This window comes from Cydia amplana, chromosome 15 (genome assembly GCF_948474715.1).
Source record: "Cydia amplana chromosome 15, ilCydAmpl1.1, whole genome shotgun sequence".
Classification (NCBI taxonomy): Eukaryota; Metazoa; Arthropoda; class Insecta; order Lepidoptera; family Tortricidae; genus Cydia; species Cydia amplana.
In genome coordinates, this window is record NC_086083.1 from 9,110,037 (window position 1) to 9,254,215 (window position 144,179).

General features: G+C 38.0%; 1 protein-coding gene and 2 non-coding genes across 5 annotated transcripts; all 3 read left to right on the forward strand.

Annotated features, from left to right (window-relative positions):
- Positions 1–3,480: 3,480 nt before the first annotated feature.
- Positions 3,481–105,172, forward strand: LOC134654566 (synaptotagmin-10-like). Of its 3 annotated transcripts, XM_063510032.1 has the most exons (10): positions 3,481–3,979; positions 52,406–52,559; positions 54,220–54,364; positions 71,704–71,847; positions 86,831–86,953; positions 92,490–92,644; positions 96,401–96,569; positions 99,899–100,019; positions 104,188–104,359; positions 104,961–105,172. In XM_063510032.1, exons 1-10 carry the CDS (start codon positions 3,865–3,867, stop codon positions 105,160–105,162), a joined length of 1,500 nt encoding a protein of 499 aa, XP_063366102.1. In that variant the 5' UTR covers positions 3,481–3,864; the 3' UTR covers positions 105,163–105,172. The 3 variants fall into 3 exon arrangements, with proteins under 3 accessions (XP_063366102.1, XP_063366101.1, XP_063366100.1); XM_063510031.1 differs by lacking the exons at positions 3,481–3,979; positions 52,406–52,559 and adding an exon at positions 52,981–53,085; XM_063510030.1 differs by lacking the exons at positions 3,481–3,979; positions 52,406–52,559 and adding an exon at positions 52,987–53,094.
- Positions 54,064–54,135, forward strand: Trnat-cgu (transfer RNA threonine (anticodon CGU)). The gene has a single exon. It is a non-coding gene; the product is annotated as a tRNA-Thr (tRNA).
- Positions 105,173–135,358: 30,186 nt separating the features above from the next.
- Trnal-aag (transfer RNA leucine (anticodon AAG)) lies at positions 135,359–135,440 on the forward strand. Its single transcript has one exon. It is a non-coding gene; the product is annotated as a tRNA-Leu (tRNA).
- Positions 135,441–144,179: the final 8,739 nt, after the last annotated feature.

Below are 144,179 nucleotides of genomic sequence, written 5' to 3' on the forward strand. Positions count from 1 at the left end.
GACGGACAGCGAAGTCTTAGTAATAGGGTCCCGTTTTTTACCCTTTGGGTACGGAACTCTAATAAAGTACCACATTGTGAACGTGGGACACTAGACAAAGTTGCAGGCTGTTACTCAATTTAGCCTTAACGACTTGATGGATTTAGGAAATATGTATCAGCATGTTATGCTTTGGCCTAGTTCGCTAACTATTGCACGATAACGGTAATCGACGCATACAACGCGTATGTATATGTTATGTACATTATTGTACATACCCAAAGTCATATAAGAGGTCCGCGTAGTTTTAAATTAAGATTTACACCCATTCATTCTTGCCTTTCGCTATTATGTGAATCATGTATATTCTTTATGGTAAGTAGGTAGGTACCTATATTAAATTCGTTTCAGTTTGCCTCTCTGATCTTCCAACCGAGATTTTTAAGGTCTAGTTTCCCGACCTTAATTGGAATTAGTCCGGTTTTCTCAAGATATTTTCCTTCGCCGTAAAGCGACTGGTAAATAATACATGATATTTCGTACATACGTTCCAAAAAAAAACATTGATACTTAATAAGCCAGGGTTAGAACCCGTGACAGCCGCGACCGCCGCGCCGCACTGAAACTTGGACAGGCTTGGCCCACTCCGCGATTTCGTCGCTTTGCTACAGGTAGCGAAAAGTACACCCGTTCCACACCAATTTTGGGGAAAGCCATAAGCCGCGCCTGGCGCTGTCGCCACCTAGCGGCCATATCTGTGCTGATCGTAACAGATGCGTTTTGTTAGAGAGTGAGTCTTCTGTACCTAGTATTATTTATTCTGTGACTTGGACACCGTTACCGCCATTATCGTACAAAAGCGTTACAAACTTTTTTAGCATGAGTTAAAAAGATTATGCGACTTTCCTGTGAATATCATATAATAAACGGACTTTTAATGCCTAATTTCCGTACTCCTTATCGGCATGTTAAATTTGTATGACGAAAAATGTATCCAAATACTCCAAATCCTTAACATTTGTGACGTGCACAGTCCACCCAAAAATGACGAGGTTGTGACCGCAATATCAGCGAGTTTGAGCTTACTTTAAATGCCCTTCATTTTAATGGTATATCATTTAGTTAAATAGGTTAGCGTAAAATACTTTAATCACCGCCTGCCTCCCGGCCGCAGTATCGAGTTTCGGCGGTCCCGGGGCAAACGGCCGAACCCGATACGAGCAGACGACTTTTTAACAAGGGCACGCTGTTTAGTCTGTCATTACTTTAAGATTAATTAATATATTACGGGAAAAACCACAGAACATTATTAAAGAGGTTAGAATGGCTATCGCGCGCAGTTAGTATAGGAACCGGTGTCGCCGCTCGTTCCTCTCCACATTTACTAACACTCGCGCAACGGTAGTAAAAACTTGTGTGCCTGGTGAATGGATACGCCTCCTATAGACAGATTTGATGTCTGGCTTCTTAATCAGGTTATTGTGGCGCAAAAAGGCATGTTTACTTCGTTTTCGGTCAGCGCGGGCGAGTAGCATGCGAGCGTTTGCTCAAAACCGTCGGCGACACGTACCCTGGTCGCATCGCCATTCTAGTGGGAAAAACTATAATTATAATAATAAATAAATAAGAGGGTGGTTGGCGGCAACATGCAGTGCGTGACCCATGTGGCTTATGATCGCACAGTATGGAGACGGAGCACACACGGTCGTGATTCTCAGCAATGAGGGACCGAGGAAGAAGAAGAAGACACGCCACAAACGGAAACGGAAAATGGTCCGGACATTTGGGAAGCGTGCGTGGAGCCGAAGCCAACACGTAGATGCTTTTGTGACACTAATGAGATGTACATAAGGGGCACATTTAACCTTGAGAACGAACACGAAACGGCCAGCTAAGGCAAGCCAGAGGCAGAGGAACCTAGTATTAGGTATACATATAGTAAAAATTGATCTTGAAATCCCCATGAACTATGTCCTATATATGTCGGAGATAACACATAAATATAACCCGAGACTTATCTATATACTTCTAAGTCTAGTACGGACACAGAATAAATAATAGTACTAAGTACAGAAGACTCACTCTCTAACAAAACGCGTCTGTTACGATCAGCACAGATATGGCCGCTAGGTGGCGACAGCGCCACGCGCGGCTTATGGCTTTCCCCAAAATTGGGGCCGAACGGATGTACTTTTAGCTACCTGTAGCAAAGCGACGAAATCGGGGAGTGAGACACGCCTGGTACGGAGTAGTCTAAAGTATCACACCCGATAAGCGAAACGAATAGCCTCTCTGAGCACTTAGGGCATAGATTGATCGTAAGTTTGTCTCAAATTTTTTGTGAATTTTCGTGTGTTAGATTACTAGGTACAATATGACCCAAATTCATAAACACACAAAACTGTCCTGGATCTTAACAAGTTATTAAGAAGTATCCGACTTTTTTGTTTTGCGAGCTATTTTTGGTGGCGTTTCAATGAAATGGAAACCATGTTTGAAGCAAAATAGCCTAGGTACATTAAAACTAATCAGTAAGACAACTCTTTCAAAGTATGACGAATACCTACATATAAAAATCTAGATATTTTGACGTGATAACGTCTTATAAATCGATGAACACCGGTAGCATGCACGAAAAAGTGTCACGTTGTGGACAGATGTCCATGGTAACGTTGTGGACAGATCTCCATGGTAACGTTACGGCCACGTCGATAGTAATTCAATTCAATTCATAAATAAAAGTATGCAATTTTTCATCAATGTTTTCCTATGACTTTACCACGCAAAATTATCGTCCGTAAACCTACTTTACAGACAACCATATTTTTTTATACAGTCGTTATGGTATTCCCCAAATGTAGAAGCGTGGTTCATGTAGGTTGATGTTGACAATGAAAATGTTGTGTGTAGAAATGTAGATGATATAAAAGGGCAATGAACTTGATTTATCTAAGCAAATCCCATACGATTTGTTGAGTTAGATGAAGGGCGGATTCTTTTAGTTCTTAGTGAGATTAAATTAAAGTGAAATTCCTTTAGAGTTTCTCTTCTAAGACTAAGCTTTTAATATTAAACACAAAATAAACCACTCTATGACGTTCCATCCTTTAAAAAGTTCGCTGATCTAAATATCATCAAGTTTTCATATTTTTAGTTTCGTTTCACCCAGCAACCATAATTTTTGAATAAAATGCTTGTGTTTTAATTATACTTGTGCTTGTGTTATGTACTTGTACTACCATATTTTTTAAAGTTCAAAGACAAATAAATTAGTTAACGAAAATAATAATAGTTTTTTTTTCTGTAAAAATAAATTGAAAATAATGAATTAGAGGTCTAGGTCACGACGATAACGTACTTCAGATATAAGTATATTTATTCAAACGATTTTGTTTTAAACAATATTCGTAAGTAAATGTTTCTTCTTGCATGAAAACATTACTACATCTCAGCAGCTAATAAATATTTCAGGCGAAAACATTTTCTTGACTGTGTAAAAACTTCAGCGACCCGAAAAGTTCGCTCAAATAAGCATTTAAAATGCACAATTCCATTTCACGTTCGTTATCGGTCGATACAAACAGTAATGTCAATGCCAAAGCGTGTCCAGCGATATCATCTGACGTACTATGTCAGCCAGTTTACGAAGGAACACGATATTCAAGGATATACACGTATAAATATATTTCACTTGTTTCTGTATTCGATACCGATGAAACACTGTTGTAGAAAACTTTCCAGCTCTTTTACGTTTAATATAATCAGTGAAGGATGGACGATTCGAGATGTAGTAGTGATGTCGAGAGCGAATTCGAATAGGGGTTGTCAGCAGTGTAGTAAGGGTGCGTTGGGAAAGCTTCACTCGCGCCCAGACCGCCGGCCGATATGGGCGTTTCGAGACACGGGAGCACCGCGGTCCCGGCCGAGCACGAGCTCGCGCGAGCGCGTCGACCCCACCTGTTGATCGTCGACGACTCGAGGGAGACGCGTGCTAACGAAGGTTAGTGCGTTCTTTTTTCGAACTTTACGTGGTTTGTGCTAACGAAGGTTAGTGCGTTCTTTTTTCGAACTATACGTGGTTTTCTTTCTGGGAAAATTATACTGTATTTTTATTTAAGAAGGATTTTTATAATAAAATTATTGAAGAATTTTAAATTTTTTGCGTTAAAAATAGAGTGATGTTTAAGTTCGTTGTGAGGTAAAATCGCATAGATCTATGTAGATGACTTTGATTTATCAAAACTACGTAATTGTTCTACGGTTTTGATAGAAAAAATGCTCAAACAAATAGAAAAAAAATCGAATTATTCTGAAAGTTATGTTTTCCGCGGTGACTTCGAAAATCTATAAGAAGCAATATTTTTAACACAATGAAAACTAATATCAACAAAGTTTGCATATCTGCGTTGCTTAAAATATTACAAAAGCCCAAAATAAATAGGTAACAAAGTCCTTTTGGCAACCGTTTTATTTCAAGGTCGTGCAAAATTAAAATACTTTGTTTTACATAGTAATTTTGTTGCAAAAGAACTATTAATCGTGTAACGTTGAGCTAACAACATTTTCTCTCTTTGTAAGTTAATGCTTGAAGGCATGTTTAAGCATTTATAAATTGGTTGTCTGTTACACAAGGGATGTTAAATTAACCCAGACCTTCGCTGGAATCGTTCCTTTTTTAATAGTACCTAATATTTTTACAGGACGTAAGAGATAACGGTTGGCGTTTGTTATTTATATGGTTTCCGCCAGTTTCAGATTGTTCTCAGTTTATTCTACGTGTTTTGTTACGATTACACGTTTTGTTTTTAAATATTCGTGCAGTGTTGGGTGATTCAATTTAATTTAATTCTTTATTTTCATTAGACGATACAGAATTGTGTTTGGACGAGTTAAATTTGTTGTTTCATAGGTGAGTGACGCTTTTGTTAAAAAATATAAACAAGTAATAACTGATATGTTTAGTGTTTAAATACGTATTACCACCGTATTAGGTGTTGTCTACCGTAGTTTAAATTAAGTGCTAATTTGTATGTCATGTTCTCTTTCATATTGGTTAGCAATAAATAATATTTGTATTGTATTGTAGGCATATTTATTCCACTATACTATATATAGCATCGAAACGACTATGTCGAAGGTGGTATACTTTTTATATTTATACATTGGCCGAAAATAACTTCATTTTTACTGACTCCGAGGTTCTAAATGATAATAAAAGCTGGGTTTCAGTTAATATACTTTTCTGATAATAAAAGTGATTACATATTAAGCTTTTATATGCGGACTACTCTTATAAAAAAAAAGCCGAACAGTGCCCTAGTAAATAACCGGCCTTAATCCGGAACACAACAGTTAAACAACAACAACACAACAACATTAATTAATAAATATCTGGGAGACCGAGCTTTGCTCGGAAAACATATTAAAACTCGAAAATGCGCGTTTTCCCAGAGATAAGACCTAGCTAGATCAATTTTTCGCCCCCGGAAATCCCCATATAGCAAATTTCATCGAAATCGTTAGAGCCGTTTCCGAGATCCTAAAAATATATATACCTATCTACATTGGTGTAAATAAATATACAAGAATTGCTCGTTTAAAGGTGTATGATTAAAAAGTAATTCTCAAGTCAAACAAGTTAACTTTCCTTGTACAAGGTGGAATGTAATGAAATCGATTGTTTTAATAAAATTATTAATCCCTCGGGCACGAATTAAGAGCCAACAGGAGTGGTCATTTCTCCATACAAACGTACTCGACTGTTTCCTCCGTGGGTTTTGAAGCTAGAGCAATGATTTTTTTAACACAGATTAATATTGTCAATATCTGTGTCGGACCGTTTTGCTTTTTTTGATATTTTTGTTTTTTAAGGCGCTAGAGCCCTTCAAAAATGGCCTAATTGACTAGGCCACAATGAGAGGCGTGGTATTCAAAACTGATATCAATTAGCCAAAAAAGCAAAACGGTCCGACACAGATAATTTCATAATCATTTAGATTTCCAAATTTGGTTACGATTGGTTAAGTTTTGGAGGAGGCAACAGTCGAGTACGAAACCTCGATATTTGAGATTTTTACGCAGGATTTTTCGCCTTGTCCTTATCGCACTAGTTTTAGGAGCCGCTTCCGTTAGCGAGACGGGTATATTTACCTAAAATATTTAAATCTCAGCTCCTGTTGGCTCTTAATTTCGCTTCAACTTCTTCTTCAACAGGCTTCTGTTTAATATCTCCTTGCTCATTTTCAAAAGAACATATGTTCTGTAAAAACCATAGTAACTTATGTCTTTTAAGGATTTTAGGTTAAATTTAAATGGCATATGCTGGCTGAAAAATGATGGCATAGCCTATATGACCTTACTAAATTGAGTTGCTGTTTTATAAAACTATGTCCTATTGCTTTTAATACCGTAATGACGAATCAGTATTAAAGTGATATATACCTACAATAAAGTACTGTATTTAGGACGCGTATTTTTTTTTTTGGATTTTTGGTTCGAGTATATACTAGTGTGTGGAAAAATAAGAAACAATGTAAAAATTAAACCTAGAAATGCTTTCTAATTAAAGGTTAACAATAGATAGTAAATTATAAAGGGAGATATTATTATTCATTGTCGGTTGATATAACTATCCTTGTCAGTAGGATCTTTCAATGAATTATACCAGCTTGTATTTAGATAGGTATCTTTTGAGCGATATAATAAACATGACCCGGAACTGCATTGTTTGTACAGTCGTGATCAGATATATTTACACACTTGTATTTAATTTAGCTTCACTGCGTAGTGCTTAAAATATTTATTTATTTGTTTGATTGCTTCAAATCTTGTAATTTAAAAATAAACCACTTCCTGATGAATACCAAAATTTGAACCATGCATATAAATACAACATAATCGTCTGCCAATTCCATGATTTATTTAGCAATTAATTTGAACTCTATTTCTATTTTCATTCGGTTTGATTTCGTGCCGTACCTATCATATCCGTAGTGATACAGTCATGTTTCATATCCCGAGGAATGGAATGATAGCATGCCGGCACGTGTTTCCACGGTTGCTGGTATTTAATACGAACACGAATCATTTTCATTTGGAGAGGACTAAGCTGGTTGAAACTCTATTTGCGTCGTTCGAGCGCTATATAGGTACAGTCAGCAGGCGGGTACAGTAAGCATCAGAAATGCCATTTCACGTGATGTTGAATAAAAAAATTCTATGTCTATGTCTATGTCTACATGGTAAAGGAGAGGCGTAAATATAATTTAAGCGGATGAAAATGTAATAAAAACTATGCAATAAACAAATTTATGTGGTTGAATAACTTAATTAATTTAAATATTTATTTATAGGTACTAATTCTGTAATAATTAAGTAGATAATAATTAATAAGTACCTATGTTACTACCTAACTCTATCATTTTGATTTGGCGTACGGTGTAGGTACTTATCAGTAATTTTAAATATTATTGTTTAGAAAATAATAATTGTAAAATAATAAATTAGGTATGATTGTTTAGAAAATAATGATAATTTAATTTGTTCAAGTATTTGCAAGTAACCTACAGTAAAGCGGAATTCATAATTAGAATTAAGCTGGCTATAGCTTTTAAAATCGCACATACTCGTAATAATTCACGGAAGACCGAAGCACGTGTAGCATACCTTATTAATTTAATTAAGGGGTGCCAGTCCAATAATGACAACGGTAAAAATTGTTTGTATTCGTTTATTTACTTCAATCTTCACAATATATATGATACCGTAAGATTGTGAACCCGTTAGTTTATAATCTAACGTAGGTTAGGTTAGGTTAGATTATACCGTCAGTTTATAATGTAACTAGCGAGATTATAATATGACGAGTGTTTATAATTTTACGGTGGCATATACAAAAGGTGGATTTAATGTGTAAAAGAATTCAGATTTAATGATCACATTACCGAACTATACATTAATAAACTGACAAAATAAATCCACTTAGCTATTGTCTTATTCATTTATTTATATATTTAAATAACTTAACTGCAAAAATACAGTTTAAAATTCGCATAGGCAGTATTTGTCCGGAGCACTGGCACACATTGTATAGACGTATTAGTTCGCAATTTGCAATGCGACTGCAGAAATTCAACTTAAGTCCGTGTTGTAGTTCAGTTACTGGTCGTTTATCCCTTTATAGGGCAAGGGTTTTTGTATTTTTTTCTTGTAAATTTTTTTTTGTGCTATAGATTGGCGATGAGGCTTGAATTGAGGATTTTTTTGAGCTTTGCCCGCTAAAGGGTTATAGTCCAGCCTTGCTTTAAGACGAAACAGGAGCTGAGATTTAAATATTTTAGGTAAATATACCCGTCTCGCTAACGGAAGCGGCTCCTAAAACTAGTGCGATAAGGACAAGGTGAAAAATCCTGCGTAAAAATCTCAAAAATCGAGGTTTCGTACTCGACTGTTTCATCCTCCAAAACTTAACCAATCGTAACCAATATTGGAAATCTAAATGATTATGAAATTATCTGTGTCGGACCGTTTTGCTTTTTTGGCTAATTGATATCAGTTTTGAATACCACGCCTCTCATTGCGGCATAGTCAATTAGGCCATTTTGGGCATTTTTTGAGGGGCTCTAGCGCCTTAAAAAACATAAAATATAAAAAAAAGCAAAACGGTCCGACACAGATATTGACAATATTAATCTGTGTTGAAAAAATCATTGCTCTAGCTTCAAAACCCACGGAGGAAACAGTCGAGTACGTTTGTATGGAGAAATGACCACTCCTGTTGGCTTTTAACTAGCGGTGTATCAGTTCACTGTAACACCGGTTTCAAGTTTGTACTAGTTGAAAGTATGTTGGGATTTTTGAACAATAATACGATTGTTTGTCACGTGAGCATTTGCTGTTAGGTTAGGTTAGGTTTAGGTATATTCGTTCTAAGTATTCGTATGTAAAAAAAAGCGGCCAAGTGCGAGTCGGACTCGCCCATGAAGGGTTCCGTATTTAGGCGATTTATGACGTATTAAAAAAAAACTACTTGCTAGATCTCGTTCAAACCAACTTTCGGTGGAAGTTTACATGATCATATATTTTTTTTAGTTTTATCATTCTCTTATTTTAGAAGTTAGGGGGGGGGGGGGACACATTTTACCACTTTGGAAGTGTCTCTCGCGCAAACTATTCAGTTTAGAAAAAAATGATATTAGAAACCTCAATATCATTTTTGAAGACCTATCCATAGATACCCCACACGTATGGGTTTGATGAAAAAAAAAATTTTGAGTTTCAGTTCGAAGTATGGGGAACCCCAAAAATTTATTGTTTTTTTTCTATTTTTGTGTGAAAATCTTAATGCGGTTCACAGAATACATCTACTTACCAAGTTTCAACAGTATAGTTCTTATAGTTTCGGAGAAAAGTGGCTGTGACATACGGACGGACAGACAGACGGACAGACAGACAGACATGACGAATCTATAAGGGTTCCGTTTTTTGCCATTTGGCTACGGAACCCTAACAAGCATCGCAGTAGGTACGCATGAATAGCCAGAATAACTAAGTTTAAATCGCTTTACTACGGCGTCGGACTTACTTTTTAATAAAACACATTGTACAAGGCTGGCCGATAAATACGTTGAAAAAGACTTTTTAGGAATATTTTTCTTACTAACACGTCTTTTACAAAATGTCGTTAAAAATTCAAACTACAATCATTAAACTAAAACATAACGTTATCTTCAAAATATTCTTCTTTGACTTTATTACTCAAACGCAAACGTTTTTTTTTATAATTATCATAATATTATCATAATCATTAACAATGCCGCATATCAAATATACATAAATAATTTTGGGTCAACCCAACCTGTATACCTCATACCTATTGGCAGTTCGCACTGCGACCATATAAATCCCATTTAAGTTGGTATTGTAGTTGAGTTACGGTCCGTTCGCGGCCCGGGCTCACGCTAATTAGCGTCCGTGAGTCCCTAGAGCGCAGACAACGGGTACCCGTTGTACGAGAACCTATATCTATAGTTTGGCATACAAATTTTCGTATCGTCATAAGTATCTAGATCTAATATTTCACGTACATATCTTAGAGTTCGAATCAGGCCGTAATCTATTCGGTTTCGACTTTTTTCCAACGTGGTTCCCATTTTTAAGGATTCAAGCACGTTTGATATGCATGGACACGTACAAAAATGCGAAGCACACACCTACATATTGGTTACACATATCGTATAAGGAGTTATACCGGCATGTATTTTTTATAATATTCAATTCAAGAACCTGTTGTTTTGCAGCTAAATAAATCCGATATTTGTTGAATATTTTCAAATCTTTCCATACCGGATAAATGTATAATTAATCAATCAATCATATAGTTATCCGGTAATATCTATCGAGTTATTATAATACCTACAATATTGATGATTGCGAACCCCAATGTATGCATGCGATCTGTCAATTAAGCCATTTAGGCCAAATTAGTAGGCTCTTGATTAGAAAATTGAAATTAGTAGACGTGATTCCCGGAATACTGATAAGTCATCATTATCAATACGTCATGATATTACCGGTCCTATTATCATCATTAGACGAAACTATTCGCTATGTGCACGACTGGTGCTGCCCTCATTTTGTCGGACTTTCTACGTTAATTCTTATGGAGTAAAATTAGTTCAAGCGGCTGCCGCTAGTACTAATGTCGGACATTACATAAGATTACCTGTGTTTGTGACGATCAGCGCCACTTCCCCCTCCACCGACTTTGCACCTTACCAATAACAAGATTTTATTTTGTATGAAAAACACGAAATCTAAAGGATTCGTAATTTTTAAAAGTTGTTAATCAAAAATTTTACGTACCGTTTGAGGAGTACAATGTTTAAATTATTTGCTTGTGTGATGTGATGTGATGTGGCAAAACTTCTTTAATACTATAAGCAATATGTTTAACTGTTTGTCACCAGATTTCCAGAAGGGTCTCAAGCTTAGCACAACCGGAGCAAAACAGATCGATATAATGCTACTTTACGGAACATAAATATTAAGAAAACGTTACTCGGTTTTCTTCCTTAATCCGATATAAAGGACGAATCTTTAGAATCTTTAGTAATGTTTGTCATTGACCCAGTAACATTTGTAGGCAGATTTTTATTTTATAGTCGATGTTATTTATCGTCGGATTTTGATAATACATATTTGGGTAATAGATAGAGTTCCCTGCTCTGTACATAATAAGCGCAATTTTAGCGTATGTCCTAAAAAATCTTATCAAAAACGTATGATATGATCGGAACTCAACGTAAAAAATTACATACATTTTTTTGACCCAAATTGGGAACCAGCCTTTCTTTATTTATTTTAAACTTTATTGCACATGCAAAGATTACAACAGGCGGACTTAATGCCACTGACATGTTCTACCTATCAATCATAGACCATGGGACAAAACAGAAAGGCGTCAAGGTGGGTGCAGTGAGAAATAAACCAAAAAACAAGTAAAATTTCTACGTAAATATAATATATTTAGTTACACAAACGGGTCTACCGCGATATACCCGACCCGTAGACCCATTTGTGTAACTAGATATGTGTACAAAATGCGATAGTTTAACGTGTTATACTATAATATGTTTAATTAATAATTATATTAGCTTAGGACTGTTATTTTATCCACATCTAAAAAAACCGGCCAAGTGCGAGTCAGACTCGCGCACGGAGGGTTCCGCATCATAAACAAAAAATAGAGCAAAAGAAGCAAAAAAAAACAAGCAAAAAAACGGTCACCCATCCAAGTACTGACCCCGCCCGACGTTGCTTAACTTCGGTCAAAAATCACGTTTGTTGTATGGGAGCCCCACTTAAATCTTTATTTTATTCTGTTTTTAGTATTTGTTGTTATAGCGGCAACAGAAATACATCATCTGTGAAAATTTCAACTGTCTAGCTATCACGGTTCGTGAGATACAGCCTGGTGACAGACGGACGGACGGACAGCGGAGTCTTAGTAATAGGGTCCCGTTTTTACCCTTTGGGTACGGAACCCTAAAAAAATCAACAATACAACAATCAGCCCTTGTATTTGAAACGTGGCCATCATTTTATCCGGGAAGCTCGATGTCAACAGCATTAATCTCGAAGAAGCAAGGCCCGTCATTCTCTTTTCATTAGCGAGGAGAGCTTTAACAAAAAGCTTTCCACATAATGAGATACGTCCGCTTTGAGTATTGTAACGTCTTGCACATTTGATAAGACATTCCTGTAGCTAATTTTTAAATTAAAAAAGAGTCTTATTTTTGCCTTTCCTTGAGTCGTCCAAGTGCTCTGGGGACTGGTTAGATCATTTTCCCAAAATCATAATTTACCTGTAGCATAATTTATATTAAAATTTTTACCTATTCTTAATTTACACCAGATTCCTAACATGATTTTTCCATTCGCATTTTTTCCTATTCCTAATTTACACCAGACGCATTAATTCCTAGGTTAAGTTTTTCTCATAATTAATACTTTCCAAGTCGTTTTATTCGCATTCTTTTTATTTCTTAGGCGATAATATTACCATGGTCCCACCGCACTGTTTCTTTAAAAAAAAAACATTTATTTTACGACTTAGCTAGACGGAGCCCCGCTTCGCGGGGCTCCTATTTCTGGGCAGTTTGCCCTTCGGGCATCTGAAGCTACCTAACGAACCTAACCTACCTACACTTTTTTCCCCAAAGTGTAATGTTTTCATGGACGTCACACTAAATTAATAGGTTAGGTAGCTTCAGATGCCCGAAGGGCAAACCGCCCAGAAATATTTGTTAGTGGCTAAATTGTCTAATGGGAAAATATGCGAATGGAAAAATCATGTTAGGAATTAATGCGTCTGATGTAAATTAAGAATAGGAAAAAATGCGAATAGAAATTATGCTACAGGTAAATTATGATTTTGGGAAAATGATCTAACCAGTCGCTCTGGGCTCAGTGGAAACTGTATTTAAATTTATAACGTATTTTTGTTTTAACTACATGGTGCTCATAAGTAAAGATGACTAAAGTAATAGACAGAAGAATTAACTGAAAATAATACTCAACAAATAAGTTAGAACATCACACTAAAACGGATTAAGAAAGGGCCTATTTTAATTTAGTTTTGTATTTATATTTAATTATTTAAATAAATGGTTTTTCCCTTTCCACAAAAAATAATAAAATATCTTAACTCGACTTAAGTGTAAGAAAGCGTCGCAATTAATAATTAAGAAGACAGTGGAAAGAACACTTAAGTACATTCATTTTAATTTGCAGATTTTATTTGCCCTCGTATTTGCTATAATTATGTGATAGATAAACCGAGAAAAATATCTACGGCAATTGAATAATTTTACGGCTTAGACTCACTTGTTTTACCTAAGTAGACTGGGCTTTCCGAAACATGGCGCGCGAGTGACTTAAAACAAGTGTGTCTAAACCGTAAAATTATTCAATGTTAGTATGTCTCACAACAGTTTAAATTCGATTATCTACGGCAATATTAACTCACATTACACAATAAAACAGTAATCAAAGACGTAACGTAGCAATACCCGGGTGGCCTTGATGCAAGTGGGCCAAGTTTAGAACCGGGCCGGGCCAGGATAACCGGGGCGCGCCCAAGGCCAAGTTCGCCTTCGACCGTGTTCGGGAAGGTGCTTACTGAGGTATCTAATAATACCTTTAAACGAGCAATCCTTGTATATTTATTTATATACGGCTCTAACGATTTCGATGAAATTTGCGATATGGTGGTTTTCGGGGGCAAAAAATCGATCTAGCTAGGTCCTATCTCTGGGAAAACGCGCATTTTTGAGTTTTTATATGTTTTCCGAGCAAAGCTCAGTCGCCCATCTGGGCAATATTTATTGATGTTAATGTTAGAGGTTACAATGGAATTAGAAGAGGCCGTGAAACTTCGTCGGTAAAGTTGAAGCCATGAGATCCAGACCTTTGTGAGAATTGTAACAGAATAGAAGACCTAGTCCATATAGGTACGTATGTACCTATAGAATGCACTAGAGACCAAAGTGAGCGGAATGTTATTTTAGGAAATATTTCTGTGGCCCTAGTGAAAAAGGGTGAGTCTTGCGCAGCTAGACTAAGGGCTCATTTAGACGGGGCGAGTACTCGCATGCGAGTTTAATCACATTGCGTTATTTGATCGGTCGGCTGAATTGTTGTAACCTCACTGGTCCGCAATGTAACTAAAATCGCACGCGAGTTCGCGCACCGTCTAAATGACCCCTAATAGTTGTAGAAGGGCATAAGGTATTACGTGGAACTTACACCCTTTTACACCTGCGCTGCGCGAGACTTGTACCCTTATTCACTATTGCTACAGATTTAGGATATTGTTTTATCCATAAATATCTTGCTTTCTCAACTGCTATCAGAGAAAGCTAAGAAATTGTATACTTATGAAAAAAAGATACCTTGCTGGCATCGTCTCCACGAGTGTCCAGAAGCCGTTTGTAAAACTAAGAATAAAAAAAAAGTTGAAGCCACAGACTAAAGAAGATTACAAAGATGCGAGATCACCGGACATAGGTGGAATTTCACGTGTGTAGTCAGTACTATTATTTATTCTGTGGTTTAGTGCTACTCTGCAACTAACACTACTGAGTTGCATCCTACACTAGTTTACACTGCATTAGCCCATGTTCATCCCTATCCCTACAACAAAGTGTTTGTAAATATTTTTAATTTACATGAGCATAGGAAGTATATTCTGGATTGTAATAACAGGTTATGAATTTGATCGATTTGTTATGGATATGATCTGAGGGCCTACCGCGAACCACGTGTTGCCTCCCTGTCACACTTACGTACGAAATTACAAGTGCGACAGAGATGCAACACGTCGTACCTGGTTCGCGGTAGCCCCTCTGTTAGTGTCAAAAGCGACGTTTCTGGTTGAAGAAATAACTTTAGTAGGTATAGGAACACCTAAGATGTGTATTGAACTGTCAACCGCGAGTTGTAATATATGAAGGGTACACGGAAAAAACATGTCTAAGTAGTCAATTAAAAAAAAAGAGATTTAATCTCACAATCTAGAGTGTTTAATGAACTATTTGTTGCAGCTTCTGTTACCTCTGTAATTATAAATATGACTCCTTTTTTTCTCACTTTAAAACACTTAGGGCCCGATTCTGATTTTGAAATAGATAATTTAAGATATCTTTTAGACACCACCAAGATACGATAACGATATTATTGAGATATAACCTGTCAAATTTGTCATTTCCGCGATTCTGGAGATACTCTTGAACGATTTCCACAAGATATGACTTGGAGATCCAATTCACATCTAGTAGATATCTAACTCTATCTAACGTAAAAGTGACTTTGGTTGCCCGAATTGAGCTGCAATAGAGTTGAAATCTAAACTATAACGTATCTAGAATGGATCTAGTACGTGTCGCCTCTTGTGCATATCTTGAAGTTCGAATACGGCAGTTACACACGAAAATTATACGGTTAATTATGTACATCGTTCCTTACAAACCACGATAACTAAAAATGTTGTCAGAGTGACTAGATGTTATTTCTGTGTACCCTTCACATGCTCCATCTTGTAATCAATGTGATGGTTGCAGCGTATTATAAAGATTGGCTATATTCGACATCCCTCAAACTGCTGGAAGCAAGCCTCATCTATTATTCAAGAAACTTAAGCCGTAGTTCCCTTGCAGCTAAATACGGGTTAGGGACTACACGGGCATCTATAAATTTATATGCAAACGTATTATGCAGGGATTACTCACGTTTCTCTTAACCGTACATAACTCGTAAATATCATTTTTTCGTGCGTGTTTTCCTTTTTCCGAGGAATTCTTTGATACGCGCCGGGGCTTAAATACACAACCTCCGTTTGAAAACAGCGTCCTACCAGTCCTACCGCTTAATTTGTGTACAATTCATGTGGAATATCATTATATCAGTCACTCCAGCCACAATAATTTAATCCATGGCCGGTGTGGATGTGAATTACTCATACTAATTTATATTGGTAATAGTAATAGGTATCTACATGTCAACATACATAACTATAACAAATGACATTAAACATTTAATATAAGTACATAATACAAAATACGTTACAACTTGCGTAGGTTTATATTTTGATTAATATTTCATAGTCAGAAATTCTTCGATATTAGCGAGCATTTCTACCGATGTTTGCAACATGGTCCAACTCTTCGCTCTCCATACATACATACATACATATACATACATAATACAGTATCTCTGCTGTAGGTACGAGTAAGAGGAGCGTAATAGTAAACTCGCTTTGTAACACCAGTTGTGAACCGCATTGCTAATTACAAGGTCAAAGTTTGTGGAGTGGTTGGTCTATAACTACTGTTACCAAAACGTCATATGTAGAAGTAGCTTTATGCAATGTATAGGTACATACCACTATGCTAATAGGATGCAAGGCATTTATAATGTGCTTTTAATTTAATATGCGTCGTTGAAATGGCTGATTAAAGTGATTTGCATTCTAAATAATTATATTAAATTTTGATATACAGGGTGCTTCCTGTAACAGGAGCAATAAATTAAACTGTAGGCTGTACTCCTCAAACTGACCAACATTTGTTCAGCAACTTTTGAAAATAAGTCATGTTTTGATTTTTATTACACTTTTAAGTTTATTCTAAGACGCAATCTATTGCAGATTTTGTTATGTTTAAAGCGTGACAAGTAACGTCAAACACAGTGATGTCAGCGTACATTGAAGGCAATATTTATTTTGTATGAAAAAGAGGAAGTCTAAAGGATTCATAATTTTTCAAAGTTGCTGAACAAATGTTGGTCAGTTTGAGGAGAACAGCCTTTAGTTTAATTTATTGCTCCTGTTACAGGAAGCACCCCGTATAGCAATTGTAAACGCATTTGACGACGTCAAATCTGCGTTTGGGCTGACCCCTTCTTTTGATTTTACTACTTTATATAACAAAGTAAGCTTAACAATCGTGTTAACAATTATATGGTCCTTGACTTAACAAAGACCGTGCCCGTACAGAAGTGGGTAACAATTGTTACCGGACACAAATATCGGTTTCGATGAATTACTACGAGATTATAAAACTAAAATTGAAATTAAAACTTACACCAGTCTCGTCTTATTAGTCGTACACAAACAAGAATGTTTTCTTCGAAAACATAATAATCCGAGCTCACCTTGTCTTAACTTTAGCCAACTTAATATCTTTCGTTCGATCACTAATCTTCCAGCAGACGCCGAATTGAACTTTGAAGATTCTTGTTTTTTTTTTAAGCTCAGAGACTTGGAGATGTCTTTTGAATAATAAATACAGAATATAAATACCAAGTACGACGACAAGGGCTTTCCCGGCTACGCCAGCCACGCCCACGCAATGTAAGGCCTCGTCATCCTGGCAGCGATACTCGATAATTAGTTTCTATACTTACCAACAAGAGCCAGCTTATTAGGAAAATGAGGACTACTTTTGTATGGAGAAGCGGTTGTCCTCTTTCCTCTTAATGTATATGACAGTATTTAATAAAGTTATAATCATAAAGGTGACGTTCGGAGCTGCATTACAGTTGCGACGTTACTGCGCACTGCAGTTAATGCGGGCGCTGTATCTGTCAATTTGCTTGATAATTAAAATCAGTACGTTCACCGCCGCACAACTATCGCGATTATGACGGTCAATCCGTCACACATTTTGTAAAGGAAATTGACAGGCAGCTACAGTAGCTATCCGAATGTCAACGTAAAGTCGGCGCAATCTCACAAGATAATTATCACATATTTGACAATCATGTTTTGCTTCTAAAACTATGTCGTTAAGGCTATCAGTTAAACGGTCACTTGGCTTCATTTACAAGTAGTTATATAGGCCTAATAGGGGTAATTTTATAACTGTCAAATATGTGATCTTAGAAAATTTCTACTATAAAAGTGTGTACAATCGATCGCATGATTATTTAGATGACTCAGTGAAAGTAGTATTTCTATGCCTGAGTAATTTACTTAAAAATGCTGTGTATGCTGACTTATTAATTCACTTCTCAATCGCTATGAGCTTAAGTTAATGCCGCAGCCTTATACAAATATACATATTTACTCACACAAATGAGCGTAAAATGTTGTTATATCAGCTAAAATACACTTCAAATTATGATTTCTTCGAAATGAAGTTGCTTCAGAATTTTTACATTTTAATAATTTAACATTCGTAAAATCCAACGATGAAATATTCTTTGTGAGAGCTCAATAATATTAATCTAATGATAGACGGTAGAAAGAAAACATTGAAAACAATTAGGTATATACTTACTGATAAGATTAGACTGTCAGCCTGAGTAAACCGGGGTGACTTTGAAATGCAGGGGCGGCATCGAAATTTCAGTTTTTCAGCCGTAACATATTTTTATTCGGAATTTTTAGTAGTAGGTAAACAAGAATGTATAAAAATCTAACTTGTTACATGAACAGCTCGTGAAAATCATGAATATAATGCTAATTTAGTGGCCGTTTTAAAACTATCAAAGTATAAGTTCAAGGCTTTTAATTATTTTAGTAACACGTTCTACATTTTTTCTTAGAGTTGTAAAATTATAAGAAAGTATGTTGTAAGTTGATATTTGCACGTTTGTCTAGAAGCTAGTATACCTACTTAATAAATGACTATAGTTATTTGTTTTACAAGGGGGCAAAGTTGTTGTTTAACAGCTCGTGCTAATATTGATACCCGAGCAAACGAAATATTTCAAAATAAAAAAAGGAATCTATAGCGTTGCGAGGGTTTCAAGGCACGAGGGTTTAACAAAATTAGCGGGATTAATTAGAGTGAAACACGAAATTATTACCACACCAACGCAAAGGAAAATAGTAACTGTAAAATATCAAACAAAATAAGACCAAATCAATTCAAAATTAATATTATTAGGTAAATATTTATCATTCAAAATCATCATTTAAAAGTCAATTCTACCAGCCAACATAAGGAAACTCAAAATTTACATTTCATTACTTTGCTACGCATGTGGATAAAATGCAACTTTGTCTTCAGTTTTTGAACATTGAGGAGAGCCTTTATCAGCTGGTAAGATGAAAAAGCTATTTGTTTGCCTAATGAAGGAGATCAAAACATCTGTTACCTTTACGTTGTAATTCTGACAAATGGTGGTTATAAATTCGTCCCCGCTCGACGTTTGCGGGCAAATATCGGACCGGATCTGACATTTTATTAGCCAATTTAAAGTTGGCCCTGAAGCAGGTCGCCGAAACGTAAATTAAGGGCTCATTTAGACGGTGCGATAACTTGCATGCGAGTTTCATTACATTGCGTCATTTGATCGGTCGGCTGAATTGATGTAACGTCAATGGTCCACAATGTAACTAAAATCGTATACGAGTTCGCGCGTCGTCTAAATGAGCCCTAAGACTTGATTCCGTACAACTTAGTGCTTGGTTTTATACAGGCTGGACCAAAAATAAGTTGATAAGTTGATAATTTTAAAAACGTTTGCGTTTTTATATCAAAGATAAAGGATATAATTAATACATAATATTATGAAGATAATACGTTTTCTTTTAGTTAAATGATTGTAGTTTTAATTTTTAACGACATTTTGTAAAACACGTGGTAAGTACTTAAATATGAAAAATATTGCTTAAAATTCGTTGTCTTCATATTTGGCCTGAGCAATATGTATGAGTGGAACTCAAACTCCGTATCGCATAAATGCTGTAACATATTAAAATTTGATACCTATTGTAAAAAGTAAGCTTAAAAAATCTTGTGTTGCTCATTTGCCTCCTATATCATAAAAAAACTTTATTGTTTTCGTTTATATAAACATTTTTTATTTGACTTGTACAAATACAAACCCACATAAATTAGTTTACTTCAACTTTATATAGTTCAGGTATGTTGTTACTTATTCTAGATTATAATGTATTTCTTGAATCAATGTTTCTGTTTAGTTTTTAAATTATATCTACTAGCTCTATATCGGTTATGAATACAGAATAGAACGCAAAAAAGTCGGAGATTTGAAATTTAATTTGTGAGAAAAACATATTCGTATCTCATGCTCCTAATTTTGTGTTTGTAATATAATATTTGCGCTTTGGCATCCTTCTTTAACGCATGACTAGAATGCGTCTTAACATAGATAAGATTTCTAGAATATTCTTAATGTCGTGACATTTTAATTCACGAATTTTGATAATACAGTGGAACCTCGATAACTCGAACCTAGATAAGGGGACATTCTCGTTGCCACCAATAAAATGCTATGGATAACCATGGTAACTCCAGGTTTAACCGGGTAACCCCAGGTTAATGTAATGGTGCAAGTACCACTAAGTCGATACCGTCTATAAAACGAAAACTTCTTAACAGGAACTCTTTGGCGTTTCCCTTGAGTTTCATGTTATCGTGGTTTCACTGTATAATGTTATTTTGCTTGGGTATAATATTCGTAAATTTCGGTGAGCGATGACGCCTCAGTGTCGCATAATAGGTTTAGAGGACAATCCATCACCGTGTTACACGCTTACACGGTTATGCGAAACATATATGTAGCTACGTAAGCAATATTTATGTAGCTACGTAAAGTGAGTTAAAGTCTAAATCTAATATATTAAGGTAAACGTATTAGTGCTCGACATGCTAAATACCAAATAGATGACACCCTGCTGTCACCTCTATTGACAAAGACTTAAGTTTCAAGATGACATGTACTGGTACCGCGTCGAGCACCAGGGGCCCGTTTCTCAAAAGCTTGTAACTTGTAATACAAGCGGATGTCACTTTTTGACAGCTTTTGTTAGAAAGGAACTTCCACTTGTATTACAAGTTACAAGCTTTTGAGAAACGAGCCCCAGTACGTTTACCTTATGTTTTATAATAATAGTTTTTGTGACTGCTACTTGTAGCAGCATTAAAATACGAGTGTGGGTTTGTAAAACGAGCTGAAAGCACGTTCATAAAGACGCCAGACAAGTGTTTTGCCTAATTGACCTAATTGTGTACAGTTACATACACTGCTTGATCTACAAACATATTTTTCTCAAAAATGGACGGCAAAGTTGACGTTGCCGGTTAAAAAATAGGTCGCGAAGTGCGTAGTTTATGGTCATTCAAAAAATTAAAAAGTTAAAAACATTGCAGTCTCGATTTCGGGACTGCAATGTTGCATACAAATTCCATTATTTAACGAGTTCCAAACGTTTTAAAACATTAAATGGCCATATGCCAAATGAAGGCTGCATAGGTCCATTAAACAGCCAAACAGATGATCAGCACTTATTATTATAATGTTGGTACCGCGACTATTTAGGTGTCTCAAATACGTTGGCGTATTTTCAGCAGAAAAAAACACTTTTTTTTTTAAAGGCGGCAAGCAAATCTTTTTAATGGTTTTACTTTTTTCTGTGAAAGTTGGAATGTTGCTTCTGTAAAATATTTCTATTTCTTGCACCATTTTTGAGAAAAGCACTATATATGCCTCGGCTGGAAGGCTACTTGCTGGCTTCGGTTTCAATTAAACGGACTCCCAAGGTCGTCCGTTTAAAACGAATTCTCAGCCTGCAAGTAGCTACTTTCGAACCTCGACAATAATGTACTAATAAACTCGCTATTTGGTTACGGATTTCAATACAACTAATATGACCATAACAAAGCGGACAAAAAAAATTTTTGGGGACACATTTTCTCGTATTAGGATCGAAAGAGCTCGCGATTCTGACTTCTGAGTGGAAATAATATAAAAACGGCAAAATCTAAAGTTAGACTTTAAAAATAGAAATGTCCAATCCGAAAGTACCTAACCATAAAACCTAGAAAGAGCTTTCGTCCCCGCTTGTTTATAAATATCGTCGCAGTAGTCTAGATCTAGAACATTCCAGGGCCCCTATTCGACATGTACAACTGTCAGATTTCACGTCCACTTTAATTCAACAGTTGAATGAATCTCATGTTCATCAAGTGCGGATAATATCATTTGGTACAACCAATAATTCAACAAAAATCAACTTTGTTTTATTACTACTTTAAGGTTCATAATGGTTTGGTTTGGTTGTCACCTAACTGTGGATTGCTTATCATGTCAAATTCTGACACAGGATTGTTCAGATTCAACGGGAGTTCAACACGATACGTCAAACGTCGCTTGTCAAATAGGGCCCCAGGAGTAGGTAATCCTCTCCACTAGAGGTCACACTACTCGTACTTCAGTCTCTACTTACGATGTTTTTTTGGATTTCTGTTCTAGGAAAGTCTGGATTAACGAAGTCTAGTCTTATGTTATTAAATTCATACCCTTAGCGTGTATATTTGATACGGCCACATATTCTAAGGGAATTAATTAATAAATTATTTAACTTTAATGTTTCATAAAAACATTACGACTTGTACCTACTTTGATATATGCTGGCAATACATTAACTATCCCTTCTATTATTCTTCTATTTGAGACCAAGTTAAAACAATTAAAATATATAAACAAAATACGTACATGTTTTGTTAATATTTCTCGCGTAAACGCATAAAACTTTACGCTCCAACACTCTTAACGACCAACATTTTCAGTTGCCTGTTTCACTAAATATTTTGTTTTAACTTTTCGTCACTAGTATTATTTGACCTGGAGGTTTGGAACAGTTAAGCTTAATTGGAAAGTAATTTTTATACTGGTCACCCGAGACAATCGGCGAAGTATGCGTTAAGAATATTACAGCGTTTATCTACTGAAATGGAAAATATTTAATTGTGCCCGATGAACCGACACTTATTTACTGAAATAAATTATTGATACGCTTCAGTGCTTATTTTGAAACGAAATTGTAATATAGAAAGGAATAAACAAATTGTTTGCTCAAACTATTAAACAACAATGGTTTCCTAAGCAATGTTTCGGGTCCTAAGTGGGTTTCGAGGTCACTGTGGGATGGGTTGCATTTGTCTAGATTAAAACGTAACAAATTGAACGCAAACTAGTTGCTGGTTGTAACACGCGTATTTTATATTGGGAAAGAAGTTCACATGACTATATGGCGTGTCAGGTCACATAATAAATAGATTTAATTGTCAGTTAGGTTCCTTCTTAAAATGTTTCAAATACTATCCAATAGGAAACCAACATAGTTCAATCCGCTGAATTCCGCTGAAATTACGCCTCCGTTATGGCAATACCAATAAACTTTTTAATGACACCCCACAGATTTTAACTAAAAGGAAATTGTAATCAAAACCACAAAAGAAAATGAACAAATATACAGGGTGTTTCCTGTAACAGGAGCAATAAATTAAACTGTAGGCTGTACTCCTCAAACTGACCAACATTTGTTCAGCAACATTTGAAAATAACTCATGTTTTGATTTTTATTACACTTTAAAGTTTATTCTAAGACGTATTGCAAATTTTGTTATGTTTAAAGCATGACAAGCAACGTCAAACACACTGATGTCAGCGTACATTGAAGGCAATATTTATTTTGTATGAAAAAGAGGAAGTCTAAAGGATTCATAATTTTTAAAAGTTGCTGAACAAATGTTGGTCAGTTTGAGGAGTACAGCCTACAGTTTAATTCATTGCTCCTGTTACAGGAAGCACTATCCTTCTTTCATGTTTCAAATGATCATCCATAAAACAAGTTGCCAACAACAATGATGTAATAAATAAACGCTCGGCGCAAAAAGAAACCTCCAATCAAAGACAGAAAAATAAATTGTTTCCTCGTAACACGATCAATTTCAATCACGCACCAAATGACCGTCCGTACACCTGCAATAAGAGGCACACTGCCGTATTCGAACTTCAAGATATTCACAAGAGACGACACGTACTAGATCCATTCTAGATTCACGTTATGGTTTAGATTTCAACTAGTTCTCTTTTGCAGCGCAATTCGGGCAACCAATGTCACTTTTACGATAGATCGTGTTAGATATCTATTAGATGTGAATTAGATCTCTAAGTAATATCTTGTGGAAATCGTTCAAAAGTATCTCCAGAATCGCGGAAATGTCAAATTTGACAGGTTAGATCTTAAACATATCGTTATCGTATCTTGGCGATGTCTAATAGATATCTATTACAAAATCCGAATCGGGCCCACATTCTCCCAAACCTTCGGGTCCCTGAGAGTCACGGAAGCGGGCACAAGGTCGCCGGCGCGGGACCTCACCTAAGGGTCAAGATCAACTGGGAGAGCGCATGCGCGGGGCACATTCATATCGACTCTCAATGGGCAGCATTACACAACTGGTTATTTATACATTTAGAAATCAAAATAGGACTGGGATAGAAGTCCTTGCAAGCCTAAAATTAGATTTATAATTTAGTAGTACGAGTATGTGCGGAAAGAGAATAGTCGTGGAATGTATTTGGCCCCATACATTCCACGACTCTCCTCTTTCCGCACAGACTCTGACTTACAAATATTCTAAGTTAGTTAGTGCTTCTGGGCATTTTCCGCAAATCGACAACCATTGTGCCTATTTTGCGTGAAACGAGGTAGCGCTACTCTAACCACCCCAGCTAATCCATGAAGCCTAGCAAAGTTTTCAGATTGCTGACTGCTTCTTTTAGCTTTGCTACCGTATACTGGAGTTTGAACTCTTTTTATATACAGTTGTTACATAGGGTTAGTTTTTATAAATCTCATAAGTGATGCTGACTGAAGGCCATTCGTTCTGTTCGTTTCATTATTGAGTTTGATGAATTCTAAATCAAAAGATTACCCTTCGGAACTAAGAGCGGCCTTGACAGGATCAAAGACGTTGAGGGGAACAGGAAAACGAGATGAAACGGTTTCATGGTCGTATCCAGATTCATAATTAATTTGTACTGGAGACGGATACTTTAATGTATCCAATTATTGCTGAATCATGTCGATAATATATTTGAGAAACACATACTGCCGTATTCGAACTTCAAGATATGCACAAGAGACAGCAAGTACTAGATCCATTCTAGATACGTTATAGTTTAGATTTCAACTAGTTCTTTTTTGCAGCGCAATTCGGGCAACCAATGTCACTTTTACGATAGATCGTGTTAGATATCTATTAGATGTGAATTAGATTTCGAAGTAATATCTTGTGTAAATCGTTCAAGAGTATCTCCAGAATCGCGGAAATGTCAAATTTGGCAGGCAAGATCTTAAACATATCGTTATCGTATCTTGGCGATGTCTGAAAGATATCTAATAGATGTCTATTACAAAATCCGAATCGGGCCCCGAGACTCGAACATTAGACATGCATGAAACAGGATAGCTATTTAAATTGTTTTTCTTATTAACTAATATAGTATTAACCAAAAACGTCCTAAAACGATACTACGATGCTTTGAAATAAACTCTAATATCTTTATTTACAAGAAAAATAGTTACGTTTAACAGTACCAAGAATGTTAAGAATAAGAATAAGAATAAATGCACCTATTTATAATAACTATTAAGAATAGAGTAGCATGCACAAAAGGTGTCCGATAACAATAAAGCCCCATTTAGAAGGCTCAATAACTTACATGCGATTTTAGTTACATTGCGGTACCTATTTGGTCGGTCGACTGAATTCATTGTACTCTGTAGTTAGCAATGTTGTTATCGAATATTACATTTCCTAACTGAAGAAAATACATAAAACCGAACCCTTGGCTTGTTCAGTATAATATTGGAAGTCATTAACTTCACAATAGGGATTACGTAGTAAAATTACGGAAGTTAACAGTCCTAGTGTAAAATTCAACAGTCACATCAATTGTTAACAATAAAGGTTTGTGCCGTGTACCAGTTTTAATTACAGGTCCCTATTAAGCTGAAATCGATATTTAAATTCCCAATTGAGGTTTAATGGGATCGGTGTAAGCCTGTTTCGGGGTAATTATATTGGACATTTGAAGGTTGAAACTAGAGATGCCACGAATATTCGGCAACTATTCGGTATTCGGCCTATTCGGCCACTTTGCCGAATATTCGGTATTCGGCCGAATGTTGCCTACTATTCGGCCGAATACCGAATATCTGTTGCACCTACTAAAAAGGAAAAATTGCAGAATAAAAATAACCAAAAACTATGTACTTAGGTATATTTAGAATGTGTTCTTGGAAAGTTGTTAAATACGACTTAAAGCTCTTTTTTGAGCATTTTTTGACTAAAAAACAATTTATTTTTATCATGAGTCTGTTTTGTCATTATGCTGTTCAGCAAAAATATATCTTAGATAACGTCATCGACTCATCGAACGTTGAGCTTTGTTAGCGATATTCGGTATTCGGCCGAGAGAGGGGCCGAATATTCGGTATTCGGTATTCGGCCAAAACCACTATTCGGGGCATCTCTAGTTGAAACCAATCATCTCTGTAATTCGATGCTTCATTTGTGCTCTGACACACAACTGACACAACAGCTGTAACAGCCAGTGGAAAACACATTTATTTGATACCGCATTTCCAAAACCTATAATTAGGTTATTAGCCTTAACGAAATAATCCCCTAGGTAGGTACCTTTACCTATATATAGTAGAGAGTGGGTAGGTATATATAGCTGTACATAATAACAATAAAAAACCGGCCAAGTGCGAGTCGGACTCGCGTTCCAAGGGTTCCATACATTAAGTCCGACTCACGCTTGAATGCACATTTCTAATAGATTTTCCTGTCATCTATAAGTATATTGTGTATTATTTTCAAAATTTTAGACCCAGTAGTTTCGGAGATAAAGGGGGGGGGGTCATCTTTTGGCTATTATCTTAATTATAACTTCTCTAACCTATATATTTTAAAATGATAAAAAAGGTTATTTGATTTGGATCACTATTTTACATATGTGTACCAAATTTCAACTTAATTGGTCCAGTAGTTTCCGAGAAAATACGACGCACGAGTGGTCCTATAAGGGTTCCGTTTTATCTTTTTGAGGCACGGAACCCTAAAAATGTCGGTAAAGCCAAAAAAATCCGCTGACATTTTTGTGAATTTAATAAAAATCTTTCCACGTCTCATTCCTCGCGTTGACAAAGGGAAAATATGTAAAAAGCGGCCTTGCTAAGTCAACTTTTTTCAATGCAGATAATATTTAATGGAACACAATTTCCTTATTTTAACAAACACGTTTACCCGTTACAAAATTATTCACTGTTCCCTGTTCCATACGCGTTTGTTAAGCCTTTAATGTGAGTATTTTTTACCACACCCGCTCGGAAAGGCACTCATTATTCTTTGAAATCAGTAGGCAAAGCTGCATTTTTATCTTCTACAGGGTGATTCATAAGACGTGAGCAGGACTAAGCCTACACAATCAGTAAATTTAAAAGAATCGTTCACCACAAAATGTAGGTAAAACAATCACGCTTTTTTTACCGAAACGCAATGTAGACGACCGAAGTGAAAGGTTTGGAACGATTATCGTTCACAGAGGCATATCAGGCTTAATAATCCTTAGAATTCAAAGTACTCCATTGTGTCCATGCTAAGCTGAGTTAAAAAGGAAGATTACAAGGTATTTTGTTGCAGTATAAGAGTCGGGCCTTTGTAAGATTTTGCGTAAAGTTGTTTATTGTATACAGATTCAATGGGCGTGTTGTGTATTATATTTCTAACCTTTTGAACGCCACGCCTCTCGTGTGCGGCGCGTCATCGTGATCGTGAACCTGTCGGAATGCACGAAGGTTGATATTACGCTGTAGCCACGCGCGTCAGTTGACGTGTTTGGCGGTCAAAAGGTTAAAAAACGGCACATTTTTCTTTGAGTAGTCCCATATCGTATAAAGCAGGGATTCCCAAACTTTTTTTAGGCACGCCCCCCTGCCTTAAATGAAGTTCCCACGCCCCCCTTTTCGCTTCGATGCAAGGAAACGGAGAACTATTCGGTAATCGTGTTCAAATTTCCCGAGGCCCCGCGCCCCCCTTAAAATGTCGTTGTAATGGCGCCCCCCACTTTGGGAACCCCTGGTATAAAGTAAAGGTTACCCCCTTATTTCACCCATTCGGCGATGATTTTTAGGGTAATTAGAGCTGGTGTTGCTTATTTCGACGAAGTTAAGGTTTTCTGTGTCTAAACTGCTTAATGTAGTCACTGCCATTAAAAATCCAATAGGTATCTAATTTTTAGGATTTTTAAAATCCAATTCATGCACGCTAATAAAGTGGATGAAATTTCATTTCTGTAGAAAGATGTAAAATTTAAAATCTTTTTTCATATCATAAAATAACGCGGTTGCGACTTTTATAAATTGATCACGTAGGAATATTTATTTTGCTACGTCACTACCATCAACGCTCCATTAACTTTCACAATGTATAAGATTTATTTTTGGACAAAATTGATTTTTTTTTTGAAGATGGTACATAAAATGAAAATTTTAAATAAATGGCTACGCGCGTTTTGTTTTGAGATTACTCAGCATAGGCTTAAATATTTGATGACATACCTCACTGCTGTGACAGTTACAAAATGATTTATTTTCTCAAATGCGTAGGTTTAGAGGTTCGTCGACTCAGACTTACGAAAGTGGTTGACATAATATTTATGAACTCACATTTATATACGGGTCTATCGCGTATTTATTTTATTAAGTACCTGACGTTTCGACACAGGTTTCACTTTCATGTCCCAGAAAAATGACAAAAGTGAGATTTGTGCAACTACCCGACGAAAAGTGTATGAAAAAGTTTGGGGTAGACATCATATTTTCACACCACCCACTACACATAACACCAAAGTTTTAAATATTATATTACATAATTATATTGTCAGTGAAATGTACCTTGAGGAGTACTTTGAGGACGAAAGCTCAGCCTGCTATTAAAGATATGAAAAAAAAAACTAAGATAGATTATAGGTAATGCAGCCGGCCTAGCCAAGCTGACAATCGCTATCGCTTCGACAATGAAACGCTTTGTGTCTCTCTATCACTCTTCCATATTAGTGCGACAGTGACAATTGCGTTTCGATCGCTACGGAGCGTAAGCGATGGCACGTTGGCTACGCGGCCTGGTGGGTCAATAAACTTTCTTTGTGCACCTGGGTTATCGCGATAACAGATATATCATATCATAAAAATCTTTTATCTTTATCTTATCTTTATCTTTATCATATATTGGCCAAATAGAGGTAGCAGCTGTTACAGCAGTTAGTAATGAAATGGAAACCTCTTTACGGTAGGTAGCTTTTTGGTTAAGTACTTACGTAAGTATACTCATAATAGATTTTAGCTCTGATTGTAATGTAATATCTATCTAAATTCCCTACCCTATCATCATCCCTTAAAGTTAGAAACTTTAGAAAACTTTACAGCGTAATTTGTTTTGTTTTATCGAATTCAGATGTAAACCTTCTAACAAATGGTTTGGTATTTCACTAATTACTTATTCTTGCAAACTTCAGCAATAAAGAGAATTCCTAAAGGTGACAGTCCATTTTCAACCGCAGCTGCACTACTGTTCATTTTACTATGGAAATTGACAGTAACAGCGACGTGTTCAGTACCAGTAGTGCAGCTGCGGTCAGAAATGGAATGTTACCCTAACAGTGATAGGCATTTGCTTGTAACAGTCCTTTCTCTAAAATATAGTATCGTCTTACTTAATAACTGTGGTTGTGTTGTAACACTTTAAACTCTCGCGTTTTGGACACATATTTAATTACACAAACGGGTCTACCGCGATATAATTTAATTGTTTTTACTTTTAATTCCGACGTTTTAGCTGAGTTGCACCAGCTGTGGTCACGGAAAGACTGACGTCCCAACAAATGTCAACGGAGATATTAATAAAACACCACTAAACTACCCGAAATTAGTTAATAAAAATGTTCGGGGTAGACAAAGAAATTGCAGCTACCCGTCAAAGTTTAATGTTTATTGTCCACGGCACGACATTCACAGTATCCGCACACTGGTCCGAAGATATATCCGCTGGGTTCAACATTTGAATCACTGGTCCCCAAGTAGACGATAATTTGTACCCGTCCTCTCGATTGAAATTTTTAGGGTGTAGGGTAGGGTGTTGTTTTAATATCTCCGTTGACATTTGTTGGGACGTCAGTCTTTCCGTGACCACAGCTGGTGCAACTCAGCTGAAACGTCGGAATTAAAGGTAAAAATAATTAAATTATATATCGCGGTAGACCCGTTTGTGTAATTAAATATGTGCTTGTGTTACTCAATATGGTATTATAGTTACTTGTAATACGAGTAAACATTTTTAGGGCTCCGTTCCTTAAAAGGAAAAAGCGGAACCCTTATAGGATCACTCGTGCGTCTGTCTGTCTGTCCGTCTGTCACAGCCTATTTTCTCTGAAACTACTGGACCAATTAAGTTGAAATTTGGTACACATGATACACAGTTGCCTTAGCAACTCACAAGTAAAACGAATCCCAGTACATTGACATAGTTTGTTCTGTGTAAAGGATGCGGGATTACTTTCTAATCAAGTCGTTTTGCTATTAGCTACTACCATGATTTTTTAAACATTAGAATGGAGTTTTGGTGCGTTTGGTAAAATAACATGCTTATTAAAGTATATTAAAATATGTATCTGCGGTCTTAATTATTTGCTTTTAAGCTGAGTCCAGGGTTAAATTCTTTTAAATTATAGCAGGAAAATCATATTAACACTTTTTTTCATATATTTTAAGAAAAATTTGCTGTTCATTCTATGGATCTGGATGAATGTATATTATATACATTAATCTATGTGCATCATATTTCATAACCCTATTTAATAACTTACGACAAATAATTTGGAAATACAAAGCTGCCTAAAGGTAGACGTAATTTCAGGTAACAAATCGAAATTATGTTTAGGTATCATTGGATAATATTAATGAATGAATTCCTCGTACAGATCGAACAACCATTCTTACAACGACTTTGATGGATGATGACCTGCCATGCATTTGGCCATGTTATTTATGTCTAGCGACTCAATGAGCACTGATATCAGGCGAATTAGTAGGTACAGTCACTATCAGATATATCGGAGCGGCTGAGGTCTTAACAAAAATCTGAACACGCCTTTAATGTACCTAACAATGTATCATTGTAACCGCAGACCTATTAAATAAAATAAAAAATGTCAAGACGCTAGAGTGCTTGTTCAGATATTATTGAGTACCTTGGCCGCTCCGATATACATTTCTGATGGCGACTGTACTGCGATTAATGTTATCATGGATTTTACGAGTAATGCCAAACTCTTTCAAAGGTTCTGCCCCTGCTACCCATAAAAAGTAATAAGAGCCATTGAAAAACTTTGAGCGTCAAATTACAACTTTTCAGATTTAGGTTTTTCAAGGGAGTTCGTATTAGTGATGGGTAGGACATCAATTTAAAATGAGTTTGTATGAGTACCTCATTTTCTAAAATGAGGTGTTACAATGTCTTACTTCAAATGAGGTGAGGTACTAGCATATTTTCAGCGTAGCGTAGCTCCCGCACACCGAAAGAGAAAGAGACGACCTTATGTTTAACAACGAGTGTGACAAAGATGGATGGAATGAGAAAATTAATCAAAAATAACAGATTTCTTCGTAGGCACAGAAATAAATATGGAAGTATTTTTTGTGCTCTTCAAGTATGAGTATAACCTATCTATGGTTATATAATATCATTGCATTTGACAACAAAAATTACCACATAATGTACGGAACCGTACAACGACAATTCGATATCTGCCTTAATTCACAGCACGATTATCTTAGACTTTACACATTTAAGTAATGTAATCAAAACTGGTACAGTCTGTGAGAACGCATCCATAGTGAATGCAACTTAATATGCGGTCTCTTTCGCACGGCGTTCTCTCGCTCTTCATTCGTGAATTCATAGAAATTAATGGCCTAAATGGCCGACTGAATGTAATAACTAAATTAACAATAAAGTACTTTGTTAATAAATCGAAGTATCTTTTCTCAAATATCACAATTGGCGACGAGGATGGGATCCGAACATTCCGAACCCACGCGTGCATAGCATCGGAACGCCCAAGGGTCTCACAAATATCTGATCACGCCTCTATTGTCAAGGCGTTAGAGTGCTTGTTCAGATATTGTGAATACCTTGGCCGCTCTGATATATCTGTTGGCGACTGTACAAACATATAATTATAGAAATATTAAACGTAGCTGACTAAGTTGTTTATACCCATTTTCAGGGGAATAAGCCGCCTCACGTTTTAATCTCACATTAGCGAAGGGGGAAGGCGGTACACAACTGTTGCTCGTTCTTAAAATCTTAGGCCCAAGAGGGAACGGATTAACCTTTTTGTATTACCACACTTAACCTCTTTTTACATACATACATATAATCACGCCTATTTCCCGGAGGGGTAGGCAGAGATCACGGATTTCCACTTGCTACGATCCTTTTACGTCTTAACGCTGCTCAAATAATGATCGTATTTATTTTAATTATCCAAGATTGCCATTAATAGCCCCCTACAGCTAGGTTTAAAGGTAATTTAATTCTTAATTAGTGTCCTTGATAGATAAATATATTTAATGTTAACGCCCTGGATCCCTATTTGGCAAATAAATATGTTTGTTGCTTGTATATGGGAAAGGCGAGTTGGTCAAAGGACGAGTAGCTAATAAATCTTATAAGAGATTATAAGAGATTATTTAAATTCAGTGAGTTGGTCGTAAATGTTATTTTATTCCATGTGCGGTTTATTAGTAAAATATTATTAAAACATTAGCAAATTGTTTGTCTTTAATTAAAACGTTTTCATTAGTAAGTTGATGGTACTGTAACTGAGTATTAGAATTAATTACGCCTCTGAGAAAACGCATTTTACTAATTTGCAAGACCGATGTGATCCCATAAGTGTTCCGTGAACAAAGTTTTGTGCGGAACACTAAAAAAAACCTCTTATTAGTATTCTTTGCCAAGGGTATCTACTGCCCTCGGCCTATCTTTAAGCTTTTATAAGGCAAAGGGAATATATTTCCCACCTGATTTTGAACTTTATTTCAAAGTGATAGGGCTCAATTCTGCACAATTTCTGAATCCCTTATGCCTTATAAAGGGTCAAACTGAAGTGAAGTACGTCTTGACATTCAAGCGCAAAATGCAATCTGTAAAGTAGTTCCTCTTTTCTTCGCCGCCGCCCATTAGGCATTGTGACTCAAGAAACATTTTTAATAAAATCATCCTTGACACATAAACTTGAAATGTCTAAAACGGCCTTCGACACGGTCGTAAAGCATGGAATGGCAATGGAAAAAAAAAATAAAGATTCTATTAAAGACAGCTGGTTTTGTGGTTAGGAAAAAAATATTTTTTTATTGGTGAGCCGTTTTCATGAGCGCTGTGATAAGTAAGAGAAGTTTTTAATTCACATAAGAGTTGCTTCTGATAACACAGTGTGCCTCCCCACTTTCTGAAGAAGGTGACGAAAGTGTATATGTAACTACTTTTAAGTTATTTCGCTTTTACTGAACTGTGACGCGGTGGGCCAAGTTTTATACTTCGGTTCATCGTACCTTCCTCGTGTTGTCATACTCTCCTTTTTCTAGAGAAGAAAAGTGGTTAAGTGGAATAATTCTCCAAGAGCACTAAGGTACGTCTTTAGAAAATTCGAAAGTCCCTTTCCTCAAAACACCACACAATGTCAGTGTTTTAGTAACCACTTGTGGCGAGCCGATAATGTAGGTAGGTAAACGTTTCGTTTTATGACCGCGTAAAACGCGCCCGCCGCGAAATGGCGGCCGGGTATTACCAATTTACGGGTCACTTATTGTAATACTGTTATAATATTATACACGTGTAATACGGTATCCATATTTATAAATGGCATGGTACGTAGTAGGTTAAAACAACCTATGTTTAAAACATTATTCAGAATAGGTAGTGATATAAATTAAGTATGGAAAGATTACGAAATAGTGAGATGTGGCCAAATGTCGTAGCCGTCGTAAGTCGTAACCACATGGGTTTCCTGATATGTAGTGAAAATGATAGTGTCGTGATTAGTGTTGAATATGTGTCAATACCGCTAATACTACTCCTTTTGTTTTTACTGTATGTTATTAATTGCGTATCTTCCGTCTGAAAATTTAACTGGAACTGGATGAAAGAATTGGCATGCTACCTAAATTCTTGTTGACATAAATACCCAATGATGTTTGATATTATAACCTTATACAGTACCTTTCATGATTACAAGCGTTGGTGGCCTAGCGGTAAGAGCGTGCGACTTTCAATCCGGAGGTCGCGGGTTCAAACCCCGGCTCGTGCCAATGAGTTTTTCGGAACTTATGTACGAAATATTTGATATTTACCAGTTGCTTTTCGGTGAAGGAAAACATCGTGAGGAAACCGGACTAATCCCAATAAGGCCTAGTATCCCCTCTGGGTTGGAAGGTCAGATGGCAGTCCCTTTCGTAAAAACTAGTGCCTACGTCAAATCATGGGATTAGTTGTCAAGCGGACCCCAGGCTCCCATGAGCCGTGGCAAATATGCCGGGATAACGCGAGGAAGAAGGCAGTACCTTTCATGATTATTTCTTAGCCAAAAAGTTACTCGATAAATTAAACTTTCAAATAATGCGTCTGCGCGCTCGTGGGCTGCAACTTTTCTCCTCAACTTTCATCCCTTAATTCATATTTAGGACACGTTTTAAACGAAATTTATTTGACTTTGTAATTTAAAAGTGAACATCCTGCGACATTACTTGTTGAAGGCAAATAACCGCTATAATTTTTTTTGCGTGATAGATGCTATTTCTTCACACAAATGTCTCAAAGTCAAAGTGTTTATATGTATTTATTTGTATGTTTATTCTCCTTCTTGAACCTCATGTCTTTGACAGGGTGGTCACGGACGTCACATTGGGAGCTTTAAGTGTAAGGCCTGAGTGGACGCTCGAGTTGGGTGTGCAGCGGGGCGGGGCGTGCGGCGTGCATGTTAAGAGCCAACAGGAGCTAAGATTTAAATATTTTAGGTAAATATACCCGTCTCGCTAACGGAAGCGGCTCCTAAAACTAGTGCGATAAGGACAAGACGAAAAATCCTGCGTAAAAATCTCAAAAATCGAGGTTTCGTACTCGACTGTTTCCTCCTCCAAAACTTAACCAATCGTAACCAAATTTGGAAATCTAAATGATTATGACATTATCTGTGTCGGACCGTTTTGCTTTTTTGACTAATTGATATCAGTTTTGAATAGCACGCCTCTCATTGCGGCATAGTCAATTAGGTCATTTTGGCCATTTTTGAAGGGCTCTAGCGCCTTAAAAAACAAAAATATCAAAAAAATCAAAACGGTCCGACACAGATATTGACAATATTAATCTGTGTTGAAAAAATCATTGCTCTAACTTCAAAACCCACGGAGGAGACAGTCGAGTACGTTTGTATGGAGAAATGACCACTCCTGTTGGCTCTTAAACAATTGCACACGTATATTAGCGGCCTTAGTGCACGCTGCTCAAATCACTTGTAAGCCCGACGCCACGCTGCACGCCCCGCCGAATGCTCCGCTTCGAGCGTCCACTCAGGCCTTACACTAAGGATAACTCACGCTAGACTGGGTCGGGCTCGTGCCCAGGCGTCCGACATGTTATTTTCTATGACGGTTGATCGGTGGCTGGCTTTCCATAGAAAACGAAGCGTCGGAAGCTGTCCGGCCCCTGCCCGGTCTAGCGTGAGTCATCCTTTATCACTCGTTTTTTTTTCTTATATTTTCTCGCCTTCAGAATTCATTTAGACGGCGCGCGAACTCGTATGCGATTTTAGTTACATTGCGGAGGATTGAGGTAACAACAATTCAGCCGACCGATCAAATACCGCAATGTAATGAAACTCGCATGCGAGTTCACGCACCGTCTAAATGAGACCTTAAGTAGAACATAAAAAAAAGTAAATAATCGTTTGAACACCTTTAGTCGCGAAAATCGAAAAGTAGGTTAGCTGAAAAGTAATCAATAGTTGAGGTATGTTAATTACCTAAAATACTTTTCTTTTAGCAAATATCTTTTTTTTTCAGTCCCTTTTGTTCAGTTTGAAAAGTCGTCTGATAGAAACCATTTTCCCTGTTCCGATGGAGCCGGAAGACACCTCTGTCCACGATGCCGTTTGAATTTCCTTTGACAGCCGTTGTTTCGGTGCAGTCAGCTGCGAAAACAACTGATAGTGTTCACTCTTTACTAGCTTCCATTTTCGGAAAATTCATTCGTAAACTCACTGAGAGATCGTAAAAGTCGTATCAAAACCATCACAATATACAGTAATATACAGTATTTTTCATACACTTTTCGTCGGGTAGTTCTCAAATCTCTGTTTTGATATTTTGCTGGGACATCAGTTAGCGCGCGCGAAACCTGTGTCGAAATTTCGGTAAATGAAGGTACCGTAAAACGGGGTGAGTAGGTTTCGCGGGGAAAGGTGGGTTATGAATGGGGAGAGAAGGTTTGAGTGGGGGGTGAGAAGTAATTTTAAGGCTACTGCTACAAAAATAATGTATTCCAATTTAAAATGGAGCTATAGTAATACGCATAATAATAAAAAATCGATCCAACAATCTTCCAAAATCACCTTTGTATGAAAACCCCTCTCACCCCAAATACGAGGCACTACGGTGTGAGGTGGGTTTTCCACTTTATCGTCAAAGTTATGAAATGGAACTACCCAAAATAAAATAAAAACTAAAATACAAACGTCCGGAACACTTATTATATACACCATTCAGTTTTCATATGTAAAAATAAAATGTTATCGAGGTTTGAATTTCAGTTTTGACCCTACTCACCCCATTTTACGGTAATAAAATAAATTTCGCGATAGACCCGTCTATAAATGTGAGTTAATTCCTAAACCATAACAGATTGTTAAATCTGAATCGGGCTCATTATAAGTAATAATTTACCTTGCCTGCCCTTCACACTTGCCGTGAAGATGCAATATCTAACCCATATTAGAGAATATCGGCACTACTTTGAAAAAATCTCGTATCACACACTGCTACTTAAAGTTGAAAGGCTGTATGAATCCCATACATAGATACCACATTTTTCTTTTGATTGACGGAACAAGATACGAATTTTTTTTCAAAGTAGTACATATGTTAAATGATGGAATTAAGCATTGCATTTCTTTGTATTTAGTTCTGATACTTACTAGGTTGCTCTCATATTAAATATTTTTAACATGTTTTTTTAAAGAAACAAATATGATAACTTTGATAACTAATACTACATAGAATGTTCTTACGAAGCAGTTCCTTAAATTTCACTAAAGGCAATGTGACATGACATCGTGAGTTATTACTGTCTCTATAACTGTAATAAATTATCTCGCCGTCTCATATTTTACAAAGACACGATTTCTACGAATCGAGATAAAGTAAAGTTGAGAAAAGCAACATTACCTCATCGTCCTTATATAATGATATAACCTTTACTCTTTGTCCTGAAAACTTGCAGTATATTTAATATTTAACAGAGTATCTTAACCAACTATCCAGCATCAAAATTCTACTAAGTAAATTGCTGCGTGTGGATTTTGATTTTGATTAGGATATAAATAATACAGAGATATGCCCTATTCAAAAAAAATGGGACACTATAGGTGAATGACCCAAGAGTCATTGCGAAAATGTACAATTTGTCTAACTACCTACCTATGTATGATATAACTTACACAAGTACACATAATCGAATATGTATTATTACTGTACTTACATATACAAAAAGTAAGTAATTTGATATAAGCTTAACATGATTAAGTTTCTTTTTTGCGTATTTCCTTTGGCCGCTTTCACATCATCAGCATGTAGCATGTCGCCGTATGTCTGACGTGTTTGTACTGAAATTTCAGAAATCTCTGCTCAAGCAGATACCGGTGTACGTGAATTTAATGTAGCTAACAATATTTGTATCAACCAACAAATGGGTATCCAACACGAACAAATATACGAAGCGAAGGTAGAAGCGTATCAAAAATGTGGGTTCGTGTCAATGCTCCGAGATACGTTTGAATAAATATTGTACTAATAAATTGTCACAAAAATATAATCTGTTTATACACGGCAACGTTCTCTGAAAAATTCCAACGCGCATTACTTACTCCCTAACATCATCCCTCCGCAAACTTAACCAATAGTATTCTTAGTTTTTACTCGGCGAGTCGAACGTTAAGAAACCAGTACGGCTACCATCAGTTTGGCACTGACATAAACGGCATCGAGAACGTAATTTACTTTCTATACCTACATCTCGCTCGTACTCGCATATATTAGTGCGAACGAGATGTAGGTATAGAATGTAAATTACGTTCTTGATGGTGTTTATGTCAGTTTCGACACTGTCAGTGAGTCATGGTACGGGCTCAGGCGGCGAGAAACCAGGAGCACGATTCAGATTAAAATATGTATTTGTTATGGTTTTGATCTTATACTGATACTACCTTGAAGATAGCTCACGCTGATTGGTGCATGCGAAATGAAATTAAATTCGTGCGAGAATGTGTCAGTAACGAAAGATTGGTTAATTAAGAGTATTCACTCCGTTGAAGCCTATGTTGCGGTTTTAACTACTTTTAAAAACAAATAGTCAAAAAATACTCCGAACAAATCGTCCAAAAATTATAACAAAAAAAACTATTAATCTGCTTTTAAGTTTGTGATTTCAACTTTTTTCAAGTGTGCAAAAGAGAAAGGTCACATTAGTAAATATAGGGCATTATCTATGAAAAGGGACCTTGTTGTCGATGGCGCTTACGCCGCTCAGCGTCGCGCGGCATTGTATTTATATCGGAGCATCGTTAATAATGGCGTAAGCGCCATCGACAATAAGGTCCCTTTTCATAGATAACGTCACATTATTATGATGGTAAAAGAATCCAAATTGAATTGACGTGTAAAATTTGTACAATTTTATCAATAAATGTATCTTATCTTATCTAATACGGACAAGCGTGGCTGCTGGGATTAAGTGTGGCTGAGTTCACATTTGGGCCTGTTTACTCATTAATTAGATGAGTTACAGTCGTACATTTGCTACTTGCTACTTGCGTTTAGTGGCAATTGTATGATCTCTCAATACACCCATCAATCAATGTGTAAACACTAAACAGGCCCCAATGTGAAAGTCAGCCATACTTATCCCGCAGCCACACATGCAACTATACTCTATTGTAAAGAGTATTGTACACTTAAATCTTTAAGTGTTCGACTCGTCTAAGTGGGGTTAGCGACACGCATAAACCACCCCCAACACATTAGCGCTCTCAACTCACACCCAAATCTCTCCACTTAGTCAACTTCCGCCACTTCGGGTTCAGTGTCCTAGCCTCATCTGAATAGATCTAACACCACTTACGAGGCCGCGTTAGAAGCAAATATTTTATGTCTCGACTAAGTTTGGTCGTTTAGAAAGATCCTTTAGCAAATTCAGTCTGCGTAAATAAATTACATCGAATATTTGCAGCTCTAATGACAAAGACAAAGGTTCTAGTAATATGATGGGTCTTAATACGTTTTGCTTCCGTTGAAGCTCAGATCGCACTCTGTGGATGGAGCCTGTGTGGTCACAGAATCAACAAAGATGTGAGTGTTTTACAACTATTCTGATCCTATTGGTGTCTGTTTAGTTTAGTTCAGCCCTTTAGTACAGTCGCCACCATCAGATATATCGGAGCGGCCAAGGTGTTCACAATATCTGAACACGCGCTCTAACGCCTTGACAATACAGGCGTGTTCAGATATTTGCAAGCGCCTTGGGCGCTCCGATATATCTGATGGCGACTGTACATGATACAATATCTGTTGAGTGTGGTTATGTTGATTTTAGAAAATGAAAATGTGGGGTAATTGACCCGATGATTGCCCTTTTAAAGTAAACTCAGCTACGGTTAAAAGGTCGGTCATAGGTCTTCAGTCTTTGTGCATTTGGTATCAGCTAATTATAATAATTAATAATATTATTTTAACGTAGTCGCCTGAAAAGCTGGCCTTTATATGATATGTACATTTTATATGTCTTTAATTTGATGTATTAGGTACATAACGTATATACGAGGGGTGTTCAAAATATTCTCGGTATGAGAATGAAAACAAACAAGTACGAAAAGTTTGATATTTTTATTTTTCAATATACTCCCCCCCTATGTTCATACACTTAAAAGATCGATCAATTATTTTTTTTAATCCCTCGTAAAAATATTTTTTATCTTTCGTGTAAAAATGCTCCTCCACTGCCGCCTTCAATGCTTCATCGTCAGAAAATTTATTTCCACGCAGATCCTTTTTAAGATTGGGGAGCAAAAAGAAGTCGCTGAGGGCTAAGTCCGGACTATACGGTGGGTGAGTAACAGTTTTAAACCCACATTCAACAATAGCTGCCTTGGCAATATGAGCAGTATGGACGGGGGCGTTGTCATGCAGAAGCAGAATACCTTTGGTTAACTTTCCTCGCCTTTTTTCTTTAATTACATCCTTTAATTGACGTAGAATGTTAGCGTAGTACTGTCCTGTGATATTTACACCTTTTTCTTTATAATCGATTAGTAATACTCCTTCACAATCCCAAAATATCGTGGCCATGACCTTGCCAGCTGAAGGGATGACCTTGAACTTCTTGGGATGAGCTGAACCCTTAATGTGCCACTGCATGGACTCTTGTTTACTCTCTGGGTCATAATGATGAACCCAGGTTTCATCTCCAGTAACTATTCTTTGCAGCACCTCATCAGGATTTTCACCGCACAGGTCAATAAAATCGGAACAACAAGCTACACGCATGTCTTTTTGAAGCCGAGTCAGCATTCGCGGAACCCATCTTGCACTTACTTTTGACATATTAAGATGGTCATGTATAATATCATGTACGGTACCAATAGAGAGATTGGTTACTTGTGCTATAGATTTTACCTTCACTCGACCATCTTCCAATATAGGTTTTTCCACTTTATCAATATTTTCTTGTGAAGTAGCTACTACAGGCCGGCCAGGTCTAGGGTCATCTTCAATACTCTCCCTTCCGCGTTTAAACTCGCTTGACCACTTTTGAATGGTAGATAAAGAAGGAGCAGACTCACGGTAAACACAATCCATTTCCACATATTTGACATATTAAGATGGTCATGTATAATATCATGTACGGTACCAATAGAGATATTGGTTACTTGTGCTATAGATTTTACCTTCACTCGACCATCTTCCAATATAAGTTTTTCCACTTTATCAATATTTTCTTGTGAAGTAGCTACCACAGGCCGGCCAGGTCTAGGGTCATCTTCAATACTCTCCCTTCCGCGTTTAAACTCGCTTGACCACTTTTGAATGGTAGATAAAGAAGGAGCAGACAGACAGAAGGAGGAGACAGACAGACACGGTAAACACAATCCATTTCCTCTTTTATGGTTTTTTGATTTTTACCCTGTTTTGTCAAGAATTTTATCACGCATCGATGTTCTAATTTAGTTAACATTGTCAATTCGCACATGATGTTCATGTTTGTTCAGCAATTGCAGAAAAACAAAAGACCATCTCGGTTCGAATTATACTTTTTTTTAATGTCAATGAATAAACCTTAGCGGCCAGTAACGAAATAAATTTTAGAAGAGGTCGTAAGATATCAATACCGAGAATATTTTGAACGCCCCTCGTACTTAATAAACCTACCTATAAGTACTATGCTATAGCTGGTCAAGCAGATCTTGTCAGTAGAAAAAGGCGGCAAATTTGAAAAATGTGGGCGTGAAGGGATATCGTCCCATAGAAAATTTAAATTTCGCGCCTTTTTTTACTGACAAGATTTGCTTGACCAGCTATATTTGTACTTATAAGTTAATATAATTAAAATCTATGTGATGTTTCCTCTTTTTTAAACTTTTTCGGAGAACCTTTAGGTATCAATCACATTTTAAAGTTCATAATCAAATAATTATTAATTCCTTTATTTCGTTTGGGTCTTAGGTTAGGGTTTTACAATGTGAGTATAAAAGTAGGTACAATACCAAAACGCTTACAAAACATTACAAAAATATATAAAACCTTATAAACCTTTAATTATTACAGAAAAGCGAAATTCCAACCTGAAAGTTAAGCAAGAATTATATGTAATTGGTTAACAGGTTAATGAATCAAATCTTGTAATCCATTTGTATTTTGTAATGCATTTATAAAACATTTCTGGCTATGAATAATGAACATGACTTATAAGTTTCGTAGGTACGTGTTCGAGTTACATAAATTTGGATCATATTCACAACGTGAGAAAGTCGCATTTCCAAGATTTAAGCATATTTGGAAGATATGCTTTATACAAGTTGATGACGTACGCCGTTTAAAAGTCTAGACGCAAGCCTGACTGTGTTGACAGGTTTATGTAAACAATTTCCTTTTGCTAACAGGATTATTATAAAGCCGTTAGAAAACGCTTTAGGGGTGTAAAATATTCTTTCCTAGGAAATTTAGACTTAGTAAATTTTGTCAAATTACTGTTTATTAGAAACCTAAACATTGTAATAAGGATAACTGTCTCTTAGATAGCAGATAAATCGGTTTAATTTTGTACTATACTGTACCCGCCTGTATTTTGTTATTCAGCCTATGTATGTACGACCTAATAAAGTACGATACCTGCCATATCCAACTAGACAACGCCTGGATTACGTACTGGAGATAAAATGACAAAAAATAAGCGTAACATTAACTCAGCCTATTAACCCAGATTGTCTTAGCATGTCTAGTCAGTGGAACATCTGTTCTGTATGAGTGAGTTAACCTGTCTGCCGTTAATCCATTTTGTGGTAAGCCTGGTTTAGTCGCCTAAGCACACCGTCACGGCGAAGTATTTTTTATCGGTGGAAAAATCCCGCTGTGTATAAACGTGCAGGTTCATCGTTTATTCAGGGAGCGATAACGTTACTCTTGTTTTCGTAATATAATGTATGTATGGTATATTTTTAGTGTAGAATATCACATGTTCTGTTTTTGTTTGTTATATGAAACATACTACACGTGATTTGACGTTAGAATATTTTTACCTATATACGAATAGATATGACTTACTCCATGTTTCTGTTTTAAATGATGAAATATAAATAGGTTATTGGGTTATAAATTGGGCACTAACTACTAACCTAATTGCAAAGATACGAACTAAGTAATATTTGTTGTAATTTAAACCTACCTAATAGGTAAACAATATGGGACAATCTTATACAATTCGACCTAGACCATAGTCAGCTCAATAAGACTTGTGTTGTACACTAGACGACGATATAATTATATAATAAACAAATAGGTATCAGATAAATACTCAAATAGAGTTTAGTATTCGTCGATTTGTTGTAATTGGGATGGCAAAAGCTAAAAATTCAAGAAACTTTAAAAAGGAGGAGGACTTTTTGTAGTATCTGTTTTAAATAAAAGGTGAAAAATAGTGAGAATGTGATCAATAAATGTGCTAAGCAATCAATTATATTTCCGTTATTTTCGAACAGCTATCAGTCCATTTACTAAAGAATGACATCTTCGTAATGACATTGGAAGATTAATGACAATAATATATGCTGTTTACATTACGTGCCTTATCATAACTAGGGTGTGACCAGTCTACGTTTAAGGGACCGAACTAATGATAGTCCTTTGAACAAAGTCAGCGTCCGGTGAATTAATAAATCAAAGCGGCCATCTTAGGTCGTTGTCGCTCTATCCGTTTTCAGCTTAAGTTATTTTACGACATCCTTTTTCTTTTTAATACTATGTTACCGCTGACCATAGCTCATGCCCGCTTCTTAGATACATCGCACACCAAGAATAAACGGGCATCTGAGCATCTTCCAAGAACGAGCAGAATGTGGAATAAGTTACCACCCCCTTGCGCTACAATATGGGGTTCTTCAAGAAGCGGGTATTCAGGGTTATCAAGAGTCGGCAACGGATAAGTGGCTCCTCCGATGTTGCTTATACCCATTGGGTGACTGTATGACCGCTTCCCGTAAGACGCTCGTCTGCTCGTTTGATGACCATCACAAAAAAAAACAATGACAATATTTTCTGATGGAAAGTGACGGCAGCAAAAGTAACTCATAAGTCCAGTAACAATGAACAATATATTCACCATTGCTTTAAACTCCATTAAGTACATGCGGGTACTACAACAGAGCCACCAAATTCAATTTAGCGATTACCTCATGTCAATAGCATCTACATATTCATCAATAAGTGTCAAGCCAGGCCTTCGGCGCAGCTTACCGACGCGATGTCTGGTGGCGACAAGTACAATCTATCGTCCGACCCCCAACGTTGATTTGATTAAGGCCTGAGGCATATTCGATAGTAACAATATTCTCGATAAGATAATTTCACATCGTTCTATTATTGAAAATCTAGATTTGTCAGAAGTGACATTAAGGTGACAGTCCATTTTCAGCGATAGCTGCACTACTGTTCATTTTAGTATCGAAATTGACAGTAACAGCGACGCGTTCAGTACCAGTAGTGCAGCTGCGGTCAGAAATGGAATGTAACCCATAGGCTCCATATCGTATACCTTTAAACGAGCAACTCTTGTATATATATTTCGGGGAATATCGGAAACGGCTCTAACGATTTCGATGATATTTGCTAAATAAGGTTTTCGGGGGCGAAAAATCGATCTAGCTAGGCCTTATCTCTGGGAAAACGCGCATTTTTGAGTTTTTATATGTTTTCCGAGTAAGGCTCGGTCTCCCAGATATTAAAATTATAATAAAGAACTATCTTGTGCTCGCCACTTCGTCTAAGCGGAATGATGATTTTTGAGACCAAAATTATATATAATCTTTCCCCGGGACTTAAACAATTTCCTTATCAAACTTCATAAAAACGGTTTAGCGTATTTAAGTGTGAAGAGGTAATAGACAGACAGAGAAACAGATGGGGCGGAAATGAGTCTGTTATAAAAATCTTCTATCTTCTCTATAGGTAACCAATTTAAAACACGAGGGATAGGTTTTCAATTCGGCGGAACCTTTGTTTGTTCATGGTTGTGATGTGATCTCATTCAAGGCAGTGTAGTAAAGTTGAAAACTTTGGTAGATTGTAAATATATTATTTTTCAATATATTTCTAATTTAGTAAAATAATGAAATATATTGACTTTCGTTTTACCAAATCACGCCAAAGTCATGAATAAGTCTTTGAAATAGATACCGATCTTGAAGTGAAGCCAGACAACAATATGTAATAATAAAAAGGTACTTAAATATTTCTCATCAATTATAAAAGAAGACAACTTATGTTGAAAGAGATATCTTTAATTAAGAGTCAAAATCATTATTTTATATCTACTTAGAAAAGTAACTTTTTATGCAAATATTTATAAGTCTAGTTTTATTTTCAATTATTAGTTTACGTTTCGAAATTTTCCTTTGTTTGTATTTCGCAATTTTGAAAACTTTCACATCAGTAATGTCGAGCGTAGACTGTAGCTTTTTTCTTTATATTTGTTCTCCGAAGTGAAGAAACGCAAGTCAGGAACGCGCCGGCCGCTATGTTGCCCAGAAGTCCGCTTTACCTCCAATTTACCACCAATTACCGGGATGTGTTTATGTGGAATAAAAACACATATTTAACTTAATAATACTGGAGAGTGTTCAAGCAAAGTGCTTGGGTGGGTGAGTAAAACTCTCTGAATAAGCAACCAAGATCGGGGTTTATATAGGCAGAATATCCCGTCGTAGGTACTTTTCCAGCAACTAGGGAGTGTTACATGGAGAGTCAGTTTTATTTATTTCGACCAATCACCTTAATCTAATACATTTTATTAAATACAGTGATACAAGACTTAAAACTAGGCACATAACATTCCACACAATACATTAACATGATATAAACGGTAAAAAACACATAAAAGTAAAATTACACGAAATTACACGTAAAATCAAGATTAAACTAAAACATGCATGATTAAGAGCTATTCACGACAGTCTCCCCCACGTGTGCCAACACCGTCTTCATGTGAGGAGTGGATGGGTATAAGCCGGGAAACTGGGCGGCGGACGTCACCTGCGCGGGTGCGAACAATGGCCACTCTTACATGGCCATCCGGGCCGGAAAAGAGCTGGACGATTACGCCTCTGGGCCACGTTCCTCGTGGCATGGAGCAGTCGCTTATCATGACGCTGTCGCCTACGTGCAATCTCTGTATGTTGTGATGAGCGTCGGGTATATTCGTAGCTGCAGCGGTAGATGATAGTGGATTCGTTCGAGGCCTTTTTAATGGTAAGTCGCCCACGGGAACCTTGAGGTTGGCCCCGCGACAGGTTCGACACCATTGGCGCTTACCTGATCGATAACGAATACTACCGCGCAGTCCGACTATGTGATATTTTTGTTTTAACTCGCTTATCACTGTCGAGTGGTTGCCGTTGTACAGAGCGTGAAAATGATGAATTAGCAGCTTGGCGAAGTCTTCTTTAGCGCGTAGGACGGGTACTTGCTTACTTCCACCGTCTGTCACGATGACTCCGTATTCGTCAAGTTTTACTGCTATTCTGCGTAGCGGAGATTTTTTCGGTAGCGCACGCCCAGCTTCCAGGGACTTTACTTCCTCTGAATAGGCTTCATATTGGCTCCGTTTGATTAGCGATATCTCAGCTAAAATCAAATTCCCCTTGATCATTTCTGTGTCTGTATTCTTATATGGCAACTTGGCGTTATTTACCTCGGTGGCAACCAGAACTCTAGCCGTGGCCCTAACTAAATGCGTATATTCGGAAAAACTGTTTACCTTAGGTAGGTACTCGAATTTACTTTTAGTTTTCTTATTTGAGCGCACGGATTTTGACGCGCGTCGTCGTGTTTGACACGTCGCGGCGTTGTCGGCGACGGGCGCGAGCGTTTCAATTATTGACGATCGCGGCTTATGGTCGCTTTTAGGTTCGGGTTCTACAGCCCACCGGGAGGTTGCTCCTACTTGAGCAGGTTTGCCTCGGTCAAACGTCGACGCGGGCCGCGTTGTGGCCAATATCTGCGCGGTGGGCACGTCTTTGGGCGGGCTTAGAGAGCTTTCGCTCCCCCCGACGAAAGACGTGTTACCTTTTCTACCTACGCTAGATTTTATCGCGGACGTGTTTGACGTGAAGCTAACTGTGTTTACGGCTCGTGCCCAGCTAACCTTAGTTGCAGACGAGGCCGTGTGTAATCCGTGCAGCAGTCTATGATGACTTGCTTCGCATTCGCCTACGCCGCACGCTACGTATTTGCATGTATTCGGCTGATGAGGCGCGGATTTTAAACACTTAAAACACAGCCGCGCACCCTTCGCTAGTTCCCATCTATCAGAAATCGTTGCCGCAGTAAACTGTGCGCACGTGCTAACGAAGTGATGCTCATTACAAATGGGGCACGTATTGCGCGGCGGGACAGAGATGGACGATTCCTGATCGAATCTAGCTCCGGTTGGTGCGGGTTTTTTTCTACTATTACTATCGCGGTGCTTTACCTGTGCGATAGTAGACTTACTGCGCGAACTACTTTTCGAATAGCGTGAGTAAGTTTCGTGGGAATCCGTGCTAGAGTCGCGGGAGGACGCGGGGGCGCGGGACCTAGTGAGAGCTTTGCTCGATCGTCTGGGTTCGCGCTCAGAAGAAACCGTGTTCCCTACATTTCGCGATCTATTTCCCGTATCACGTGTGTATGTTTCGTGGGAATCTGACTCCGAATCCGAACTATATTCACGGTAGAACGCGGGGGCACGAGACCCAGAGAGAGCTTGGCTCGATCGTCTCGGTTCGTGCACAGAGGAAACCGCATTCACTGCATTCCGTGACCTCGAATCCGACCTATCGTCACGGTAGAACGCGGGGGCACGAGACCCAGAGAGAGCACGGCTCGATCGTCTCGGTTCGCGCACAGAGGAAACCGCATTCACTGCATTCCGTGATTTCGAATCCGACCTATAGTCACGGTAGAACGCGGGGGCACGAGACCCAGAGAGAGCACGGCTCGATCGTCTCGGTTCGCGCACAGAGGATACTGCATTCACTGCATTCCGTGATTTCGAATCCGACCTATAGTCACGGTAGAACGCGGGGGCACGAGACCCAGAGAGAGCACGGCTCGATCGTCTCGGTTCGCGCACAGAGGATACCGCATTCACTGCATTCCGTGATCTATTGGACGGCTTATGTAGGTTTACGCGCTTGGCCGCAGTGCTAATTTCGTTAAGAAACTCGGATATCGCAACTAACCCGGGTGATTCTATGTTAGACTGCCTGTATTTGGCCCATTCATAGCGCACTATCAGATTCAACTTATCCACGATTTTATTCACAAGCTCAGGCGCGTGTAAATAGTTTTCTTGACGCAACGATCGAATGGTGGCGACGGCGTTCGCGATATGCGCGGCAAATGAGGCGATATTCGCATTGTCTTCGGACAAACGCGGCATGCGTTTGATGTTATGTATTTCCGTAAGAACAATTTCCTCAGGGTCGCCGAACTGCCGTTCTAGCGCTTCCATTATTTCGTACGGATCCTGAACCGTGTACATGATTGATTTTACGGCGGTCCGAGCTTCGCCCTTAAGTGCGCGCCTAATCCGACTCACGTTATTGACGGGACTAAACATGGGCGACGTATCCTCGAACTCTGCCCTAAATGATATCCACTCGGTGATATCTCCGCCGAATGCGGGTAATTCTGGCGGTTTATGGTACATTGGCGCGTAGGTACCGTGCGGTACCTCTAAAAAGCGCGGTTGCGGTCTGCTAGCCCGATCGGCGGCTACACGCGGCGCGGTCTCTTTCGGCGGCGGGATTTTAACGTTTTCACTCGCGATCTCGCGCTGTAACCTAGCTTGTCGTTCTACCCAACTTCTAGTCCGTTCTTCGACGGTCGCGCCACTGCTGCCGACAGACTGCGCCTTCAATTGCACAACCTGCAGCCTTAACTTTGCAGTGTCGGACTCTGCCTTAGCAACGGTTAGAGCGGCTTTATGAACCTCGAGCTCGGCCATTAGCACGGCTAATTTATTATCGCGTTCCCTATTTACCGATTCGCGATTTCTCTTTGACGATTTGCGATCAGACGGCGCCCGCGGCGGCGGCGCGACATCGGTGTCTTTATGCACTAGCGTATTTGACCTACTGCGAACTACTACCGTATTGTCGAACGCTTCCGAGTGTACCGACTCGTTCTCACCGGTAGTGTTCCGGTTGCCACTGGTGCCCTTGCTCCACGTATTGGTCTCGCCGGACGTAGTCTTTCCGGACGAGGGGGTAGGGGTGTCCATGTTCGGTGCGGGGGCAGGCTGGCCCCTGGTGCGCGAGCGAAGGCTTCGTGCTCCCTTTTCGGACATCTTCTTCTTGGAACCACTTCACTTTACACTTTACACACGCGGGGGGTCCCTAACTATATACCTGCCTACGCCTATGATCTGACGTTACAGAGCGCAACGTCGATGCCCTAAGCGTGGATCCCTCGTGGCACTGAGTCTCCCGCAATGGCAAAGTGCAATGCCTAGAGCGTTTGAAAGCAGTGTGTTGGTATCAACCATGTGACACATGCAACGAAAGTTGCCAGGACGCGTGAGTGGAGGAAAACCTACAACACTGCACGGTCCGTCCGGCAAGCCGGTAATTGGGGTATGGAAAGGTTATTGGGGTAGGGTCTGAACCGAAGCGAACTTCTAGGCTCAGCGCGTACTTTATTCTTTCTTGCCGTCTGAGTTAAGCAATAGTTCGCTTGAAACTCAGCGCGTACTTTATTCTTTCTTGCCGTCTGAGTTAAGCAATAGTTCGCTTGAAACTCAGCGCGTACTTTATTCTTTCTTGCTGTCTGAGTTAAGCAATAGTTCGCTTGAAACTCAGCGCGTACGTGTTTCTTTCTTCATTCGGCAGCGAAGGACCAAACTGTCGAGCGTAGACTGTAGCTTTTTTCTTTATATTTGTTCTCCGAAGTGAAGAAACGCAAGTCAGGAACGCGCCGGCCGCTATGTTGCCCAGAAGTCCGCTTTACCTCCAATTTACCACCAATTACCGGGATGTGTTTATGTGGAATAAAAACACATATTTAACTTAATAATACTGGAGAGTGTTCAAGCAAAGTGCTTGGGTGGGTGAGTAAAACTCTCTGAATAAGCAACCAAGATCGGGGTTTATATAGGCAGAATATCCCGTCGTAGGTACTTTTCCAGCAACTAGGGAGTGTTACATGGAGAGTCAGTTTTATTTATTTCGACCAATCACCTTAATCTAATACATTTTATTAAATACAGTGATACAAGACTTAAAACTAGGCACATAACATTCCACACAATACATTAACATGATATAAACGGTAAAAAACACATAAAAGTAAAATTACACGAAATTACACGTAAAATCAAGATTAAACTAAAACATGCATGATTAAGAGCTATTCACGACAAGTAACTCTCTCACACTTTACCAGTTATTACACACCTACTTTATAGAAAATACCTAAGATAATTGTAATGACGTCACCTAAAAAAACATCAAGCTTTTCTCGTCTTGGCCATTAGTGGCTCAAGACTTACTAAAGATGTGTTTTCTACATTTGTCGACGTTTTCCCCTAATTCGTACTAAGTGTCCTTTATTTTGTTTTATTAGGGTTTTTATTTGAGCTACCTATGCTTTCTATGAGGAAACTTTCAAGTCCTTGTCGTTGTTGTACAGTCAGCAGCAGAAGTTGCTAAGCGGGCCAGGTGTTCAAAATGATCTTGACGCGACTTTATTGTTAAGAAGAGCGTGTCGAGGTAATTTTGAACACCTCGCCCGCTTAGAAATATTTGCTGATTTTGATATACATCGCATATATAATACGTACAACACCCACAAATAAATTTACGAAAATTTCTGAGACTTAAATGACAAACTAACGATACGAGTAGGTATGTACCGTTTGTGCGTCTACGCACATATTGTGCCACTTCGGGCGTCTTAAGCGTCCATAATGTGGTAAGGCGGTGTCCGGTTAACAATACGTTGTGCAGTCGACGTCAAATATATGTTTACATTTTTCTTCTTATTACAAAGGAGTAAGGTGCAAAGGGGTAAACATATCTTTGACGTATACTGTACGCTTGGATTTCCACCGTCCTGGTATAAATGATTCCGTGAAGTCACACGAGTATCCAATACACGTGTTCCGTTTGAATACATTAATGATACTGATATTTTGAGGCCGTATTTATAGGAAAGGGGTCGCAAATTATTACGTTTCACTTTCTTTCCTTCGGTTTCAACGATCAGGAGGTTTATTTTGCACGAGTTTCCATGAAATGAACAACATAATATAGATTTAAAAAAGGAACATGAAAATAAAAATATTGTAATACGAAATACTTCTTCATAAAAAATGGGTAAGAGCGCATACACGGCTATCGACTTAAGTCTTCGTAGAACTCTTTGACAATCTATACAATTTGTATTGATTTTAAATACAATCTAAAAAACATTTCAAAAAATATCGTTCAAATCTAATCTCGTTTCAACAAATATTTATGCGCCAATTTTCCCTCTGACATTCTGGTGGATTCAAATGAATTACAATCGAATTATTTATTTGAAATCGAATTTGATTGAAATTTGTACCTTAATGCATTTAGCAGGCCAATTAAATAACAAAGCTGTATTTACATTGAAATTAATATTGAAGGAAAATAATTTGTTTCGAAAGAAAGGCTCAATAGCTTAATAGAGGATTAAAGCAATCGGGTCTGTATCAAGATTACAAATTTGAAACCATTTGTAAATTTTTCCTTTAATTTATTAATTATTTGGATTAAGCTACTGATTTTTTTGTATAGGAGCTTCTTCCTTGTCTCTTCGCACAAATACGTCACTTTCTTCAAACAAACGTTTCTTCCTACCTACGTTTCTTCAAACAAATGCGTCACTTTTGACACTTGTCTGACACTGACGTATCCGATCCATATCGTTGCAATATGTTATATTTGACGTAGGTATCTTAAAGTTCGAATATGGCTGCTATAGTTCGGTTTTTTTAGCATAAGAAAGAACTTGAAAGAAGGTAAGCGATTTTGACATGTCTTTTAATTGAAAAACACTTTTTTAAAATCAATAACTGTTACTTATGAAAGCAGAAGACTATAAAAAATCGTATTAGATTCATAATTGTTACATATTTACCGTATCTTATTTTTAAAATGTATATTTCAATTAAAAGTCACATCTAGATTGTTTACCTTATTTTTAATGCTAAAAAAACGAAGTATAGCCAGTTACCAATGTAGGTAGGTTTTTAATGCCGCATAAGGGTAACATTCCATTTCTGACCGCAGCTGCACTACTGGTACTGAACGCGTCGGTGTTACTGCCAATTTCCATAGTAAAATGAACAGTAGTGCAGTTGTCGTTGGAAATGGACTGTCACCTTAAGAAACGTGTGTTACCATTATCTCATAATCTATTTTCCTTCGCCCACAGTTGCGTGGCAACCCGAGAGTCTCGAGGACCTGTCAGGGCTCCGCAGCAGCTCGGTGGACTACGCCGCCGCGCTCCTCCTGGCTGTCATGGCGGCCGTGTTGCTGGCCGCCGTCGGTTATCATTGCGCCGCCACGTGGCGATGGATCGTGGGGAGGTGTGTACGGTAATAGCCCCTTCCCTTTCTTGCTGTCCTTGTGAAGCTTCCGTTTCTTTCTGTTGCTTGGCTCGGTGGACTACGCTGTCGCGCTACTCCTGGCTGTCATGGCGGCCGTGTTGCTGGCCGCCGTCGGCTACCACTGCGCCGCCACGCGGCGATGGATCGTGGGGAGGTGTGTACGGTAATAGCCCCTTCCCTTTCTTGCTGTCCTTGTGAAGCTTCCGTTTCTTTCTGTTGCTTGGCTCGGTGGACTACGCTGTCGCGCTACTTCTGGCTGTCATGGCGGCCGTGTTGCTGGCCACCATCGGCTACCACTGCGCCGCCACGCGGCGATGGATCGTGGGGAGGTGTGTACGGTAATAGCCCCTTCCCTTTCTTGCTGTCCTTGTGAAGCTTCCGTTTCTTTCTGTGGCTTGGCTCGGTGGACTACGCCGCCGCGCTAACTCCTGGCTGTCATGGCGGCCGTATTGATCGCCGCCGTCGGCTACCACTGCGCCGCCACGTGGCGATGGATCGTGGGGAGGTGTGTACGGTAATAGCCCCTTCCTTTTCTTGCTGTCCTTGTGTGGCTTTCGTTTCTTTCTGTTGCTTGCTGCAATGATTTGTCTTTGACCGCGGGTAGGGTTTGCAATCCGGATCCGGAATGTTTGAAATTATCTGGATCCGGATCCGCGGACCTTCCCATACATTTCGGATCGGTCGTGCAAACCCTAACCGAGGGTATTGGATTTTCCCTTCCTTATTTTTTGCTGTCCATGTAAAGCTTGCGCTTCTCGCTTTATAATGACCTCGGAGCGAATTCCCTTGACTCTGACTTTAGCGGGCGCAGCATGGTTCCATTTTTATCGCCTGTCACTATGCCCGTCACTTTCGCACTTACATACTTATTAGAACGTGACAGGCATGGTGACAAGCGATAAAAATGCGACCGTGCTACCACGGCAGAATCGTCATCATAATGTATGGCAGTGAATTAATTCGGAGTTTGAGGATACAGTTACATTAATCTGGCTGCATCTGGATACATTATCTGGCTTCATGGCGAAATAGGTACTATCTGTATCTGTATTGCAAGGCGCCAAAGACCATGCCAAAGAGGGGGTCAACTCTATAGTTAAGCGTTGGAGTGTTGGCGCTAGCAACGTTACGGTTTTTATTTCGCTTTATATGCGATATGTGTTTATTCTAACAGTAGGTACGTGACTATTATAATCATAACACGTAATTCTGAAGAAAAATGTAGTTTAACAAAACATTACCTATGCATTAAATGTCTCATTTTCTCGTAGATATTTCAAATGACTTATAGACGCAACTGTTGAACAAGAAAGTTATTTAGAAAATGGTTTAGCTTTCTTCTATGCTCAGAACTAGAAGTAAAAGCAGGAAGAAATATCCATACCATCTTTGTCCTTATATTCTCGTATATTTAAAACCTAGCCTAGCCTTTAAAATATAGCATACACCAGAGAATTTGGGACGGGTACACTACAGCCGCCGTGGCCGGGTGGTCTAGTGGTCAGGACGTTAGCCGCGTAAGCTAAAGACGCGGGTTCGATTTCCGCCTCGGCCCCCCATAGACGTTCACTTTTAGTGTATGATATCTATTTCAGTTTATAATTATGTAAAACCTAATTAAATATAAATTGTTTGACAGAAGCCGTCGGGCGTCCGAAGAGAGCAACTGCGATTCCCTGTCTCGCCAAGCCGCTATCCAGATCAGCCACTCGCTACCAGATCTACAGACCGAGCCCCTCAAGCAGGAGTATGTGCAGGAGCATAAGGATCCGGCCAACAAGAAGGTAAGAATGAATGAAATGAATGAAAGAATTAAAGAATGAACTCTTTATTTCAGGCAACTAGTGGCCCATACATAAATACCTTAAAACTAGCATACATATCATAAAAAATAACTATAAACATTAAAAATAACAATTTATGATTTCGATGCATGATCTGTGTTAAGCTCGTCAAACACAGATCATGTGTACAATAGATGTAGCATATACTCGTAAGCTCGACCCTGATCTCTGGAGGGTCTGCCGTGAAAATCGAAATTCGAAAATTGTCTATCTGAGTCTCTGTCAATCGAATATGATAACATCATAGAGATGATTCTTCGAATTTTGATTTCACGATAGCTGTCTTGCACTATAAGCGCTTATTTACCTTATAATATGAAAACGGTACCGCGTTGCATCCACATTTAAAACAGGCGATCGGAAAGGAAAAATAGTGTCCCAGAAACTAACATCTTGGGCTGTTGTACCAAATTAGGGCGGTAAGCAAAAAAATATATGGTTGTCTGTAAAGTCGGTTTACGGACGATAATTTTGCGTGATAACGTCATAAGGAAACATTGATGAAAAATTGCATACTTTTATACGTTACCATGGAGATCTATCCACAACGTGACACTTTTTCGTGCATGCTACCGGTGTTCATCGATTTATAAGACGTTATCACGTCAAAAAATCCGAGTAGCAATCTAGGTACAAGTTAAAGTGCGGCTACTTGTGGTGGCCGTGAAAGTTTGTAAGCCCGTTATGCGAAGTCTCTAGAAGGTAGTCTGTGATCTGAAAGTATCTCGCAAAAACTTTTATTACATTGAGAGCTTCTTCCAAGGACTCAAGTTTATTGTCGTGGACTAATGCATCTTGGGTGAGTTTTTCTACACAATGGGGTGGATGAGAAACGAAGAAATAGAACGTAGGTATGTATACCTATTATCGGAGAAAAGTTCTGTTCTATTTTTAACAAATATAGTTAGTGTTTTAACGATATATATTTGATATATACGTGTAGTTAAGATCTGCATATACATGTACATTTGAAAGCTAGAAATTAGAAATATTGAATTTGTAAAAAAAGCAATCTATCTCAACCGCTAGGCTACCAAATCTACCAATGCTCTCTATCAGAGTGAAATCCAATCTAAGTTTTTTAAGGCAAGTAACAAGTAAAACTATGATACTTTCTCAAATACGATGAACTCATGCAGTACCTACGCACAATATGCACATAGTTTCTAACATCGTTTACATGCATCTTAATCGCGCTTTCCTTTGTCCGGGAATGAGTGACTTCGTAACAGCATTTCAGTTGAGGAAATATTATAACGACCTCTTCACTGCCTCTGAGAGTGTCTCCCGAGGTTAGGTTGCTGCTGTTCCAGACATTACAAAATTGTGATACGTTGGAGAGGTTGTCCATCGCGGTTCAACGCGGAAACGCAGCAAGCGTGATGGGCACCTTTGCGTCGGGGGCGATGTAATTTTCCTTGGCAATTTAGACCGAAAGATGAGACCTAGACGCTCCGAAACATGTCGCGCGAGTGTCTAAAAATACGTAAGTTAAACCGTTTTATTAGCTTAAGTTTAGTATGACTCGCGACAGTTTAAGATTTTTACATAGTTACATTGGTGTGTAGACTTTCAATGCGTCAAACCATGCTTATACGTTTCCTAGCAATTTGAAAAAAGTTTCGTAGTGTGTTTTGTCTATGTGCGCTCCGCTATGATACGCAAACGGTTAACAACCCGTCCTTAAAAATAATTTTAAGGTCAAACTATTAAGTTTTGATATGATAATTTAAAGAGTAATGAAGTGTATAACTTATCTAACTTTGAAGCACCCAAGTATTACAGTTCAGTATTTAAAATGGTGTCCTAGAAAGTTTAGCGGCCAAGTGGTAGCAGAGTTTTCAGTATCTATTTTATTTATTTATTTATATGAGCCTAGAGTATCCCACTGCTGGGAAAAGGCCTCGCTCCTCCCTTTCCACGTATCCCGGTCTTGACCCGTCTATTAATAAAATCCAATAATGCATTAAAGCATATTGTGGTAAAAATACGATATCGTATTGTTGTTAAAACACCTTTTAATATTCGCCTTTTTTTGGCTTGCATCTGTCTTAAATGTAATCTAATCCTGATTCAATATTAATATATTATGTTGTTAATATAACTGTTGGCCCCATGCCATGATTGTAATACATAATACGGGTATATTAAACTTTAATTGTTATTTACGATACAAGTGCGGAAAAGAGGAAATTCGAAACAAGTGGCGATAAATTAAAACACGAGCGAAGGGAGTGTTTTAAATCGACAAGATGTAGGAATTTCCTATTCGCACGTGTATCGTACAGCGTTTATAGTACATATGGCACTTTAAACTTTCGACATACGCACGGAAAGTGCTCTTTCCCGCACTAGTTCGGGAAAGTAGCACCATATGTACCTACTGTAAACTAATTTTAAGGTTTAACACTCATATCTTTAGTCACTCGCAAAATTATGTATCTTTACATACGTATGTATTGTTACTACGTACTTTTTTTGGTATTTAGTAGTAGTAGTAGTAGTAATCACTTTATTGCACATAACACAGGTTTACATAATATTTACAGAAATAAAGGTACAAAGCCGAACTACTTTTTTTTGGTCATAAGGTTAAGGGTCAAACTCACGATAATATCCCACAAAAACAATTTGCTTTTAAAATGTAGATTTTGCAAGGCCTTAATCCTCAACCCATTGGAACGTTGGATTTTAATCAGCACCCTTATGTGAAGCCTGACTTGATGCCTGGGGTGTATTCAGATAAAAAACTAAAACAGTAAATTTCATTGCGCCCTCAGAAATTTGAATATTTATATCAGTAGCTGTCTCTTTCCTATTAGAGGAAGGCCCAGGATAACATATCTCAGCCAAATAAAAGATATAGTTTCTGTCGTGTCGTACGAGGGAGTTAAAAGGCTGGCCCAGAAAAGAGAAGATTGGCGATTACTCCACCGACAAGAGCGTAGCTCTTAAATATTGATGATGATCAGCTTTCCCTTTCTCGTTTACGGAAAATTGCTGTTCCGGACTAGGGTTTGTACGACGGATCCGAAATGTATGGGAGAATCCGCGGATCCGGATCCAGATCCGGATAATTTCATACATTCCGGATCCGGTTTGCAAACCCTATTCCGGACATTTGGGAGGCGTTCGCGGAGCCGAAACCAATACATGCATGCTGCCTTGCCCGTCAAGAGATGCACACGCAGAGGCAGCAGCCAGCTTGTGTGTAAGCACTATTGAGTAGATGTACATAATCAAAAATATACTGGGCTTATGAGCGAGGTGTACTATTCATATCAAATCAATATAAGGTTTTTTTTTCAAATCTGAATACGCCTTCTGAGCTTATTCACGTCCATAGTCCATTACTGGTTTTTGCAAAGCTTTTAAGAACAGCGAGTCTCGAGATAAGCTCTGCTGGGCCTGAGGATGAAAAAATAGCATCGGAAATGTATTTCTTTTATTGTTTTTGATTTCAAAAACATAATAAGTTTAAGCCAAAAATCAAACTCACGGCCACCTGTTTGAAAATCGCACTTCTTATCATTGTACTTAGCGTTAATTAAGACTGCAGTACGGCTACCATCAGTTTGTCACTGACATAAACGCCGTCGAGAACGTAATTTACTTTCTATACATCTCGCTCGTACTCGCATATTTTGACGACCGGTCTGGCCTAGTGGGTAGTGACCCGGCCTGTGAAGCCGCGGTCCTGGGTTCGAATCCCAGTAAGGGCATTTATTTGTGTGATGAGCACAGATATCTGTTCCTGAGTCATGGTTGTTTTCTATGTATTTAAGTATTTGTATATTATATCTATCGTTGTCTGAGTACCCACAACACAAGCCTTCTTGAGCTTACCGTGGGGCTTAGTCAATTTGTGTAAGGAAGTCCTATAATATTTATTTATTATTTATATTAGTGCAAACGAGATCTATAGAAAGTAAATTGCGTTCTCGATAGCGTAAATGTCAGTTTTGAAACTGTCAGTGACTCATGGTACGGGCTCTGGAGTCCTTTGAGTCCTCTGCTTTAAGACTCGACCGTGTTTTTCAGTCACATAATAATTAAGACGAAACTCGTGTTCTTTTCAACTTGTTAGAAACCAGAGTCTTTTATAGAGACTTGAGGCATTTTCAGAGAACTCTCATTTTATTACAAAATAATTCAAAATTCTTTGTCTTCATGTAAAATTCATGGGTTAGGTACACCATACAATAACGCTTATTTCCTCAACTGCTACTAGTATTTTGATAAAACCCACAGAATTTTTGACGAAGTCTTTATTCGGAGAGACGATTCCTTTTAAGTTGCGCTTAAAAAAGACTCAATAGAGGAATAGTCATTCGGTTCTCACGTTTATGTAAAAAGCGGCCAAGTGCGAGTCGGACTCGCCCATGAAGGGTTCCGTATTTAGGCGATTTATGACGTATTAAAAAAAAACTACTTGCTAGATCTCGTTCAAACCAATTTTCGGTGGAAGTTTACATGGTAATGTACATCATATATTTTTTTTAGTTTTATCATTCTCTTATTTTAGAAGTTAGGGGGGGGGACACACATTTTACCACTTTGGAAGTGTCTCTCGCGCAAACTATTCAGTTTAGAAAAAAATGATATTAGGAACCTCAATATCATTTTTGAAGACCTATCCATAGATACCCACACGTATGGGTTTGATGAAAAAAAAAATTTTGAGTTTCAGTTCGAAGTATGGGGAACCCCAAAAATTAATTGTTTTTTTCTATTTTTGTGTGAAAATCTTAATGCGGTTCACAGAATACATCTACTTACCAAGTTTCAACAGTATAGTTCTTATAGTTTCGGAGAAAAGTGGCTGTGACATACGGACGGACAGACAGACGGACAGACAGACAGACATGACGAATCTATAAGGGTTCCGTTTTTTGCCATTTGGCTACGGAACCCTAAAAATGAGACCCAATCTCATTTCACCATAATCTCTAAAAGCCTGTTGGTTCTGCAACCTTTGTTAATGTTATGTTATTATATAATAATAACTTTCCTCCTGTTCCGACCATTATACAAAGAAAATAGCCATTGGCTGCGCAAAGGGTTACATTGAAAAGCTTTCACGGCATTTCACCTATAGGTTGTGTTATAAAAACATGCCTGGTAATGCTATTAAAGGGCAATGAAATTTGTTTTATGAAGTACACACAAAACTGTCTGATTCTTCCGTGTTTTTATACTACGACGGTAGCAAACAAATGTGCGGTCAGTTGATGTGTCAATTATTAAAATTAGGTTTAACAATGTAACAATAACAAAATCTTTATTGACAATAAAAGTTTAATATAATACTTGTAACGATTAGGTACTTAGGTATATACACATATTTTTTCTAACGTAAAATAAATCAATATTCACGATATAATACTATGTATTAACAATAATTAAACTAAAGTATAACGTAGCAAAGGAACACTTCTAAACTTTTTATATTTATATTGTCAATCATAGCAAAATCCCTAAATAAAATGTGTCATTGACTGCGCAATAAAAATTCAATTAGGTAATAAAAACTCGTTTTCAAAGTGTAGTTTAGAAGAAACTTAATCTATCCAAGTTCTTATTTTCTTGAAAGAAATGTAAGCCCTATTTGTTCCTAATAATGTCGTAGGTACTATGGGAAAGATTTAATTTTACGTACGAATAAACTCTGTCTTCTACGAAATAATATGAATATAGTATAATTGTCTAAAAGTCTGAATTTCCAAATTATACTTTTATATATGACTTGCCTTTGAAAGAACCGGAAGACATAATTACAAGCTCGGGAAATATGATTTAGCTTTTAGGAATAATAAGAGATTTAAAAAAATTAATAAGAGATTAATTTTGGAGGTTTATCTTCATTGCGTAAAGGTCTGCTCGTGTCGTTTAAGGTACTACTTTCAAAAAGAGACCGCCCACATACTTAGACGTCGCTATTAAATTGACACCCATTTCCTGTTCATGATGTTTACAAAGCTTTGAATTTGTGTATCAAAGTCAAAAAATAATATTTTGTTATTTTTGTTGAATGGTTGTATTTTTATTTTATATTGAAAAACACGTGTAAGTAAGAAAGAAATATATTTCCTAAAAAAAAATTGTTACCGTATTTATTGGCCACGCTGTAAGAATTTTGTCAAAATGCTCGCTATGATACAATTTCTTTGATGATGTCACATTAATGTAGCAATAATTTTACATAAATACGCCAGAATAAAAAAACGTCACTCACAACTCTCAGTTTACTCATTCTAATCTTGGATAGTTATCAGTATAAGTTTTCTTTAACAGTATTTCATTTAACATTATAAGTACCGTAAAATGGGGTGAGTAGGGTTCGCGGGGAGAGTTGGGTTATGAATGGGGAGAAAAGGGATGAAAGGGGGTAAGATGGGATTTTAAGGCTACTGCTACAAAATAATGTATTCCAATTTAAAATGGAGCTACTAATAATAAAAAAAATCGATTCAACAATGTTTCAAAATCACCTTTGTATGAAATTCCATCTCACCCCAATTACGAGGGACTACGGAGTGAGGTGGGATTTCCTGTTTATCGTCAAAGTTATGAAATGGAACTACCCAAAATAAAATAAAAACTAAAATACAAACGTCCGGAACACTTATTATATACACCATTCAGTTTGCATATATGTAAAAATAAAATGTTATCGAGGTTTGAATGTCAGTTTTGCCCCTACTCACCCCATTTTACGGTACCTAATATTTATTCAGGCCTGGCAAACCATTACAAAACCGTATTTAACAGTTGGATCGGATTAAGTCAATTAATAACGAGAAGGGAATGCTATAAACAGGTAACGCAATTATTCGGCAATTAACCTAACTGGTTGCTATGTGGTCAGAGACTATTCTGGCGGGAAATACGAGTTATGTGACGTTATCTATGAAAAGGGACCTTATTATAGATGGCGCTTACGCCATTATTAACGATGCTCCGATATAAATACAATGCCGCACGACGCTGTGCGGCGTAAGCGCCATCGACAATAAGGTCCCTTTTCATAATAGATAATGCCCCATATATAGGTGTTATTAGTGTATTAGACAGTTCCGGCGTATAGTTGTTAGAATCAGTCTCTACCAAACGTTATATGGTTGTTTATTGTATGTTTTACCCTGGAGTCGTATTCTGATTGTAATAACGGGTATGAATTTGATCTTAATTTTCAATCAATACGTATTGATTTTCTGTTTGGTTGTGTTAGAACATTTTCTTAAGAGGCCGGTATCGATTTTAGTCACAAAAATGTAAAATTGATAGATTTAGTAAATGAAATTGTACACCTTTTATTTCGTAATAGAAATAACAAGTACTGGTATCTACTAGCACGTCTTCTTATCTTGCACTTGTACAGATCATTTTTTTGAAAACAGACTCACTAAATTAGTAATGATTTTTTTTCTGATGGACGTTTAGGTAAACGCGCGCAAAGCACTGATTTAGTCGATCTTATTTGGAAATTTCGTAAAGTTTGGACTGCTAAAAATGGTAATTTTGTATTACACATATCCTCTACTCCAACTTTCATAGACTACATTTTTGTTATATGATATTGAACAAGAGTAAATGAAAGTTAGACGAAATCAATTTTCACCAGAAATTACTTCAAAACAAGTGATTTTTTTTCGTGAAAATCGACTTAATTTCAACGTAATTTTGATACTTAAACAATCTACAACATTTCCTGAAACTGTTCTTATACATCATTTTGTATAATTTACCACTATAATTTTTTGATGAATTTTTAAAAACTGCCCCTGGTCGTCATATATTGCCGATGACGCACGCTCGAGGCCTCATTATTAAAAGGCAAGATGAGAAGACGTGCTAATAGAAACCAATACTTGTTATTTAGATATTACGTAACAAAATGTGTACAATTTCAACAACGAAATCTATCAATTTAACATTTTGGCTCTAAAATCGTTAATGGAGCCTTATACTTAGGTACAAACATAGGTATTAGGGTTAGTTTAGGTAGGTGAAGATATGGGACTCTAGGTACTGAATGCTGTTTGTATGATGCTTCAAATCATATAAATATAGGTATAGGTACTTATGTAGTTCTACTTATTTTTCTGCCTCAAATACCTACTCGTAAGATTGAGAAAAAGCTTTTTTTTCCGATATTGGTATATTGATAGCAGTATTTTTCTTACATTACTCGTACTAGTTCGTAAAAACTGGCAGTACTGGGTTCAAACCTAACCTTATGCCAAAACTAATATTAGGATAAGTAAGGTATTAAACATCTCAAGGCCAATACCAATATTGACGTGAACAATCGTTGCGTTGAAAAGCTTTTCGCTTACCTTATACTCCTAAGAGAAATCATAATACTTGGCGAAGCAACAGATGAAACAGTCCTCAGAATATATTTAATTTCTCGGAATCCTCTATTTACCGAGAACTCCCTGAGGATAGGTCGAGACCTGCTGGCCTGATACGCTTTCAATTGGATATATTGTTTGTTTAGGTGTTGTCGATATGTTGCAGGTACACGCCGAAACCGCGTGCGGTGTATGGTTGGACGAACTATGTAAATTTTAATCGTGGTTTAGCTGTAGTTGGGATTTAAACATTCTACCTATTTACATGATCGCAAGTAGGTATGTAGGTTTTGGTAACGATATTAGGTTTAGAATAGACCTATTCTAAACCTAGGTATTTAACTTCAGAGAGAAGTCACGCACTTTAAGAAGAATATTTTAGACATTATGTTTTAATGACATTCTGTAAAACACGTGTAAATATAACTCGCAGGGGAAATCGAAAAACCAAAAAGGAATAATAGTCCTTTGATACAATAGAAAAAAAGGAATGAATATTTTTAGTAGGTTGGATCAAACATTATAAAATTACGTCATAATTACTAAGTGCCCCTAAGCTATAAAGCGGTATGGAAGTAATAATAGTAGTTAATATATAATTATTACTTTGATATTTTAGGTCTTTGCTCACGGGGGTTAGACTGAGTGTAAGGCCTGAGTGGACGCTCGAAGCGGAGCATTCGGCAGGGCGTGCAACGTGGCGTGGAACTGACAAGTGATTTGATCAGCGTGCACTAAGGCCGCTCCTATGCGTTTGCATTTGTTTAACATGCACGCCGCACGCCCCGCCCCGCTGCACGCCCAACTCGAGCGTCCACTCAGGCCTTACACTACTCGTTCGAACGCTTTAGTTCCTAAACGATGTTGCGAAAATAAGCTCGGTTTATTAATTTTTATAGTACTTAATTATTATAAAAAAACTAGCTTGATTTTGCGTTTATTAATTTGATGCTTTGGTCTGTGTTTGTCTTGATTCAGGCAGGTAACGTTTTAGATGTAAACGAGGCTAGTTCTGATTTTACAGTCTCTTGAAATAGATATGAAAAAGCATTTTGCAACATTGTAAAAGTTTTCAGACGGTGTTATGAATCTGAAGTTCGCAAGAAACTTTTGAACGATTATTTACATTTATAGCCCACAGTATAAAGTTTCATATTAGCTTTGTAAAAACAATATTTGCATAATGAACAACTCTCAATTGAACTAGGTAAGTATCTTTATTTATATAATGACTTATAGAAATTTTTATGTTTGTGCGCTGACCTGATTTTATCTTATAAACATCTTAGTTTGTTCAACTGTAAGTTTATGTGTTCATAAATAAATAATCTTAAGACGTAAGTTTGCTTTTTTTGTATGTTGATATAATACTAGCTTTGAAAAAACCGGCCAAGTGCGAGTCGGACTCGCGCACGGAGGGTTCCGCACCATCAACAAAAAATAAAGCAAAACAAGCAAAAAACGGTCACCCATCTAAGTACTGACCCCACCCGACGTTGCTTAACTTCGGTCAAAAATCACGTTTGTTGTATGGGAGCCCCACTTAAATCTTTATTTTATTCTGTTTTTAGTATTTGTTGTTATAGCGGCAACAGAAATACATCATCTGTGAAAATTTCAACTGTCTAGCTATCACGGTTCGTGAGATACAGCCTGGTGACAGACGGACGGACGGACGGACGGACGGACGGACAGCGGAGTCTTAGTAATAGGGTCCCGTTTTTACCCTTTGGGTACGGAACCCTAAAAACGAATGAAATAGTTTTTTTAATAAATAACTCTTAACTAGATCTCATTTAGCTCCAGAAACGCTATAAACATGCATAAACGTAACATTAAGACCCTTAAATTCCAGTTAAAATCTTATTTCATTACAGCATAAAGTCCTCGCCAAAGGCTGGGTAATTGGGAAAAGTGCCTTCAGCCTCATAAGTTGGCGTTAAGCTTGAGTGCGAGTCAAGATTAAGTGCAACATGCAACGTAACCATCGCATAAAAGTATTTCCAACTAGGTATACAACTTTACTTGGAGAAGCTGAGATTAAAGTTGCGGTTTATAATAACTAGATTAGGATTCTGCTGCGAGGTAACGTATAATTCGAGTTTGAGAAAAGTTAATAAGTTTTTGATGATGTGTTGGTTATGTAAGGTAGGTACGTGTCTTAGTTAAAATGTGCTCTTAATTATTTATGTTGGTACCTAATAAATTAATCAAACAAAACAACATTGATTTATGTCGCTTTGTGTTTTTACTTGGATGTTGGAACTGATGCAGCGGTGGTCTATTTAGAACTCTTTGGTTATTTAAAATAAAACAAATAAAAAACATAACAGTGCTAGATTATTCCAAATTGTCACGACGATATACCTACATAACTTATATGTATTTGTATCCAGAAATATATAAACTGACTGTTTCATGAGATTACCACCTTAATATCGTATAAAATATTATATAGTTTAAGACTTGAACTGCCGTATTCGAACTTCAAGATATTCACAAGAGACGACACGTACTAGATCCATTCTAGATACGTTATAGTTTAGATTTCAACTAGTTCTCTTTTGCAGCGCAATTCAGGCAACCAATGTCTCTTTTACGATAGATCGTGTTAGATATCTATTAGATGTGAATTAGATCTCTAAGTAATATCTTGTGGAAATCGTTCAAGAGTATCTCCAGAATCGCGGAAATGTCAAATTTGACAGGTTAGATCTTAAACATATCGTTATCGTATCTTGGCGATGTCTAAAAGTTATCTAATAGATGTTTATTACAAAATCCGAATCGGGCCCTAAGTTACTTTTTTGTTCGTGGTTTAACCTAACCTAAACCTAATATAGGTTTTTTTTATATAATTTTTATTTTTTAGGTAGGTAGCTATATCTTTTTAACATAAATACGCGTAATGTTCTATATTTTTTGTACTTGCTGTTTTCATGAAGTTGACGTTCGGATGTCAACTGAAGCTGCAATACTGTTACTGCATCGTTATTGCCGCCACTGTGTCTGGGTATTTCCTCGATAAAATGTTTATTCATTTACTATGTCATGTATTATCAAAATACGTCGAATTCCGCTCTAAAATCATGTATACATGAACATCGGAGAAACCTCTAAGGCAAACACGTAATCGGATACCAATATATTGAATATTTGAGCTTCGATGTAATTACATCCTTATCGTTAAGCAGGCCACATACTGACTGGTGATGAACTGAGTCCTATAATTCAGCGGTTCTCAATCTTTTTTTTTGACGGAACCCTTTTGGAAAGCGAAATACTTGATGGAACCCTACAATAAAACAATAGTTTTTAGAAGTGTATTTTTTTTATTAAATAAGCATAATTCTAAATTCTTGCGGAACCCCTGCAGGGGTGTCGCGGAACCCTAGGGTTCCGCGGAACACACTTTGAGAATGGCTGCTATAATTATTTAATTAGGTATAGATGTCCCGTTTAAATTAGGCGGTTGGTATAGTATGGCTCTTCTGAGGTGAACTTTTCGCTTCGGACCTTAATCTTTCAAACAAAGGCCATTGTCTCTATTATCGCAAACCCAAGCGCTCGAGCGTTAGCACGTGCCAGTACAACATTCATATTGAAAAACAACCGGTATCGTCATAGTATTAAGGTTCAAATTTAATGTCACTGATATTCTAGATATTACGTTTTGGTAGTGTAGGACCATAGACCGCCCCGAAGCGATACGGCACTCATATTATTTTGATACTTAGTGTGGTGTTAAAAATGAAACGTGGTTACATATTTATTATATTGCTCTATTTAAATTATTAGCTTGCGGTGGTAAACGTAATAATTTACAAAGGTGCAGCTGCAAGCATTGTTATTTTTTCTTATCTTTAAAATAACGATACCTACTGTGAAATTAGCACCTCTGATGTGATGCCGACGCATAGTGACAATAAAAACACTGATAAGGATTTGCGACCTAACCACTATTGTTTTGCATAGGTATTTACAATAGGTTTATGAGAAGAGCGGTATGCAAGATCCGTGTGCATGAGTAGTGGGGCACATTATTTTATCATTTACCGACCCTACATCAGGTTTAAGTCGGTTTCTAATATCCTAACCGTGTGCTTCGTGTTATTTATATAAGTACTCTGCCCGATATTGTTAAAAACTTGACGACCTGCTTACGTGACCCTGGATTTTGATTGCAAGAAATTTATTATATCTGATTTTTTATGACACGATTTTATCTAGTACTTAGTAAGTAACTGTTTATATACCTACACGGAAAAATGTTGATTATACCTATGTTAAACTTATTAATCTTAAATTTACATTGTTACCTTAGAATTTGTTATATAACAAATATACAATGCTTTATCATAAAATATCTGGGTAACCGAGCTTCGCTCGGAAAACATATAAAGACTCGAAAATGCGCGTTTTCCCAGAGATAAGACCTAGCTAGATCGATTTTTCGCCCCCGAAAACCCCCATATAGCAAATTTCATCGAAATTGTTAGAGCCGTTTCCGAGATCCCCGACATATACTATGACTATGACTATGACTATATATATATATACATATATATATATATATATATATATATATAAATAAATATATAAATAAACAAGAATTGCTCGTTTAAGGGTATTAGATTAGATAACCATGTTTCATTTTTAACACCACACTAAGTATCAAAATAATATGAGTGCCGTATCGCTTAGGGGCGGTCTATCGTCCTACACTACCAAAACGTAATATCTAGAATATCAGTGACATTAAATTTAAACCTTAATACTATGACGATACCGGTTGTTTTTCAATATGAATGTTGTACTGGCACGTGCTAACGCTCGAGCGCTCGGGTTTGCGATAATAGAGACAATGGCCTTTGTTTGAAAGATTATGGTTCGAAGCGAAAAGTTCACCTCAGAAGAGCCATACTATAAGAAGTTTTTTGGTTTGGTTGAAGGCTTGGCTGCATGAAGTTAATTTGTGTTAATTTATGTTAAGTAAATAAAACTGTGTAATTTGTATTACCTACTACCAAAACTCTGCTACGTTCTAATTTCTACTATAACATCACCGCGCAACTGTTTTACCCTTAGGTTTTACCAACCGCAAGTGTTAGACCTTTAGGTATCGCGCGGACAGCATGCAGCACTGTATTCAGGATTTACGTCAAACCCGGCAGTAGTCTGGTGACTCCCGTCTCATGTAAAGCTCTTATTTCAGGCTTAAGATGTAGTTTCTTATATGCTTAGTAAGAAACACAAAGAATACTTATAAGATTAAAAACAAGAAATAAATCCCGGGTGAGGCTTGAATCCATTTTGAGATCCTATGGACGAGATTACTTGAATAATACAAAAACGTTGTTATACACATTGTTTGAAAATTACATTGAAATCTTAAACAAAAATTTAACCAACAGGTTGTCTATTTTATTTGTATGAAACGAAAACAGATTATCTATGTTATTACATAAATTAACTGATGCCACTATATAATAGCTTGATAAATTATTATTATATCAATGATAATAGACAAAGACATAAAACCATCTTTTCCCAAATAATCGAGTACCTATTTGCTGCTTTTTTACGTATTTAAATAAAGAAGTAAGCAGCTGCGTATAATGTGAAACGAAAAGGTAGCATATTGAATATGGGTAATAGTGCAAAAAATTGGAAAACAATAGGGGAGACGTACCGATTGGGATTTACGATCAGACGGGGAAAATTGGCAAAATTATGCGAGTATCCTTGAAACAGTAGTAGGTAACCTTAGTAACCTTTGTTAGGTGAAGAAATATACGTGTAACAAAACAGGAATAAGTAATATTATGTATTCAAATAGGAAATATCGTCAGTCATTTTACTAATTTTACGGTTCCATTATTATTTATTTATTCATGAATCATATCACAATTGTATTTGAATATAGTATATTTTAGTCACAGGCATGGCCTATCGTCGTCGTATATTTAGTCTAAAAATACGCGAGTTCCTTAAAATTTGTTTAACATTATGTATTTATAATGAATTGATTGTTTACATGAATTACTACATATTTTGAGAATCTCAACATTAAGGGAAAAGTATCGTTGTCAGTTGTAGACTTTAGTACTTACAGAATGAACTCACGAGTGTATCTAGGATACTTTAAGAAAACTTCGTATACCTGCACGGGTATGGGTTACGAACGAATCCATGTACATAGTATTCTTCCAGTTAAGAGCCCGTTAACGATTTTAGAGCCAAAATGAAAATTGATAGATTTAGTATTTGAAATGGTACACCTTTTGTTACGTAATATCTAAATAACAAGTATTGGTTTCAATTAGCACGTCTTCTCATCTTGTCTTTTAATAATGAGGTCCCGAGCGTGCGTCACCGGCAATATATGACGAGAAAGGGAAGTTTTTAAAAATTCATCAAAAAATTATAGTGGTAAATTATAGAAAATGATGTATAAGAACAGTTTCAGGAAATGTTGTAGATTGTTTAAGTATCAAAATTACGTTGAAATTAAGTCGATTTTCAAGGAAAATGGTCACATGTTTTGAATCTAGTGAAAATTTATTACGTCTAACTTTCATTTGCTCTTGTTCAATATCATATAATAAAAATATGGTCTATTAAAGGTGGAGTACAGGATATGTGTAATACAAAATTACCATTTTTAGCAGTCCAAACTTTACACGCGTTTACTTAAACGTCCATCAGAAAAAAAAAATTGTGAGTCTGTTTTCAAAAAAATGATCTGAAAAAGTGCAAGATAAGAAGAAGTGCTAATAGATATCAGTACTTGTTATTTCTATTACGTAACAAAAGGTGTACAATTTCATCGACTAAAGGATGACTCACGTTAGACCGGGTCGTGTCCGGGCCGGAGCTTCCGATGCTTTGGTTTCTATGGAAAGCATCACGTGATCAGCTGTCATCTGTCATAGAAAAGTAAGCGCCGGAAGCTCTGGCCCGGACACGGCCCGGTTGGCCCGGTCTAACATGAGTCATCCTTAAATCTATCAATTTTACATTTTTGCGACTAAAATCGATACCGGCCTCTTAAAAACCTTTTGCACGAACATAGTAACTAAGGCTCATACACCGCAATTAGATTGAATCTCCTGTGGATACGCCCAAACGGCCATAAAACCTAATTGTCTGATCGAACCTTTATCCCGACCCGTGTAGTAAAATCATTACTTTTATTCGAACACTAGCTTCTGCCTGCGACTTCGTCCGCGATGATGATGATTGATAAAATGTTAAATACATTTTATCAATCTATCTCAGCCTCTTACAATTTTCCTGCAAATTTCATCTAAATCGGGTCAACGGTTTATAAGTGTGAAGAGGTTTCAGACAGACAGACAGACAGACAAAGTTACTTTTTCATTTATATTATTAGTAGGGATGATGTTAACTATTGTCCACAAGAAAAATAAATTTGAGGTATTGACGCAATTTTACAATATTTTATACTCGTACATCATAGGGAAATAACACGCTAAGATATCTACGGTTTTATCATCTCCAAACAGCGATGAAAATTTCAGAACGAATCCTTAGAAAATATAGGACCGTTATACATGAACGGGATAAGCATGTGGGTTGTAAAAATCTAATTTGAACTCATTTTTCTTGGCTGACTTTACGGGATTTTTCTATCAGATTCAGACGTGACCAGTAAAATGTAATTTTTAGATGTAAATCGTCGCCGGCCGTGAAGTGGTGCTTAAGTATAAATGTTACTTAGGATAATATTTCTGCGTCGTGCGACAAAATGGTACACTAGGGAGCTGGGGTAGTCCCCAGCAGACGAGTTTTAGAAAACGACGAATAGGTGTTATTTTGCTTGAAAATGTGTTGTTTCACTACAATATTAGAATTATAATATTCAAACAAATGTCATAGTTTTCAACGTTTAGCTAAATTTACGCAACTACGTTTTACAATTTGAATCACGCGCGTCCGAATAGTCCCTATAAGGATAACATTCCATTTCTGACCGCAGCTGCACTACTGGTACTGAACGCGTCGCTGTTACTGTCAATTTCCATAGTAAAATGAACAGTAGTGCAGCTGCGGTTGGAATGGACTGTCACCTTAAAACAGGTAGCATTTTCTCGCTGAACTGCTATAATACCTATTTAACCAAGTACGACCCGGGCTTATTCAGCCAGAATATTGAAGTATCTGCGTCTTTTAAATTTGCAAAGCCAAGGCATAATTAAGTAAAACTCGTATAAAACCAATAAATACCTTAATCATCCTAATAATCTGAATAACTAAGGCGTAATTTTTGCAGTTATCACAAATTAATTAGATTAACCTAACAAAGGCAGAAAGCAGTTAATTAGGTTAGACCTTTCAACTTGAAATAAAAACTCAATTTAGCTCTAAAATTTTTTTTACTTTAGGTGGGCTACCTGAAATATAATTGTTGTAACAAAGTTTGGATAGTATATGCAGTAAGTTTGACAATGCACGTAAGATTTAGAATAGTTAGGCTCAACCTAATGCAACCTTAATGAAAACGACTACTATCTTACCTTCCAACCCAGAAGAGAAACCAGCTTCATTGGGATTCGTCCGGCTTCCTCACAATGTTTTTCTTCGCCGAAAAGCATTTAGTTAAACGTCAAATGAGATGTCGTACATAAGTTCCGAAAAGCTTATTGGTACGGCCCGGGGTTGGAGGTCTGTGAGTGTGAGTGTGTCGTACCGTTACCAATACCACCAATTTATCACCCCAATTTAAAAATCTGTCCCATATGTTTCTTTAGTCATACCTGTCGTAATAGACGCGTTTTGTTAGAGAGTGAACCTTAATTATGTACCTAGTACTATTATTTATTCTGTGGCACCACGGTAAATACGCAACGTGGCGAAGGCCAAATATAAAAGGGTATAATAAAAGTGTTTTCGTTACAGGTTCTACGACAAACGACGCTCCCGATCGTGCCGACGCGTCTGCAGACCTTCCAGCGGCAGCTCTCCTACCGCCTGGACCTGCCGTCGATCCAGTTCAGCATCTGCAGCTTAGAGCGAGCTGATTCATCTATTGGACTCATCAAGGTAAGGAGAATTTATGTACATGTGCTTAGGATCTGTTATGGCAACATGTTTCGAACCCATCGGGGGTCCTTCCTCAGGCTTGAGTGCTCACGACGGCTGCACTCCGGGCACTGCGCGAGCCGCCCGCTTCACCGACCGTTGCGCGCATGCTAACAGACAGACAGGGCTACAAATTTCTTCAGGGGTCAGATTTTTAAAATAAAATGACAATCGCGGCCCGTTTCTACTTGAGTTTATTAAATAACCAAATGTAATGTATGTATAGGTCGGCGGTTCGGATCCTGGCTTATAGTTTTCGAGTAAAATGACATAAACTGAAATAAATGTCATATACTCAGAAAAAGTGACCCAAGCCTCTAGTGCCCCAGGCTGGAATCGAACCAGCGTCCTCTGCTATCGCGGCAGGTGCCTGTTACCTCTCGGCCACGGGGGTCGAATTTTTCCAAGTACATATATGCACTTCATACTGAAGGCTTATGGCGCCCCCTGGCTTGGGCTAGAGGCTTGGGTCACTTTTTCTGAGTATATGACATTTATTTCAGTTTATAATTTATATAGTATTAGTATGACTACTCGAAATAATAACAATTTAAAATATTTTCTGAAAATAATTTAATTTGTTCTAGTATGTAAAATGACATAAGTACATTAAATAGGTTGAAAAGCAATTTGCATGGGGCATATAATGAATGCTATAATTTAGATATTTCATTTCATTTCATATTTTGGAGTCTACAGCCTTTACCTATTTTAGTTAGAAATACCTATTGAATAGTTTTAATTTGTTCAGAACTTTACGAAACTTCACACCGGTCGGGTATACATATATTTGAGAGCCATAAAAATAAATAAAATGGCTTCCACGCTCTATTCCCTATTGTCGTGACGGGTCAGACGGACGATCGAGGGCATATTAAGGTTGATTCAGAAAATATTTACGAATTCATATTATTTATTGGCATTCTTTTAATCACAATCTAATAAGAAATCCGAATGTTTGTGTTATTGGTAAGCGATCATTGGTATTTTTGTTCCAATTGAGATAACGTAGCTATACTGGGTCAACCAAATCTTGTCAGTAGAAAAAGGCGGCAAATTTGAAAAATGTAGGCGCGAAGGGATATCAACCCATAGAAAATTTGAATTTCGCGCCTTTTTTTACTGACAAGATTTGGTTGACCATCTATATAAATGATGTGTAAAGGTAGTTAAAATGCGTTGGTGAGTTGTGAAAAATTCTATAAGTAATAACTTATATAAATCTTTTATGTAAATAAAATAAAAATTATAACTAAAATTAAAAACTAAGCATAAACTATAAATAAAAAATTTGGCCTAAATCGCCGCCTATTGGCTGCGTGCCCAGAAGGCTGGCTGTAAATAAATATGTTGTTATTTAAAAAAACTGCATAAAACTGATAGTTTGAACTTGACATTTTAATTGGGGAATTTTTAAAGTTTTTTGACTCTCCTAACTTTTATAATGATTAAAGTAAAGAAAAAGTCTAAAAGATGCAGAGAGTAAATATAAATTCCATATTATTTTTGCATTCTTATTTTACCGTGGAAAGATAAGCGAAACTTTTAAAATTATATGAAAAGGGTTACTCAAACTAAACGTATTATTTATTCGAAGTGTACGTACACACGCTGAGTACTCGTCGCGCGCTCGATCAGTAGAGACGGACTCCGTCATTGCTCTAGACAAATATCCTCGAAAATGGATCGAAACATGCCGAGTATTTTAATTGACATACCGTAAAACGGGGTGAGTAGGTTTCGCGGGGAGAGGTGGGTTATGAATGGGGAGAGAAAGTTTGAGAGGGGGGTGAGAAGGGATTTTAAGGCTACTGCTACAAAAATAATGTATTCCAATTTAAAATGGAGCTATAGTAGTACTCATAATAAAAAAAAATCGATCCAACAATCTTCCAAAATCACCTTTGTATGAAAACCCAACTCACCCCAAATACGAGGGACTACGGGGTGAGGTGGGTTTTCCTGTTTATTGTCAAAGTTATGAAATGGGACTACCCAAAATAAAATAAAAACTAAAATACAAATGTCCGGAACACTTATTATATACACCATTCAGTTTGCATATGTAGAAATAGAATGTTATCGAGGTTTGAATGTCAGTTTTGCGCCGACTCACCCCATTTTACGGTAATAATAAGTGAGTAATTAGTTTCTAAATAATTTTAATAATTTCTAATCTATCTGGAGTTTTATAGTTAAAACGAAACATTTTAGAATTTTTACGGATAAATCGTCCTCTGTCCTGTTAGGAAGCGCACTATCTAGTGAGTGAGTTTAAAATAACGTGCATTTATCACGACTCTTATTAATCCACAGCCCGGCTTTATACGTCACATAATTACGAGCTACAAGCTTTAATTAAGCCTTTGTGTCTTGCTTCGAGCTTCTGCTAGGTTTTTAACTAGCTCCTTTGTCATAATTACTGCTTTTGTCACTGTTTTCGTTTCCTTGTAATTTTAAAATAAAGGTCCCTAATTCTTTTTAAAGATCAAGGCTTTAAAAAGATTTGATTTGATTCGGAAAAGGAAAAAAGTCAATTATTGTTTTTTTTTGTTATCAATTGAATAGGTGCCGGAATGTTGATTGAAATCAAAATGTTAATAGGTCCACGTGTAGCGATTTAAGATTAGGTATTCTAAAGTGATTTGTAATACACATTTGCTTTTTATATGTACCCCTTATAACTAAGAACAGATGTAAAAGTAATGAATTAATGCATTTGTATAAGTATTAGCTAAGATTCCTTGTGTTAGCTTAACTGCCCACATACTTTTTCGCAAAAAAATACAGAAATACTTACTTAGAAAAGAATTACAATTAGAGCACTCGTCGAAAATATAATAATAATCATTGTAAAGGTGCTGAGTTGTTAAATTGATAAAAGTCAACATTTTACAGCGCTAGTGGCAGTCTCGCTCAAAAACGTCAAACTCCCAGTAGAATCCAATTAAAATACAAGTAACTCGATAAACAAGGCCCAGTCATTTCAGTCACGTTGATTGTGTGCCCATCCTTGCCTGTCGGCTGACGAACGGTAATTTCCGAAACGCCTACGCTCGATGACAACCGACCGCATTCAATGTTACTGTGTCAACAAGTGAGGCTGGAGCTGTCAGAGAACGGCTTTTGTTTGTAATTAAAGGCCTGTTTAGACAGGGTCCATTTTTAGCCAATCTGATTAAATTGGCCGATCAAGTCAGGCCGCGCAGACGCAAACGCCAATTTGGCTCGCCGATTATGACCGATATTACTGATAAAATAGGGTGCGGACGCAAGAATACCAATTTTTGACGCTAGTATTCGCGTTTGGGGGTATTTTTTTTTTTAATTTAGAGGGCTCAAATATCACCATACCTACATTTAAAATTGGTGAAAGTCGCCAAATTGGCATTTGCGTCCGCACCACCTGATTTGATCAGACAATTTAAAGAAATTGGGCATCAAATTTACCCGTTTGTACAGGCCTTAACACTACAGTCCAGTGGCTTGAAACCTTTTTCATGGCGTGGTTGATTCTTAGTTTAAAACATGTTTCTTCTTCAGTCGTTCCCTCAAGTCATCTTGTCCTTCTGTTGTTGAAGACCAGGTTCCTCCATGGCTTCTGTTCCTCGCCAAGCGCATAACCTCGCAGAATTATGAAGAGTAAGATGACTCTAAATATATTGAGAGGGCATGGACCCACTTAAATAAAAATAGGTACCTTTAATTTTAAACTTTAGTTTTCTCAAGAAACACGGGCTCAAAAACATCAGTCACTTATATGGATACACGTACGTAGTAAGAACTTTGGAAACACGTGGCCTTATATTTGGTGACTTATAGTTAGAAAGTTAGGATATTTATCCTGGGAATGTGAGCGGAAATGTTAGAAATTGGGGGAACTTCGAGTATGATTGATTCAAAGAAATAACAAGAATAATTTCAGTGGCACTAGGTACAGTAGGCATCAGTTTTATACACTGTCGCCACAATGTTTTATAAATGTTAAAATTTGGATCATAGTTAGACAATCAAAATTGAGGAATTTGAATCATCATTTGAGAAGACAAATGTGTCTTCTTCTTCTTCTTATTTAAAAGTTGTGCTCTTGTCGGTGGAGCAATCTCCAACTCATCATCCGGTCCTCTGCCAACTCCTTAACCTTCTGGGCTCATCTCATTTGTAATGATCTCAAAATCGGAATAGTAGCAGATTTAATCGTAAAGGAGGTTTTGTGTTAAATACCTTTCCTTTAGCAGCGTAAGAGGCGACAATAGACCATAGCACAAAACAGATTGCCTTAGTCATCAATCTTCGGCCGAGATGGATATCCGATATATTGCCATTTTTCGGCCGTTTTTCATTTATACAATGTATAGAAAACTTAGAAAAGCATATAATAAAGATTGTCAATGCCATACAAAATTGAGTTTCACGTTATTGTTTTGGATATCGCGTCGACACCAATCCAAACGGGTAAATACCTACAGTGAAAACGTCTTATTTAATCATGACACATGTATAACTTCTATTCTATAAATAAAGCTGTCTCATCCCAAATACATTTATAGTATAACCTCTATAAGGTTTGGAATATAGTTGGTTTAAAACATATTGTTATTGGTAGGTGAAAGCCTCACAAAATATAGCCCAGACCAGAATGTATTCATATCGATTGCTGGTCCTCATTATTTACGTATCACTGCGCAGATAGCGTCGATTGTATTTTTGAGGTATGTCGTTTGATACGGGTTGGCATGAATGGCACTGTAATAATGGCAATATTTTATAGTTGTATGGTCCTTGCCGTGTCCAAAGGAAACCGGATTTCATTTGTTACTCGTATAGTCTCAAACTCCAAGTTCTGGATACAATTTTGCCAAGGCTATCCTGCTACACCCTTTGAGGCTCTTTGGAAATGCTAGTATTTACTGCAGTTGGCTCTTCATATTAAAAACGGTCCGACTGCCCACCTACAGGTACAGTCACCACACGGGATTGTAATGCAATTTAGGGTTCTAGCTAAATTGGAAATTCTATAGCTTAAGTATTGAACAACCAATTTAGCTAGGCGAGCCTTAACGACATCCTCCGCCGAGCTCTCGTCACGGCTGGGGTTCCGGCGGTTCTGGAACCGTCTGGTTTAGCCCGCGATGACGGGAAAAGACCGGACGGCATGACCCTCGTTCCCTGGAAGATCGGACGGCCTTTAGTTTGGGATGCCACATGTGTGGATACCCTTGCGCCGTCCCATCTTCCAGGAACATCAGTCAGAGCTGGTGCGGCCGCTAACACAGCTGAACACCTCAAGCGGCGCAAATATGCAGCCATTGATTCTGGCTGCATGTTTGAGCCGTTTGGGGTGGAAACCCTTGGGCCGTGGGGACCTGGCGCGCACGGTATATTTTCTGAGCTGGCGAAGCGTCTCGTGGAGGCGTCGGGTGACAAGAGGGCTGGCTCCTACCTGGCGCAACGTATTGGCATTGCCGTCCAGCGCGGCAATGCCGCCAGCCTTCTTGGCACCCTGCCACAAGGCACTGAGTTGGAGACAGTCTTTTATTTATAACTTTAGTTTTTGTTAGTTATTGTAGTTAGTTGTAGTTTTTAATTTTAGTTTTAAATTTTTTAGATATATTACTTGTTTACTTATTTAATAAAAAAATCTGTTCTTCATCTCATTTAGCTAGGTCCCTAAATGGCGTAACAATCACGAAATGTGATGGTACAAACAGCAACACTTTATCTGTATGCACAGTAGAACCCGCTTAATACGATCACGTTTAATACGATTTCCCGCAGTTTACGCCGGTCCCCGGTTTTTATTTCAAGTAGACACACTACTTTATCTAATCTATCTATCTAATACCGTAAAACGGGGCGAGTAGGTTTCGCGGGGAGAGGTGGGTTATGAATGGGGAGAGAAGGTTTGAGAGGGGGGTGAGAAGGGATTTTAAGGCTACTGCTACAAAAATAATGTATTCCAATTTAAAATGGAGCTATAGTAATACGCATAATAAAAAAAAACGATCCAACAATCTTCCAAAATCAACTTTGTATGAAAACCCCTCCCAACCCAAATACGAGGCACTACGGGGTGAGGTGGGTTTTCCTATTTATCGTCAAAGTTATGAAATGGAACTACCCAAAATAAAATAAAAACTAAAATACAAACGTCCGGAACACTTATTATATACACCATTCAGTTTTCATATATAAAAATAAAATGTTATCGACGTTTGAATTTCAGTTTTGACCCTACTCACCCCATTTTACGGTACCTTTAAACGAGCAATTCTTGTTTATTTATTTATATATATATTTCGGGGATCTCGGAAACGGCTCTAACAATTTCGATGAAATTTGCTATATGGGGGTTTTCGGGGGCGAAAAATCGATCTAGCTGGGTCTTATCTCTAGGAAAACGCGCATTTTCGAGTTTTTATATGTTTTCCGAGCGAAGCTCGGTCACCCAGATATTAAATTATAAACTTAAATAAACATATACTTGGAAAAATTCGACCTATGCCGCTGTGGCCCGGTGGCCAAATGGTACAGGCACCTGCCGCGATAGCAGAGGACGCTGGTTCGATTCCAGCCTGGGGCACTGGAGGCCTTGGTCACGTTTTCTTAGTATATGACATTTATTTAAGTTTACATTGCTTCGTGGTTATATCCAGTATTTATAACAATATCTTGATTAGGCTAAGTTTATTTAAAACAGATGGGAAGATACTTTAACCCACCTTTAACCCTAATTAGAATGGTCATTTTTTTTTCGGTGATACAAACTTAGTTTTTTTTACGGCGCGTCGTGTCCACAATACAAAACGTGCTATTTTTCTTTTTCTGTAGTATTTATATGACATTATTTCAGTTTGTAAAAGAAAAATAGCTGTTTTATAATTCGTATTATCGTCGCCATTAGTATTTAAAATGTGTCAACCAATCACCTTTTAGAACAACTGTGTTGGGTGATTGCTTTTCCCCTTGTTATACAAATAGACAGAATTTTCCCCCGCAACACCAATAACGCTAAACAAATAAATATATCTTGTCTACCATCCCATTGATCGAACACAAACAAACCTTCGTATTTGCTTCGAACGTTGCCCTTTATTGCTGGGTCTATAATATATTCTCGGAGGTACAGTCGCAATCAGATATATCGAGGCGAACAACGTGCTCGAAAATAATTGACCATGCATCTTAACGTCTTGATATTAGAGGCTTTGTTGAGATATTTGTGAACACCTTGGCCGCGCCGATATATCTGATGGCAATTGTTACTTAGGTATCGACTGCGTGTCGAAATACGCAATTGGAGAAGGCCGTTGACAAGCTCAATTTCTGTTCTAACTTAATAATAAAATTGTGTTTGGGATTAATAGTTTTTATTTAGAAAAAGCGCTGGTGGCCTAGCGGTAAGTGCGCGCGACTTGCAATCCGGAGGTCGCTGGTTCAAACCCCGGCTCGTACCAATGAATTTTTCGGAACTTATGTACAAAATATCATTTGATATTTACCAGTCGCTTTTCGGTGAAGGAAAACATCGTGAGGAAACCGGACTAATCCCAATACGGGCCTAGTTTATCCTCTGGATTGGAAGGTCAGATGGCAGTCGCTTTCGTAAAAACTAGTGCCCACGCCAATTACTGGGATTAGTTGCCAAGCGGACCCCAGGCTCCCATGAGCCGTGGCAAAAATGCCGGGACAACGCGAGGAAGATGATTTAGAAATAAGTCATTTTCCTACCCATTTGGATCTAGTATTTATGTAATATTATTTCTAAAAGAAAACTGTCGGTTAACAGTGTTTAAAACAATTATTATTATTTTTAATTAAAAAAAAAGGTTATTTGTGTTGTGTATTTTTCATTCGTATTCTTTTACACCATTGAAGATTCAATAAATAAAATTTCAAAATAGAATTCGATTTGAAATGACGCAGAATCTTCTTTATACTTTACCTAATAAACTACGCGACGATTCGACCCTTATTTTCCACATGTGCGCCTCTAACGGCTCTAACAGAATAAAACCCTCGTGTCGCTCGCGTACTCGCCGACGATGCGAACTTCCTGTGACCTATCAGACTCACGTCCGGATCTTTGTCGAGCAAACTTGCCATCTATACAGGGTACAGTCGAAAGCAGAAGCAGCCACGAGTATTTTTGAAGTGAAAACTTCTTTAGCGGCGCTGTGCACTTTTTGTGGGGAAAAAATGTTAAACTCGAGACAGCGTAAGACGACGTGACCGTAAGATTTAGATGGCCGCTCATTTAGATGGCATTTAAATCAATAAAGAAAAACTCAATGACATTACATGAAAAACTGTTACATGTAATGTCATTGAGTTTTTCTTTATTGATTTAAATGCCATCTAGTGAGTTTCGCTCTAACTGGTATTAATATAACTCGAGTACTAACAGTGATGTGCTTAGGGGTTTCAAGTAATTAACGCTAACGCTAGATGGCGTTAACCTCAATTATACATAGTGCATTTTGCACTAGTCATTGAGTTTTCACTTCTGCCGGCACTCCCTGAGTGCAACCCGTTGTATTTTTTTTAAAACCACGATGTTGGAAAATAAAAATGATGCCTTTAAGGCGCGTAAATATTAAATAAATACTTGTAAATATTTGGATTAGATTGTCCATCTTACACATATCGAACATGCCCCAGACTAAGCAAAGATTGTAGTTACTATGGGTGCTAGGTGACGATATAAATAGTTATACATATAGATAAAATACATATGTTTATAACATCCATAAGTCAGGAATAAAATATATTAATGATAAACACTAATAAATGCCCTTATCGGGATTCAAGTCGCTTTCGTAAAACTAGTGCCTACGCCAATTCTTGGGATTAGTTGCCAAGCGGACCCCAGGCTCACATGAGCCGTGGCGAAATGCCGGGATAACGCAAGGAAGATGATGATGATCGGGATCTGGGCTAGAGTCTGCGGAAAGAGAAGAGTCGTGAAATGTATGGGATCCAATACATTCTACAACTCTTCTCTTTGCTTTAATTCTTTCTTTAATTCTGGACTTCGGTGGCCTATTTAATAGAGCTACAAGTTACAATTTACAAGTGGAAAAAACAAACAATACACAAAGTCTAAACAATAGCACTAACTTTTGTTTAAATTTTGTGAATACTTCTTATTTAAGTAGGTACTTTGTACTTTACTTTGACTCTATTTGTAGCTACTTTTATATGGTAAAACAAGTTTGACATTATTTCAATTTAAGATCGGAAACTGCCGCTGGGCATGCTATATTAAAACGGGTCAGACACGTGTTTTATTATGTTTAATGTTCCTCTTGGGTTAATATTTCTCATTTCAGTTCGCATGTGGTGCCTATTATAATGTTCTGAATAGTCACGGTTTCAAAGCGAGCGAGCGAGCTGTGCAGTTTAAACGTAAATTTAGATATAATAGATAACACGTGTATTAAACTGCGCAATAACACAAAATATACAAATACAAATTAAGACTGAGATGGCCAGTTAAATAATCGGCTTAATTAACATACAGGATGATATTTTAACCACCAGCCATATTTTGCATAGGACTATAGGCATACTTATAGGTCACTATCGACCCGCCCCGGCTTCGTACGGGTTACACAAAACCTTAACAAGTTATATATAAACAACAATAAACAAATAATAAAGTATATATAGTAACCTAAACCTTCCTGCAGAATCACTGTATTGTTAGGTGAAAACCGCATGAAAATCCATTCAGTAGTTTTCGAGTTTATCGCGAACATACATACACCCAAACAGACATACGCGGCGGCGGGGGACTTTGTTTTATAAGGTGTAGTGATACTGAATAACTTTTATTATGGGACCACTGCCAAAATCGCAAAAAAAAAATTGGCTATCCCTTAAAAATCAGCGGCATCCAATCAGCCGGAATGTACTTATGACAGTTATGACACAGCCTAATTTATTTCGCGAGCGATTTCGGCATTGGTCCCATAATAGTATCTTCGCAGAGTATGGCTGGTGGTTAAAATTTCATCCTGTATTGGTTACGTGCGAAGTACATGGTGGGGGTAAGTAAAGCGATCGCAGCGCATGCGGTGGTGAAAATTGGAACTAAAAAAGGATAGAGTCTTTAACATTTCATACAAGTTATAGCTCGAACTGGAACTTTAATTTACGATTACTCCTGAGATATTCATTTACATTGTATGGTGTAATGGACTATTGTAATCTGTATGAAATGCTTAATATAACTAACGTAATTAATTTGGAAATACTTGTTGCTCTAACCGTGTAAAAAGCTTTGCAAATCTTATTCTAGAAGTTAAGAATAGGTATAGTAATTTATCCTTAAAAGATAGACATACACCATCGCGGACTTTTTTGTAGACCCATGAAAGAGAAACAGCCCCACCATACATTGTATTGTTATAGCTCAAACGGATTAGGCAGCGTTTTCGATTAAAGCTCCTAGCCAGCGTGTTTTTTTCCGACATCATCGTCATATTTCATATACCTATTTTAAACAAAACTTTAATAAGTTATATACCTAAACCTTCCTTAAGAATCACTCTATTGATAGATGAAAATCGTGTGAAAATCCGTTCAGTATTTTTTTAGTTTTGGAGTAATTTGATAAGATGTAGTAAATTGACGTTTTCCCCTAGAGTTGCGGATGCTAGGTTGCGTTAGATTCGTGCACGTAGCGAATACACAGAGGTCAGCTAGAATCCCCTTACCTCTACCCTTAACGTATAATTCAGCGATTAATCACTTTCCTGTCATTAATAATTCCTAACGATCGCAGCCATTATCCTTGAATATTCAATCATTCACCTTAAATGCTAGTGGGAAATTATATCCATTAATTATTTTATTAGACCAATTAAAATTTAAAATTGAGACGACCTGCCGTATTCGAACTTCAAGATATGTATTCACAAGAGACGACACGTACTAGATCCATTCTAGATACGTTATAGTTTAGATTTCAACTAGTTCTCTTTTGCAGCGCAATTCGGGCAACCAATGTCACTTTTACGATAGATCGTGTTAGATATCTATTAGATGTGAATTAGATCTCTAAGTAATATCTTGTGGAAATCGTTCAAGAGTATCTCCAGAATCGCGGAAATGTCAAATTTGACAGGTTAGATCTTAAACATATAGTTATCGTATCTTGGCGATGTCTAAAAGATATCTAATAGATGTCTATTACAAAATTCGAATCGGGCCCGACGTGTCACGTATGAAGTAATTAACGACCCTTTTTTCAAAGAGCTATTTTAGTATTTTTTACTGAACTAAAAAAAATCTTAATATTATAGTGACAATGGTATGAGGTAAGGAGGTGGCAGTTTTTTTTTTTATATTAAACGTTAGGGTTACTGGACGCAACTTTGAAAAACAACAGAGGAACACCAAAATTGGCTAACGATATAAGTTTTATTGACGCTTATGGGCCCCTCGGGTATTGTTTCAGAAAGTTTGTTTAAGAAACGTTTGCTATCAAAAAATCACAGATTAGATCGACAGATTGTTGAATCTATTCAAAGGATGAGTATTTAACACATTATACACACAGACACACTAAAAGTCTAAAATTGTATAGCACATATTTTTATGGACATTGAGCCTATAGATAAATCAAGGTCTTACTTTTCAAACAATCAAGCATTTGTAAAGGCTTCGTCACACAGGCGCGTTTTCCGGGCGGGCGTGAGCGGGGCGTGAGCGTTTTATATGTACCGCTCACGCGCCGCCCGGTAAACGCGCCTGTGTTACGTTACGAAGCCTTAAGCAAATTATTGGGTACAATCTGAGACATTGTCTTACTGTAACGCTTATGCCGGTTATATCTTAAGCTTGGGAAAAAATGTTTACAATGATAACTGTTACTAAAGCATCGAAGTTGTATCTACAACGAATGCAGCATCTTTTTGTATATAAGTGGCATTACATATTAGGTACATAATTTCTATTCAAACTTACCAGTTTCCGAAAAATGTGCCCTTATCAATGAAGGCGACTCTGAATAAATGACTGAAATTAGTCATCGTGCTCGGTGGATAATTGTAGAACTGCACACAGATCATTAACGTTTATACCTATGTACTGAGTGATCATTCTTCGTTTAGTTATCTGTACATTGTGTACAGTAACTTGTAGGAACTAAAACATACTTCCACGGAACATCGTTTCTAAATTTAGTCAGATTGCTTTCATCTTTTATAATAATCAGTTGATGTTGATGTTTAAGTACCGGGAAATTTAAATTAAATATATACGTATTTATAGGTTGGTAATTATTTATTTTAAAGCGTTTACAGCATTATGAGTGTTGTGATTGGATAGTTTTAGATATATATTACACATATGTTAACCCAAACATGTCAAGTCAATATAGTACCTAACTATGAACATTCACTCTACACTAAAAAAAAACTTTCTTAAGGGATTTTTATTGAACCTCTTACCTTATCTCCATTTTTCCTCGCCCCACGTGACCGCTGCCATACATGAGGCTCGGTGACAGATGTGAGTGATTCATAATGAATGCACCTATTCCCATCTATTCTGTGCCCGGCGGGGACAAATGGGAATACAGCGTGGTAAAGCTGCAGCAGTACTGTAACCGCAATCCAAATGTAACCTTTACATCAACCGTGATAATAAAACCTCATCATTTTCATCCAAATAACGCAAATTCTGCCTATATTTTATGGTCCCACGTTTCAGTTATACAGCCCACGAGATATTCATCAATGCGTGTAACTGCGAACCGCAAAATTATATCGCTTGGAACAATTTACAATGGGTACAGTCGCCATCAGATATATCGGAGCAGCCAAGGTATTCACAATATCTGAACACGCACTCTAGCACCTTGACTATAGAGGCGTGTTCAGATATTTGTGAGCACCTTGACCGCTCCGATATATCTGATGGCGACTGTACCTAGTCCAATTGATTTTGTTAGGGGTAACAAAAAATGTTCTAAAATCAAATCACTTTTATCCTCTTTCCTGTAACAGTTGCCAACAAATGTCATTGGAAAATATTTTTCCCGTTTACCCAGTTGTTTATTATGAAACGGGGAACAATGGGATTTTGCCGGCACGTGTACTGAAGTTAAACATAAAGTCAAATTAGAAGCATTGGGCAGAACATAAGGTCAAAATAAGCAGATAGCTATTAGAATGACTTCTTGATACGATCCAGCTAAACGTATTTTCCAAATCAGAGAGTAAAGGTAGACAGCAAAGCGGCTCCGGCGTCACTAACGCAGCGATACTGACGCGGCGACAGAGCGATAGTATTATGCAGTATGGAAATGTATGAACTTACTTCCGAACGCAGCGTCACTGTCGCAGCGACAGTGCCCCCGCGTCAGTATCGCTCGGCGATAGCGGCCGTGCTATGTCTGCGCAAGCACTGTCGCGCAGTCGCTACTATCGCTCGTAGTTTCTTGATGTTTTGGCGCAAGTTCTTCATGTATCATTGATAAAATAACTGGCAAAAGTTCCTGAATTTTTCATTGTTCTCGTTTAAATAGTTTTTATTTATCAAGATGCTAGTGATTGCCTTCATCTTTTCTACTTTTAAAAATTGAGTTGGGTAGGCTTCGCTCCATACTATAATAAAAGCGAAGCAAAAGATCGTCATCCGCCTCTTCTTCTAATATTATTTTCAAAATTGATCGGTTCATCATATACCAACACGTCTGCACCGTATGGAATAACAACTGCGACTGTAGCCGGTGTCGCGCCGCTCGGAAGAGTCGGAAGTGTATCTGCGTCAGTTCAGTTACCGCTGCGGCACTGACGCAGCGGCTCTGACGCTGCGGCCGTTGCGACAGAGCCGCTTTGCTCGGAAGTCCAGCTTAAAGGTTTTATTGGGATTAGCCTTAAATGAAATGAAATATTTAATACCTACACAAAAAGCATATGCATGATCAGCATGATACAATACACGTGTATGGGTCCGGATTTGGGATTTCCTGAGTGTTTAGATTTTCCAATTATCTTTTAGGAAGTACAAAGGAGTTTCAAACCACGTTATTCTGGTTGAGAAGTACGTACATCGGCAAACGCCAAATACAAATAAATAATGTATCTGGATGATAGGAGGCAACGAAAAGTCACTGTTTCCATACACTATTTAACTTTTATATCACCGGTTGTCATCTTGGCTAGGCCCCCAAGGTGCCTTCTTACAATAGTATTTTATGCAACCGTTGTTTAAGAGAGGTCAAAAAAGGCGAGTGGCGTGAGTAACAATTTGAGGCGAAGCCGAAAATTGTTAATAAAGACGCCACGAGTATTTTTTGACTCAGTTAAACAACGTTGCATACAATACTTTTTCTACGACCAAGCACTTACTTTGAAATAAAATTGTAAATTTAACAAATATTTTTCATTCAAGAAGTAGCAAAGATGGAGGGTACGGGCGGTAAAAGAATGAATGAAATAAAAAAAAAACATGTCTATGGTTCCCTCAACTGTCAGAGATGACAATTAAAATTAGGTTGGCAACAATGTATATTTCATACAATATTTTTTAAGTGGTGATTACACGAAGTATCGTAAAAGTGCCAAAAGATACAGCGTGTATACACAAATACTTTTTTGGGGAATAGACTAAAGACTTGTCTTGACAACTATAAGATAGGGGTTTAAAGGTGTGTGCACGACCCGTGGGAGCTGACAGATTAAATGACAAATAAAAGTACGGGAATAGAAAAAAATATAAACGCGAGTGTCGGATGTTTTATTCACAGCGTTAAACGATCTGCACTCGGTCATGAGATGTACAGTCACGCTCCTTCATTGTTACGTCATTTAGGGTTCTAGCTAAATTGGACATTCCATAGCGTAAGTATGTAACAACCAATTTAGTTGGGACCCTAGATGGCGTAACGATCCCGTGTGGTGACTGTACTTTAAATTTTTTTTTGTTTCAGCCCGAGTTGTACAAAAACGAGTTGGTTCGTCAGTCGTCCACCGACAGTGCTGAGTTGGAATTCTGCGGCAAACTTCACTTCGCGCTGCGATACGACCAGGAGGTGGAGGCGCTTGTAGGCAAGGTGAGCTCATAATCCTATTCTTACCTAACCACTCACCTACCCTAAAACCACTCGTATACAGGGTGCTTCCTGTAACAGGAGCAATAAATTAAACTAAAGGCTGTACTCCTTAAACTGACCAACATTAGTTCAGCAACCTTTAAAAATTATGAATCCTTTAGACTTGCTCTTTTTCATACCAAATTAATATTGCCTTCAATGTACGCTGACATCAGCGTGTTTTACGTTGCTTGTAGTTGTCACGCTTTAAACATAACAAAATTTGCAATACATTGCGTCTTAGAATAAACTTTAAAGTGTAATAAAATTCAAAACATGAGTTATTTTCAAATGTTGCTGAACAAATGTTGGCCAGTTTGAGGAGTACAGCCTACAGTTTAATTTATTGCTCCTGTTACAGGAAACACCCTGTATATAGTTCAGTAAGTACAGTAAAATAATTTAATTTCTGACCCATTTCGTACCCTGTGACAGTAACAACAATCAATGGAAGTCGCTAGAGATCTCATACTATTGTCACTGTAACAACGTACCGATGTTCTGTTTGGTTTCGTCTGTTTTTAGAGTTTACTCTTTATTTAGTGTAAGGCCTGAGTGGACGCTCGAAGCGGAGCGTTCAGCAGGGCGTGCAGCGTGGCGTCGGGCTCACAAGTAATTTGAGCAGCGTGCACTAAGGCTGCTGCTATACTCTTGCATTTGTTTAACATGCACGCCGCACGACCCGCCCCGCCGCACGCCCAACTCGAGCGTCCACTCAGGCCTTACACTTAAGAACCGATTTTTATACATAAGCCCGGGGTATTAAAATGTAAGGGAGCAAAATCAAATGTCACATGTCATTCGTTAACACGGCTACGTTATGTTTTAGTGTAAGGCCTGAGTGGACGCTCATGTTGGGCGTGTAGCGGGGCAGGGCGTGCGGCGTGCATGTCAAACAAATGCAAACGTATAGTGGCGGCCTTAGTGCACGCTGCTCAAATCACTTGTGAGCCCGACGCCACGCTGCACGCCCCGCCGAACGCGCCGCTTCGAGCGTCCTCAGGCCTTACACTTAAATGTCTATTGCTGGCATGCAGACCGTGCTGTAGGTGAATTACCTCACCGTGTGCCGCGGCCACCCGCCCTTGATTGGTTTCATGTAGTTTTGGTTTCAGATAATGGTACATTCACTTTTCCATAATAACCTAATCGCCTTATATGTATAAGGATTTCTATGTTTGAAACCATCCGGGTTTTGTGAGATTAAATTACAAATATCAATGCTTTTATATATGATTATCGATTTTTACTATGCTTCCTAGTATTTATCAGTGAATTGATCTGGCACTGGCAACGCTGTGTTTTATGATTTCTTTCGGCATATTTGCCCAAATAATTACCTAAGTATACAGGACGCGGCAACGCTAAAAAATATAAGGTGAGGATAACAATGTAGTTAGGTTCACACCTACTAGGTGTCATATAGTCTCCTATGTGAGGCCACTTTAATCTAAATAAGAAATGTTACCTTTTATCGAAGTACCCAATTCACTAGGCCCCTCTCGAGTATGTGCGTATTGTATGAAACGTCGCTCGTCCCAACGATAAGCCGAAATGGTTATTTGTAAGTCAAATTTGAACCTTCCTTGAACTGATGTAATTTTAGGTCGATGAACGAAAAAGATGGAAAAAATGTGTCTCGCATTTTTCGATGTAAAATTTGTTTTCGAAAACATGTTTTCCCGCCGCTTGCCTCTTAATTCAGGTGATTTATTTTGAAAAGCTTAACCCCCTTATTCATAAAACTTTACGGGCCTGATTTAGTTAAATTATGTTTTATCCCTTTCTTACAAATACATAAGTCAAAATGACAGATAAGGACAAACAATTATTAGCTAATTGAGGTTTGTAGCGCGTTTATGAATAAGGGGGTAAGTCTTTTTAACAAGCTTTTATTAGGTCGACCTGTATGTAACTATGTAATGGAAACTAAGGTAACTAATTTAACCATCTTCCAAGGATCGTAGCGTCATGAAAATTGGCAGCTGTATATAGTTCTGATGACAATACAATAATATGGGACTGTCGAACTGATCTGATGATGGAGACAGGAGGTGGCCAGAGGAACTCTGTGATGAAACAACGCAACCTAATTGTGTTAGGGGTTTTTAGAATTGTCTCGATGAGTATTAGTTGTCTGTCGTAAGAAAAGTACAGTCAGCGATAAAAGCTTGTACCAAAAATGAAATTTTTGCCAAAAACTTATTGTTTGTTCTGACATAAGCTATTTCTGCTTTTGCGTGTACATATGTGTCATGAGTACGAGACGTGAAACAGAATATCTAACTCATTATTTTACCTACGTGAGGCATAGGCTTTATAGTATTTATTCGTATGTGATGCATGACTCATCCTTTTACTTTTTATGCCCTAGTTTTGGGCTACCTACGGATGACTAAACTTGGCCTGAATTTCGAAAATCAACTTGATCGGCGGATCTGTATAATATATCAGATTAATAACTAATTGAGGTTTGTGGTCATGAATAACGCTGAAAATCCTGTTTTATATCAAGGATGTAGCCGTGAACCGGAAACCCTGCTAAGGCATTTCATCAGTCATCACTTTACGTCGTTGCAACAAAGCCCCCTTTAGTCTAACTTATTAGAACGCTTGTCAAAGGCACTATGCAATTAGTGTCTATTTAAAGCCTGCATGCTTCAGCGGGAACCTATATGGCCTAGCTCAATCTAGCTGGGATGTGGAATAATTGAGTTGGTACCCTCTGGGGCGAGAGCTTAGAATATCCTAAAAAGGTTTTCTAAATTTAGTTGCATATTTTAAGGTGAGACCGGTATGTTGTTATTAAATTAATTAAATATGTATAATAAAAAAACATCCTACAAGACGGAGCACACACATTTCCACCGTCCAATGCCATATTTAAGAAGACACGTGTATGAATAAGTTTTTTTTACACACAGAGCGTTTCCACGTCTCTCTAATCCCTAAAGATACTTGAAAACTTTGACAGGTCTATGGGACTTCAGGAAACAGTTTAATTCTAACTCCGGTCCAAAATCCTCTTACGTTTATACCTGAACCTTAATAAATTTGAGGTCCCCAAGGTTGAACGTCCTCTCTATGGTTTGCCGCTGTCCCCAGCCAGAACCTAACAAAAGCTATATTTTTGAGAGTTTTAAGGAGGTTATTAATTGAAGGACCTTTCTATTACTTATTACAAATTAATTAGCGTATTAACGACAAATCTTGCCAACATGCAATGGAAAGAAGCCTATTGAAACTAAGAAGAATAGACAAAGTAAGAAACACAGATATCCGGATGAAAACAAAACTGACAGATGCACTACAGTTTAGTTTAAGACAAAAATGGAGGTGGGCTGGACATTTGGCTAGATACAAAGACAAAAGGTGGACTATTCAAACGACCAAATGGAAAGGCCCACTGGGCAAACGAAACTCAGGAAAACAAAGAAAACGATCGGTTGACGATATCATAGCAATTGCAGGAAAGACTTGGGAGAATAATGCTACCGACAAAGAGAAATGGAAAAAGATGGAGGAGGCTTTTACCCTTAAGGGATCACATATCGTGAAAACATAACAAAAGAACAGTCAATTTTTAAAACGGATGTGCGAGAAATGAAGCTATATAATAAAAAAAAAAACGACAAATCTAAAAAAGTTGCTCTAAATATAAATTTACTATCTCTTTCTGAGATAGTAAATTTATATTTAGAGCAACTTTTTTTTAACCGTGCTGTATTTAGATATAATTTTTTGGCTTTTTGTTGAACTTTTTTTTAGATTAGATACATCGAAAAATGAAATAATGTAGATAAATGGTACAGTACCTAAATTGGCTTATTAAATAAAATTTTATTTTTGTAGAAACTTGTATCTGTCAGGAAATATCGACAATTGAAGCACTTTTCATTATGCATGATTTATTACGTGATATATATATATATATATATTTCTTGAGGGATCTTCACTCTTCAGTATAATGTTCAGTAGAGGATTCCTGCTCCGTCTTCGCATTCAAAAGCTTTGATACGTCGCCTCGTACCTCTGACTCTTATGGAGATAGCTCTTATCACAGAAATTTGGACTTTTCATTCATTAACCCCTTTGTAACATTCAAATAAACATTTTGACATGGTACAATTTACTAGGTATTCAAACTAATACCATAGTAGATGATGTGTATGTGTGTGTGATGTTACCTATGCTATATACATTTAACAGTAGGCCTAAGTGTAAGGCCTGAGTGGACGCTCATGTTGAGCGTGCAGCGGGGCGGGCCGTGCGGCGTGCATGTCAAACAAATGCAAACGTATAGGAGCGGCCTTAGTGCACGCTGCTCAAATCCCTTGTGAGCCCGACGCCACGCTGCACCCCCCGCCGAACGCTCCGCTTCGAGCGTCCACTCAGGCCTTACACTTACTCGTTCTGTAGACTTTGCTGTAGACATCGCAAATTTAAGATTATCTAAAGCCAATTTTTACCTGTGTTCCTGCATTTTTCGAAACGTCTTCTGTCAGGTGTTGGTGTACGGCAGCCGCAGGGTCGGGTGCGACTGAGTAAACCCGATATTCGATAACAACTTCCTTAAATTAAGATAAAGCTGTTACGATAACCAAACTGAAATTACTTTTGAACACTCGTCTCAGTTTTTCATCGTGCCTTTCAATTTCTACCCTGACTTGTAATGAACAAAGTTCAATTCGGAATAACATAATCTTGTTAGACATCTGATTCTGTAGTTTAGGGCTCGCTTACGGGAATTGCCTCACGTTCATTGAATATGGAAAGTATGCCGAAGCTATTTACCCAGACGGGATCATTTACGCATAATTTGAAAATTGAATTATGTAATTGTAAATTGAAGGTTGACTTAAACAATTTAAATAATATACAATTTGGTCTTTAATATTCATACCTACTTAGTTGGTTTCATGAATTTTGCTTGTCGAATTTGAAAGTATAGCGTTTATGTGAAGAGAAAGAAAATATTCGAACAACACTTTGAACATATTACAGAGTCACATAATAGGTATTATTTGTTCTGCGGTTATGAATAAGTGAATACCTAAATCTTAAAAAATATAACCCAATATTTTCTCTTTTTTTACTGACTAATTATGCTTACTTTAAATACAGTACGTAGGTAATTTCACTAAATACAGTCCATTGTGTCACTTCTTTTTCTATAGCCATCTCTCAATAACTGTTCTTGTCTCTTTATTCGTATCCCTTCATATCAGATCATATCGTATCAGAACGCTTAGATTTTATAAGTATGGATTCAACTGTCAAAACTATTTTTTGGAGTGCCGTAACTTGAATTTAGAAGAATATGACACTTTACACATAATATGTACTGATTCGAGATAAAACAATACAAAAGGTAATCACTGTCCATATCCCGTTCGATATAAGTCTAGTGAAACTAACCGTGAATAAAACTTTTACCGATTCGAGGTATTTTCAATCCTTGGAGTTTTTTTTTCTGACTATATCTTTCTTCACCCAGATCTTCGAGGCTCGCGACCTGCCGATCAAGGACGTAACCGGCAGCAGCGACCCCTACATCAAGGTGTTCCTGCTGCCAGACCGCAAGAAAAAATTTCAGACAAAAGTGCATCGCAAGAACTTGAACCCGGTGTTTAATGAAACCTTCCTATTCAGGTTTGTTTTCTATTACTTCTTTTAAATTAGTTTTAGTGTTATATATCCTTGACATTTAATAACTGGTACCTATGTACATCACTGGCTCAGTGACCCAAAAAGGATGTTGGTTATTGACACAAGAGAGCGCCACTCTGCCCTATCCTGCGCCACATCACGCCAGTTGGGTATTCCGAGGGCGGACAGGTCTTTTTGGGTGATACAATGTTATTATATACCTTGCTCTCGCGGAATATAGCAAAAATATATAGTCGCTATGCGTGGTGGGCCATTTAGGTATCACTATCGCATAAAAAAGAAAACTACAGAATATACACTATATACTTCTGCTGCTGACTGTAGATAGTTTTTAATATTACAATTAATACCATGGGGTTATGCGAGGTCTACGGGTAACAGAGCCATAAGTTTTATCTCCAACAACATGTTAGGCAAATCGGCGCGAATTATACGTTGTGAACTTATACCTAGGTATTCCAATAAACGTACTGTCAGACGGCGGGAAAGTTTTCATTCTTGTGTGATTGAAATTGATGCTTAGTGGAGTAAAACTTCTCAATTTCTCGCTGAGAACGGCAAGGGAGACAAAAATTATCAACAGAAAATCGAATTAAGCCCACACACATATAAACACAATACGAAAATGTACCGATCTGTTACTAGTTCAATCATGCATGCCTGTGCATCGGCACAGGCATGATTGAACATGCATGATTCGTATGCAGGCATGATTCGTATTCTTTATTGCCTACAGGCATCGGCCTGTAGGCAATAAAGAATACGATTACGACCAGGCTTTTTTAAAGGGTATTTATTGCTTATCCTTTATTTTTGTACGAGTAGATAGGTAAATACATATTATGAATTATTAAAATTTTAATGAAGTCCAATAAAATAAGTTTTTCTTTGTACTTAGTTAGCCGGCATATGGCTATCTTCGGTTTTATACAATTTTAAGCATACCTAGACCTAGTTTAATTATACACTAGGTTTTAGGTACCTACTTCTCTCTTAAAATTATTAATGTTTATTGTTACATCGATTTATTTAAGGTCAACAACCTACGGCCGTGAAGCTAGACTTAAAGTTATTGAAGTCAAATATTACCTCAGATTATTTAGTACCTATTAAAGATATCATCAAACATTAATCACAGTTCAAACCCTTCTCTGGGGTATTTATTTAGAACTGAAATTTGTTTTAATTTAGGATGATTTGTGATCTGATCACACAATGTCATATCATCAAGGTCGAACGATACCTTATGATTATGACTGATTAAGTGCCACTTGCACCATCCCACTAACCCTTTTTTTTCGATGTGGGATTGCTGTTACGCATCGTCCCCCAGGCCTGCGGGCTCAGCACGGTTCCATTTTTTATCCACTATCACTAAGCCCGTCACTTTCGCACTTACATACTTGTTAGAACGTGACAGGCATGGTGATAAATGATAAAAATGCGACCGTGCTACTAGAGCTGAGGTGGGCCCATTATGGGGGGGATGTGGGACTCTCACCTCCCGGCTCTTTTCTAATGTGAAAAGAGGGGGAGGAGCCTACCCACTAAACCCACACCGGCGTTTCCCATGCCGTTTGGGGAGAAGTCCTGGGATCGCGAACATTCTACCACGACTCCCCCACTAACCCGGGGTTAAGCGGTTTAATTGATGACATTAAGACTAGTGGTACTAACATCCCAATAACCCGGGGGTTAAGCGGTTAACTGATGACAGTAAGACTAGTGGTACTAACATCCCAATAACCCGGGGTTAAGCGGTTAACTGATGACAGTAGGACTAGTGGTACTAACATCCCAATAACCCGGGGTTAAGCGGTTAACTGATGACAGTAAGACTAGTGGTACTAACATCCCAATAACCCGAGGTTAAGCGGTTAATTGATGACAGTAAGACTAGTGGTAGTAACATCCCTGGGTTAAGCGGTTAACTGATGACAGTAAGACTAGTGGTACTAACATCCCAATAACCCGGGGTTAAGCGGTTAATTGATGACAGTAAGACTAGTGGTACTAACATCCCAATAACCCGGGGGTTAAGCGGTTAACTGATGACAGTAAGACTAGTGGTACTAACATCCCAATAACCCGGGGTTAAGCGGTTAACTGATGACAGTAGGACTAGTGGTACTAACATCCCAATAACCCGGGGTTAAGCGGTTAACTGATGACAGTAAGACTAGTGGTACTAACATCCCAATAACCCGAGGTTAAGCGGTTAATTGATGACAGTAAGACTAGTGGTAGTAACATCCCTGGGTTAAGCGGTTAACTGATGACAGTAAGACTAGTGGTACTAACATCCCAATAACCCGGGGTTAAGCGGTTAATTGATGACAGTAAGACTAGTGGTACTAACATCCCAATAACCCGGGGTTAAGCGGTTAATTGATGACAGTAAGACTAGTGGTACTAACATCCTTTTTTTTTTTTTTTTTTTTTTTTTTTTTTTTTTTAAAGAGGGGAAATGCTTTACGCATACCACCCGGCGCGGGGACGGGCCGGGATGGTTATGTGGGACTCCCTGTTGTGGGCTAATGAGACCCCAGGTTTACCCACTAAAACCCCTCTGTTGCCGCCTCGCTGCTATAAGGCGAGGTCCCAGGAACGCCGAAGTACTCTTCCGCAACCTCGCCAGCGGCCGTCCGGACTCGGACCCGACCCTTGGGGAAATCACCCCTTCACCTCATTGGGCGCGTTGGCTACACATCGCGCCCGCCCACGCAGGGACCTTTCTGTAGGCGACAGACGTCCCCGGGCCTGCCGCCCACAAGTGCCCTTATGGGGGTAACCGGCGGTCGTATGCTAACCGCCGCCGCCCCACGCGCTTGCGGCGCATTGGCTGCCACGCTCCGCTGCCTCCTTCTGCACCATCACGTCCTCGCAGAAGGAGGCCACCGCCTTCCATCTACTCTCCCCACCAAGCATGGATTTTACCACTGCTGGCAAGGAAAGGTCTCTCCCCACTACGGCCACGAGAGCGGCCCTCTGATCCGCCCAGGCTGGGCAAATGGCCAGTGTGTGTAGCGCCGTGTCTTCGGCATCGCCGCAGTCGTGACATTGCATCGTTGGTTCCCGTCCTGCCCTCCTACACAGGTATCTCCCGAAGCAACCATGCCCCGAGAGGACCTGAGTAAGGTGGAAGGAGAGGAACCCCCCCTTTCTTCTGATCCATCGCTCCAGAACGGGTCGGATGGCTTCGACGGTCCAGTGGCCGGCACTTGGCGCCTCTAATCGCTCTTTCCACTTCTGGAGGAGCACTCGACGGGAGTCAAGTCTCCACCGTCTGACCTCCTCCAGAGGTGGTTGGACCCCCGTGGCCCGCGCCTCAGAGACACGCCAATAAACATCAGCGAGTGCCGCTGCATCCAGGTCCCAGGGTGGAGTCCCCGCCAACACGCACGCTGCCTCGTGTGAGACGGAGCGGTATGCCCTCACCATCCTTACCGCCATAACCCGCTGCGGCCTCCGCAATTGGGCCTGATTTTCGGCGGTGGTACTAACATCCCTGGGTTAAGCGGTTAACCGATGACAGTAAGACTAGTGGTACTAACATCCCAATAACCCGGGGTTAAGCGGTTAATTGATGACAGTAAGACTAGTGGTAGTAACATCCCTGGGTTAAGCGGTTAACTGATGACAGTAAGACTAGTGGTACTAACATCCCAATAACCCGGGGTTAAGCGGTTAATTGATATGACTTGTGGTAGGTACTAACATTGTTGTTGATTTGTCCAGTGTTCCATACGAGGAGCTTCGTCAGCGCTACCTGCAGTTCTCCGTGTATGACTTCGACCGGTTCTCGAGGCACGACCTTATCGGTCACGTGGTGCTCAAGGGTCTGCTGGAGTCGGCAGATCTGCATCAGGAGATTGAGTATACGATGAACATACTCGCTGCGCCACAGGTAACTTTATACATACCTATAGTTTAGTACTATCGCTCTTGCATATTCTATACTAGCGACCCGCCCCGGCTTCGCACGGGTTAACAAATACATAAACTTTCCTCTTGAATCACTCTATCTATTTAAAAAAAACCGCATCAAAATCTGTTACGTAGTTTTAAAGATATAAGCATACATACAGACAGAGAGACAGACAGCGCGTAGCGACTTTGTTTTATACTATGTAGTGATAAACATTTTTGATTGACAATTATTAAAATAATTTGTTTAAGTTTTAATCAACTTTATTGTGCGCAGCAGTATATAATTAATTTCAACAAAGGCGAACTTACCTATAGCTCTTTATCTAAGTTTAAAATAAGAAATAATTTCTTTCCAAATATAATTTCGATGAACAGTAAAAAACAAGTTTATTACAACAGAAATAATTTATTACCTATTAACCAATAGCATCTCACGGTCCATAGCATGGCAATGGATATACCGGGAAGCATAAATGTTGAAAATCACCAAGGACAAACGTCTAACCCTAACAAACCGCCGGCTGGGTCATCGGAAATGTTTAATACCGTCATTAATCAGTCTCCACTTCCATTTTGGTTGACACAAAGTGGCGAAATTCTTTCTTTCTCGAAAATTCCTTGCCGATACGACATTTTGCGCAAGTACCTACCTTACATCCCATTGTTAGGATATTTTATGAAGGTTAGTGGTTTTGAAGGAAGCCCGCTATTCCTATCGACGCGTATGCACTCTCGTACGGTTACCATCAGTTTGTCACTGACATAAACGCCGTCGAGAACGTAATTTACTTTCTATACATCTCGCTCGCACTCGCATATTAGTGCAAACGGGATGTATAGAAAGTAAATTACGTTCTCGACGGCGTTTATGTCAGTGACAAACTGATGGTAACCGTACTGGCGGCCTAGCCAGGGTGACAATCGCTTTCGCTTTGCCATCGAATCGCTGTGCGCCTCTCTATCACTCTTCCATATTAGTGTGACAGTGACAGTTGCGTTTCATTCGCTACGGAGCGTTAGCGATTGGCATGTTGTCTACGGGGCCAGAACCAAACTAAGTAGGTACCTACATACATAGTAAATGTATTAAAACGGATGACTCACGTTGTTAAGTCGAAGATTAAGTACTCGACATGTTACGCTCAATAACGAATTTCCTTCTCTTCGTTATGTAGAGGAAAATCTGCCGTATTCGAACTTCAAGATTCACAAGAGACGACACGTACTAGATCCATTCTAGATATGTTATAGTTTAGATTTCAACTAGTTCTCTTTTGCAGCGCAATTCGGGCAACCAATGTCACTTTTACGATAGATCGTGTTAGATATCTATTAGATGTGAATTAGATCTCTAAGTAATATCTTGTGGAAATCGTTCAAGAGTATCTCCAGAATCGCGGATATGTCAAATTTGACAGGTTAGATATCTAACAGATGTCTATTACAAAATCCGAATTGGGCCCAATGTCGAGCTATTCAACTTAAACGAATGTGAGTGACACGCTTTTGTTTAACGGACGTTTTGCTATCAAATTTATCAGTACAATCTCTTTTTAGGGTTCCGTACCCAAAGGGTAAAAAACGGGGCTCTATTACTAAGACTTCGCTGTCCGTCCGTCCGTCCGTCTGTCACCAGGCTGTATCTCATGAACCGCGATAGCTAGACAGTTGAAATTTTCAGAAATGATGTATCTCTGTTGCCGCTATAACAACAAATACTAAAACCCCATACAACAAACACGATTTATATGCTCTATTTTTTGTTGATGGTGCGGAACCCTCCTTTTTTTTACGGATCTCAGGGCGCCTAGCCAAGATGACAATCGCACATTGATTTATTACGCCAAAACGCGGCAGGGGTCGCAATAATAATGGTTGACGCTCGCTTGTGTTAGGGAAGATGGATATTGGATAATGGGTAAAGGGACCTCGTTTCTGGTGTATTGAATATTGGAATAAAAATGGATTTCGGGAAGGCTCAAGGCCGGATATTGTTGCTTTTGACTAATGATATCGTTATTTTCAAATTGATAAAAATGGTAATATAAAAATCTTACGTTAAATGTTACGTTATGTTAGTGCAAAGACAAAATGTGTGCTTGCGAACTAACCTTTTATGGATTTTTAAGTGTTCCGTAATTTAATTATTGTTTGATATCAATATTGGCAGTTGAAGTTATTATCAGTTCAGTTCAGTTTGTCTTGTTATCTTATATTTCACGTCTTCATATAAGACATACACTGTAATTTGTCCATATGCCTGATTCTGTACCTAAATTTGAAGATTTAATAAGCTGGCTGGATTTATTTAGAAGACCCCCCCCCTCTGGGAAGACCGACTAGTGGCCGACCGGTAGGTCATCTCAGATACCGCCGGGGAGACAGTGTGGAAGCGGATCTGCGTCAGCTTCAAGCCGATAATTGGCAGGAAACGGCGCAGGATCGGGAAAAGTGGTGTGCTCTCGTTTCGAAGGCCAAGATCCTCTTTGGGTCGCTGAGCCGCAATAGTTAGTTAGTTTGAATTATTTGATTTCATATTTATAATCATGGAAGTCACTTGTTTTTAGGGGTCCAATACAACGCGAAAACGCAATTGGCTCGATCATCACTCACCCCGCTCCCCGACGCCGCGACGTGATTTCATTATCGATGTCATGTTAGCGATGTTTTATTAGTGAATATCAATTGGAACACCCTATTCGACAATAATATATTTGGTCGCGCGTTCGTACGAACTAAGTTCGCGCGATTGTCAATTAGGACGCCTATTCGAATTCAATGATCGCGCGCTCGTGCGAGTAAAATTCTAGTAAGGACGAAAATAACCTAAAATTCGTGTAGGTATATATGAGGCGCATACAGCAATGAATTGTGCACAGAACATATTAAGGAGGTTAGAATGGCTATCGCGCACAGTTAGTATCGGAACCGGTGTCGCCACTCGTTCCTCTCTACATTTACTAACACTCGCGCAACGGTAGTAAAAAATAGCTAGCGCCTTGTGTGCGTGGTGAATAGATACGCCTCCTTTAGACAGATTTGACGTCTGGCTTCTTAATCTGAACGTTATTGTGGCGCAAAAAGGCATGTTTACTTCATTTTCTGTCAGCGCGCGCGAGTAGCATGCGAGCGTTTGCTCAAAACCCCGCGGCGACACGTACCCTGCTCGCATCGCCATTCTACTTGTTCTGTGGAATTGTGTATATGTTTTAACGGAACATTAATTATGCGGTATGCCAGCAAACCGTTTTGATGTTTCAGAACGAGTAGGTTATATGACTTACCAACAGCTTTTTTTGCCAACAGGAAAAGAAAGACCTCGGCGAGCTGATGTTGTCGCTCTGCTACTTGCCGACAGCCGGCCGGCTGACGGTCACCGTCATCAAGGGGAGGAATCTCAAGGCCATGGATATCAGCGGGTCATCAGGTAATTCTTCCCCAACACCGTTCATTCTATCCGTCTACACCGTGTTTTTATTGAATTCCTTCGGGGTATGGTTAAGAGCCAACAGGAGTGGTCATTTCTCTATACAAACGTACTCGACTGTTTCCTCCGTGGGTTTTGAAGCTAGAGCAATTATTTTCTCAACACAGATTAATATTGTCAATATCTGTGTCGGACCGTTTTGCTTTTTTTGATATTTTTGTTTTTTAAGGCGCTAGAGCCCTTCAAAAATGGCCAAAATGGCCTAATTGACTATGCCGCAATGAGAGGCGCGCTATTCAAAACTTATATCAATTAGCCAAAAAAGCAAAACGGTCCGACACAGATAATGTCATAATCATTTAGATTTCCAAATTTGGTTACGATTGGTTAAGTTTTGGAGGAGGAAACAGTCGAGTACGAAACCCCGATTTTTGAGATTTTTACGCAGGATTTTTCGCCTTGTCCTTATCGCACTAGTTTTAGGAGCCGCTTCCGTTAGCGAGACGGGTATATTTACCTAAAATATTTAAATCTCAGCTCCTGTTGGCTCTTAAGTACGTTTAAGAAAAGCAAATGAATTGCTTAAATTAAAAAAAAAATTTTTTTTTGAAGTGAAAGCTTCTTTAGTGGCGCTGTGCACTTTTTGAGGTGGGAAAATAATCTTAAACACGCGTGAGATCAGAGACCGTAAGACGGACATGTGACCTGATCGAAAAACTGTTACATGTAATGTGTTGAGTTTTTCTTGATTTAAATGCCATCTAGTGAGTTTCGCTCTAACTGGTATTAATATAACTCGAGTACTAACAGTGATGTGCTTAGGGGTTTCAAGTAATGCGACGAAATAAGGCTAGATGGCGTTAATCTCAATTATACATAGTGCATTTTGCACTAGTCATTGAGTTTTCAATTCTGCCGGCACTCCATGAGTGCAATCTGTTGTTTTTTAGGGTTCCGTACCCAAAGGGTAAAAACGGGACCCTATTACTAAGACTCCGCTGTCCGTCCGTCCGTCCGTCCGTCACCAGGCTGTATCTCACGAACCGTGATAGCTAGACAGTTGAAATTTTCACAGATGATGTATTTCTGTTGCCGCTATAACAACAAACAGTAAAAACAGAATAAAATAAAGATTTAAGTGGGGCTCCCATACAACAAATGTGATTTTTGACCCAAGTTAAGCAACGTCGGGCGGGGTCAGTACTTGGATGGGTGACCGTTTTTTTGCTTGTTTTGCTCTATTTTTTGTTGATGGTGCGGAACCCTCCGTGCGCGGGTCCGACTCGCACTTGGCCGGGTTTTTTAAGTAATTTAATGTTGCATGTAGCGTTGTTGTAATATACGAGTACGAGCATGACTTTTAACTACAACAATTGAAAACTATGACAACGAAAAATCAGGACAATGTAATCGATAGAAAGCTACATTATATTACTACTTACACATTGTAATTTGTGCCGACATTAATGTACCTACTCGTAGTTCATGGAATAATAAGTAAATTTGCACAAAGCGATGGGTGCAAACTTGTTACAAAGCGTATGACAGCCACTTTAATTGAAACAGAAAATATCACTTGTGCGTTGCGTCCGTGCGGTTATACTCGTACATAGTATATACTGGCTGGATATATTCTTACATAACTTAGAAGTTATGTTTCTCTAGAGTGACCATTAATATTTTTAGCATAGGTACATTTCGAAGCATTATGTTTGCCTATGCTATATGTAATATTTTTTTAAATTAATGTTAGTGCCATTTTTGATTAAGTTTTATTTGTAAGAAATAAAGCACAAATCGTCGCATTAACTAAATGATATTAAAACTAAACTAAACAAACAAAATCCTAGACAAACAACTTGTCACGCGCCCGTACGACTCAAACGCTGAAAGAAATTAATATAATAATGAGCCCATACATCATCCCGAAAAAAGTTGTCGACAGTTTATTTATTTTTTGTGTTACAATTCAGTCTTTAAATATAATTGCCAAGACAGGAAAGATTTCACGTAATAAAATTATGACTAAGCATTACTATAAAAAACCGAGTTTCTTAAAAGACTGAGCTTCATCGCCTGACGTACCTACAAACGTATCTTTTCAATTCCTTATATTAAAATCTGCAAACTCGTGCCCCATTCAGACTCCGATAACAATAGCAATGAACGTCAGACGAGGCAATTTGAACGAGTACTTACAAGTCGTCCGTGGCCGTGGGATTAACGTTGCAAAGCTTTGATCTATTCGGAAGCTTGTTCGTCGCAAGCTGTTAGGCACGTGGGCGAACAACGGCCTTCTTTTTAAAGCAGGATCATCAGCATATATACAAATACATCCTGCTGTAAGGTACAGTCTGTACCTACAGAAGTGTTTGGGAATAATATAGACCCCTTGCTATAGCGATGTGACGAGTCCACTTTTTTTCAATTCGAATCATTCGAATCGATTCGGCCGCTGATTCGAATTCAAAATCGAGTTAACTCGACTCGACGATTCGCGTGGTTCGCGACAAGGTCACAGGCACAGGCGCGGAGCGAGTTGAGACGGCGAGTTACGCGGCAGTTGTTGTAAAAAGAACCTTCAGAGCACGGAATTAAGGTTTATTTTTGAATGGCCATACTAGCAGTGAACTCGAGTTGGTATACTTGGAATAGCGAATCAAGCGGCAGTTGTTGTAAAAAGAACCTTCGGGTTACGGAATTAAGGTTTATTTATGAATGATCATAGTACCAACTCGAGTTGAGATGGCGAATCGAGCGGCAGTTGTTGTAAAAAGAGCCTTCGGGCTACGGTATTAAGGTTTATTTTTGAATGGCCTTAGTAGCAGTGTGATAGCGTTGGCTCGGCGAGTTGGCGATTTCGCCGAGTTAGCTAGTGGTCGAGTTGATTCGAATTGCCAATAGGCTTGATTCGAATTAACTCATCTGTAGACTGATTCGAATTATTCGAATCAGATAACTCGACTCGCCCATCGCTACCTTGCTATGCGGAATAGGAAAACACACCTTTGGCCTTCTTTGCAGATGTATGTATATTTCCTTATTACGGTGTGCCGAGGCCATAACCTTTATTAAGGACATAGAGCGACGTTTAAGGGATAGGGGCTGCAACCCTCGCTCTGGTTCCTTCCTTGTTCAACAGATATCACTGGCCATTCAGCGGGGTAATGCCGCTAGTATTTTTGGCACATTTGGCCCGGGGGATAATCGGAGTGGGGGGTAATATTTTATGGTTTAGGTTTTTTTTAGTTTATTATTTGTATGTTTACTCAATATGTTAATAAAATTTCTTTACGATGTCATTTACCTACAATATCTGCCTGATCGATCAATATACCCTAAGAGAAAAATAATGGTATCAGTTTTTAGGAAAAAATTATAACTGATCGCTATCATAAAATGTGGACTCCACTCATGAACACTCACTGTAATAACCCCAATGCATCTTACAGTTTTAATTTATCTTTTTTCCAAGCAATACAATTTAGGCTTTAGAAACAAGCTGCAAACAGACAAGGCGTTGTTAACTTCCCTAACTATCGAACTTCACTTAACTACTTATTAACTATCTGAATCGAATACTATCAACCAATTAATGGATCGCCGAGCCACGGGCACGAGACAAGTAATTGATTTAGGTATGCTAATTTTCTCGGGCTTCCCCAACACTAAACTATTAAGGATCCCCTAGTTTACTAGGGGCTAACTTCGGGGTTTGTAATTCGATGACAGCTACTTGGTAACTAAAATTGTTCACTTGTTACATTGAACGGGTCACGAAAGTTTGCGACAGTACTAACACTAAGCGCATATAAGCATCGTAAATCTTTAGATTACGAGAAAGAATGGTATTTCACTTGATTCTTGTTAGAAAATTGATATAAATCTTTAGAGATTTTGTTTCGAAGCTACGAGTATGTGTCACGCAAGAATGAAATTGTTGGATTTTAAACAATTTTCATTTTTCTGAAATAAGATTAGTATTATCTGATGCATTTGTGTTTTCGTAGTTTGAATTCTATGCATACCTACCTATGTATGCTGTAATTTAGGAGGAAATATTGGGATGTCTCTAAGATTTGTATACAGCGCGATGCATTCTGATAGTCATGACAATGATATTGAAGATGATGATATTGGGCTGTCTAACAAAACAATTCCATTTCAGACCCCTACGTGAAAATCTGCCTTATCTGCCAAGGCAAGAGGATAAAGAAGAAGAAAACCACAGTCAAGAAGAATACACTGAACCCGGTTTACAACGAGGCTTTGGTTTTTGATCTGCCTTCGGAGAACGTCTTTGATATCACGCTTCTGGTGAAAGTGATTGATTATGACAGGTTAGTTACATCTATAAACTTAAAAATTAATACTTTATTACTTATATTACTTTGCCTCGTGCCGCACACAAACATCGGCTGGCATTCAGTTAATTTACAAATTTTCTTACATTTTCCCGTATCAGACATGTCCGGAAATTGGACTTATCCGTTGGTATTTCGTAGGCCATAATTATTATCAAAAATTAAGCTGAGTAATATGCGATCATTAATAAATTGATTTAGTCAGCAGGGAGCTCGAGAGGCATCTGGCGGCCTAGCCAAGGTGATGATCGCTATCGCTTCGCCATCGAATCGCTTTGTGTCTCTCTATCACTCTTCTATATTAGTGTGACAGTGACAGTTGCGTTTCGTTCGCTACGGAGCGTTAGCGATTGGCATGTTGACGGGGTCAGGGCCGATACGGAATAGCGTTAGTTATAAATACTTTGGATTCAGCACCTTTTTTAACTTTTCCGTAATAACTACTTTTCTCTTTGGTATGAAGGAAGTTGTAAATAACCCATAAGATAAGACACTGGCCTGTGTAATTAATTAATTTGTTCATTAATTGTTTTGAGATTTATAGAATGGTGTCTTCAATAACACATCGTTTTCACAGGATTGGTTCTAATGAGCTGATAGGCTGCACGGCCATCGGCTCCTCCCTTATCGGCATGGGTCGCGAGCATTGGCTTGAGATGTTGGACAACCCTCGGAAGCCGGTGGCCCAGTGGTACCCGCTCAACAAGAGTCCACCCTCCAACATCACGCTACCTACCAATGACCATTCGAATGGCCTGAGCTGCTTAAATGGAAGGTAGGCTGATTAAATGATTATGACGATATTTTTATCTGCCTTAGATGCAGTTCAACGACCGTAAGCGATGGCACGTTTAGGTTTGTTCCTGCTTATTTTATTTATTTTATTTTGCTTAGATTTATTTTAGTTTATAATTTGTATGTTTAATCAATTTGTTAATATATTTGAGGTATATTTCTTGCTTATTTATATTTTTGAATACCCATTTGTGCAAATAATAAATTAAACATTAACACAACAACAAATATAAGTTTATTCGGGTAATTCCGGAAATCCGGTAATTCCGAAAATCATTGTAAAATCACTCATATTCCGTTGTAGTAAGAGTCAGCTTTCGGAATTATCCGCCACTATTCGTTCATTCGGAAATACCCGAAGGTGACACAGGTGTATGAGTACACACAGTGTGGTGTACGGAATATGAGTGATTTTACAATGATTTTCGGGATTACCCGATTTCCGGAATTACCCGAATAAACCTTATATAACAAATTAAATATTGAAACTGGAGTTGATGACCCTCAACTGACTGTAAATTGCCTGTAAAAGGCACAAAAAATATGTGCATTTTCAAGTCGGTAATATTTCCTAGAAATGGATTTACGTGTTAATAATTTAATTGTATTTTTAATAGCAATTCTAGCGCACTATCACTATTCCCTGTGATTATATGCGCCAAAACATTGCAGAATTCTCTTTGCAGTTCTCATTTCAGACTGTCACAAAGGGTTTTTGTTCACAGATGAAGAGACGACGACTGTGAACCATCTCAAAATGGCCGCTAAAGAACACAAAATGGCGCGTCTCCGTAGAAAGCCGCGCCATCAAAGGACCGGGAAACGTTTTGGAATTCTCACGATGCCAAATGTATAGGTATATATGTGACTAAAATAAGGGTTGTATGTCCATTTACTGTAGTTTAACGATTGGTGTTCGGTGATATTGAATCGTAGTGTTAGACTAGGCTAGATTGTTTGTTACAGTAGACATGAATTTAACCGTTAGCGATTATTTATGATTAGTTTTTAGTGTTGAGTCGCTCACTCGTGAGGCACCTCATTTGTACCACTCATTTTGTTAATTTGTCGCAGTACTTCGTACCGCAAAAATGTCTTACTTCACTCCTCTATTCATTTTACTCATTTACCCGCGCGCATCACAAACACCTCTTGCCACACAAATCATTCACACACCAAATTTCTTAACTCTTATCCGTTCAAATTCACTCGCGAGTCTCGCGACCCTCAAAACTCATACACTCCTCACAACTCGCAAGAAAGACACTGGATCGCGCGAGGCGCTAGGTGCTCGCCTGCTCGCCGGCACTCAAAACTCAAATGTCTCAAATGAAGAAACGAGTAATGGTCCACACTGTCAACTACCGAACTACAAACCTTATTGCAACGACAAAAGGTCCACCGAGAAATGCGTTGAGTTTGTACCATGCCTCTCTGTGACATGAACCCCTCAAAAATCCTCTTAACTTCCAGAATTGCACTCCAATTAATTATTACTATTTATTGATTTATAAAGGAAGTGATGAATACATAAGTATATACATTAAAAAAAAAGACGCTGTTGGAATTAATGGAATAGTCGACGCTGTACCTCTAGTACCTCACCTCATTTGAAGTAAGACATTGTAACACCTCATTTTAGAAAATGAGGTACTCATACAAACTCATTTTAAATTGATGTCCTACCCATCACTATTAGTTTTAGACGTAGATACGTATACCCATACCCTTTGTATATTTTATAGTTAAAAGCATATCCTGATAGATATCATGTCATATCTTTGTCATTCAACAAGTTATCATTGAAATTTGGAGGCTTGAAGTTTTCTTGCCCCTTTTTGCTCTGGTGGTATTTATACACTTTTATATTTATAGACATATTTTTAATATACATACGCACACTCTCTTCAAGACTTGATCGCGTCATGTAGAATTAAATGTAGGTACCTCTAAGTGATTCAATGTTGTAAAATTGTTGTCAGTTGTAACCACAGAACATAGTAAAGAGGTGAGAACGGCTATCGCGCGCAGTTAGTATCGGAACCGGTGTCGCCGCTCGTTCCTCTCCACATTTGGAGTCTGTCTTCTTAATCTGAACGTTATTGTGGCGCAAAAGGCATGTTTACGTTTTTCGGTCAGCGCGGGCGAGTACTAGCATGCGAGCGTTTGCTCATAACCGGCGGCGACACGTACCCTGCTCGCATCGCCATTCTACTTGTTCTGTGGTTGTAACATACCTGTAAGCAAGGGTTAAACAGACTTGGTTAGGGGTGGGGTTAGGGATTAGATGGACATATCCAAGGCAGCCGCGAGTTTTTAATTTTAACGTTTCTGTTGTTTGAAAATTGCATTATTTGCAATTAAAGTTTGAATCTGTAAAAAAAAGTATCTAGATTTTTTTTTTCGGTTTTTTTTGTTCATACCAAGTCTGTTTAGGCTGCGCCATTATAGTATTTGTATGTGCTTTGAAATAGAGATATTATAATGAAATAAATATTCTATGATACCATTTTATTAAAGCACAGAAGAGTTAAATTTTTTTCGGAATCTTCGTGAATGTTCGAAACATTCTTTAGTGTTGGACAATAATGTAGAAAGAAATGTTGATGTTGCAAGAAAATCACGAAATATGTTTTTATTTTTTACCTAACGTGCACGATATTTTTTTTTTAATATAATGATATTCCTAATGTATGTTACCGTCTTTTTAAGATAAAATCGAAGCTTTAAATCGTGTTAAATAAATTTTAAGAATATATATTGAAGTCAAATGGATATTCAATTGTTAAATATAAAGTTGTACTTTTAGTTTATATTGAGATGTCTCATATATATTTTGAAACAGTAAAACTGTCATGTCAAGTATATATTTAAGCAAACCAAAGAAACATTAAGTTTAATAAGTTAACAAGGGAATATAAGTAAGGAAAAACATTTCGTTTTATACGATAGGTAGTTTGATTTCGTCGAGTATTGTTTGTTTAAAGCAAATTATGCTGGTAAACTTATAAAATAAATATGAATGCATTTTCAAGTTATCGTGACTTCTCAACATTTGAATAATATTTATAGCGACTTTAGAGACCCTTTTATTTTAAAATCTCAGATTTTTATCGAAGATGGTCATCATAATCACGGGTAGGTTAAGGACAAATAGTTTTATTTTTCAATGAGTCGTAGTAATATTATTTTGAAACTTAAAATTAAGGGAATATCTTCTAAGATTATATTAACAATGATAATTAATACAGAATCTCTTGAATACGAATTTCAATTGTACTGCCTTTATAACAAATATTGGACTTTATATGAAATATATAAATCTTTCTCTTGCTACCTATATGGAGATTTTGGAGAAACATTTCTCATTAAGGGAATTATGTAAAAAAAAACCTAGCGTTATCCCAGCAGCTTGGGGTCCGCTTGGTAGCTAATCCAAAGAATTGGCGTAGGCACTAGTTTTTACGAAAGCGATTGCCTGACTTTCCAACCCAGAGAAGCAATACCTTTTTTGGGATTGGACACAGTCGCTCATGATATCAAAAATGTATATACGTAATACTTTACAGCAGCGGTCGGCAACCTTTTGGAAGCCAAGGGCCACATAGTAGTTAACGAAGTTGACGCGGGCCGCACTTTGTTAATATTTATGACCTTATCAGACATTGTCGTTTATCAATATTACATACAAAATAGCCAGGGAGGCTCGCGGGCCGCAAGTGACAGGTTCACGGGCCGCATGCGGCCAGCGGGCCGCAGGTTGCCGACCGCTGCTTTACAGTGATGACCAGTCTACTCTAACGTTTATATAAGTATGACTTGGAATGGCACATATAATGAGACATTCTATTCATACTCTAAAATAAAGTATCCTCGTACCTACATATAAAGGTCCATAATTTCTTCATATTGCTGTGTATGGATACATCATCTTAAAACCTGTTAGAACTCTTCTAGAAATAAATTGTAAACTTGTATCAAGCTTTTGTGATACAAACGTAATTTTAAGGCAAATATATCATATGTTCTAAACTGAATTGTTTGTCGTGTTTATACAATTTCATGTAGTTCTACTAATGTTAATGTAAACTCGTAGTTTAACTATTTAACATAACAAAATATCCTAGTTCTGAATATTTACTTGGAATGGGGAGAGCGTATTCCAAAACTTTATAAGTTTTATCCTACTTCCATCGTATTATTTTAACACATATTGCATAAGCAGTAGTAGTAGAGTTTCTGGCTCAGTTTAGGTATTTATCTGCCCTCCGAGGGAGAGGGGGAGGGGGGCGATAGGGGTAGAAGGTATGGGGGGAGGGGGTAGGAGGTATGGGGGAGGGGGAAGGAGGGGGTGAGATGGAAGGGGATTAATAATCACATGAAAGCTGATAATTGTGTAACGTGTAATAATAACACTGAAAATCTAGAAAAAGTAAAAGAGGAGGAGGCGCTTATCTTATTTGTACGAATTGAGAACCTCCTCATTTTATAAGTCGGTTAAAACAATTCAGTCGATTACAGTGTATTCTCAAAGGAGTATTTGTCGATTAGAAACAGTTCAATTCATTACACTGTATTCTAGAATACACATATGTTTATTTCATTGAAAAATACAGTAAAAAGACAAATAAATAACTTATGAACTAAATACAACTATGAATAATACTAAATTAAAACTAACAATCCTAAATATATCTAAAATAAAACAAGGAATATAAAAACTACTGAAAGAGGCCTCCCCGCGCTACCCCCGGTGCAAAGGTGCCCATCACACTCGCTGCGTTACCGCGTTGAATTGCGATGGACAGCCTTTGCACCAGGAAAAACCCGGAGCGCGGGTCAAGGCCCCTTTCTTGCAGGCGGCGACCTACTTCCCTAAGGAAGGTTTTTGCCTCAGCGCACCAACAACCGGACGTCTCTACGGCTACTGGAACGAAAAGGTAATTAGTGCTGAGTGCTGAGTACTTTTGATGTTTATGTAGGGCCGCCACCTCAGCGGCTGCGCCCGCCGTCCGGATGGTGCGATAAAGGTGTGAGGGGGCAAAAGTGCTTACACATGTAGCGTCCCATAGTAGACACTTGCCTTTTTCCCATGGCACTAGTGTCAGGCCATCAGGCCTTTTGCCATCCGACCGGCTGAGGCCTGGCGGTTCTAGCGTGGAGGGGATGTTTGCCGACACTAATGCCCTGCGGATGATATCGTTCAAGGCATGGTGTCGTGGGAACCTACCGGCGCAGCGGCAACAGCTCAGTGCGTGATGACCATTACTCTCCACCATAGAGCCGCAGATGCACAAATGAGGTTGACATACATCGCAGCCCAGACGAAGAGCAACGGCCACCCGCAGTGAGTCGTTGTCGAGCAGAGTGCCAAGATTTGGAGATGGGAGGGCGTGTAACCAAGCACCACTTTCAGGCCTCGAAGCTGCGTTTAGTCTGGCCCTATCTGCACCAACAGCGTTTGTCATCAGGGAATCGAAGATCCGCTTGACGCCCACGACGTCCCAACAACGTTGGAGAAATGGTATTTCGGGTACGGACGCACCCAAGTTGAGAGCCCTCCAGGCCGACTGAGCGTCAGAGGCATAGGGTATGGTAGTCCTGTCTCCATCCAAAGATAAAATTTTAGAGACAAGTTCTACAACCCCTGCCGCCGACGCCAAGAAGGCCGGAAGACTCACGTCACGAGCGCGGCGTAGTCCTAGGCCACCATTACGAATAGGCAACGATGCCAAATCCCATTGGTCCGTGTTAAGGGATACGTTAAGCAGACACTCAGCCGATTCTTTTAGTGTACGGTCGAAGGAGTCGATATGTTCGGGGTATAGCCAGGTTGGTACGGTGCGGAGAAAATATGTTAGTCTGGGGACGGCGAAGCAGGACCGTAACAGAGTAAGGGACACATGAGCTGATAGGTTTTTAAGCCTTTCTTTGGCGAAATGAAGGAGTTGTTCTCTTATTTGGAAGAATGAATGAGTATTTTAAATATATCATATGCAAATCATAATGGTAAAACTATACAGATGTAGTGAATAATTGTTTTTCATCGTATTTTCTCGGAACCGTTCGTGTTTGTCATGCTATTTCAGTGAACCTCAGTACTTTTTGTACCGAGACTGACTGAAATAGTAAGACACGTTCGTACGTTTCCGTGAAAATACGATGGAAAATACCTATACCTACCTACTATTTTCGTAATAATTTCTTATGGAACCAGAGATTTTGAGTGTTACACGCTGTACGACTATATTATTACTATATTGCATGGAGATTAGTATTTCTGCTGATTTTAAATGCAATTTAATATCATCAAACAACAGCAGTTGTAGTTTTCCATTTAGCAGTTAGAAATATGTGCGTAAGAAAACCTATTATCGATAGATTGTTTCGTTTAAAAGGTTTAACGCTCTCCATTTTGTGACAATTTTGAAAATGACAGTACAAGACGGGTAGAAGAGATGGAATATTTTTTTATCATGTTAGGGTACTTGACGCATGTCTACATACTGTAATTTAATGTTAGTATAAGTAATTATACCTAATGATTTAATAATAAAATGTTGACTTTTTACATCGGTTTTTCCTTTAAAATTACCTTCTTGTCATTGTATAGTCCCCAAATAAAATTTTATGGAGAACGAATTACATCCTTTTTGAGGCATTGACTTATATCTCAGGACTGGCCTTACGTGCACTAAAAATGGTACTAGTTCAGCAGTGTCACTCACGAATTCGAGCCAATCGTGTAGTCTAACGCAACTAGTTGCGGCCAATCGCGCCGCGGCGCGCGCGTGATGCGAACTCGTTAATCAATCGCGTTGCAGCGGTTTCACAACGCTGTACTGGCCCTATTCATGCTCCATTCTTATTACCCGTAAGGCTATATATATATTTTGAGGATGTACACTAGCTGGCGCGGGTGCCTGAAGCGGGCGCATACACGCCGTGTCATTGTAGGAACGTAAAACTAGTCGCACGTAGGGTTTGCACGACGGATCCGAAATATATGGGAATATCCGCGGATCCAGATCCGGATAATTTCATACATTTCGGATCCGGATTGCAAACCCTAGTCGCACGCGTTCGCGCCTGTCACCGTTGCTGATACTATTTTTCGTTAACCCTCTCTGTGCAACTGCTCACGCTAGCGGACGCACTAATATCTATGATCGCGATTTTAATACGTGACCCGCTAACAATTAGGTGCTCACGAAATGCAATCTGGACTCGTCTCGTAGGGCATCTCGCTCGCACTTATTAGTAAACGAGAGACGTCTGTTGCTTCGACTCAAGGTCGTATCAAAATGAGATGAAACCATATCGAACTGTTACAACATAATAGGCCTGAATACCGTTTCTACAGTCTTGTTCAGTTAACGAAACATTACTTGCACAATTAGTCATAGAACTTTGTCTTTAGGAATACAAAAGGATACAAGAGTGAGAAGTCTTGGGATATAAATAGTTATGATAAATGTGTTTCTGGAGTAATATAGATAAGTTATTATCTAAGTGAAATCTTTTTTCGACACAGAACTTCGAAATAAATATTTCAGTTTTCCAATATAATCCCATCTAGGTACAGTTGGTTGTTGTTGTTGTTACTGGTTCTATTATCCGTTCCTTTGTAGTTTTACATGTATCTATGTAAAACATACATGCTGCATGCGGCTGTGGAATGAGCTATTCCGAGGTTTTTTCGAGGGTCTGCAGTATGGGGTTCTTCAAAGAGGAGTGTACAGGTTTTTAAAAGATCGGCAACGCGTATGTAACACCTCTGGAGTTGCAGGCGTCCATAGACTACGGTGACTGCTTACCATCAGGCGGTCCGTATGCTTGTTTGCCACCGATGTGGTATAAGAAAAAAAATGTAAAATGTATAATTATTGGTGCAAGAAAGAATACTTACTTACCTGCCCTACGCGCTACGCATGGCGTAGCACTACGGAAAAAGTCGAGCTGTTACAGGCTGGCCACGACATTGCGCTACATTCATTCATTCGCGACATTCGGCTAAGGCGAAACCCATAGGTGGGAACGAAAGGTCCGATCGCTGTGTCTCGCTTCAACCGATGGTTGTCGCCTTAGCCGAAGCCAGTCGCGCAATGTCGCGCTATAAAGAATTGCGCTTTTCTCTTGTTTATGGCCCTAAGTTATAACTGCATTAAAGTAAGTATCTCAAGTTTCCAAAGTTAATGTTTCAAAGGGATGTAACTCTGGCTGTGCTCTCGTAACTTTTAATTCAAAATGTGCAGCTAAACAGAATATCGCAGTACATTTTCCATGCAAAACGACAGGTCCAAAGTCGGTTTGTACAGATTGGATCTTATTTCAAAGAGAACTCATTACGGTTGCGACTTCTTGCTTTCAGCTAGGGAATTTGCGGTAGATTTGTATTACGTAAAATATATAAGTATAGGTACTTAGGTACTCATGGACAAATTTTGAGGGAAAATAAGGCTTATTTACTGGCTTATTAAAGTAAATTCTGATGAAAAAAAAACCGGTAAAGTACCAGTCGGACTCGCCCACCGAGGGTCGCGCTTTTTAGTATTTTTTTGTTATAGCGGCAACAAAAATACATCATCTGTGAAAATTTCAACTGATCTACTCACGGTTCATGAGATACAGCCTGGTGACAGACAGACGGACAGTGGAGTCTTAGTAATAGGATCCCGTTTTTACCCTTTGGATACGGATCCCTATAAATTATGAGTTAAAAATCTTCCTATTATCATAGAGAAAAAAATACATAGAGTGCTCACTCCATACATCAGTTCAGACTATTAATTTCAGTGTCTACATCCAGCATCGAGTAGCGGAACTATCAGTACTGCTACTTGACAATGGATGTAGCACCGACCGGAAAGTCTTATGCTGTTGAGATAAGACTTTCCGGTCGCTGCTACATCTATTGTCAAGTAGCAGTACTGATAGTTCCGCTACTCGATGCTAGATGCTAATAGTCTTTTTGGTACTAAAACTGATGTATGGAGTGAGCACTCTATGTATTTTTTTCTCTATGCTATTATTATAATAAAAATGGTTACCTGGCCGCGTAGCCAACGTGCCAATCGCTTACGCTCCGTAGCGATCGAAACGCAACTGTCACTGTCGCACTAATGGCTCCTCTACACGATGGCCCAGCGCTGCGCCAGCGAGATGACTTTGTGGTGGTTGGAACACAACTACACGATGGCGACATTCAGTTTCCGAGATGGACGTGGAAGTTGCAGCAATTTATCTATACGCCACGTACCATTATTTTCATCAAGTAATGGCGTAGAAGCTGCAAGAGTTTTTTGATGATACCTACTTCCCGAAAAACAATCAATGTTAGATTTTTTTAAATAATTAAATTAATTAAATATCTTTTTTAGGGTTCCGTAGCCAAATGGCAAAAAACGGAACCCTTATAGATTCGTCATGTCTGTCCGTCTGTTTAATTTCATGTTAGGTACCTTATACTTTGCTTAAATTATTTTAGTGCATATTATAATTTTTATTTAATTTTGTTACTAGCTTACCAACATAGCTGTGCAATATGTGCAATGTAGGTACAATACAATACAATACTCTTTATTGCACACCTCACATACACGTAGTTTACAATAAATGTACAATAACATAAACAAAGACAATAGAGGTAACAACAGGCGGTCTTATCGCTTAAGAGCGATCTCTTCCACCCTCCACTCCACTCCCACTCTCCACTCTCTTAGGTACTTACTATATATAGTTAGATAGGCACAGGTATCTAATATTCATTTATTTCGCTAAAGATGGTAAAGCAAATCTTGTCAGTAGCAAAAGGCGGCAAATTTAAAAAATGTAGGCGCAAAGGGTTATTGTCCCATAGAAAATTTGAATTTCGCGCCTTTTTCTACTGACCAGCTTGCTTGACCAGCTATATAAGTATGTATTGTTATATTTATTTCTTTAAATTGTAAATGTACTGTCTGCGTAAACTTCCTATTCCTTCATTAGTTCCATAATGAGGCCACTTACTCGTCATTTTTAAGAATAAAAATCTTAAATTGATACTGAGCACAAACGTCCACACTCGACCGCGTTCGAGCACGCACTGGATTGGGCCACGTGTAGATGCGTACCGCCATCGCTGTCCCACTACCTTTGATGTGTGCCGAAAAACCGACACCGCGGCCAACCCATCGCCATTCGCCGCGCCATGAGCCAACCGACACCACTACCCTCTCTACACGTTGGCCCAATATATTGGACCAATATGTTGGGCCATCGTGTAGAGGAACCATAATATGGATGAGCGATAGAGAGACACAAAGCGTTTCGTTGTCGAAGCGATAGCGATTGTCAGAATAGAATAGAATAGAAAGTTCTTTATTGTTTATCATTTTTGTTACATACAAATATGTCCGCCAAAAGGGGTGTGTCCTTAATGTAATGTGTCTTAAAGATCTATACATTTATTTTATGTCGTGTAGCCAATTTGCAGCTCACGGGAGAGTGTTATAACCTACGTTAGTGATGTAATTACATTTTTTATTTTATTTTATTAATTGTTACTTAATTTTATTTTAAAACGCGTTCCCTCGAGGGTAGACTCCTTTTACTCAAGCTTTGGCTAGGCGGGCTGTTTCTGAAACCCCAAAAATAAGCGAAACTCAAACTTTTTCGTCACATAATAGACGAAAATCACTAGATCGGTCACGAGAGATGCGGTCCCAATTAAAACACGACACCGTTGGATAGTTTTTCCACCCCCTAGCGTTTTTACTAACAGGAGTTCAATAGCTTAGATTTTGACAGCTAGTTCTAACTTGCAATTATCGTTGAATAAAGTACTTTGGTCTGGCTTTAAATTAAGTATCGATGTAAGTAACCTAATCAAGACCAGCACTGTAAATGTGTATGATGATAGCAGATTTTAAATTATGATTAAATAATCTTTGAAGTTAATATTGTCAACGTCATTCATCAAAACAATTCAAATTCAAAAATGTCATACACAAGGCATATAACCAATATAAGCATCATTATTTTGATAACGTGAAACACGTTGTGCGTAATATAATTATTCCACGGTAAAATAGTTAAACACATTTCTGCAAACACATATAACTTACTCCAACTGCAATTTTTTTTTTATAGTTTGTCAAACAAAGTCAGTAAATAAGAACAAAAAGAAACTGTACTCATCCTTTTCTTTTGGGTGCTAGTACTAGTGTAAGACAAAGGTAGTATGATTCTCTCTGCCTATGTTTGAAATGAGATAGTCCTTTGACAAACTATAGATACGCCAAAGTTTACAAACTTAAGCCGAGTGACTTGTCTGTTGTAATCTGCGCTGGGAATTCTATTCTTTTAGTAATGAACACCTTTGACACAGGAGTTTGATCGTAACGAGCGTAACAAGACCCTTTGCCTCGCTCGGCCCCCAGAGGCATTTAGCCTGTATTATAAAGGCTAGGTTCTGGTAATCGTCGAAATTGAACAGTTTCGTATAGGTACTCATTTAGGATTGTCTCTCGGAAGCTTAGAGGATATAACCAAACGGAGTAGCTATTAACAGGCGTTCAAAAAAGGCTGTCGAAAATAGGCGGCCAATGGTCATACACATGTATGGACTGACGGATCTGACATGGCTATTGTTACGTTACGTATACATTTGACGTGCCCCTCCCCCGCATAAATCGGCAGACTGTTTTGTACAGAAAATTACAGACAATTAAGGCGTCTCCGTTAGGTTGTATCCTTTAAGCTCGGAAGTTAACAGGTTAGCCCAAAAATATGTTGTTTACTTTTTTACTGTGGCATAGTGTTGATGATTTCAACAAACGTTTGCGTTTGTTTATCAAGGACAGTATTTTAAAGATTTTTTTATTATTATTATAAACTAGCTGTGCCCGCGGCTCCGCCCGCGTGGAATTCGGTCTGTGTCAGTAAGCTAATTCATCCCTAATTTCTCTTTCTCTCTCCTGGAGGCGGAACTTGAAGTAAAGTGTCTGTCACTTGGATACGATTAGCGGACTGAAGTCCAGATAAAATATTTTACAATTAGGTAGGTACCACTAAACAAAACTACACTCCAAAACCAATAGTTTTTTCGCCCTTATTCCAGTATTAGACGTGATTAAAACGACACAGAGTAGTAGATGTATAACGGACAATACAGTACTACTTTTGTATTTTTACGTTCTTGACTGTACCTATCCAAAATGTCCATGGCAAATATCATCAAATTCTGTCCTCCAGTCAAATCATTCTGAGCATGAAAAATTAAGAATTATACACATAGACATCCATACTTCCTAACAAACTTTCGAATTTAAGTCTAATATTATATTAGTTAGAAGTAAGATTAGAGGAAAGGAGAATATTATAGATATCAAAAACTTGAGGCCGAGTATTTCCACTTTATTTACAGTTATGTTTATGTATGCACAACTAAATATCTACATATATGTATGTACCGGGGATTACTTTTAACAGTGTAAAAAAATGTTGAATTATAAGTTTTTAATTTAAGTGTTATTTATTAAATAACACTTAAATAAAAATAAAAATTGGCGTAAGTCGTAGTCGCTTGGTAGGGTGCCCAGAATGCCATCTTTATTAAAATAGGACTTAACCCTTAAAATGATATTAAAAACGCGAGAGTAGCGAGCGCGAAATTTTTTTGATAGAAAAAAAATTGAGAGATGCTATGTCAGGGACACAGCCGCAATGGTTTACGTGAAAGGTTGGTGTGGATATCTAAATAATGCGAAAGCCGAAGGCCGAGCTCCATGTAGGGCTGAAGGCCCGAAGCGTCCAGGCTGTCAGTGCTTAAGCACAGAACAATAGTATAAGTGTCTAAATACGAAGGCCGAAGGCCGAGCTTCGTGTAGGGTCGAAGGCCCGAAGCGTCCAGGATGTCAGTGCTTAATCACTGAACAATGGTATCAGTGTCTAAATGCGAAGGCCGAAGGCCGAACTCCGCGTAGGGCCGAAGGCCCGAAGCGTCCAGGATGTCAATGCTTAAGTCGTAGTAGTAGTCGCTCGGTAGGGTGCCCAGAATGTCACCTTTATCAAAGTAGGCTTAACCTTAAAACCGAATTTTTTTCGATAGAAAAAATTGAGAGAGGCTATGTAGGCTACGCGAATTTCGAGAAAAATTCGTTTTTTTTCGGAAAGGTATGGTAACGCGTTTAAAATGCAAGTCACAAATTGTTTGACATTTACAAAAACATAATACCTATTTAAAATTTAAAACCTTTATGAAATGAGGCTTAATCTTTAAATTCGTATTAAAAACGCGAGCGTAGCGAGCGCGAATTTTTTTTGATAGAAAAAAAATTAGAGAGGCTATGTCAGGGATATAGCCGCAGTGGTTTACGTGAAATTTTGGTGTGGATATCTAATGCGAAAGCCGAAGGCCGAGCTCCATGTAAGGCCGAAGGCCCGAAGCGTCCAGGATGTCAGTGCTTAATCACAGAAAAATGGTATCAGTGTCTAAATGCGAAAGCCGAAGGCCGAGCTCCGCTTAGGGCCGAAGGCCCGAAGCGTCCAGGATGTCAGTGCTTTATAAACACATAACAATAGTATAAGTGTCTAAATTCGAAGGCCGAAGGCCGAGCTTCATGTAGGGTCGAAGGCCCGAAGCGTCCAGGATGTCAATGCTTAAGTCGTAGTAGTAGTCGCTCGGTAGGGTGCCCAGAATGCCACCTTTATCAAAGTAGGCTTAACCTTAAAACCGAATTTTTTTCGATAGAAAAAATTGAGAGAGGCTATGTAGGCTACGCGAATTTCGAGAAAAATTCGTTTTTTTTCGGAAAGGTATGGTAACGCGTTTAAAATGCAAGTCACAAATTGTTTGACATTTACAAAAACATAATACCTATTTAAAATTTAAAAACTTTCGCGTTTTGAACACATATTAACTCACATTTATAGACGGGCCTATCTCTAAATTTATTTTATTACCTTTATTTACCGAGGCTTCGACACAGGTTTCACTGGTCGTGGTCGCGGCTAACTGATGTCCCAACAAAATGTCAAAACAGAGATTTGTGCAACTACCCGACGAAAAGTGTATGAAAAAGTTTGGGGTAGACATCATATTTTGAAACCACCCACTTCACATAATATTAATTATTGTCAATAGACCCGCGATAGACCCGTCTATAAATGTGATTTAATATGTATTTGCAAAGACGTTTGACATTGACTAAGAAAAATTTTGTTTTTTTTACAAAGTACATACACAAAAAAAAAGTTTGCACCACTTTCTTAAGTTAGCGCCATAAGATTCAGGTGCAAACATAACTTAATTGAGTGTAGTGGCCACCCCCCCTTTTAGGGGTTGAATTTTTCTAGCCTAAAATAGGGCCAGGGATTTTCTTGACAGATTAGTAAAGTTTGCATCAAAATCCGTTCAGCCGTTTTCACGTGATGCGCGGTCAAATAAACAGATAAACAGACAAACAGATAAACAGACAAAAATTCTAAAAACTGTTGGAACGTGTTCTGTTATCGATTCTAAGTATCCCCAACCAACTTTTTTTCGAATATCTTCCATGTACAGACTTTCGACCCTCTTCAGGTTTATTATATGTATAGATGGGCTTACTCATGGCCACAGACTAGCCGAGGCGAAGACGTGGCTTACGATGGAGCGAGGCTGCCCAGAAGGTGCCTCTTCACCCTTGATTTTTTAGTTTTTTAGATAGGTAATGCGTTTTATTAGTTAAATGATTATAGTTTATAGTATTTTATGCAACCGTTGTTTAAGAGAAAAAAGTCGAGTGGCGTGAGTAACAATTTGAGGCGAAGCTTGGAAAGTATTCTTTCCAAGTCGTTTTATTCGCATTCTTTTTATTTCTTAGGCGATGGTCCCACCGCACTGTTTCTTTTCAAAAAAACATTTAGTTTACAACTTAGGTAGACGGAGCCCCGCCTCGCGGGGCTCCTATTTCTGGGCGGTTTGCCCTGCGGGCATCTGAAGCTACCTAACGAACCTAACCTACCTACACTTTTTTCCCCAAAGTTTAATGTTTTCATGGACGTCGCACTAAATTAATAGGTTAGGTAGGTTAGGTTCCCCCCCGCAGGTTGCTCACCTTGTCGTGGTGGAGGGGCTTAGTAACCGTGGCTTGGTCACCCACGGTGAAGCGAAGAAGCAACCAGGGCCGGCCTGTTTGAGGTGCGAGTTGGCCCGAGGAGGACGCTCCAAGTGGGCTTGTTAAGCCCGCTTGTGACGCGTTGGAGGTGGACCGTCGAGGAAGAGGAGTGTCGGTATTGCGGTGAGCCGTTCTCCCTATCTTCGGCGGCCGAGGTGGGATCGCAGGGGAAGAGGCGTGATGGTATTACGATACGCCACTCTCCCTATCCCCTGCGAACTTGGCGGGGCCGTTCCGCTGTAGCGGCGTTGGTGGGGCTGCAGAGGAAGAGGAGTGTCGGTGTTACGATGTGCCGTTCTCCCTATCCTCTGCAGCCGAGTTGTGGTTTTGCGGCAGAACCATAGACCTGATCTGTCGCCGGGCGCCGGGGAATTTTCTGGCGTCCGTGGCTTCCTTGTGGCGGGCTCGGGGGGGTCCGCTAGGGAAGGGCCTTCGAGCAATCGCGAAGGAGCCGCTCGTAGGCGGCTGCCGCCGGTGGGGTCGCGGATGCGTACGCAAGCGTTCTCGTAACCCCACCAATAGGACGGCGAGGTGGCATATGGCGGGGCTCCGTCTATCTAAGTTCTGAACTAAATGTTTTTTGAAAAGTAAGTGGGGTGGGGTAATCGATATTTTGATTATAGAATAAACGCCGTAAGAAATATTTGTGAGTGGCTAAATTGTCTAATGGGAAAATATGCGAATGGAAAAATCATGTTAGGAATTAATGCGTCTGGTGTAAATTAAGAATACGAAAAAATGCGAATAGAAATTATGCTACAGGTAAATTATGATTTTGGGAAAATGATCTAACCAGTCCCGCTACGGATTACGGAACGGACGCCTGCTCGCGCTTGCGCCACCTAGCGGTCATATCTGTCGTAACAGACGCGTTTTGTTTGAGAGTGCATCTTCTAGTACCTAGTACTATTATTTATTCTGTGACCGGAGTCCAATGTGAAGACCGCCTTAAGGATGACACACGTTAGACCGGGCCGTGTCCGGGCCGGAGCTTCCGGAGCTTCGTTTTCTATGGAAAGCACCACGTGATCACCTGTCATCTGTCATAGAAAAGTGAGCGCCGGAAGCTCCGGCCCGGACACGGCTCAGTCTAACGTGAGTCATCCTTTACTGCGACATGAAAAGTGTTAAAAACCGGGTAGCCCGGTTAGGGCACGTGCCAAGCGGTAAGTTAATTGAGTCGCCTACACTCCGTCATCGGATTCGTCACGTGAAGCGACGTACTTAATCGATTCCTATTACAGGTGGACAATGCCTACTGCGTCATTAACAGTGACCTAACTAGAAGCAGCCTGACGTATTTTTCTGCTCAGCCATTATTAATGTCGGTGAAATTAAAATAATTTGATGTGAATTTAAAGGTGAGTAAAAAAGTTTAGTGAATAAATGAACTGGGCATCAGAATAAATGTCAGTAGGTAAGTATAGGTATGTGTTTGCAATCCGGATCCAAAATGTATGAAATTATCCGGATCTGGATCCGGATCCGCGGATATTCCCATACATTTCGGATCCGTCGTGCAAACCCTATATGTGTTAATACCTCGCGTCGAATGATGACAGTTCCTTCAAATCTGTTTTGGTTGGGTTGAGTGAATTTAAGTCTGGCACATGTAATTCGTAGCCTAATAAGTATATTACTTAAAAAAAAAAACACTTGCTTAAAAATCTATCCAAACGTGTTTAAAATAATTATAAACATTTCCTTATTTTCTCCACCTTGACTTTATATATTTAGAACGAACTTTATGTACTAATATGCTAAGTATAATTTCTTAGCGGAACGCTTTTGATAGATGAAACGGGGGTACGGATAGACAGACAGACGCGGCAATACGACTTTTTTGTCTATTTTGGTACCGGGATTCTAACACGTCGGGAACACTCGGGAGCAAGTTCGAACTTCACCCGGGGAAAAGTCAGCGATAACCTTTTATTCCACATAAAATTCTTTACAACCACTTAAATCTATATTCGTTCACTTCTGGTCCTTGTCTGAAATAGAAAATAGAATAAATAGGTGTCATCTTACTGACTACCTTTCAATTCCAGTATAAAAGTACTTGTACAAAAGATATTTTCAGATTCCTGTCAACCTACGGTTTGGAAAAACTTCGTTATTATTAAGCTATTTTAGGACGTTAAGCTCACGAACTAGTGCCCTAAAAAGGGTATTACCTACACAATAATTGCTTGCAATTGGATCTATTACACCTACTTCAGAATAGAAAGACACTTTAGTACACGATACACAGATGAAAGTTTGGGACTCGCGAACACGTTATAGCCTAGCCCTTGTAAAAATAACTATTGTTACTGTATGAACGTTGAAAGCACTTCAAAGTTATCCATTTAATTGACATTAAATAATAAAAATGTCATAGTCATAGTCATAGTCATTTATTTATAATATTTTAAATATTACATGTCAATTTATTTAGGTACTTATTAGGTTAATGTAAATTAGTCTCCACTTGATGGCTAACCCACAGCCCGTTACTGCCATTCATGGGTACCATGCGTATGAGCGGGAGTCTGCCACCACATGAATGTATATACAATACGGTATCAGTCAGACAAACAACAGTTTGTTATAAGGACAGTGTACCTACTATTCCGGGTATGAAGGGGTCTAATTGAAAGTATGGGTATGAAGGGGGCTTTAATATTTTTTTAAACTAGGTTAGTCTATTAAGGTATAATAAAAATTAAGCAGTGAATTAAGGATGACTCACGTTAGACCGGGCCGTGTCCGGGCCGGAGCTTCCGGACCTTCGTTTTCTATGGAAAACATCACGTGATCACCTGTCATCTGTCATAGAAAATTAAGCGCCGGAAGCGGTCGGCCCGGTCTAACGTTAGTAACCCTTTATCTTCCCCTTTTTATAGAATGCGCAAATAAAGTACCTACTTACTTAAAAAAACTCTACAAACAGGACCAACGTTTTTATAATAGGGATGATGACACATGTTGAATTTTGTAACAAAATCTAGTAATAAGTACGAGCAATTTATCACAATAATGCGGATATTTAAAAAAAATATTGAAAAATTACAAAAATACCTGACCTGAAAGTTTCAAAATTTAAGTTTTTTTTTTAACTTCCAAAAACGATAAAGTAAGGGTACCATTCGATTCCTTACATTTCATCCAAAAAAATATTGTATAGCAACTATATACATAAACGCAATATTTCACCGACAAAACGCAATTTTCTTGTTTTGTCCATACTACAAAATGGGCTCCCAGAGACCTTGACGTCACGTTCCCTTGCCGTTTTGTATAGGACGTTTCGCGAGTGAAGTGCGACTGTCGGCCTTTGACTACGATTTCTGACTTTTGTGTTACTTTAATGCAATGGGTCCCATATAGACATTTGATCCTAAAAACAAACCCGATCGATTGATACCATAAATGAAAATTAGTCATGTAGCCTATTAACATTTCCCCTAAGCCCAAACACACCAGGCCTCCCCACGATGTCTATATTAAAGTTCTAAAAATAGTCGATTATTGAGATCCAACCTTCAAAGTAGAAGTAGGTCAGATGCTGCTTGCATCTTAATATCCAACGTATGGGTATACAAAACCAAAAGGCTGTAACCACAAATAGACTACGGATGTAGTTAGAATCTTTCTATTGTGAAAGACGTAACCAGAGACGAGTTAATCACTACATAGTATAAAACATAGTCGCTTCCCGCTGTGTGTCCCTATTATATGTTTATAAGGGTTACTTTTAATATTCTTACAAATAGATATTTTTTTCTATTTTGTCTTATTTTGTGGTAGTTATATATTTATATTATACTTGTGTTTGTTTGAATCACTACATAGTTTAAGGGTAACATTCCATTTCTGACCGCAGCTGCACTACTAGTACTGAACGCGTCGCTGTTACTGTCAATTTCCATAGTAAAATGAACAGTAGTGTAGCTGAGGTTGGAAATAGACTGTCACCTTAAAATAAAGTCGCTTCCCGCTGTCTGTCCCTATGTATGCTTAGATCTTTAAAACTAGGCAACGGATTTTGATGCGGTTTTTTTTATAGATAGAGTAATTCAAGTGGAAGGTTTATGTATAATTTGTAAACCCGTGCGAAGCCGGGGCGGGTCGCTAGTAATTAAATATAATTCCAATTTGGTTGCGCAACATTGGTTTGCACCCTGTTACACCCTATATGGAAAATGAAGAAAATATTTTGCGCAACACATGCAACAAAGGATGGCTCAAAAATACGTAGACAAAAAATTGTTAGGCATCTATTTCTTACTTCCACGCCTTTTATAAAATGTCATTAAAATTAGAACTACAATTGTGTACTGAAACCAAACGTGTTATCTTCAAAATGTTCCCCTTAGGTTTTGATACACAAACGCAGACGTTTGTTAAAATTATCAACAATAATGCAAGGTATTTTTTTGTCAAAAGATTTTTTTTCTGTCATAATATGTTCGGTGAGTGAGGTCTTAATTTTATTTTGATTTGAATGGCGTTTTGTATTCTCCAATTCAGTGTTCATAAGTTGCATGTTATTTAAATTCCAGGTATGAAATGTGCCGATCCTAAAATAATTCTCAAAATGTCGCCGAATGGTTAGGTCATCGTTAAATATGCCCATAGTTAGCTCCGCACCAAGTTCTCTTTTCCAAACAGGGTTCTAAGTACATAATTTATATTCTAGAGTAACGAAGTAAGTCCTCATAAATATTTTAAATAACCTTTAAATTCAGTCAAAAGTCCATACCTATAACGTAACGATATTGAAAATATAGTACGAGGGGTGTACAAAATATTCTCGGTATGAGAATGAAAACAAACAAGTATGAAAAGTTTGATATTTTTATTTTTCAATATACTCCCCCCCTATGCTCATACAGACATACACCTAAAAGATCGATCAATTATTTTTTTAAGGCTTTTCTCTCACGAGACTATTCAAAAGCTACGCGAACACACACAGTAACGAAAGAAATTTTAGAAGAGGTTGTAAGATATCAATACCGAGAACATTTTGAACGCCCCTCGTAGGTACAATAAAATTCAACTTATGTAGAATAACAGTAACCTAAGAATAGTATATATATATACAGTTTGCTCTGTACTGTGTAGGTATAACGCATAAAGTACTTACTTATAAAAATAATTGAGAGCGCACTATTCGCCAACAAACTGTCTACAGTTTGGCGAAACTTTAAACATAAGTTTTTTTTTTTGAAATAATTAAAATAAAATAAAAATTAAAATTACTTAGTCTTTATTATTCACTCGTCGATGCCACATATAATGGGATTCCAAGATCGGCGTAGTAATATCGAACGCGGGATAGAAGCAGGATGTGGATCGTAAAACTCGGAAACAGGAAGCTGAGAGCAGGCTGTCGATATCTGCAGGTTGGCAGCCATTCGTCTCTTAAACGACAGATGTTAAAATGGCTTGAATTATCCTTGAAAATCTGTTGAAAATACTTCAAAACGAAAGTTCCCACCAATTTAAAAATACCGTAAAATGGGGTGAGTAGGGTTCGCGGGGAGAGTTGGGTTATGAATGGGGAGAGAAGGGATGAAAGGGGGGTGAGATGGGATTTTAAGGCTACCTACTGCTACAAAAATAATGTATTCCCATTTAAAATGGAGCTATAGTAATATTCATAATAAAAAAAAATCGATCCAACAATCTTCCAAAATCACCTTTGTATGAAATCCCATCTCACCCCAATTACGAGGGACTACGGGGTGAGGTGGGATTTCCTGTTTATCGTCAAAGTTATGAAATGAAACTACCCAAAATAAAATAAAAACTAAAATACAAACGTCCGGAACACTTATTATATATGTACACCATTCAGTTTGCATAAGTAAAAATAAAATGTTATCGAGGTTTGAATGTCAGTTTTGCCCCTACTCACCCCATTTTACGGTACTACACTCAGAATTTCAGTCTCGCCGTCATTAGAACTTGCGAACTATGTAAACAAACCGCCATATTGAAATTGTCTCTGAATGATGAATTTACTAATGATGGGCAAGACTCTTACTTACTACTTTACTAATGTCAAACCATATCGAATAATAAAATACCAAAATTAAAAAAAAGCGGCCAAGTGCGAGTCGGACTCGCCCATGAAGGGTTCCGTATTTAGGCGATTTATGACGTATTAAAAAAAACTACTTGCTAGATCTCGTTCAAACCAATTTTCGGTGGAAGTTTACATGGTAATGTACATCATATATTTTTTTTAGTTTTATCATTCTCTTATTTTAGAAGTTAGGGGGGGGGGGACACACATTTTACCACTTTGGAAGTGTCTCTCGCGCAAACTATTCAGTTTAGAAAAAAATGATATTAGAAACCTCAATATCATTTTTGAAGACCTATCCATAGATACCCCACACGTATGGGTTTGATGAAAAAAAATTTTTTGAGTTTCAGTTCGAAGTATGGGGAACCCCAAAAATTTATTGTTTTTTTTCTATTTTTGTGTGAAAATCTTAATGCGGTTCACAGAATACATCTACTTACCAAGTTTCAACAGTATAGTTCTTATAGTTTCGGAGAAAAGTGGCTGTGACATACGGACGGACAGACAGACGGACAGACGGACAGACGGACAGACAGACAGACAGACAGACAGACAGACAGACATGACGAATCTATAAGGGTTCCGTTTTTTGCCATTTGGCTACGGAACCCTAAAAACAAGTAGTTACTTATTTTTAATTTGTTTAATCACGATCAGAAGACAAATTGGTACTTAAGAATGATGTATTGATGTATTTTACAACCGAGGCGGTAGGTACAGAGCGTGAGTTGGGTAGTGTGTAGCGGGTTTATATCACAAACTTTAGTCACAACACTACCCATCATAGACAATTGTAGAATTAAAAAGAATCCAAAACTTCATTCCATCAGGTCCTAATAACCTAACTTATGAAACCATTTTAAACTTTTAATTAAATATCCAAGATACAGTTAGGTATATATTTATGTATTTTACGGAACGGACCGTTTCAATAGTGTATATGTGTATAGTTTGAATTGTGTTTGATGGGGTAGTGTGAAAATTCAAGGAGAAACAGTCACAAAATAAAGTTACATTGTTTGTTACATAGTTCGCAAGTTCTAATGACGGCGAGTTTACATAGTACATACTTTGTAAATATCTTATCTTTGAAAAAAATACTACACGCAGGAGTTTTTAAAAATATGATTACCTACTTTAATTTGTTACTAAAAAACAGTCTATTTATTTAGGTACAGTCACGCTCCGTGATTGTTACGCCATTTAGGATTCTAGCTAAATTGGACATTCCATAGCGTAAGTATGGAACAACCAACCCTAAATGGCGTAACAATCTCTTGTGGTGACTGTACCTATTTGATCAAGGCCGAAATCGAACCTAACACTAAATTAACTAAATGAGCTCCAGGCTCAGCAACTCAGGCAGAAAAGGTACTTTTGAAACTGACAGATCATATCCCAAATTCAGATCACAATCATAACCAGTAATTACAATTAGAATACGCCTCAAGGAAGCTATGTTTGATTAGTTATTTGATTGAACCATATTGAATTAAATTATGAATTCGACGCAATATAGAGAGGAAAAACCAGTACCGTTGATATAGATAGACGAATCTGTTGAGCTACAGAACGGAAACATTGACTGCTGTATCATATCAAACTTGAAAGGCGACGAGGCCAATAGGTCTCTGTTATACTTTGAAGAGCCAGATGGAAAACGCCCAAATTCCTTTAGAAACCTGCAGACATGTTACCTTATTCTTTTTAAGGATACCAAGCTTAAAAGACTGTGTGGGAGGAGTTTAATTGCCTTATTAAAGCGATTCAAGCGTAAAGTTTCATTAAACGTGTTTTTATCTAAAATTACTTTTTTATGGGTATTTGAAAAATATTGGGTCTTCGTGGATTTGAGAAAAAAATATGACCTAAACCTCTAAATATAATTTTAATTACCTATAACCAAAATTACGCTTACGCCTCGTGTTCTGTGGGCCTTAGGGAGTTCTCGATGCTACAAGCTTACAAATGTTAGAAGACAAAGCACTGAAATAGATCGTGAAATGGGTAAAACAAGAGGAAAATGCGAAGAGATTTTACGTTTACGTCGTAGGGTGTGGGTTGACTCTGAATGATTTATTGATGTGCGTTGGTATTTTCCAAGGTTTTCCGCTCTGAAATCGAATCGGATGCGAAATAGTCCATATTTATGGTTTAAGTAATTTTACTGAGAAGAAAGCATAGCTTTAAGTACCTATGTTGTTTTAATTCGATAGTTACGTATTATCTTGTTTAAAACCCTCATTATACCTTTGATAAACTGTTTACATATCAAACTTTTATTAGAACGAGAGAGGCCAAAGTGCCCATAAATATCTGAAAACGCTTCTATATTTTCCGCTACAGTGCTCGTTCAGATATTTTTAAGCGCCTTTTCCGATCCCTATCCGGTAGGCATCTACGAGTATAAGTAGGTCAGGTAATCAAAATTACGATAGGTAGTTCAAATATGTAGTATAGGTTTATCTACGGAAATTGCCGGCGCCATTTAATTAAAGTACCTACACTTAAATGCAATTTACATGACAAAAAGGTTTTTCCCTCTGAAATCGAATCGGATGCGAAATGGTCCATTAGGGACAAAGGGCGTCATTTGTATGCAGTTGGATGCACTGCGGCATGGGTATGGAAGCGACGGAGATGCTCTTAATCCATGATATCATACTAACGGCCCGATTTGAACTTTAAGATACGACAATAATTAATAGATCTAGAAATGATATGGATTAGATATGACAATATCAAATGTGACGTTTCTTCAAACAAAAACAACACTTGATTTACTGACACATCAAATCCATATCGTTTCTAGATCTATTAATTGACGTATGTTAAAGTTTGAATCGGGCAGTTAGCTAATGTCAAAATGGTTACAGGTGACATTGAGATTGCAATTGCAGCTGCATCACTGTTGCAGTATTGCTGACGCGCCGTTGACGCGCGTTACGCGCGTACTGTCACTGGCAATTTCCTTGATAAATTGAATAACGTTCATTACTGTATTACTGCCGTGATTAAAACTTTGAATCTATCACTCATGCCGCAACAGCAATGCAGCTACAAATTGCCATCCGAATCTCAACTTTATTCTACATTATGTATTTTACTTGTGATCGATCATCTATATATATATACATATAATAAAGCTGAAGAGGGTCGAAAGTCTGTACATGGAAGATATTCGAAAAAAAGTTGGTTGGGGATACTTAGAATCGATAACAGAACACGTTCCAACAGTTTTTAGAATTTTTGTCTGTTTATCTGTTTGTCTGTTTATCTGTTTATTTGACCGCGCATCACGTGAAAACGGCTGAACGGATTTTGATGCAAACTTTACTAATCTGTCAAGAAAATCCCTGGCCCTATTTTAGGCTAAAAAAATTCAACCCCTAAAAGGGGGGGTGGCCACTACACTCAATTAAGTTATATTTGCACCTGAATCTTATGGCGCTAACTTAAGAAAGTGGTGCAAACTTTTTTTTTGTGTATGTACTTTGTAAAAAAAAAAACAATATTTTTTTTAGTCAATGTCAAACGTCTTTGCAAATACATATTAAATCACATTTATAGACGGGTCTATCGCGGGTCTATTGACAATAATTAACATTATGTGAAGTGGGTGGTTTGAAAATATGATGTCTACCCGAAACTTTTTCATACACATTTCGTCGGGTAGTTGCACAAATCTCTGTTTTGACATTTTGTTGCGACATCAGTTAGCCGCGACCACGACCAGTGAAACCTGTGTCGAAACGTCGGTAAATAAAGGTAATAAAATAAATTTCGAGATAGAATAGTCTATAAATGTGAGTTAATATGTGTTCAAAACGCGAAAAATTTTAAATTTTAAATAGGTATTATGTCTTTGTAAATGCCAAACAATTTTGGACTTGCATTTTAAACGCGTTACCATACCTTTCCGAAAAAAAACGAATTTTTCGTGAAATTCTCGCAACGTATTGAGGTTACAAGGTAGCACGGTCTCAGGAATCTGAGGAAGAATCGGAGACGTTCACGCAGTGCGAGGAACAGACCCTCTGGAGTTCCTAAACTCATTGAGTGCTTCAGGACTCCCAGCAGCACTGAGAGCCTGGACGCTTGGGGCCTTCCGCCCTACGCGGAGCTCGGCCTTCGGCCTTCGCACTTAGACACTTATACTATTGTTCTGTGATTAAGCACTGACATCCAGGACGCTTCGGGCCTTCGGCCCTACGCGGAGCTCGGCCTTTGGCTTTCGCATTAGATATCCACACCAAAATTCAACCATTGCGGCTGTGTCCCTGACATAGCCTCTCTCAATTTTTTCTATCAAAAAAATTCGCGCTCGCTACGCTCGCGTTTTTAACTTTTAATGTTAAGCCTACTTTGATAAAAGTAGCATTCTGGGCACCCTACCGAGCGACTACTACATACTACGACTTAAGCATTGACATTCTGGACGCTTCGGGCCTTCGACCCTACATAAAGCTCGGCGTTCGGCTTTCGCATTAGATATCCACACCAAAATTTCACGTAAACCACTGCGGCTATGTCCCTGACATAGCCTCTCTAATTTTTTTTCTATCAAAAAAATTCGCGCTCGCTACGCTCGCGTTTTTAATACGATTTTAAAGGTTAAGCCTAATTTGATGAAGGTGGCATTCTGGGCACCCTACCGATCGACTACTACTACGACTTAAGCACTGACATTCGGGCCTTTGGCCCTACGCGGAGCTCGGCCTTCGCATTTAGACACTGATACTGAGCGTTATGTGATTAAGCACTGACATCCTGGACGCTTCGAGCCTTCGACCCTACACGAAGCTCGGCCTTCGGCCTTCGTATTTAGACACTTATACTATTGTTCTGTGCTTAAGCACTGACAGCCTGGACGCTTCGGTCCTTCGGCCCTACACGGAGCTCGGCCTTCGGTTTTCGCATTAGATATCCACACCAACGTTTCACGTGTCCAGTGTTATTTAATAATAATAACACTTAAATTAAAAAAAAATTGGCCTAAGACGTAGTCGCTTGGTAGGGTGCCCAGAATGCCATCTTTATTAAAGTAGTTAACCCTTAAAATGGTATTAAAAACGCGAGCGCAGCGAGCGCGAATTTTTTGATAGAAAAAAATTGAGAGATGCTATGTCAGGGACACAGCCGCAATGGTTTACGTGAAACGTTGGTGTGGATATCTAATGCGAAAACCGAAGGCCGAGCTCCGTGTAGGGCCGAAGGACCGAAGCGTCCAGGCTGTCAGTGCTTAAGCACAGAACAATAGTATAAGTGTCTAAATACGAAGGCCGAAGGCCGAGCTTCGTGTAGGGTCGAAGGCTCGAAGCGTCCAGGATGTCAGTGCTTAATCACATAACGCTCAGTATCAGTGTCTAAATGCGAAGGCCGAGCTCCGCGTAGGGCCAAAGGCCCGAATGTCAGTGCTTAAGTCGTAGTAGTAGTCGATCGGTAGGGTGCCCAGAATGCCACCTTCATCAAATTAGGCTTAACCTTTAAAATCGTATTAAAAACGCGAGCGTAGCGAGCGCGAATTTTTTTGATAGAAAAAAAATTAGAGAGGCTATGTCAGGGACATAGCCGCAGTGGTTTACGTGAAATTTTGGTGTGGATATCTAATGCGAAAGCCGAAGGCCGAGCTTTATGTAGGGTCGAAGGCCCGAAGCGTCCAGAATGTCAATGCTTAAGTCGTAGTATGTAGTAGTCGCTCGGTAGGGTGCCCAGAATGCTACTTTTATCAAAGTAGGCTTAACATTAAAAGTTAAAAACGCGAGCGTAGCGAGCGCGAATTTTTTTGATAGAAAAAATTGAGAGAGGCTATGTCAGGGACACAGCCGCAATGGTTGAATTTTGGTGTGGATATCTAATGCGAAAGCCGAAGGCCGAGCTCCGCGTAGGGCCGAAGGCCCGAAGCGTCCTGGATGTCAGTGCTTAATCACAGAACAATAGTATAAGTGTCTAAGTGCGAAGGCCGAAGGCCGAGCTCCGCGTAGGGCGGAAGGCCCCAAGCGTCCAGGCTCTCAGTGCTGCTGGGAGTCCTGAAGCACTCAATGAGTTTAGGAACTCCAGAGGGTCTGTTCCTCGCACTGCGTGAACGTCTCCGATTCTTCCTCAGATTCCTGAGACCGTGCTACCTTGTAACCTCAATACGTTGCGAGAATTTCACGAAAAATTCGTTTTTTTTCGGAAAGGTATGGTAACGCGTTTAAAATGCAAGTCCAAAATTGTTTGGCATTTACAAAGACATAATACCTATTTAAAATTTAAAATTTTTCGAAAAATTTAAAAAATTTTTTTTAATAAAGATGGCATTCTGGGCACCCTACCAAGCGACTACGTCTTAGGCCAATTTTTTTTTAATTTAAGTGTTATTTAATAAATAACACTTAAATTAAAAACTTATAATTAAAAAAAAATTTACACTGTTAAAAGTAATCCCCGGTACATACATATATGTAGATATTTAGTTGTGCATACATAAACATAACTGTAAATAAAGTCTAAATACTCGGCCTCAAGTTTTTGATATCTATAATATTCTCCTTTCCTCTAATCTTACTTCTAACTAATATAATATTAGACCTAAATTCGAAAGTTTGTTAGGAAGTAGGTATGGATTTCTATGTGTATAATTCTTAATTTTTCATGCTCAGAATGATTTAACTGGAGGACAGAATTGGATGATATTTGCCATGGACATGATTTTGATAGATACAGTCGAGAACGTAAAAATACAAAAGTAGTACTATATTGTCCGTTATACACCTACTACTCTGTGTCGTTTAAATCACGTCTAATATTGGAATAAGGGCGAAAAAAACTATTGGTTTTGGAGTTTAGTTTTGTTTAGTGGTAGGTACCTACCTAATTGTAAAATATTTTATCTGGACTTCAGTCAGTTCAGTCCGCTAATCGTATCCATCTGTCAACTTTACTTCAAGTTCCGCCTCCAGGGAGAGAAAGAGAAATTAGGGATGAATTAGCTTACTGACACAGACCGAATTCCACGCGGGCGGAGCCGCGGGCACAGCTAGTTGTAAAATATTTTATCTGGACTTCAGTCAGTTCAGTCCGCTAATCGTATCCATCTGTCAACTTTACTTCAAGTTCCGCCTCCAGGGAGAGAAAGAGAAATTAGGGATGAATTAGCTTACTGACACAGACCGAATTCCACGCGGGCGGAGCCGCGGGCACAGCTAGTATAGAATAAACATAGCCAAAAAGGAAAGTCAGCAACATTCACTGCAACTGAATTGCTACCTATATGATATGTATACTCGTATTAACTGTATACGATCACGTTTTTATGTTAATCGCATGAATGTTCGGAAACGTGATTGTATTATTGGAAGTAAACACGTACGTACATCTGTCTCAATAAGAACCAGCATGAGAAACTTAATGATTACATAAAAAATAAATCCCCGATAATCGAAACTCAATAAAATTATACCTACAAGTCATCCACCACTCAAGCATCGCAGGCTCTGAGTGAGATTAAATTGTGCTTAATGGCCTTACAGCAATTTTTACAGCAAGACACGATCTAAGCAACTACTTATACGGTCTCGTCAGTGTTTTAAGACTAGACGTTGCAAAACATAGTTTGTTATCTCCGTTGATTTCCTTACTGCTTGGCAGTGGTCAACTAGTCACTTGACTAGTCAATAGCCGCTCTTCGAAGTGATTCCAACGCTGAATAAAACTGGACGAAAGGGTTAGCTTCACAGTTCACACTCGTATACTTACCTAAGTTACGTACGATATCCTCGCTAAATACTTCGGTCGTCCGTCTGTCACAGCCATTTGCTCCGAAACTAAGCACTAGACCGAAGTAAAACAGTAAAATAAACAAATTGAAATCAGTCTTTATATACCTAATTTAATTAATAAAAAAACATGAAACGAAATATAATATATGTAAGCATGTCTGTGATTTCATAAATTAATAATATATTTAATTAAAATCCATCATACAGAGAAGTAGGTTCGTGAAAACATTTCAATTTCTCTTTTAATTTATTTATAGAATTAGTTCTAGACCATAGGACATAAAAAACTGTTATTGACATTAAAAACAGGTTCATTGACAAGTAAATAGGTGTTTTGAATACATTTACATAAGTATTTATAAATAAGCTATTTGGTTGTAAAACGTGGTCGATGTATTTTATACAGGAAAGTATGTTTGTTAAAATTAATTAGGTTAGTTAGGTACCTAACCTAATTAATTTTAAACTTAAATAATATACAGATAGGTAGGTACCTATCTGTATTATTTAAGTTTCAATGCTTCAAGATATTCACAAGAGACGATACGTACTTGATCCATTCTAGATACGTTATAGTTTAGATTTCAACTAGTTCTCTTTTGCATCGCAATTCGGGCAACCAATGTCACTTTTACGTTAGATCGTGTTAGATATCTATTAGATGTGAATTAGATCTCTAAGTAATATCTTGTGGAAATCGTTCAAAAGTATCTCCAGAATCGCGGAAATGTCAAATTTGACAAGTTAGATCTTAAACATATCGTTATAGTATCTTGGCGATGTCTAATAGATATCTATTACAAAATCCGAATCGGGTCCTATGCCTCAAATATGGGCAGTCAAACCGCTCGCGGCTCTCGCACTGAAGAACATCATGGAGATAGTTTGCGGCCTGGGTAAGGACATAAATTTGATTTTATTAATCCCATCATCATTCCATGATTTCAAATAAGTAGGCGTGATTTTCTTGTCATACCGAAGTAGACACAAAATGTTTTCCAAACATCTAGATTCTAGAATATCATTTTTATCTAAACAAAATAAAACAAGTCTACTCGAAGGTTAGCTGGAAGAGATCCCTATAGGCATAATTTCGCCTTTGTACCTTTATTTCTGTTGTAAATCTGTGTTGTGTACAATAAAGTGATTACTACTATTACTACAAGTAGACAGTAATTTCACAATCTCTGGACACGGTAGCGTGGCCGAGCGGTCTAAGGCGCTGGTTTAAGGCACCAGTCTCTTCGGAGGCGTGGGTTCGAATCCCACCGCTGCCATTTTTACCTCTATTAAAATAAGCATTTTGTTTAGTATTAAAAAAAAAACTTCGATCTAACTATCGTATGTAATTGAGTACCTACCTATGTAAGATAAGAGATCACAAATAATAATTTGTTCTCACTATCACTGTAAATATAAAGATAAAATTGACCGTTTTGGTATTATTTTATTTTTATACTTATGGTTTTTATTTTTTTTATTTATAAAAATACTTAAGAAAAATAAAATCGAATGTATTTTATATTTACTGAAAAATAACAGCATAATCGTTTATCCCGCCTACACGTATCATTTCTGAATAATATCCTATATTTAGGACTAAACACTATTTTTACTGCACCCTTCATCCTTTGAAATAAAGTTGAAAGTCCAACAGAACCACACGCGAAATAACATGGCACGAACACGTGTTCAATAAACCACAAACCTGACCTCTAATTTCATACAATTTCTCTCGTCACAGAGATCTACTTAAATTGGTCACTCACGCACATACAACGTGGTTCCCTATTTTCAGCGACGATATCGCGTTGTCTAACCAACCTTATGTGCGAGCGATAAGGTTCAAATTGGATTGTGGTGGAGGTCAAGTTCGATTGTACAAGGAAACGTGGGCTGGGTATAATGGTGAAATGGGTACCTGTCAATTTCAGGAAAGTCAATGTCAAGCTTGGGTGGTGCTTGACAGCATCAGTCACGTGTTAAAGGGGTGCAATATACAATACGGAGGTATCTTTGGGCCCGATTCGGATTTTGTAATAGACATGTATTAGATATATTTTAGACATCGCCAAGATACGATAACGATATGTTTAAAATGTAACCTGTCAAATTTGACATTTCCGCGATTCTGGAGTTACTCTTGAACGATTTCCACAAGATATTACTTAGAGATCTAATTCACATCTAATAGATATCTAGCACGATCTATCGTAAAAGTGACATTGGTTGCCCAAATTGCGCTGCAAAAGAGAACTAAGTTGAATCTTGAAGTTCGAATACGGCAGTTTATATCTACATACTTGAGGTCTACCGTTAGGAAAAAGAGCGTAATTGACATGAAGTTGAAATCGGAAAAATAAATATTGAAACCCCAAAACTGAAAGTGTACAAAACGACTTTAAAATATTCTGTAAGTTGTTGGTATTAGAAAAATATTTACTTATCATTCATGCTTATTATAGTTGTTATAAATATTAATTACCTACGTTTCGCCGTTTCACCTTATTAAAAAAATATTACTTATAAAAATACTAAGTGTAAATAAAGTAGAAAGTAAGTGACTAATTAAGTACAATGGTCATTTACGTGTTTTCTATCCATCATCCATACTTCCATACTAATATTCTAAAAAGGAAGTCTGTCCGTCTTTTTACCTCTTCCTCTTCACGCTGAAACCGTTTAGTTGAAAGGACAATGAGTAATTTTGGTCCATATCCTCAATACTTATGAAACCTATGCCAAATGATAGCTTCAATGCTATCATTTATTTCATACTATGACAGTTAAGTCGAAGTCGCGGGCCAACATAGTCTTTTTTATATAAATAGAACCCAGTACGGCAACGGTTTCACCATATTATGTTTTAATTATAATAGAAAGAAAACGACACGTTATGCATTTTATTATCATTGTATTTATATTAATCAAAAAATAACATAGGTATTATATAGGTATCTACCTACCAACAATATTAAATATCTACAATTAAATCGTCTAGATGAAGTGCCGGCGGTGGATTAAAACCCACTAGTCTACCTCGACCTAAGAACCACAACCGGCACTTCATCTAGACGATTTAATTGTAGATATTTAATATTGTAGGTAGGTAGATACTTATATAATACCTATGTTATTTTTTGATTAATATAAATACAATGATAATAAAATGCATAACGTGTCGTTTTCTTTCTATTATAATAAAACATACCTACTATGGTGAAACCGTTGCCGTACTGGGTTCTAATTATATAAAAAAGACCATGTTGGCCCGCGACTTCGACTTAACTGTCATAGTATGAAATAAATAATAGCATTGAAGCTATCATTTGGCATAGGTTTCATAAGTATTGAGGATATGGACCAGACTCCATACTAAAGTGCCCATGGTCCTTTGGTATAGATATTGCTTGAGTCCCGAGGAAGGAGATAGGATAGTTTTTATCCCAGTAATCATCCCATAGGGGGTGGAAGCTTGTATGGGGAATTAACAACAACTAAATAACTGACTGAATAAGCGAAGCAACATTAAGTGGTTCACACCAGGGGCCGATTTTTGAAATTCGAACGTTCGAATTTAAAAGCGAGTGGTCGAAAATAATCGTACACGAAAAATTGTCACGATTTTTTTCGCATGATCCTAATAATAATAATACTTATTTTTGAAAGTCATCATTCGACCGTGTAGTGATTGACCATCGATAATAAGGACTAAAAAAATATTTATATTAAAATCAAAAACTAGCTAAGTAATCTAATAAACACAAAAAAAAATGAATTCCTTTAAGATATATATTTTTATTGGCGGCATATGTAGGTATACCTAATACAAATGTGACTAAAATTGTGGATTCCTACTTTTTACTGATATAATTGAATACGAGTGGTCAATACCATTCGATTCTCAAATTCAAAATAGCATTTCATCGTTTTCCACTGATTTTCGAGTGACGAAATCGAATGGTCGAGATTCAAAAATCGGCCCCCTGTTTTCGAAAAGTTGCACCGCCATGTGCAGACCGTAATTTAAATACACGTGCCAACATGTTTTGTAGCGTCGCAGTTGATAACTAGTTTTGGATAGCCCAGTGTGAGAAAAGCCTTACTGCCCTCCTAAGGTAAAAGGCCGTATTTTCAAAGAAAACTATATGAAAATACGGCCTTTTACCTTATGAGGACAGCTTAGGTCACTTAAAATAATTGATTATTGGTCTCGGTATATATATAAAACTTCAATTTTATTTCCGTCCTTACGGAACTGAATACAAAACATCTCCACAATTCTAATAAATGATATCGAGATAGTTAATAGGTGTCAAATACCGAGGTATTTGACACGAGTGCTATTAGTACTGGAATGGTTTACATTAAGTATAAAACTACAGTTAAAATATTGACATAATGAAGTCAGATTGTGAAATAATACAACTGATAATGTTCAAATAAACTGCGGGTGAAATATTTTAGTAATAAGGCTGCTAGAACTTATGGTGAAGTGATTTTTCAAAGTCCAAAATGTACCGGGAACCTCGTAAATATATAATTATACGACGAAACGTTCCGAGAAAAGATAGGCCCTTTGTCTCGTCTTGGCGGGGGCAAGGCCGTGCCCAGATATTCCGTCTTCCGTCGGTACGTTGTTCAATGTACTGCTTGCGGTAATTTAAGTGTGGTTGCGGTACTCCGGATCTTCATGAATATTGATAGCTTTCCTAATGACCGCCATGCCTCTACATCGATTGAACTTGAAATTTGCATCGAAACTTTATAATCAGAATTATTGAGTAGGTAGTTACGGAAAAATATGCCTACTTTGCTCCACTAGGTAATTGTGCTCCTAACAGTTTTTATAATATGAAAATCATATCACAAGCTCCGACTGAATAAAAAAATACTAATATGTATTATACATGCAAAAGTAAATCTGTAGACAGACAGGTCTGTCTGTCTGAGCATATCTAGGTACTACTGAGCATTCACACAGTGTCCTATGTGGAAACGGAATATTTTTAATGATTCACCAAAGACTTGAGGGAATAGCACTAGAGTATCCTGTAGATAACTATTAAAAAGTCGTCGTTTTCTTAACCTCATTTTAATAACAACCTTATTTTGTATGCTTAAAGTTCATTTTCAAATTATTGTAGTGAGTTACGAGGTTATGGAAGAGAAACGAAATCCCAAATACGTCTTCAATAATTCAAAGGGTGAATTTGCATTCAGGGTCTAAGAGGGTCAAAGTCAAAGTGTTGGTAGGTCGCTAGAGACAGATAAATGATTCAATGAAATAAAGAATAAAGAATAAATAATAGAAATTGCTTATCTCCATAAAAAGATCCGTACCCTTACTCTTCCGAAAAATTTAATCCTAACACTATTCCTAATGAAAGTGAAATCTGAACGCCTAAAACTTATATCCATCGATCAGTGAATCCTCCTAAGTCCCGGTATCCTTAAAAAAATCTAATGTAATTCTGAACTGTAATGGAATGAAAGAACGTTCCAAATTCAAAACTGCAAAAATAACTCTGGGACCCTCAGTCATTGTCATACTTATTTGCGTTGAGCTCGAGCCGATGAAATCAGTAAACTCCCGTTCCAATTTTAAATTTGGTGGTGTTCTAAGCAATAAAACCTAAAAATCTATTAGTATGCCAATTATAATTTTATTAATAATTTAAATAACAAAACTTCAGCAGGGCACATACGTATTTTAAGTCGATGATTGGCCTACATGTTTCGCGCCATATATTTTATAGGAAATGATCATTCTTTATCATGTACTCGTCTCCGGTAGCGTGAACAGTGATGCCACTTCTGACCCTTGTCACAACCAATGAAATTGTAGTTGTAAATATTACGATACTGGCCTCTCCCCGTGGCCTTGTCCAATCTGCAATTTTATTATAGTTTGTCCAAGGACTGTCTCATTTCAAACATAGACAGAGAGAATCATACTGTCTTTGTCTTACACTAGTACTAACACCCAAAAGAGAAGGATGAGTATAGTCTTTTTTGTTCTTATTTACTGACAAATTGGTTTGACCAACTATACCTATTAATATGAGTTGTCGTGAATCAACTCCGTCCGACTGTGTCGAACATGACGGATTAATGACAAATGGTAACATTAATTTTTCATTGAAAAAAAAAAATCAATTCACAACACTTGTTGTGAACGCACCTAAAATATTGCTATGCCGCGCAAGAAAATTTGACATAAATTTTACTTTAGCCAATTAAAACTTTTATTCACAACTTTTTTTAAATTGGGAATTATTCAAAGCCGCGGGCGGGGTATATTTATGGAGGAAGGATAACTTTCAGCGATTGTGATGCTTCAGATAAGTATCAGTTATATGGATCATTTTTCGAAGTCAAATATACTTATACCAAAGTGTAGTTACCAAAATTACGTCTACTTATATGTACCTATACATATATTCCGTCGTTGTTTTAAAACAGAAGAAAACAAATACCCAGAAGAATTGAGAAATGAGAACCCCCTTTTTCAAAATTGAAGTTAAAATGGAATCTAAATAATCATCGAAACCCTTTGACGAAATCCCTTTAATTTCTAAAAGGATTTCACACGTGGATTTATTCTCTCGAGAATTACCTTGATGATAATGGGAAAATCCGGGAAAACCACGGTTAATTCCAAACCATACCTAATGTTGATTAATGTTGTTAACAAGATTGATTTTAAATTACACTTGGGGGGCTTAGAAACTTTTCAAGGACCTGAGAGACCAGCTAGCATGATGCTAGAGTATGGATATACGCTGGTTGCTAAGACGACTTACGACTCAGTTAATTTATGTTCATACCCCGTTTTGACGTATGTAAAAGTTTAATCCCACCAAAAACATTTCAGGTAAAGTGTTGCCAAGACTAGGCGCGTAAAGCTTTTACACTAAAAAGTTATCTGATCCCATAGTAGGTACCAAGACTTTTATTCTGTAAGCCCTAATTTTATAAGCTCTAGCTGTATAAAGCTAACATCTTGGTCAAACAGTACGGCTTGGCCGTTACATTCAAAATATGTATGCTAGTTTTAAGGTATTTATGTATGGGCCACTAGTTTCATTCATTCATTCATTCATTCCACGACTCTTCTCTTTTCGCACAGACTCTAACACTTGCTTAATTAATAAAGTGTACTAGTAAAATGATGGGTACTATTGTTTTACTAAGTGTGTTTGACCAAACATGAGATGCAACTACGTTTCCTTTACGAATAAAAGTACTTCTAATAAATAATAAAACTGGATTAATTATTATTTTTTTATTTACTTATTTAGGTTCGCCAACAGGTGAAATACAAAAAATACTTTTAAATAACAAGTTATAAAATAAAATTGCTACAGTATTCACCCAATTACTTACAGGTAAACACGGCATGCATGTAACAGATGTTGCTTACATATTATGTTTTTTTTATCTTAAGTACTTAATATAAATCAAGGTTGCTGAAATTAGGTACTTAGTAGAATACAGAAAATAAGCTTAGTAACTAATGAGATTGATACTATCCGTAGTCTAAATTAGTACATAATTCTTACCGACATACTATTAAATTTATTCTGTGACTAAGCTCGGTAGAAATTATACTTGAAGTGATTTAGAAAATTCACTCGGTATCATGCTAGCTCTGAAGAGGGTGCTTAATGTATTAAGGCATAAATCAGAATGATATCCGCAGACGGCGGTAAAACACAGATGGCGGATTTATACAAACGTGCTCTTTATGGCTTTATGATTTTGTTTAGTTTTTATAAGTATAGGGTATTTTTCCCTCCGGCCATGAGGTTTGAAAAGCTTGCCCGATCTCGAAAGACAAGAAATTTTAATTCCTCGCTGTCCCACCACTCGGACTAAGCATATGAATTTTATTATTTTCTTAGTTCGACTTATCGAACCACAAAAAATTCTAAAATTTCACTTAATTTGGTCGGATACGGCCCCGAAAATTATACGGACACTTTGTTTCTCATAAGTTGACATTTGACAATTCAGTTTTCATAAAACTTGTGGCGCTATCTAGCGCCATCTAGTTTATTTTTTTCTGAAACTTAATTTGTTTGCTATTTGAAGTAAAGATTTCTGAATGTTCTTCTGACAGGACATAAAGTGACATCAATTTAAAAAGCATTTCCATTCGCTCCACGGAAGAAACGTCTGGACGTGTGCAGATATAACGATATTTGTCATATTTGTATAAAGTACAAATACAGCTTTCGCCATTCAATTTTCAACTCTGTCTTATGGGGAATATAATCTTATTTGCTTTTATTTATTGGGCGAATTGGATTTATCTTTTGCTAATACTTATTTGTCGGTAATATATATCAGGCTAGACTGAAAGTTAGGGAGATAAGTATTCATATTTTATGGTTATTGAAAGCTTCAGTTGCAGAAAACTGTGACACCCTTTGTATAAACCTACCAATAATCAGTGTCAAATGCTGCAGCGGTAAATGCTGTTCCAGTCTGAATACGACCAGTACCTTTAGTCGTCTACAGCGAATGTTTTCGTAACGTCACTAGCACGAATGCCCATGCCACGTACCTTTTTAAAACGCTCAATTTAAATACTTATCCCAATCCTAAAGCCGCATAACAACTCGAAAAAATTGATCTTGTTTTTACATTATTCGTAGTTTAGTTCTCACCAATATAAGTAGGTATTATCTTTCATATATATCGTAGTCTAGTACCCACAACTAGGGTTTGCAATCCGGATCCGAAATGTATGAAATTTTCCGGATCCGGATCCGCGGATCTTCCCATAACATTTCGGATTTGTCTTGCAAACCTTACCCACAACACAAGCCTTTTTGAGCTTTTTGGGCTAGGTAGATTTGTGTAAGATTGACCCATAATAATAAAAATAGACACTTTGAATTTCCAAAGTTCGAATGACGCCAAAGGCCATTTTACAATCTCCCTCCAGTTTCAATCTAAGAGCCTTTTTAGGCGGAATACGTGAATGTTTTGATAATGAGGGTATTTTTCTTTGTACAATTATGTATTATCGGGACGAGATAAAGTTACTTTGAAGGACTGGCCCAAATCTTAAATGTAAATTGCGGAATTGATTCAATTTTAAGAAATAAAACTGCAAACACTAAGGATCGGTAAAGTTATATAAATTGGTAATAGGCTATATGACAAATTTTCATTTATGGTATCAATCAACCAGGTATTTTTTTAGGATCAAATGCCTATATGGGACCCATTGCATTAATGCAATACAAAAGTCAGAAATGATAGTCAAAGTCTGACAGTCGTACTTCACTCGCGAAACGCCCCTTACAAATCGCTATGTGAACGTGACGTCTAGGTCACTGAGATCGCATTTTGGAGTATGAACAAAACAAGAAAATTTTTTTTTTGGTAAAATATTGCGTTTATGTATAGGAGAGTGGGTATCAGTGGATACACTTTTGTTTTAAGCCCAATATTTCTGAAGTATAGTACATTTAGCCCTAGCATTTAAACCCATCGTTTCCTAATACTAACAGGGTACACAAAAAACAGATGACAAGCATTCTAACAGTCATAGATTTTAGTCAAAAGTATTTTTTTTATAAATGGGAAATTATCCACTGTACCCCTTCCATGGGTTACAGTGATTAAGCCCTTGGGGTACAGTGAACCTCATGGGTCACAGTGATTTTTTGCAAGATTTATTAAAAAAAAAACTCAATTAACAAATATTATTTATTAATAAATTTGCTTCATAAGATCACTTTTAGTAATTAACAGTAGAACGGAGTATCTGAAACTACATATAATCAACAATAATTATATGAATTTGGAGATCAAAAATTACGTAATGCTTCAAAACATTGGATATCTGTTTCTTCATTAGCTGCATCTTTTAACACTTTTCCAGCGTAGAAAACATTTTTATAAAATTCAACATTGTCATCATCCCTATTGTATTTACGTTTGCAATACCTACCAGCTATTTGCATATATGGGTGGTTAAAAGAAACAATGTACCTAAT

Coding starts and splice junctions, on each gene's coding strand:
- LOC134654566 (XM_063510032.1), top strand. CDS start 3,865: ATGGGCGTTTCGAGACACGGGAGCACCGCGGTCCCGGCCGAGCACGAG. Junction 54,365..71,703: donor AGGATCCGGCCAACAAGAAG/GTAAGAATGAAT, acceptor TTTTCGTTACAG/GTTCTACGACAAACGACGCT. Junction 86,954..92,489: donor TGGAGGCGCTTGTAGGCAAG/GTGAGCTCATAA, acceptor TTCTTCACCCAG/ATCTTCGAGGCTCGCGACCT.